Source organism: Erpetoichthys calabaricus, chromosome 11 (genome assembly GCF_900747795.2).
Source record: "Erpetoichthys calabaricus chromosome 11, fErpCal1.3, whole genome shotgun sequence".
Taxonomy (NCBI): domain Eukaryota; kingdom Metazoa; phylum Chordata; class Cladistia; order Polypteriformes; family Polypteridae; genus Erpetoichthys; species Erpetoichthys calabaricus.
Window position 1 is genome coordinate 138471365 of NC_041404.2, and position 144179 is coordinate 138615543.

At 43.7% G+C, this 144179-nt stretch overlaps 2 protein-coding genes across 4 annotated transcripts in view; one reads left to right on the top strand and one right to left on the bottom strand.

Annotated features, from left to right (window-relative positions):
* The first annotated feature begins 9207 nt into the window (after positions 1-9207).
* Positions 9208-86095, top strand: LOC114661008 (multidrug resistance-associated protein 1-like). Of its 2 annotated transcripts, none has more exons than XM_028814083.2 (31): positions 9208-9431; positions 17129-17305; positions 22790-22915; positions 29455-29592; positions 37247-37372; positions 44013-44074; positions 47035-47166; positions 47390-47596; positions 52200-52377; positions 54655-54816; positions 57093-57185; positions 58192-58395; positions 59531-59677; positions 61871-61958; positions 62498-62567; positions 63895-64021; positions 64124-64300; positions 64388-64555; positions 64683-64866; positions 65079-65160; positions 65617-65734; positions 66067-66274; positions 68119-68429; positions 68549-68748; positions 71962-72088; positions 77190-77291; positions 79712-79858; positions 82070-82228; positions 82395-82561; positions 82654-82848; positions 85353-86095. In XM_028814083.2, the coding sequence occupies exons 1-31, from the start codon at positions 9390-9392 to the stop codon at positions 85459-85461; spliced, it is 4533 nt and encodes a 1510-aa protein (XP_028669916.1). In that variant the 5' UTR covers positions 9208-9389; the 3' UTR covers positions 85462-86095. The 2 variants fall into 2 exon arrangements, with proteins under 2 accessions (XP_028669916.1, XP_028669917.1); XM_028814084.2 differs by having other exon boundaries at positions 62501-62567.
* Positions 86096-98939: 12844 nt separating this feature from the next.
* abcc1 (ATP-binding cassette, sub-family C (CFTR/MRP), member 1) overlaps positions 98940-144179 on the bottom strand; it is a 76497-nt gene continuing 31257 nt past the window's right edge. The window contains exons 2-31 of one of the 2 annotated variants that reach the window (XM_051934000.1): positions 135383-135559; positions 135005-135127; positions 132761-132898; positions 127622-127747; positions 125266-125327; positions 124427-124558; positions 122161-122388; positions 116816-117155; positions 116611-116703; positions 116314-116517; positions 116023-116169; positions 115784-115871; positions 115432-115501; positions 115201-115327; positions 114949-115125; positions 114700-114867; positions 114401-114607; positions 114223-114253; positions 113325-113382; positions 108108-108240; positions 105293-105500; positions 104850-105160; positions 104462-104661; positions 104189-104315; positions 103956-104057; positions 101571-101717; positions 101052-101210; positions 100793-100959; positions 100500-100694; positions 98940-99875 (exon numbers count right to left, since the gene is read on the bottom strand). In XM_051934000.1, the coding sequence (XP_051789960.1) occupies positions 99767-99875; positions 100500-100694; positions 100793-100959; positions 101052-101210; positions 101571-101717; positions 103956-104057; positions 104189-104315; positions 104462-104661; positions 104850-105160; positions 105293-105500; positions 108108-108240; positions 113325-113382; positions 114223-114253; positions 114401-114607; positions 114700-114867; positions 114949-115125; positions 115201-115327; positions 115432-115501; positions 115784-115871; positions 116023-116169; positions 116314-116517; positions 116611-116703; positions 116816-117155; positions 122161-122388; positions 124427-124558; positions 125266-125327; positions 127622-127747; positions 132761-132898; positions 135005-135127; positions 135383-135559 (4554 nt within the window). In that variant the 3' untranslated portion in view covers positions 98940-99766. The remainder of the gene's footprint in view (positions 99876-100499; positions 100695-100792; positions 100960-101051; positions 101211-101570; positions 101718-103955; positions 104058-104188; positions 104316-104461; positions 104662-104849; positions 105161-105292; positions 105501-108107; positions 108241-113324; positions 113383-114222; positions 114254-114400; positions 114608-114699; positions 114868-114948; positions 115126-115200; positions 115328-115431; positions 115502-115783; positions 115872-116022; positions 116170-116313; positions 116518-116610; positions 116704-116815; positions 117156-122160; positions 122389-124426; positions 124559-125265; positions 125328-127621; positions 127748-132760; positions 132899-135004; positions 135128-135382; positions 135560-144179) is intronic. The other variant, XM_028814086.2, reaches the window with a different exon arrangement.

Below are 144179 nucleotides of genomic sequence, written 5' to 3' on the forward strand. Positions count from 1 at the left end.
TTTTATTCAATTCCTGCTTTCATCATCTGTTCCTAAGAAAACATGCACAGAACTCCTAGACAGCGGTGAGAGGAGGAGGAGGAGGAGAAGGAGAAGGAGACGTAGACAGTTTCTGGCCTGACTCCACGCTCTCACCCTGTCATCACTCACAAATCTTAATTAACAAAAGCTGGGGATCTACATTGACTCCCTACTTATTTTTTGTGTAGGACAAAAAAATGGAAAGTTTGGAAGTGCACCAGTTACTGCCACTCTGGCACAATCCAAATCTTCTTCCAGCCTTTCATCCCTCTTTTACCTTCAGCAACTCCCCTTAAGGTAGAACAGGTATGTACTGTAAAACTGGGTTGGCTGTTAGAGTGCTAATGTCTCTCTTATTTCACTTCCCATAAGGTCTGCAGAATGGTTGAGTGTTTTACACACTATTATGTGTTTTTGTAACTGTGCACTGATTTTAAATGTGTAATCCACTCCATGTCTGTCCAGTGGGGAATGTACTTCATACACATTGAATGTCACAGGTCATTTGATCTTTTATTTACTAAACAAGTTAGCAGAGAGATGGCACCTTCCCTGATGGTATTGGGTAGAAGGCAAGAACCAGCCAAAGTTGAACAGTCCATCTTAGTGCAGACTTCCACAGTTCTTCTTACATTACAAGGGGACTCTGTCCCCTGCTCGCTTCGCTCGCCTACCCCCGGCGCTGGGTATCCTGAAATACATTAGTCGAGCTCGTTCGTTTTGGAGCCGTGCCCAAAATTGCCCGCGGCATTTCAGACGTGCGTTGTAGGCGCCTGCGTTCATTGATTTTATCCAGGCGGGCTCGTGTTTGTATATCCGTCAGTCGAGCTCGTTCGTTTTGAACCCGTGCCTGCTTTGCTTCCGAAGTTTCAGACTCGCGTTGTAGGTGCCCGCGTTCATTGATCTTATCCAGGTGGGCTCGTGTTTGTATCGTTGAGCTGTATTGTGTTTGAATTTGGTGTAAAGCGTTCAGCGGTTTGTACAATCCCAAACAGCACATTATTCTTAACTTCCCTCTGCAGTAGTGCCACTCACAATATGGCGGTGACGCCTGCGCCTTCACTCCGCAGTAGTGCCTACCCCCGGCGTTGGGTATCCTGAAATACATTAGTCGAGCTCGTTCGTTTTGGAGCTGTGCCCGCAGCATTTCAGACGCGCATTGTAGGCGCCTGCGTTCATTGATTTTATCCAGGTGGGCTCGTGTTTGTATATCCATCAGTCGAGCTTGTTCATTTTGAACCTGTGCCTGCTGTGCTTCCGCAGTTTCAGACGTGTGTTGTAGGCGCCTGCGTTCATTGATCTTATCCAGGTGGGCTCGTGTTTGTATCGTTGAGCTGTATTGTGTTTGAATTTGGTGTAAAGCGTTCAGCGGTTTGTACAATCCCAAGCAGCACATCATTCCTAACTTCACTCCGCAGTAGTGCCACTCACAATATGGCGGTGACGCCTGCGCCTTCACTCCGTACCATCTTTATGGACCTGTGGGGCCTCCGTAGCCTCTTCCGTTTGAATCTGGGCCACAGCGCAGAATCCTCTTGTTTGTGTGGCTGTGTCGTTAGTTGTTAGCTATGGGCGCGTTGTTGCTTCATTTCTCATTCACGTCAGTTGAGCTCTTTCGTTTTTGGGCCGTGACTCCTTCGTGCGCGGTGGATACGACTTCGCTTGCGGTTTATGAGACGTGCGCTGTACGCGCCTGCGCAGTACGTCTCATGGTCCCATCGCCGTGTACCTGCGTCCATGCCATCCGGTTTACCATTCTCGGTTAGTAATATGGATCTAAATTCAAACAAGTTTGGATTGTGATGAGAGGATTCAGAGAAGTTCAAGTTCAAATTTTATTGTCATGTGCACAGTAAGGAAATTCTTTCTTTGCTGTCCACACCAAATGACAAAACCAATGTATAAAGATAAACATAAATAATAAGTAGCAGATAGGTAATAAGTAACAGAGGCAGCATAAAGTATAAAAAACAGAATACAAATATAAAGTGTCATGTGCAGATAGGTGTGTGATGGACAAGTCAAATACAGTTGTCTTTTACACAATAGAATGAGGTGGACCACAGTTATAAACTCCAGTCAGTTATTTAGGAGTCTAATGGCCTTGGGAAAGAAAGAGTTCTTTAGCCTGGAAGTCCTGCATTTCTTACTCCAATACCTCCTGCCTGAGGGTAGAAGTCTGAACAGTTCGTGTTGGGGGTCCCTGAGGATCGAGGCAGTTCTCCTGTGGACTCTGCAGTTGTAAATGCTCTGCAGAGAGGGCAGTGGGGTCCTGGTGATCTTCTCAGCAGTCTTTACCACTCTCTGCAGGTGTTTGTGGTCCATATCAGTAGTGTCGCTGTACCACACGGTGACGCAGCTGGTCAAGATGCTCTCAACAATGCAGCTGTAAAAGTTGCCGAGGATCTTAGTCGACATACCAAACTTCCTTAGCCTCCTCAGAAAGTACAGCCACTGCTGGGCCCTCTTGACCAGCTGTGTAGTGTTAAGTGTCCAAGTGAGTTCCTCACTGATGTAGACGCCCAGGTATGCTCACCCTCTCTACTTCAAGCCCTCGGATGAGCAGTGGCCGGTGAGATCTCCTCTCCTTCCTCATGTCCACTATCATCTCATTCGTCTTGTCTGTGTTGAGGGTGAGGTTGTTGTCGTCACATCGTGACACCAGACCGGCCACCTCCCTCCTGTAGGCCACCTCGTCCCCTCCAGTGATGCGTCCTATCACTGCAGTGTCGTCTGCAAACTTTAGGATGATGTTATCTTTGTGGGAGTCAACACAGTTGTGGGTGAACAGGGTGTAGAGGATGGGGCTGAGGACACATCCCTGTGGGGTGCCTGTGTTTGTGATAATGGTGGCTGAAGTCCTATTACCAGTCCTGACAGACTGGGGCCTGCCAGTCAGAAAGTCTAGGAGCCAGTCATAGAGGGTGGGGTGCAGGCCAAGTGCAGACAGTTTATGGGTGAGTTTATGGGGGATAACCGTGTTAAAGGCAGAGCTGTAGTCAACAAAGAGCATCCTGATGTAGGAGTCTTTGTTCTCCAGATGGGAGAGGGAATAATGTAGTGCGGCCGAGATGCCATCTGAGGTGGACCTGTTCGGCCGGTAGGCATACTGCAGGGGGTCCAGAGTGTCCGGTATGCTGCTCTGAATGTGGGCCAACATCACTTCTCAAAACACTTCATGATGATTGGAGTGAGTGCTACCGGCCTGTAGTCATTCAGACAGGTGGGTGGGCTTTTCTTAGCAAGGGGGATGATGATTGTAGTCTTAAAGCAGGACGGAACGATGCTCTGACTGAGGGAAAGGTTGAAGATGGAGCAGAGAACATCAGCCAGCTCATTGGGACATGCTCTGAGAGCCCACCCAGGGATGTGGTCTGGTCCAGCTGCCTTACGGGGGTTGATCTTCCTTAGTGCTTTGTGTACCTGACCTGAAGAGACCGTTTATAGGGGGTTGGGTGGTCCAGGTGTGTGTGTGTCTCCACTCTGTGCTGTTTCTGGATGTCTCAAAACGGGTGTAGAAAGTGTTAAGATCATCTGGCAGACTGGATTGTGCTGATTGTGCTGATTAGTCCTGTAGTCTGTGATGTGCTGTAGGCCCTGCCACATACGTCTAGAGTCAGCAGTAGAATAGAAGCCCTCCAGCTTCTCTCTGTACTGCCTCTTGGCTGCTGTGATGGCTTTTCTTAGTCCATACTTCTCAGCTTTGTACTCCGTCTCAGTGTCTGATCTAAATGCAAGAGAGCTGGCACGCAGCATGTGGCGTACCTGACTGTTTATCCATGGCTTTTGGTTGGGGAACTTCCTGACTGGTATTGTGGGCACATTGTTGTCAGTACAGGTGCTAATGTACCCAGTCACGAACTCAGCATAGTCCTGTATGCTGATAGAAGAGTCCTTTAGAGTGGCTGCAACCCTAAACAAATCCCAGAAGAGCCACACAGACAAAGAACATGCATACTCTATATTAACAGTGGCCATAATGGGGACTGAACCTTTGTCTCTGCAGTTGTGAGGCAGCAACTTCAACAACTGCACCGTCATACTGCTTAAACAAAGTCTTTTTTTTACTTTCAATAATGCAACTCTTAGATTTGCTCAGATTAAAATTGTTACCATATATCTGTTCAAGCTCATCCGTAGGTACTGGCTAAGTAACTTTCTTTTTGTTTTGTACCATCATTTATAAAGTCTTCCATCTGTCCTACCATTACAGTTTAATAAAGAGTTAAAGCTCTTTATATACAGTAGACTCATACTGCATATATACAAAGTGCAATCCAATGTAGCGTTCTCAGTCGGATGTGGCAAGAAATCAGAGCTTCCGGAAAATATTCTGAAGGACAAAAATTGGGCCAGGATTTGAACCCAGCCAGCTGCAGCTGTGAGGTAGCAGTTCTAACCACTGTGCCCACAAGCTGCGCCTCCTCAATTTCTATTTCAAACATTCTAGCCGATTCTTGAAACTGGTTTTGCTGTACAGACTGTGTCTTAACACATTAGTAATGGATGGCTGTGCTCCTGTCTTGACTTTTAAAATAATATGATGATGTAGCCAATGCCTTTTTTTGGCCACCTCCTACCACAGGCATTGACATGATGCATAATAACAGTTAGCTCCAGCTGTTTCTGTGGGCATTGTGTGAGCTTCCAAACCTGCTGGATGATCTAATCCATTAATTTTGTCCCAGGTCTGCCCAGGCATCACTTCCGGTTGGGATATGCCCAGCACATTTCCAGCAGCAAATCCGTATCCACATCCATAAGCAACAAGTACTTGGGGGTCCACATCAATGACTGACTGGACTGGTCTAATAACACAGAGGAAATGGAAAAGAAAGGGCAGAGTGGACTCTTTTTTTCTTAGGAGACTGATTTCATTTAATTTGGGTAGTAACATCCTCCATGTATTCCATATACTCTGTGTTGGTAACATCACTTCACAAGAGGTTCACCAAATTAACAAGATAATTAAAACAGCACAGTCATTTATGGGATGCACTCTGGATCCACTGGATGTAGGAGCGAAGTAGGAATATTAAGGGTTCACGTCCCAGGTCCTCCCTGCCTGGAGAGCACTTTGAGTAGCGAGAAAAGTCCTATATAAGTGTAAAGAATTATTATTATTAAAATGAAGACAAAAGTGAGTGCCATAATGAACAATGCTGCACATCCTCTCCATGACACACCAACACTGAGGAATTTCAGCCAACAAATTATTCAGCAAAAGTGTGTCGAGAAACACAACTGGGGCTTCTTTATACTAACAGCAATGCATCACTGGGACTGGCACTGACATGTCAGAGGTTTTCTTTCTTTTTTAATTTTGTTCCTTATTAGTCATTCTGGTGTACACTCAGAACATAGTGTCTGTGTGTATTTTTATTTGTTTGTTTGTTTGTTTGTTGAAAGATCTTCTGCATAAAGCTTAATTTCCCTCTAGGCACAAATAAAGTCCTATCCATCTATACAGAACCTTTAATTCTATCTATCTATCTATCTATCTATCTATCTATCTATCTATCTATCTATCTATCATATAGTGCCATTCACATCTATCTATCTATCTATCTATCTATCTATCTATCTATCTATCTATCTATCTATCTATCTATCTATCTATCATCAGATGATTAAGCCAACTCCTCTGGTTTCTCTTGACCTGGTACATCAGCAGCTCTGCTGGACCATGGACCTTCTCTGGGCCTCTTACCATTTCTCGTTCATTTGATTCAGTCCCATTCATTCTTGTGCAGCAGTCTTCTCTGAGTACAGGCACAGAGCACTTATACATATTTCACATAAAGTAAGTTAAACTGCCCAGTGGAGGATCTTCATTTCTGCTAGCTGTGCATACCTGTAGTATTACTATAGCAGTCAATAGATTGATATGAAAGGAGCTATATAATATATAAATAGACAAATTGTTCCTCACAAGTGGCATTGCAGTGTTGCAGCAGCCAAGACTCAAAAACAATGCAGAATACTTTCTAGCTTGAACAATAATATAAATAAGTCAATGCATTTTTGTCCATAATCTGTTTAACATCAATATATGAAAAATGATAAAAAATAAAGGCATGGCGTGCCAGAGGATATGTTATACCAATTGGTGGCCAAAGGTGTTGATGGAGACCCAGCATGTCAGCTCTTCCTTGCCATTTTGCCTTCAGTTATTTGTCCATCTGCCATGTCATCTGCTGAGGTCCTTTGCAGTGTAATATTCTCCTTGTGTTTTTTTAATAGCCATAGGTTTAGATTGATTTCCTATTTTGAGGTTACTTTTATTTGTACAACTGACCAATTGTGCTGATTTTAGCACTTCATTTAAAAATGAGTGACACATGCCTTTCAAGATTACAGAGAACCAAAACCAATGAAGTCAAGATAAGAGGCAAGGAAAGAAGCAATATTAAACCGGATACAAACTGCTTCAGAATGATTTGTTTTTTTGCTTGAATGCCAGATCCAGTGATAAGGGCCTGCATTGCTAGGAGGTTTCATTTGTCTTAAGGAAGGAGGTAAAGGTTTCAGAACAGACAGAATATCAAAGGATTGGGAATGAGTGGAAGCATATTGATCACAGCACAGTGACAATCTCTCTATAAATAGTGATAAGGCATCAAAGACCACTTTTTTGTGATTGCAGAAATCTTTTATGATTAAAGCAAGCAAACATGTCATAGACGTTAAGTCTCAACAAATGACTCCAGTGGACCTTTGGGGCAAATAGCTCAGGTCAGATCAGGCACAGAGAAGACTGCAATAATTTTTCAGGCACTCTTTTGTTAGTTTAATTTAATGGGTAATATATTGTTAATTACTAGTAATCAAGTTCTTTTACACAATATTTGAAATTATAATGTGTAAAATGTGTGTTAGGTTGATTTTAGAGTCTAAATTGACCTCATATGGGGGAGTGAGGCTGTATACAAGTGTGCACCCTGTGATGGACTCTCACTTTATCCAGTGCTGGTTTCTGCTTTGTGCTGGATGTTGCTATGATAGATAGGATACATTCTGTCTCACTGCAAATTTAACTGGAATAAGTGGATTTGGTAATATATGTTGTGAAATGATATGGCTTGACACAACAAAAAGGTTTGGGACAGCCACCCTGTGAAAAAAGGCAAAACTGAGCAATATGTCTTTACAGACAAGAGTCCAAAACTGAACTAAGGTAACAGAAGGAATATGGCACTTTTAAAGCCGGACAGTGGAGATGATGTCACCTGGAGAGGAACCGGAAGTGATGTCATCAGGCCCAGGCACAACTTCCCTTGATTGGTTAGCAGGGAAAAAAGAGAAAGCATCAGTATACTCTGCCACCCCCTGGTCCGGCATGGAATTACTTTCTTTTGAGCCTTTTAGCTGTCTCCCATGAGTGCGTGTGTGACAAGATAGATAGATAGATAGATAGATAGATAGATAGATAGATAGATAGATAGATAGATAGATAGATAGATAGATAGATAGATAGATGGGAAAGGCACTATATGATAGATATCTATCTATTTTAGTATAGTCAGCAGGATACAGTAGATAGATAAATAGATAGATAGGAAAGGCACTATATAATAGATAGATATATATATATTTTAGTATAGTCAGCAGGATACAGTAGATAGATAGATAGATAGATAGATAGATAGATAGATAGATAGATAGATAGATAGATAGATAGTTAATAAAGTATCTATCTATCTATCTATCTATCTAGAGTGAAAGGCACTATATAGTAGATAGATAGAGTGAAAGGCACGATATAGTAGATAGATAGATAGATAGATAGGAAAGGCACTATATAATAGATAGATATATATATATATTTTAGTATAGTCAGCAGGATACAGTAGATAGATAGATAGACAGATAGATAGATAGATAGATAGAGTGAAAGGCACTATATAGTAGATATCTAGGTGAGCATTAGTAGATAGAGATCGAGTGCAGGCCTAGTAGATAGACATAGATCTAGTGAAGGCACTATATAGTCGCTAGATAGCTAGATAGGAAAGGCACTATAATAGATAGATAGATATATATTTTAGTATAGTCAGCAGGATGCAGTAGATAGATAGAGTGAAAGGCTATATAGTAGATAGATAGATAGAGTGAAAGGCACTATATAGTAGATATATATATATATTAGTATAGTCAGCAGGATACAGTAGTAGATAGATAGATAGATAGATAGATAATAGATAGATAGATAGATAGAGTGAAAGGCACTATAGTAGATAATAGATAGATATATAGATAGATATAGATAGATAGATAGATAGATAGATAGATAGATACTTTATTAATCCCAAGGGGAAATTCACATATAGATGGCGATATTATTATATGGCCTTGTAATTAATGTAGAGATGAAAAGGGAAAGGTACGGTTTTTTAATGGATAAGTGGACAAGCCACCCACACTGGACAGACATGGAAACAAGATCTCCATAGTCAGGCCCAGCAGGGCAGCTGATTAGTTACTTGGGAGCTGCGTTTTTAAGACAGATGTCATTAAGCACTTCTATACACAGAGTCATAAAGATTAACAACTTTTAAAGGTTACATGGATGAAATATTAGGACAAACTGGCAATTAGCTAATCAAGGAGTGTAATGAACTGAATGGTTCTCACTAATTTGTCAAACTTTATGCAAGTTTGAAGTTTGGTGTTGTGATCATAATGAAGATTTGAATCAGGGTTTGGATTAAAAACAGAATAGCTTAGTGTTCTATACAAATACACAAAAATGCAAAATGTCCTTCTAAGTCTCTCACACTGACTAAGTGCTATATATAGTTTGGAAATAGAACAGTGTATCCATTTTTATAAACTCATGCTTCAGGACAACTGGTTTTGAAAACAAAATGTATTGGCATGTGCAGAAATATATGTTCTATTTTAAATATATGGATTTTGTGCTATTTACCTTTTTCATTGGATGCAGTCTTTTTTTAAAAGCCCCTTTATTTAGTACATTAATGTTTTGAATTTTATTTGCTGTGTTACATAGGGCTGTTCTTGTATCTAGCAGAGTGGGATGTTAGGCAGTCACAGTGAACTGTTTATACAACACAGGATTTTATATGGGAGGGGGGGCAGCAAGGAGAGGCTGTGACGTGATGTGATGTTCAGAGCCAAACCCATCGCAAGTGGGTGAAAAAAAGAGAGAGAGAGGAAATCTTTCCACCTACCCTGTGGGGTGAGAGTACTGATTGGCAGGACTGAACCGTCAATGTTCATAAACAGGACAGGGTAAAGGAGGCGAGCTCAGAGTGATCAGACACCCTGGAGCTATAGCACCGGCACTGCACTGCCTGCCTGCCTGCCTGCCTGCCTGAAGACTCACAGCACAGCACAGCACAGCCATGGACTCCTTCTGCAGTCTCAGTGGGCTAGACCCCTTATGGGTATGTGGGCTTATTTTTTTCTAAAATAAGTAGGAGGTTCTATAGTATCTGTCACATATTCATTATTCATCCACAAAATGAATGATAATTTACGGGAACATAAATAAGATCAGTTAATAAACAGATAGCCCAAGACAAAATAAATCAGTAGTGTCTGTTCTCTTTGGATGGAGGGCATCAAGTTTCTAAATATGTAAGCATTTTTGTGTTAATGAGTAACTGTGCTGCAATGCTAACTTCCAAATTATTAGCTGGATATTAGCAAAGTATTCATACAGCAGTGCACTGTCTGGACCCTACAATGTTTGGTCAGTTATTTTGAAAACTGCAAAATTAAAATGCTGTTTGTATAATGAATAAAGAAAATGTAATTCTTGTATTAGCTTTTTATATAAACTGTAAACTTTTCTTTTTAACCTAGTGCCTTGCTTGGTTAATATAGAACAGGGCTATTCAGCTCAGTTTGTGAAGGACTGCAGAGGCAGCAGGTTCTCGTTATAGCCAGTCCCTTAGTCAGAATCTTGTCCTTGGGTGTAATAGGACTTCTTTGCTAGTCACACTTGGATCCTGTGAAATTAGAATTACCTATGGGCATAAAACATCAGAAAGCTGTAGATGTTAATGTTGTGACAACTGCTGGTTAAACTGTACTGAGTGGTCTTTGGAGCTTCCTGATGGAGAATAGAATGGTGGGTTCTTTGCTTGGGCTTGTTACATGTCACCATATTGGCGTACTGGTGCTGAAAGCTCATTTAGACTCATCAGTCTGGACTGAGATACTAAGAAACAAGTATCTCAATGAAATGAGTATAATAAAACACAAGAATCAGCATTTCAATAATTATAATGGAAAACAAAGAAAACCCTCAGTGGACCGGAGTTTATTAGGCTGCAACTAAGGTCCTGATTAGACAATGCAAGGTGTTATTTGTCACTGAAAACATTGTTGGGAAAAATGAGTGATGTAGAAAATGAGTGAATGTTGGTAGAGTAGCTAGAGAGATAAATACTTGAATGGATTGACAAATATAACAAATGATGATCATTGTGTCCATCCAGATGGATAGATAGATAGATAGATGTGAAAGGCACTAAATGATAGATAGATAGATAGATAGATAGATAGATAGATAGATAGATAGATAGATAGATAGATAGATAGATAGATAGATAGATAGATAGATGTGAAAGGCACTATATAACAGATAGATAGATAGATAGATGTGAAAGGCACTATATAACAGATAGATAGATAGATAGATGAAAGGCACTATATAACAGATAGATAGATAGAGTGAAAGGCACTACATGATAGATAGATAGATAGATAGATAGATAGATAGATAGATAGATAGATAGATAGATGTGAAAGGCACTATATAACAGATAGATAGAAATGAAAGACGCTATGTAACAGATAGATAGATAGATAGAAAGATAGATAGATAGATAGAGTGAAAGGCACTATATAGTAGATAGACAGATAGATAGAAAGGCACTATATGATAGATAGATAGATTCCCAGGACTTTGGCTTTTTATAGAAGCTCTGCAGTACAATAATTAAATACATAAATAGATACATATATAAATATGTATATGCACACATTCTATGGTCTGAACACACACTACAATGACTGAAAAGGAAGATATTTTTAAAAAAGAAAGAAAAGAAAACTTCTGACTTGGCAGCCAGTGAGGCACTATACAGACATATTGTTGCTGGTATAAAGGAGCCCCAGCAGCGTTTCTTGACACTCTATTATCCTTTGATTCATCCCATGTATTACGTCAATAATTACTCCAATTCAGCTCCATGACTTTAAAGATCATTCTAGTTTGCTTCGACTCTTTGAGTAGAAATGTTTTGTGGTATCTCTGATTTCATTTCCCCTTAGTCTCCACTAGGTGTCCTCCAGTCTAACATTTTCAGACCTGTTTAATTCCAGTGCCTATGCTGGCAGCGCTTGGTGTAAGGCAGGACACAGCCTTGTTCAAGGTTCATTCACACACACACACACCAACACTCGCACTCAGTTTTGAATTGCTGATTAACTTAACCTGCATGTGTTTGAGGATGTGGGAAGACAAACCGTGCAGACTTACGGAGAATATTCAGATTCAACATGGGTAACATCTGCTCATGGTATTCAAACCCAGGACACTGGTTCCCATGTTATCAAGTATATGATTTGCTGTTTAACTGATAGAAGTCTGTTGGACCATTTTGATGGCTGAAAATCGAACATTGAAAGGACAGATAAATAGGCAGATGATCTTTGGATGGGTGGATAGACAGTTGTGTGGATTCTTTGTGTCTATATTTAAAATTCCTATGATGTCTTTGTTTATGCTTTTTATGCAGTTTAAGCTGGGGACCACAATCAGTGTTATTTCAGGTAATCATAGCTGAATGGCAGAATGAAAATAATTGAAGGTTTCATCTCTAAAGTTCTTCACTGTTTCCTGCAGCTTTGTCTTTCACAAAACATTCCCAAGCCAGCCTATTATTATAATATACTCAGATGCTGAAAATACTAAGGGCCCAAATGACCAATTATAAAAACTGTACTTATTGAATGAAAATCTTAGAGAAAAATGCTGAACTGCTCACATCTACTTTGTATTAAAGTAAAATTTGCAGGCACAATATTTTGTTAATATTTCGCTGGTTCATTTTCCAAGAACCTTGTACTTACATTCACTGCGACAACCAATAATCCGCTCAGATAAGCAGAGAAACATCTAATGATGTCAGCGCAGACTGCAAGCAATTGGCTGGGGTATAAAGGTGCCGTCCAGCACCAGTCCTAATGAAGGCGCTGTATCAGTCCCCCCTTCCAGGAGACATTTCACAACCTGACCTTCAGTGGAAAAGCAAACATCTTTTCATTTGTTTTTCTTCATCTGACCGGATTTATACATTTTATTTATTTATTTTTGCTTAGAATCCTGAAAAGTAATCAGCTTTTCTGGTTAGCCATCAGCAGATTCTTCCCATATTTTATATTGACACTCCACTGCATGGCACAAAGAGTCTGCACTCAGTGATTACTTTGCACTTTTTGTTGCCACATCCTTTCAACGTCTAAAAGGAGCCAGCTGAAACACAGCCATTTCAATGAGTAAACTTTGAACTTGGTGCTAAACCTCTCTGAGTTACAGATCAGACAGCAAGCTAAAAGTGACTCAAAGCAGTAGGGAGACTGTCATTTTATGGGGAGTTTTGGGAGAAAGAAATGCCCCGCATCAATAGCAAAGCATGACCTTTTAATGTCAAACCACTGATCATAAAGCAGCCCTCCGAACTCTGTGACACTGCCATTTATCCTCACTCGCACCCCTCTACCAGAGGAGGCGGTTTCCCTGTACTCGGTCACCCAGGGCACTGAGCTAAGCCCACACATTTTCGGCTAGAGTGTAGTGTTTACTTAGCGGTTCTGGTCTGGGCTGAATTCAAACCCTTAGCCACCAATGTGAAGGGCATTGTGTGCGAGCATCATGTAAACACTGCCTGCAAATCTGAATTAAGGCTGTGTTGCCAAAACAAATCTCCACTTTGCATATAGCCTGCAGGAACTGAGTGCTCTTGGCAGCACTCGCCACATGGCGCTCATGTCATGCATAGGAAAGCAAGTTTTAGATTATGGGATATGTTGCTTCTGACAGATGGGGCACCAAGATGGCATGAGACAGGACGAGAGAGAGAGAGAGAGGGGCCTTCAGAGCCCAACCTAACACCATTGTGACCCCAGAGGGCATTAACCCATGTAAAGGCGGTCAGTGAGCGGAAACAGAATTCTTCCGTTTAAAAGAGATGCCAAGGAAGACTAGCAGAAAGGTGAGAAATCCAAGGGCAGCAGGTGAGCCAAACCTAACACAAGGGCAAGGAGCCTAGAGGTTCTAAATAACAGACAAGCTCATGGGTGTAGAGGAGCCTAAGGGTGAGAGGACATCCTAGGGTCAGCCCTGCCCCTCCTGCAAGGTTGTCTCATGACATAAACATAGGCCACTATATTAATTAAGAGTATGGAAGGTGAGTGTTTGGTTGATATTTCTAGAGGTGACAAACAAATGAGTCATACTACCAGTAAACAACAGGTGACCTCGATCAGGCGGCTGATTTTACATGGAAAAAATTGTGGTGCCCGGATGGGGGTGGTACCCACCCGGGACACCCAGGAAGACAGGAGGAGGGCTTATTCCTCCTCCAGACCTCAAGGGGGCGACCGCCCTGGGGACCGCGGGTACAGAGCTGGGAAGCTCGACCCTGTAGGGGCCCGTGGTCACCGCCAGGGGGACCCCAATACCTGGAGGACCCTGGACCACAGCACTTCCGCCACACCAGGAAGTGCTGGGGGGAAGAGGAACAGGGACACCCGGAGTGCTTCTGGGGAGACAGCTGGCACTTCCGCCACACTGGGGCGTGTCGGTGGGAGATTGCCGGGAACACACCTGGAGCACATCCGGGTGCTTATTTAAAGGGGCCACCTCCCTTCAGAGATGGACTTGAGTCGGGTGGAAGAAGGACAAGGTTGCTGAAGGAGAGAAGGAGGCGGTCTGAAGAGAGAGAGAGAAGGCATTATTGATTGGCCTGGACTGTGGGGTATTGGGGGCTTGTGAGTAACTTGTGTGTAATGGAGACCCAAAAAAACGTGTGTGGGGTGATTTAAACGTGTCTGCCTGTCTGTGTCCGGGTCATATTCCACAAAATGGATGGGCACAGGGATGGAAGGATCTCTGTTGGTTTGTAAGCAAATCTTTATTTTTATTTGGACAGCAGCTTAGGGGTTAATTCTGCTACTCCATTGTTCACAGGGTCCCATCACTATCTGTGTGGAGTTTACATGTTTTCCCAGTGTATTTTCACCGGGTGTTCTGGTTTCCTCTCAAATGCCAAAGATGTGCAAACTAGGGTAACTAGCCTGGTATGAATGTGTCTTGTGGGGTGTGACTTGTCATCACTTTCAAGGGTTGGTGCATGTCCAGTGTTCATTGCTGTGGGGAGAGACTCCAGCTCCATAAATGTCTTGACTGGTGACTCATGAGAGTGTGCAAGTGTCACCGGTGCCTGGCAGGCAGACATTCCCATTCAGGGGTCATTCCTACCTTCCACCCGATGCTGCCTGCACAAACCCAGGCAATAAGATCATAACACAAATGGACTGCAGTTACTCTCTATATTTGTCCGTCTCTCATATTTTGATATCAAAATCCTTTTTTCACCACCTTTTGGGGGTTTGCGGTGTTCTGTGATGTTCTCTAAAATTCATAAAACCTGAATGTGAATCCTCATCCTCACAGCCTGGTCACTGTCTCTGCCAAGTTTGCGTGTTTTCCATCATCTGTGTAGATTTTCTCCATGTACTCCAGTTTTTGTCCACATCCAAAAGATGTACCGATTAGGTTAATTGGCATTTCTAAACTGTGCTGATAGATAGATAGATAGATAGATAGATAGATAGATAGATAGATAGATATGAAAGGCACTATATAATAGACAGATAGATAGATAGATATGAAAGGCACTATATAATAGATAGATAGATAGGAGTGAAAGGCACTATATAATAGATAGATAGGAAAGGCACTATATAATAGATAGATAGATAGATATGAAAGGCACTATATAATAGATAGATAGATAGATAGATAGATAGATAGGAGTGAAAGGCACTATATGATTGATAGATAGATAGATATGAAAGGCACTATATGATTGATAGATAGATAGATTGAGTGAAAGACACTATATAATAGATAGATAGGAGTGAAAGGCACTATATAATAGATAGATAGATATGAAAGGCAGTATATGATAGATAGATAGATATTAAAGGCACTATATGATAGATAGATTGAGTGAAAGACACCATATAATAGATAGATTAGATAGATTATTTGTTTCCAGGGGGATATTTGGCTTTTTACAGAAGCTATTTAAATAAATAAATAAATTCATAAATAGGTAGATAAATAAATAAATGCACACACACACTGTGGTCTGAATTCACACCAGAATGAATAAAAAGAAAGAAAACTTCCGACTTGGCAGTCCCAGTCCCCGTGAGGTGCTATACAAACGTATTGCTGTTGGTATGAAGGAGCCCCATTCATGTTTCTCTTCACACTTCTGCTGAATAATTTGCAGGCTGAAATTCCTCTGTTATTGTGTCAGAGAGAGGATGTACAGCATTGTTCAAAATGGCCTCATTCTCTCCTCCTCTACAACCTCCAGGGGGTCAGTTATGGTCTGCCCTTTTAATTAGCTTGTTGATTTGGTGAACCTCTCTTGAAGTGATATTACCAGCCCAGCACACTACACTGGCGATCTCAGAGCTGTAGAAGTCATGAAGGATGTCACTTCCCACATTAAAGGGTCTGCTCTGCGCTTTCTTCTCTAGTTCCTCTGTGTGTTCTGGGGCCCATGAGCTGATTTGGATGTGTTGCACACATCTGCCCATTGATGTACATCCTATCTAGTGTCGCTACACTCCCTGTGCCTGATGTTGTAAGCAAAGACTCTTGGTGCCCATGGCCTAGTAATAGAGTAAGCAAATTAACAAACTGGAGGAAGGGATAGTGGATGGAGAGATATTTCTTGAGGGGGAGCATTCTGGTGGAGGTGTTTTGGTACTTTCTGCCATGATGATGATTAAGAACTACAGCTTGTTTGCCAACACAAATGCTGCCTAATTAGAGACTAGACCTTTAGATACAGTACTATTGATTAAAAGGAATGGTTCTTTTAATTATTGTGTTTAGGCATCAGAAAAAAAATAAAACAGACATCAAGTTTATAAACTCAATGGCAGTCCCTATAATTTTAACTTGCCTAAGAGGCAAGGGATTGGGAGCTGAGTCACCCTCTGCAAAAGGAGATTTTGTTTTATTGGCAGTGCTTGGTGAAGTGCCAAATGTGCTAGCACCTTCAGTATAATCTCCATGATCACACAGCCCAACTCTCCTTGTAGCAGGTAGACATTGTTGATTTGGTGAACCTCTCTTGAGGTGATGTTACCAGCCCAGCACACTACACTACTGCATATCACACAGAGACACTGAAACGTCACAGCATTTGGATTTTGTTTTAATTTCCATTTAGAGTGCCCCTGCCCACCTGTGTGTGTCACATGACACTTTCATACTTATAACCATACGACTTATTGTGTGTGATATTCATTCATTTGTGAGTAAATTCAATTCATTTGAATTTTTTCCTATTAAGCACTCCTTCATGTACGAGCCTGATGCACTATACACTCATTACAAGTGAAAAACACACAAAATATAATGTTGAAAAACAAACAAGAATATACCGGTACTTTTATATTTAATAATGCATACATTTGTTTCTCAATTTGAATACAGATTACTATTATTCAACCACTGTTTTACATCAATAAAGCAACTGATTAATGATGTAGTTGCCGGAGTACTTGATATACTTGGCCCCCTGCACCAAAACCTGAGGACCTCCATGTCCAACTATAGATAGAAACACAGAAGTTCTGTCTTCAGATGTTTGCACACATTGAAAATTTTTGGATAAATATAAAGTAAATTAAGAACAATTGTGGAATTTTGTCTTCCAGTATTTTAGTTGCTGACATATAAATCTGTAACTTAGTCCATCAGGATTTGTTTTGATTATAGAATAATAGTTAGCTTTTTATGATCTGTTTTTTTATTTTTTAGGACTGGAACCGTACGTGGTACACTCCCAATCCAGACCTGACCTTGTGTTTCCAGAACACCGTGCTGGTGTGGGCCCCCTGCATCTACCTCTGGGGATGTGCACCTTTCTACTTCTTATACCTTTACTGCAATGGCCGAGGGTACATTCGCATGTCCTGCCTTGGCTTCACCAAGCTGGTAAGCAAACCTAACATCACTGATTTTTCTTTTTTTGTAGGCAGTGGTTAAAGTCATAAAGTTTATTTTAACCTGTGTATCATTTTGCAAAAAACCCTCATTCTCACCATTCCACTTTGTATTTATGTTACTAGTAAAGTCTTTCCAAAGATAGATAGATAGATAGATACTTTATTAATCCCGATTGGAAATTCACATTCTTCAGCAGCAGCATACTGATACAATAAATAATATTAAATTAAAGAATGATAATAATACAGGTGAGGAGTGATCAATAAATAAAATAGACTGTGCTGTTTGTGTTTATGATTAATAGCAGGGCTTACAGTGGGCCGATACTCAGCGATATTCAGTTTAACTTTTCAGAATGCTGGGTGTTCATTTGCAGTCATCTTATATACTGTATCTACTATGGGTCTCCTGTCAGCAAGCATGCATAACAAGTGTCCTTCTATCTGCAGTTATTGACAAAGCAGAAATACCTTGAGACCTGCCATTTCTATTTTTACCTACTTACACCCCTGGTTAATATGATAAAAGAAAAGCTTGTCCTTGTCATGATCAAGAGTGCTTCAGGCATAAATCCAACCCAATCCAATCTCAGTAGTCAATCATGCAGACTTTTGAATATTCCCTCTCACAGTGAGCACATTAAGGTAGTGCGGCCGAGTGCAGGAATGACAGTACGCAGAAAGGATGAAACTCGAGACACCAACTGGGTTGTCCCATTTGTTTGAGCACACTCCAACAAAAAGTGCGCCTCTTGGCATTTGTACAAGCAGCCCTTGGGCAAATAATCACAAAAGTATTCGTCTCTTAGCCGCAGAATTTATAACTCCGTGACTCACTGTAGTTTACTGGAGCTCCTTCTGGCGGGTTGCTCTGATTGCAAAAGACACCTCCTTTCGGGCAGCTGGGCTTCTATAGTGGACAAACTGGAAGGGGCGGGGCTAAGTGCCTTCACTGGGAGGTTTCTCTGAGCTGCGTGGAGAGAAGGAGAAGAGAATGTTAACGACAGTGCCCCCTGTCACCCCGGCGAGCTATCAGTCATGCCCATGAGGAGATCCTGTGACGTGCATGTATAGTAATATGAACAAGAATAAAATGCAATGTAATAGTAGGTAAATGATTAGATTAAAGACAGCACAAGTCCAAGATGAATGTTGATGAAGTATTAAGGTTCTGGGTGAAGTCTGTAAATGCTTTGCCTCAAATCCCAAGATAAAACATAAAAAGCTGACTGCTGCAGTATGTCACCTATTGATTCAGTACTTCTGTACAAGTCACTGCATTGCCCATGATAAAGCTATAAATGTAGTATATATATATAATATATAATATATATATATATATATATATATATAATATATATATATATTACATAGTTTACTGTCAAATAATGCAAAGAGTACGCGACACGTGGTTCGCCCTTATTGGGCTCATCAGGCGTACACACTCACTGCACCCCTCTCGGGGATCGAACCATCGGATGTCAGCGTTAGAAGCAAAGCCTCTTTACACTGCGCCAAGACGTGCGGTTCATTTATTTGACAGCCTGGTGATCGGAGTAATTACATTCATAGCATTCGTAGTCTGAATCTCGATCTGATTGTATGGGTGGTTACCTACCAGGAGAGGGCCCGGTGGCAGATGTTTTCAGACTGGCAGACCACCCCACATGCGTTACCTGGTAGGTAACCAACCCATACAATCAGATCGAGATTCAGACTACGAATGCTATGAATATATATATATATATATAATGTCACAAAAATGAGACATACACAGATAAAGGTTTGGGACAGCCACCCGTATAATCTGGTATCCTGGCTGCAAAGTCATTTTTTATCAAATAAGAGCACTGATGTGCATACAACGGAGTCCAGAACAAGACTGACAAATAGGGAAAAGGTGTAGACTTTTAAAGGGGAAGACAGGAAGTAAGGTCATAGGGATCTGGCTCATGTTCTTCAGCCATTGGTTCAAGCTGGGAGGTGACATCACAGGGGCCGGAGCCGGTAAGGTCTTCTTCCATTGGCTCGGTCCCGGAAGTGACGTCAAGAGAGCCGGGTGAAATCTCCCGGGACTGGTCTACAGGGAAGGGAAAAAAAGAGTCAGTGCACTCTGCGACATCCCAGCATGCCTCAGAACTGCCTTCACTCAAGCCCTTTAGCTGCCTCCCATGCGCACGTGTGTGACTATATATATATATATATATATATTGTGGGATATGGCCGGTCATTCATCCCAGCCAATACCCCCAGGCCGCCAGATGGAGCCCTCCCTGCAACATGGAGGTGCCCCGAATGCCAGCAGGGAATCATGGACATTGGAGTTTTCCTTCACAGCCCTGCTGGACACCATGGGGGCCACCAGAGGACGCTGCAGGGAGGTATAAGGATTTTTATGTGCACTATACCCCGGAAGTACGTCCTAGTCACGGCGACAGAAGAAACGACATACTTCAGGGATGAAGAAGAAGAGTTTTCACCTGACCTGGAAGTGCTGGATAATCACATGGACTGAGGGATCAGAAGCACTTCTGGGTCAAGGACTATAAAGGACTGTGGGAGATCCCAGACGGGCGAGCTGAGTCGGGAGGAAGGGTGACAACGCGTCTGGGAGTGGAGGATTATTGTATTGATTATTGTATTTGTGTATATTTATGAGTATAGTGGAGTGGAGGGTGCTTGGTGCACTTGATTATTATAATAAAGTCAAGAATTGTACTTTTATCTGGTGTCTGGCATCTGGTCTGAGGGGTCAAGGGTACGACAGCGCCCCCTATCTGTCACAATATATATAGCTACTGGCTTTGTGCTGCTGCTACCGAGCTGCGTGATCTGCATGTCGCGCTGCTCGTCGATCATTTAAAAGCCTGTACAGCAGCTGTTCTTTTGTCTCACTTCCTTGTCTTGTGGGACGTTAAAGTGTCTCCGAGAAATTGTTTGTAAGTATGGCGTGACGTGCAAGTAGTCTCACGGGACTTCAAAGTGTCTCTCCAAGATGATCACGTCTCGACCCAAAATTTTTTTATATTATATATACTGTATTTATATATATAGAAAAGCACTTTATAAAACGATATCAGAAGAGGCAAATGAAGGTAAAAGGATTAGTAGGCACTGTAACCTATTGAAGAAGGCACTGTCTCAAATGCCACAAGTTGCCTGAATCAACATGTGCCTCCAAATCTCAGTGTGACCATCAAAGAGTCACATTACCTGTGTCTGCTCCACTTTAATAGCAGACATGTAGATAATTGTGCAATAGCTCAGCCTGTTTATAGCACTTTGGAATGGTGTTGACTGTAGAAAGATGCTTTACAATATAATGTTGATTTTTTTTGCCTGATTTTGTATCAAATAAGATAAACAAAAGAATATAACAAGTTCATGAGTGTAGAGGAGCCTAAGGATGAGAAGGACATCCTAGGGTCAGCCCTGTCCCTCCTGCAAGAGTTGAACTATAGTTTACAAGTATGTCACTTCAGTATCCACTTTTACTTGCTGTGTGATACTGAAAGGGTCAATTAACCTAACACTGTAGCAGGAACAATTATGTTAGATCTTAGAACATGTAAGATATGTTAGAATGGGTGCCTCACCATACACAAGCTTCATAGAAAACTAAGATTACGTGGGCCTTTGTTTGTACGTCTAGAACACTGTAATTGACTGTATCTTTGGTGGTAGATGTTGCTGAAATTTGCCACGCGACTTGCAGCTCACCAAAGGCTTGGTGGTATGCCACTGCAGTGCACACGCCAGTGGTTTGTATTGCTTAATTATAAAATGCGCACCAAAATAAATCACCGCCACAGCTAAGGATTCCAGCAGGCTGAGTATGAAATTGTAGATTTAGCAAAAAGTAAAGGAAAGAAGTGAAGAAATCATCAGAGAAACTCTGTAACCTCAAGCAGCGCCTGCTTTAAGCAAAATGTGTCAAAATGACTCCTCGAGTTGCCTGCAGAATAATAACTTGTCACACATTTGTATCTAATGTGAGCACAGAGACATGCTCCTATAATGAAAAAAAGGTTTGTATTTCCAAATAGTAATTGAAACTCAAGATGAAAAGCATGCGCTTTCACAAAGATGTGCCTCCTGATTTCAGGAAGTCGTAAAGACGCTCCATCTAAGGATGCAGAGGGACATGAATGGAAAATCTCCTATGGCCTTGTGGCCTGTACTTACAGCTAACACAGCTAGAACACAAGGCCTCAATGACATTCACAGAGCTGATTTTTCATACAAATCACAAAAGTGCTTCAGTGACAGTTCAGTTTGGAATTTGGGGGAGTTTTAAGGTAATGGGATTTAAAGACAAGGGTGGCGCTACTGTCTCACAGTAAGGAGGCAAGGGTTTGCATCCTGCGTCCTCCCTACGTGGAGTCTGCATGTGTTCCAGTGCTCCAGCTACCTCCCACTGTCCAAAGACATGCGAGTTAGATGAACTGGTGATGCTAAACTGGCTGGTGGGTGTGTGGTCACCCTGTGATGAACTGTCCAGAATTTCATCCTGCCTTGTGGCCCATGCTATTTGGGATAGGCCCCACCTCCCTTGCAACCCTGCTGTCCTGTTCTGGATTAAACATGTTAGAAAATGACTTGACGTGATTTAAAGGCCAGGTCGTCATCAGCAAAGAAAGGGTAAGAGGTGCAGATTTTTAGCTTTGAGTGATTGATGTCCGTACATTAGTTTGAGGTGCCAAGGCAAACAATTAAGGTATCTGAAATGACTCAGATATGAATCAAGAGTAGCACACCACAGTTTGGTTTGTTGAACCACACTGTGCATTAGAGACGGCCAGTTTGTTTATTTGTCACCAGATCTGAACTCAATAGAACTTCCTGTAGTGAAAAGGCCTCTTCCAAGGTGACGCAGAGCACACTTGCTTTCCTGACAATAAAGTTCTTCATATGCCACTGTAGATCCTTCACAGTCAGTAGATAACAACCATCAGATATTTATGGGAGATCCTGGAACAATGTGTGAGATAACATTGACTGACTATCTCATGGGAAGCTATAGCTGCATTGAATGTATTGCTGTGATAGAATTTCAGATTGTAGGTCAACTATTCTTGTACCACAGAGAGTGATTTCATAATGGGGTGTCCACTTATTTGGATTTGTTGGTAATAAGCTGAGAACTGAGACTACATGCCGATCTAACACTACTTGTGTAGATATCACTGAATAAGAGTCAATGATCCTTCACTAAGTGTGTCACACTATACGTTTTTTCCTTTTTTTTTATAATAGTTTGTATAAAAGATGACCTGGCGCCCTGTCTAGTGCTGCTTCCTACAGCTGCGGCAGGCGGCTCTCCAGCCACCATGACCTTGAACTAGGTTGAATTATTTTATGTTATGTTGTTTAAATACGTATGAATGTAATAGAATTGCAGAAAGTAAAATAAATAATTAGCATTCTGTTTTGCGCACCTTCATTAATTTAAGAATAAACTTTTTTTTTTTAGGTTCTTGGATTCCTTCTCGCCTCATTTGGTTTTGTCGAGTTCTTTTACATTTTACTAGAGAGGAGCGCTGAAATCCAGCAGCACTTGGTCTTCCTCGTTAGCCCGATGATTCGCAGCCTGACTGTGGTAAAATGCTTTTCTTTTCTTTAATCTCTTATTCTTGGGGCGTCATTGTGCACACCTTTACCATTTCCATTGGCTAGTCTTTGATTGGGGCGGCACGGTGGCGCAGTGGGTAGCGCTGCTGCCTTGCAGTTGGGAGACCTGGGGACCTGTGGTTCGCTTCCCGGGTCCTCCCTGCGTGGAGTTTGCATGTTCTCCCCGTGTCTGCGTGGGTTTCCTCCCACAGTCCAAAGACATGCAGGTTAGGTGGATTGGCGATTCTAAATTGGCCCTAGTGTGTGCTTGGTATGTTTGTGTGTGTCCTGAGGTGGGTTGGCACCCTGCCCGGGATTGGTTCCTGCCGTGTTGGCTGGGATTGGCTCCAGGTGACCCTGTGTTCAGATTCAACGGGTTGGATAATGGATGGATGGATGGATAGTCTTTGATTGGCATAGAATAAACTCAAGGGTAGAAAGTTATTTTAATTGTGCTAATTTTGTAGGCAGGTGGCATGCTGACTTACAACTACAGCATCCTGGATTCAAAACCTGTGCCTGGGTGCCATCATTTTGGGAGATAGTTTGCATGCTGTGTCCATGTCTGCACGTGTTTTTCTCTGGACGTGCTAGTTTTCCTCCCACATTCCCAATGACGTGCATGTTTGGTTAGGTAGTGATTCTAAATTGGCCCTATGTGTATATATATGTGTGTGTGTGTGTGTGAACCCAGCAGTGGACAAAGCCTTGTTCTGGGTTTGATCCAGTCTTGCACTTTGTGTTGCTGAGACAGATTTCAGACTCCTACCACCCTGAATTGGATTAGGTGAGTTTAAACATATTATGCGGTATCATTTTTGTTTAGGAAGTACACATAAAATTAATTGGTATAACTATAATTGAACATGTCAATGAGCTGAAGAAAGAAGGCTCTGTAAATTTTTTGTAATATGTATGAATCACAGGCAACACATTTCCATGAAACATCTAAAGTAAGAAACAGGAAGAAACAATGAAAATAACTTTAACACCAACATAAGCATAAGCAGAATGATGATATTGATGTCTTTAACAATCAATTACAACCAGCAGACCATCAGGATGAAGTATTAATGGTTTGTCTCTCACCACAACAAATAAAACCCAAACTGCTTTAGCTATTCCAAGAGAACAGGTCTTCTCTGAAATACCGACAATGTGGAAAACACAAGTTACACCTCGAATTTGAGCTGAACTCACATTATTTACCTATAGGATGTCCCGAGTACACTTCACATCAGATCACATCAAGCAAAAATGTGACATTTCAGCTTATAGAAAACACATTTATTGCTTCATTTTGTGAAAACAACATATACTGTAAGTGACCTCTTTTGGAAAACAATGCAGCAAACAGACATTTCTTACGATTCATAAAATATACATAGCATTTTAAATGTGTGACTGGCAGAAACTGTATATCTCCTTTGGGACCTTGTCATAGCTCATTCTTCATACTTTAACCTTGGTGTGTCGTCTCACCTTTTCTTTGGTATTAAAAGGCATCACCTCAGCTTGTTTGCCCTCATCAGCATCAATACTACAACTGCAATTTTAAGCACCCAATTGCTTTCTCATGAGTCCATTTTCTCTACTTCTTTTATGTCTTTCAAGTTGCTTTTGTTCTAATGATTTTCTTATGTTTTGAAAAATTAAACTCAGTGAACAGCTACTGTAACAAACAGACAAAACAAAATTATAAATTCAAAAAGATATAAGGTTAAAATTCAATAGAGACATAAGAGAATTAGCACTCTGGAGATTCCCAGGAGAATACTGACTTGAGCAGTAAGCTAGCAAGAGGAATCTTTTTAAACACATAACAAAGCTGACTTCAAGATGTCACACCATAATGTCTAACAACTGTAAGCATGACCAGACCAGTACCAGACATGACAAGTAATTATTACTCTTTAAGATTAGCTTTCTTTATAACATCACATATGCACACTAAACACTGTAGGCATGCCACCTGAGAGTGTATCCAAGGTCTACGGTGTGTGAGGTAGCAGGGCCACTTCACCAGCCACCTACGTTTGTAAAACATGAAAGCAGAATCATGTGGAGAAATGTAATCTTACTTAATACAGTATGACGAAAAAAGGATTGATGAGTGTATTCTAAACTTGGGCGTACATAGGGTGTGTTTACATGTACACAAATAACTGGGATAAGGTGAGTAACCCAGTTAAGGCAGAAACCTGGTTTCTTAAAAATCTGTGTTTACATGCACGAGTGATCTTCTGAAGTTCTCCTTTGGTAAAACGCTACAACATCATTAAACTGCACAAAACAGAGTTTAATGTCATCATTGGCCGCCTTGAATCTAAAGACAAGCATGAAGCCTTTGATGCTTTTCTTAGGTTTTATAAATATGTTTAGTCAAACTGACACTTTGTTCATATGTTTCTGTTACTGGATTGCACTCTTCTCTTCTTGGCATTGCAATGGAGTGACGCACCAGTAATGTGCATTTCTTATCTTAACACCTAGAATCATTTTTACTTGGATAAAATAAGTATTAGTTACTCATTACTTTAAAACGTTATCAGACTACTTAATGCACATTACTTCTTATGTGTTACCCTACTGCCCTCGGGATGTGTTGCTGAGCTTATCACTATAAGCTCAGCTCATCCACATAAAATTACCAGTTTCTGAAATATTGAGGGCAGCACGGTGGCGCAGTGGGTAGCACTGCTGCCTCGCAGTTAGGAGACCTGGGTTCACTTCCTGGGTCCTCCCTGCGTGGAGGTTGCATGTTCTCCCCGTGTCTGCGTGGGTTTCCTCCTGGTGCTCCGGTTTCCTCCCACAGTCCAAAGACATGCAGGTTAGGTGGATTGGCGATTCTAAATTGGCCCTAGTGTGTGCCCTGCGGTGGGCTGGCACCCTGCCCGGGGTTTGTTTCCTGCCTTGCGCCCCTTACTCCAGGGACACCAGTAAAGTCACGGTAAGGCAGAAAAGAGAATGAAATTTACAAATAACAAGCAGGTGCACTGTATTTCATGTATGGATGAGAATTTTTTGTTTCTTCTACACTTTTTACAGTGAATTCCACACATTCCAACCAAGACTTTATTTGAAAAATATTTTTTACTTTTGTATGTTGGGACAGCACCAAACCTTTAAAATGGGACAAAATAGACTCTCCATAATGCTAAAAAGAACTGTCCTGAGGTTTCATCATTAAATGTTGACAGGCTCACCTAGTTTTCCTAACTCTCGAGGGCACAAATTCTGCGTCCCACGCAGTTGCATTTCATTTAAGAAATCTGCATTGGTGCACATGGAGAGGCACATGAATTCTAGAGACATGAACCTCTTATGCTTTGTCACTAACAAGTGGGCTCAATTATATGGAAGGCTTCTGTTCTCCAAGTTACCACAGCAGTTGAGTCTGAACTTCGACAACAACTGGGCCTTCAGTGCCATTTACTGTCTATTGTTTGCATTGACGCTTTGTCACTGCTATAAAGTGCAAAATGAATTTCACTGATGCCCTGTAACACGTGGGCATCTCATTCAAGATGAGATGTATTGTATTATTGTATTATTATGTATTGTATTAGTTGTATTATTTTCGGGAGTTTTATATCTCAGCTCAGGAGGGCCACAGTGGCTGCAAGTTTCCGGTTCAGCCAGTTTCTTAATTGGAAGGTTTTTATGCATTTTAATTTGAGGCTTAATTTTAGTTAACTCACTTGTTAAGATTCATAATTCTTAATTGCCGATTTCACTTTTTAACAGCTGCATTCAGTTTTTAATCATTCCCTGATTTTGTAACCAGTTAATAATTGGATTAAAGTGACCTGGCGGCACGGTGGTGCAGTGGGTAGCGCTGCTGCCTCGCAGTTAGACATGCAGGCTAGGTGCATTGGCGATCCTAAATTGGCCCTAGTGTGTGCCCTGCAGTGGGCTGGCACCCTGCCCGGGGTTTGTTTCCTGCCTTGTGCCCTGTGTTGGCTAAGATTGGCTCCAGCAGACCCCCGTGACCCTGTAGTTAGGATATAGCGAGTTGGATAATGGATGGATGGATGAAATATTGAGACAGATTACAGTATATCAGCACAGAGAAAGAATAATAGATCATCTGGGCATTTTCCTCATAAAATGGAAGTATTGCATTTGTGTATCAAAACTAAATTTACACTTAACTGTTTACATTTATCTTTTTTTAAGGAGTGCATTGGTTAGGGCTGCCTCACAGTCGAGATTTGAATCCTGGCATATGGAGGAGTCTACAACTTCTACTGTTACTATACAGGTTAGGTTGAATGGTGCCCCTAAAGTGGCCCAGTACGAGTGAGTGTGCAAGGCTGTGTCCCACAGTTGATTGGTTCCTGTCTAACGTCTGATAATGATGGGATGTGATCAGAGTCCCTGCAGCCCTAAATTGGGCAGACACAGTAAAAAATCTAATGTTTTGTCTTTCCTGGTCGCTGCTATGATCTTCACATCACATTTTAGTTTCACTTTCTGTGCTACGACCAAACAAATACAAGGATAACAACTGCTAATGGGCGGTACAGTGGGTAGTGCTGCTGCCTCACAGTAAGGAGACCTGGGTTCACTTCCCGGGTCCTCCCTGTGTGGAGTTTGCATGTTCTCCCTGTGTCTACGTGGGTTTCCTCCCACAGTCCAAAGACATGCAGGTTAGGTGCATTGGCGATTCTAAATTGTCCCTAGTGTGTGCCCTGCCCAGGGTTTGTTTCCTGCCTTGCGCCCTGTGTTGGCTGGGATTGGCTCCAGCAGACCCCTGTGACCCTGTAGTTAGGATATCGTGGGTTTGATAATGGATGGATGGATGAAATATTGAGACAGATTACAGTATATCAGCACAGAGAAAGTATAATAGATCATCTGGGCATTTTCCTCAGAAAATGGATCTACTGGATTCTTCCACCGTTTTCAGCCCGTGGCTTCTGACTGCACGTGTAAAGCTAAGCAGGGGAACAGAGTGCAACAGACATGTGCAGACTAACCTGGTTAAGGGTTTACATGGCCAAATAATCAGGTTACTCGCAGAGAAATCTACTTTTGTTAACTAGACTTGTCAGAGAACAATATTCCAGTTTCTCTAACCACAATAAGAGTTTACATGGCATTTTAGCAACCAGGTTTCTGTGAATAACTGGGTTATTAAAGCGCATGTAAAGGCACTGATTGATGGGTATGCGTTTTGTAAATGCCCCCTAATAATTAGGCAAAAAAGAATCGGCAGTTCTTGCCCCACCCTTTGCTGTATAAATATTTACTTAGAAAATTGTGCTAATAGTGTAAAAACAAGCAAGACATGAACATTTCCAATGCCGCTTTCATTAAAGTTCATGTTGGATTCTGCTTGGAAGTCTCCCAAAAGCAATGTAGCTATGAATCTTCAAAAACTGTAAACAGAATTTGACATTGTCAAGTGGGTATTATTTCCCTTTTCCATCCAGTCATATCATGAAACTCTCTGCACTGTAAGTGTGTTGTCTGCCCTGTAAAACACTTTGAGGAATTTTTGTGGTCTCAGGCTGGGCAGATTTATAACACACAAAAAGGTCTGTGGCTCATGGCCAACAGCCAGTAAGCTCACCACCGTTTTCTGAAATAGTCACTTTTCCCAGGGAAGTTAGGCAGTCACACACCACAGACAGACACACCGGGCCTTGGAGAGCTACACAGAGACAGTCCTCCTACGTGTGGTCCAGGCAGACTCTTATGTAAATATATTTTGATGCTTAAGAGAAAATTTAAATCAAACGAATCACCAAGTAGATTCTTAAACATAAAGAAGCCCTTGATGTGCAATGAACTGAGTTTGATGAGATCCTGGATTATTTGTATTTTTCCATTTGACTTGCTTGCATCATCAAATGTTGCTACAGAGAGAGCAAAGCTACTAAGGTCCATCTGACTGTCCAGGGTATCAATAACTCTGTCTGATGTCTGGATTATTTAATCCCGTCTGTCTAAATATTGTTTTTAAATCTTAGTATTTCGTCTCCGCTGTTTTGGCTTGTTAACTTCCCACCTTTCCTCCATGGTCTGTGCTGGGGAGTCTTTGTTTCATATGCCCATTACACGTAATCAATTTACTGTTCTCCAGCTGTCCCAAGTTACTCTGAGAATCACCATCTTTTATATTATTTAGCACCATTTAGAGCACACAACTATCAGATTTGGCTCAGGTCCGTCCACTCCATTCTACCTCTTTGGTGTGTTTCTCAGTCTGACCTACCCTTGCCAGGTAGAAGTTTGGTCACAGTTTGCTTTCAATTCCAAGTGAATAACATCAGTAGGCTCAAAACAAATCTGTCAAATCTGAACAATTACATTTATAATTTTAAATGGGCTCATTGACACCTTAGTGAAAGAGATCTAAAATTCACATAAATTGTCTGAGTTTCAGCCACAATAACTTATCTCACCATGTGATTTTTGATCTTTGGCAATACTCTGTGTTGAGAAACCCCTAACAAGCTTTGTGCTTCTGTTGGATCAACTCTAAAATTTCACTTTTTCCCCCATAATTTGTTTCAACAGGTGCTGTCAGTTTTGCTGATGCAGTATGAACGAATACGAGGCTGCCGGTCTTCTGTCTTCCTGTTTACTTACTGGCTTTTGGCTGTTGTGTGCACTCTGGTACCACTGAGGGCAAAGATCCAAGTTGCCGTGTATGAGGTAGGAGAACCTGGCATGACTTCAAGTAAATTTGTCTTTCGCCGTAATTTAATAAACCTCTGGCCGCTCAGTCTGAAATTAGAAACATACTCCCCAATACAGCACTCCCAATTGTTAAGGTGCATTAGAAGTATCAAGTCATCTGTCCATTCTGAAAAGACTGTCCAGAGTCCCAGACCTTAACCGACATACCAATTATCACTGAGGTCAGACATGCTAAAAAAAAAGAACTGACGTGCTTGTCTTCCTTTTTTTTTTTTTTTTTATTGTGACTGGCACGTCACTTTGGTGTTAATTAGTGGGAGGACAGCAATTTCTCTATGAAGAAACGTGGCTTCTCGGGAAGTGATATGTTAAAGGAATGTGAATTCTTTGCAGGTCAGACAGGGGGTGGAAGCCAAAAACGCAAAAATTGTAACAGCCTGAAAACAGACAGGAACTTCTGAAGCAATGTAACCTCACTGAAAAGGAGTCTGGTCAAAAAGCTTGAATCCCTGAAGTTATAAATGCCATTTTGTGATAGGATAAGACTGGTGATTGTATGTGATGATGTCAACTTTCTATTTTGTGTAATTTTTCATCACATTACATTTAACAGCACACTTACCCATTTTGCAGGACACTATGAAGAAATGACTACTCACTCAATATGATTTGTATGGTCCTGATATTGGTCTGTGGTGGACATGGAAGCACTGGTGCTGTGCTTAGAAACCTTCCCTCATTAGCTGAAAGAATTTACAAATTATAGAGGAGAAAACACAAGAAATATACATAATTGTGGAAAGAAGCCTGTTTAATAGCATAGAAAAAAGATCATATTAGTAAAACTGGATACAGACTGATATCATACATTACACATCAAATAATAGATTAATATATAAAGTCATGAATTAGAATACAGTAATCCCTCCTCCATCGTGGGGGTTGCGTTCCAGAGTCACCCGCGAAATAAGAAAATCCGTGAAGTAGAAACCATCTGTTTATATGGTTATTTTTATATATTTTAAGTCCTTATAAACTCTTCCACATGGTTTATAAATATTCCCCGTACAGTTATACAGCATAAACCCTTTATATTCTCTTAGTTATTAGGTAAGATTCGTTGAAATTATGTATGTAAACACAGTTTATATACTACTCACAAACATATCGTATCGTATATCATTGAGGAGTTTTATTTAATACGTAATACAGTTTTAAACATATTGTAATTGAGTAGGTAATATAAAAATATGTGAAAAATCTATAACATGTAAATGCTGTACATAAAACCAAAATGTTATTTTAAAGATACTGTAGAGCGTCTCCGATATCACATTTGTTACAGCCATTACGATAGACAGGCCACCGGCAATAAATACCAACAATGCAAGGAAAAAATTGTATGAAATGTGTGCACAGTTACAATAAACGTACATACATGTACTAAGTACATAGCAAAATAGTTTTGGGTACTCACCAACTTGTCAGATGACGATGACATTTACTGCACTGTCACAGCTGTTCTAAAGGAGCCTCTTCAGGCGACTGTGTAGCACCGCCATCGTCTTCTTCCACTGAAGGCGTACTAGGCAGTGTTTTGCGTGTAAGGAACATCGTGATGGGCAGTTGCTGGCGCTGCCTTTTCATTTGTGTAAAGAGGTTCCTATACACTTCCGTGGCGCCGTCAAGAGCATTTTTAAACTGCAAAGAACGAATCATTTGCGGGTCCCATTCTTCAACTGATGTCTGGAGATCTTTTGCCATTCGTAGAACGGTCGCGAGACGCTCGAGAGTTAGCACAGCACCCAGGAGCTTAACCGCGTGCTCTGATTGGGTAGCTTCTCAGCCATCCGCCAATAGCGTCCCTTGTTTGAATTCAAATGGGCAAATCAACTGAGGAAGCACATGTACTGTAGACCGCAGACATCCGCGAAGCAGTGAAAAATCTGCGATATATATTCACATATGCTTACATTTAAAATCCGCGATGGAGTTAAGCCGCGAAAGACGAAGTGCGATATAGCGAGAGATCACTGTAAGAAAAAACAAGCAGGAATAAAAAAACAAAAGCACAAAATGGTAGAAGAGAACCAAAAGTAAATAACATAGTTGTGTCAGAGTAGCAGTGTAGATATGAAATTACCCACAAGCCTAGGAAAGAGGAGGTAGCAGAGTTTATAGATCAGTCAGATCAAATTGCTTACAAAAGATCTGTTATACTGTGGAGGACAATACAGAATGATGAGTAGGCGAGTACTGGCATTTTGTTATCAGTTTAGAGCCAAACACTCATGGACAGCGGACAGTCAAAGGGTGTATTTATGATGTTTAGATTAGATCTAACAATTCCTGCCAGAACACGGTGAGCTGTTGCCAAGTAAACGGACCCAAATGGAGTCACAGAATTTTCAGTTAAGCATAACATACTAAGACTGCGGTCCGTTGTGAGTTCATGCAGTACTAGTGTTTCACCCTTCTTATGAACTGTGTGTTAAGCAAAGCTGTATTAGTGGTAGCAAGTTTCTTGCTCACAGATCCATACCCGAGGGTTATTTCAATATAGTGCAGGTTATCGAATTGACACTCCTGCGATCAAAATTCTTAGCTGGATGGTGTTATTAAGAACAAACACTACTGCAGTATGCCAACAAATTTATGAGTATTCCAGACTAAACATTTGCTCTGGACATAGTGAAGTTCACCTTGAGCATATTTCAACAACGTAGAAATGGAATTCAGGAAATAGCAAGTCCCATGAAAGGACACATCTCCACGTCGGTAAGGCAGAGCAGGCTGTTGGACTTGCTTATGTAGTGGGGTAGCAGCACAGCTAGATACTAAAGGAAAAACAATCTGATGCTATTGAACTTTCTGATCATGTAAATGTCTGGGATAATAATATAAAATTCACAGAAAAAGAATGTTAATGCCAGGCGGTTATATCAACAAATACAGCATGAGATGCACAAAAAGCAGTCATAGGAATTAGCACACCTACTACAATGCTGACAGAATCCACAGGTGAAGTCGGACATTAAAGTAGCACCACTCCACTGGAAACATAAGCTGGCGGTGCTGCTGGGAATGCAGCAATTTTACAATTTTAATTGAATTAGAAATCAAAACCAACAGCTGTGAAAGAAAGAAAAAAATGAACATAGAGAGGGGCAGCAACCAGCACGTGCCACCATGCCCTCCTGGGCAATACATATAGAAGAGCTTATAATGAATTTACTTTCTTGTACATCATGAACATAGCTGTCTACAGCAGGGGCCATTTGTTCTGAACTTATTCAGCCATTTCCCTTTGGTACACATGTTTCTTCCAGCATTATAGAAACATAAGCCACGTTAGCACTTAACTAACTTGACCTTGTTTCCCTAAGTTCATTAACTTCATGTGTAACACAGACATTACGTGCAACATACAACATAATCCTGGTTAGGTTGGGTTTCTGGTGGCAAGCGGCCATTCCTTCTGATAGCTGGATGAGTATACCAGCCCAGACTCCTCAGATGTTCACCGTTTTAGATAAAGATCACTTTTTCCTTTTACAATGTGTAGTATCTTATCTAGTGCATAGCTGTGGTGGAGAAAAGCAGGGTTTCAATCCATGATTTGATTTGAGGGTCTTGCTTTGGCCTGGCACTTTGTCTATTTCATTTTACACATGATAGCTTTGCTGTGTCCATTATCATCTAGCAGCCTGTCATTTCCATGCTGTAACAATCAGTTTGGGTGCCTTAAATATAATTACCGCTTAAGATATACAGCTCAGAGAGAGTACTATGTTCTGTGATGTAAACTGAACTGGAAGATGAAATAAAACTGACCTAAGCTGTCTAGATAAAATCAATGGGGAGCAGAAAAAAACGAGCCTAACAACATTCATACACTTAGCCACCAAGTGAGCACAAAATAATCATACTTTTATTTTCTTGTTCTCTCCCTTTGTTATAATTATAAAATTGCATGTCAATATTAGGTGATAAATTTCATCTTATTAGTAGATAGCGACTTCAACATATAATTTAAATAACATATCTTATAGTTATGACATGGACATCTACTTGTTATGAAAAGGTACTCATTACTATGAGATGATAGATAGATAGATAGATAGATAGATAGATAGATAGATAGATAGATAGATAGATAGATAGATAGATATTTTAGTATAGTCAGCAGGATACAGTAGATAGATAGATAGATAGATAGATAGATAGATAGATAGATAGATAGATAGATAGATAGATAGATAGATAGATAGATAGATAGATAGATATTTTAGTATAGTCAGCAGGATACAATAGATAGATAGATAGATAGATAGATAGATAGATAGATAGATAGATAGATAGTGTAGCAGTTGAGGTTCTGATCCACCTCTTGAACCCTCAGGTACCACTCCAAACACCAGGTAAAAGTCCAAGACTCTTTTATTATACAATAATTACGTACACAAAGCACCCTCCACTCCACACTACTCATATACTCAGTAAACCAAACACAATACTCTCTCCTCCGCTCCCAGACACTTAGCCACCCTACCTCCCAGCTCAGCTCAGTGTCTGGGCTTTCCCAGAGTCCTTTATACTCCCTGACCCGGAGGTGTTCCTGTCCATTACCCACAAGTCCTTATTCCGTCCAGGCCAGGGTAAACAGTCCTTATCTTCAACCCGGGAGCACGTCGTTTCTTCCTGTCGTGGGATTATGACGCACTTCCGGGTTATAGGGCATACAAGAGTCCAAGAGCCCCCCTACAGCAACTCCCGGTGGTCCCCAAGGTATCCAGCAGGGCTGTGCATAAAAACTACATAGTCCATGAGGCCCTGCTGGAATTCGGGGCCCATCCATGCTGTCGGGAGAGCTCCTCCTGGCGGCCTGGGGGTGAGGGCCGGAATATGAAGCCGGCCATCCACCACAATAGATAGATAGATAGATAGGAAAGGCACTATATAATAGATAGATATATTTTAGTATAGTCAGCAGGATACAATAGATAGATAGATAGATAGATAGATAGATAGATAGATAGATAGATAGATAGATAGATAGATAGATAGATAGATAGATAGATAGATAGATAGGAAAGGCACTATATAATAGATAGATATATATATTTTAGTATAGTCAGCAGGATACAATAGATAGATAGATAGATAGATAGATAGATAGATAGATAGATAGATAGATAGATAGATAGATAGATAGATAGATAGGAAAGGCACTATATAATAGATGGATAGATATATTTTAGTATAGTCAGCAGGATACAGTAGATAGATAGATAGATAGATAGATAGATAGATAGATAGATAGATAGATAGATAGATAGATAGATAGATAGATAGAAAGGCACTATATGATAGATAGATAGATAGATAGATAGATAGATAGATAGATAGATAGATAGATAGATAGATAGATAGATAGATAGAAAGGCACTATATGATAGATAGATAGATAGATAGATAGATAGATAGAAAGGCACTATATGATAGATAGATAGATAGATAGATAGATAGATAGATAGAAAGGCACTATATATGATAGATAGATAGATAGATAGATAGATAGATAGATAGATAGATAGATAGATAGATAGATAGATAGATAGAAAGGCACTATATGATAGATAGATAGATAGATAGATAGATAGATAGATAGAAAGGCACTATATGATAGATAGATAGATAGATAGATAGATAGATAGATAGATAGATAGATAGATAGATAGATAGATAGATAGATAGATACTTTATTAATCCCCAAGGAGAAATTCCCAATTACTATTCAATAACTTGACTTTTTTATGTTCCCTCGATACATCAGAGACCCAGCAGCTACATAACTCAAAGACAGATCTGTCAGGCCAAATGAAACTTGTGAAATGTTAGAAGCCTAAAGATTCTGCTCCCCGCTGATCATCTTCCATTTTGTTTCACACCTCTGCTCCAACTGCAGCCCAGTGAGTGAAGGAGAATGTACGATTTGTCGACATGATTTAATTCTTCTGTTTCATTCCTATTAATGAAATTGTTGGCCTGCCATATTTTACTCTGGAAATCATAGTTTTAATGAGTAGGGAAAGCAGCATGCTGAACACATCAGATTTTGCAGTACTAGTTTAAGATAAATTGTTTATTTTGATGATATGAGTATCACAATAGACCTCAATGGATACAGCATGAAAATACTTCAGGATCTGTCACTCCCATGTCCACCTTCAACAAAATTTTATGAAAATATTTTAGGACCTCTCTTCCACATATCCACCTTTAAGAAAGATGTTTTTGATTCAATTTTATTTCTTCATATGAATATTTTGTAATCTGAACAGTATACCTCCACGGTATTTAATACTGCTACCCTCCCATTGCCTGGGACCTCCTTAGTTTGATGGCATCATGGTCCATGTTTGTGGTGGATTTACACCTTCTTCCTTTGGGTTGTTTCAAACACACCCAGGTTCCTCCTGCTTCCTGAAGATGTAATATTAAATTAACTATCAACCTCAAGCTAACATGGCGTGAGTAAATGGACTGGTGATACATCTGGGGTGGTCTCGGATGTTATGCATGATGTTAGCATATGTAATGAATAGCAAACAGATGGGTGTATGAATTGGTTTCGGAGACTTTCATGTACTTTCAGTGGCAGTGTTCATAATACTACTTGACAAATCAGATTGCATAGACATTAAAAATTATAAGCAGTGAGACAAGCTAAAATAAGCTGGAGTTAGTATAAATAATAATGGTGCGGTTTCAGATAGAATGCACCTTTAACCTTTGCCATTTTATTTCTGAATAATTATGAGACGAATATATTTCATTAAAAAGATCCTACTCTGGAACAATGATAATCACATTTCTTTTTGCAGCATATGATTCTCATATAGACACCTTTGGATGCAAAAATAATACTTGAAATTAGATTTTTTTCAGCTTGTTATACTTTGTGGCATTTTGCATTGCGTTCATGTTTTCTTTGTAAAATAAGGCTTGATGAACTGATGAGTTGGACAGTCTGGTCAGACTGTAACTGGGTGGCACCTGCTGTTTTCCACAGTGCCAGGCTGACTTTATCTGATGTTTTTGCTCCCATGTTCTAATAACGTAAAGCCGGCCAGCATGTCTTATGTTTACTATAACTGTCCTCTATTATGTTGCACTCTTGTACTCGTGTTGCTTTTTAAAATTCTTTTAGATAACGCAGTGTAAAATGGAGATTGATTGATGGATTGGGTGGCTTGAACTGGACCCAGAGTCTGAGGTCTGTCTTGTTTTTGTATGTTTGTAAGAGCTTTAGGGTTTTTACTGGGAGTTTTCCACAGACAGATTATGAAGTGTCTCACTGTTGGCATTGATGGGACTGGAAAAGAAGGGAAGAGTACAGAGTACCACCCAAGACATTTCCTTTGCTTTTACCACATTAAAACTAGAGTGATGCTTTAGAGGATGAAACTCTTGTTCATTGCCTCATCTTTTGGGAAATTGTTTTGTTTTCGTAATGTTTAGAGTGGAAAAAGTGAACTGAAGACATAAGCAAACAAGTTTTCTGTGTTTTTACTTTCTGGTGGAGACATCCATGACCCGATGTCACATCACCAAAGCAATGAAATGAACTCTGACCACAAAATACTTTCCATGTTCTTTGTTGCAGGGTTTCTCCGTCGATGCCGTTCGTTATTTTGCATTTTTCTCCCATTTTGCTCTGCTGCTGGCTCAGCTGCTGTTATCCTGTTTTGCGGACCAAGCCCCTTACTCCAGGGACACCAGTAAAGTCACGGTAAGGCAGAAAAGAGAATGAAATTTACAAATAACAAGCAGGTGCACTGTATTTCATGTATGGACGAGAATTTTTTGTTTCTTCTACACTTTTTACAGTGAATTCCACACATTCCAACCAAGACTTTATTTGAAAAATATTTTTTACTTTTGTATGTTGGGACAGCACCAAACCTTTAAAATGGGACAGAATAGACTCTCCATAATGCTAAAAGAACTGTTCTGAGGTTTCATCATTAAATGTTGACAGGCTCACCTAGTTTTCCTAACTCTTGAGGGCACAAATTCTGCGTCCCACGCAGTTGCATTTCATTTAAGAAATCTGCATTGGTGCACATGGAGAGGCACATGAATTCTAGACACATGAACCTCTTATGCTTTGTCACTAACAAACTACTACAATAAGCATAGTGGGCTCAATTATATGGAAGGCTTCTGTTCTCCAAGTTACCGCAGCAGTTGAGTCTGAACTTCGACAACAACTGGGCCTTCAGTGCCATTTACTGTCTGTTGTTTGCATTGATGCTTTGTCACTGCTATAAAGTGCAAAATGAATTTCACTGATGCCCTGTAACACGTGGGCATCTCATTCAAGATAAGATGTATTGTATTATTATGTATTGTATTACTTGTATTATTTTCGGGAGTTTTATATCTCAGCTCAGGAGGGCCACAGTGGCTGCAAGTTTTCGGTTCAGCCAGTTTCTTAATTGGAAGGTTTTTATGCATTTTAATTTGAGGCTTAATTTTAGTTAACTCACTTGTTAAGATTCATAATTCTTAATTGCCAATTTCATTTTTTAACAGCTGCATTCAGTTTTTAATCATTCCCTGGTTTTGTAACCAGTTGCCAATTAATAATTGGATTAAAGTGACCTGGCGGCACGGTGGTGCAGTGGGTAGCGCTGCTGCCTCGCAGTTAGGAGACCCATCTTGGGTTCGCTTCCCAGGTCCTCCCTGCGTGGTGTTTGCATGTTCTCCCCGTGTCTGCGTGGGTTTCCTCTGGGTACTCCGGTTTCTTCCCACAGTCCAAAGACATGCCGGTTAGGTGGATTGGCGATCCTCAATTGTCCTTGGTGTTTGTGTGTGTGTGTGCCCACCGGTGGGCTGGCACACACACACACAACGCTACAACATCATTAAACTGCACAGAACAGAGTTTAATGTCATCATTGGCCGCCTTGAATCTAAAGACAAGCATGAAGCCTTTGATGCTTTTCTTAGGTTTTATAAATATGTTTAGTCAAGCTGACACTTTGTTCATATGTTTCTGTTACTGGATTGCACTTTTCTCTTCTTGGCATTGCAATGGAGCGACGCACCAGTAATGTGCATTTCTTATCTTAACACCTAGAATCATTTTTACTTGGATAAAATAAGTATTAGTTACTCATTACTTTAAAACGTTATCAGACTACTTAATGCACATTACTTCTTATGTGTTACCCTACTGCCCTCGGGATGTGTTGCTGAGCTTATCACTATAAGCTCAGCTCATCCACATAAAATTACCAGTTTCTGAAATATTGAGGGTGGCACGATGGCGCAGTGGGTAGCGCTGCTGCCTCGCAGTTAGGAGACCCGTCTGGGTTCGCTTCCCAGGTCCTCCCTGCGTGGAGTTTGCATGTTCTTCCCGTGTCTGCATGGGTTTCCACTGGGTGCTCCGGTTTCCTCCCAGTCCAAAGACATGCAGGTTAGGTGCATTGGCGATCCTAAATTGGCCCTAGTGTGTGCCCTGCGGTGGGCTGGCACCGTGCCCGGGGTTTGTTTCCTGCCTTGCGCCCTGTGTTGGCTAGGATTGGCTCCAGCAAACCCCCGTGACCCTGTAATTAGGGTATAGTGGGTTGGATAATGGATGGATGGATAGATTAAAGTGACAAATGAACAAACAGTGCATCATCTAACTTGATCATATTTACTCTACATGAAGCATTTATTAAGATAAAAAAACATAAATGAGAAAGAAAAGGAAAGGGCCATTAAGTACAAATCTATCGTAGTCCATAAAATTTCTGAATATTGTTCTCCAAAAAGGAAAATCTGCAATGCAATAAGGATTCTGCCAGAATAAGAAGCTCTAAGAAGCCATAGGAATTAATAAAAAGTTTCGCTATCAGTTGCTGGGGAAAGAGACTTGTTCAAACAAATATCGGCAGGCACTGTGGCCCTCCAGGACCAGGTTTAAAGAGTACTTGTATTCAAAATGATCTGCAAACCAAGGGCAAGGTACAGTTGTTTGAATTTTTTTTCTGAAGTTTGAGCTTGGTCAGGGGAGAGACGCACATGAACTCTCTAGCGTGAATTGAATTCACAATTTGTGCTTTTGCAGTCCCTTGTCATAACATCAGTCGTATATAACAACTGTCTATAATGGCCTGCATCACTCCATGAATCAGTGGTGGCAAAGAACATTTGTTATTTAACTGCTTATTCATGCTTTCTATAGTATACACCACTACATAATAATAAAGAATAATAATATAATAATAATAATTTTTCACTACTCAAAGTGCTTTAGTTAGTGGGGACCCACTTCAACCACCACTAATGTGTAGCATCCACTGGGTGATGAGATGGCACCATTGTGCTTACCACACATGAGCTATCAGGTGGCAAAGTGGTGAATGACAGCCAGTTAGAGACAGGAAATGATTAGGGGGCCAGGATGACTAGGCCGTGGTGGGCAACTTAACCAGGACATTAGGATGCACCCTACTCTTTATTAAGGATGCCCAGAGATCTTTTATGACCACACAGAGAGTCAGGACCCTGGTTTTACGTTTCATCCAAAGGATGGCGCCATATTTACAGCACAGTGTCCCCATCACTACACTCGGGCATTGGGATCCCCACACAGACCACAGGGTATGTGCACCCAGCTGGCCTTGCCAACAGCTCTTCCAGCAGCAATCCATGCTTTTCCTAGATAGTCTCCCATCCAAGTGCCCCAACATGCTTAGCTTCACTTCCAGTACAATTGATATTTTACAATGTGAATACTCAAAAGTGAATTGACTTGTTCAGGGTCACAAGTTCAATCAAAATCTGAGACTGAATCTGTGACCTCAAGCTTTACACGCTGCTAGAGCACATGATGGAGGCATCATAGCCAGAAAAACTCAAAATACCAGAGATGATGTTGTCATAATGACATGAGAGGATTACAGTAAAAATGTAGAAAATGAATAATAAAAATGGGTTTAAAAATAAGAACAAATGTATATCCTGTCACCTTACACTATCATGCCAGCATTGAAGCACTATAAAAGGTTAGATAAAAATGTGCAAATAGTGAGTGGAACGAATGCAGAGGCCATGTGGACATGAGGACGTGAGCTGTCCCTCCTTTCTGATTTTTCTTTTAATTTGACTTCATTCTGGTTATTGGATGTGTGAACGACAAGTGTGCCAGTTCCCTTTGTTTCTCAGAGTGCCGAAACCCATTTGCTTTCTTTTTGGCACATCACAGTCTGCTTTTGGCTTCCGCTTGATGGTCCGTGTGCGTGGCACCGTGGGAGTTTGCCTGGCAGCGCCTTGTTCTCGGGAGAGGCCTGCTAGCCTTGGGCTTCAGCCAGAGTTTTTATTACTCTAAGTCCTAATTTTTTGGTTTATGTCTAGCTTAATTTGTACTTCAGGTTCAAAAATACTTTTTATAACTGCATAACCAGAGAATCTGTAAAAGTTGTTTTCAAATGGTGGTTTTCTTGCAGCAAATTGATGTACCATTTTATATGTATTCGCACATAGAGTCTTTTTTTTACATTTTGTGTTGATATGCTGTATTTTCACTTGTTTCATAGACAATATGAATTTTTTTATTAAAATGCTCCTTTGAGAGAGTTGGTCTTAGCTTGTTTTCAGCTGGATAGAAAGCCTTTGTCATAGAGAGTCTTGCAGTTGTTCTTGCCAAACCCCAAAGGTTCTTAACTTGATATTTATTTATGTCATGTCGCCTTAGACTATCATGTCAGTTTCCCCCCGCTTTCCAATCATGCTAGTTTTAGGCAACTCCAAACTGGCCATGTCTGTGTGTGGGCACAAGTGTACTCCATCATGGCCTGGCTTCCTGTTTGTACCCAGCTGTGCCCTCCAGTTCTCCACCACCCTTTATTGAGCAATACAGACTTGAAAAAGTGAAGTGGATGGATGAATGGAATAATCAAAAAACGGCATCAAACCAATGGTTTGGGTTGTTTTCCCATCTCAGACTGTGAGTGGTTTGGGAGTTCTCTTTTCAGTGAATACTCAAGCCCAAAGACTGGTGTATCTGGCTAATTCATGACCCTGAACTGATCTAGTGTGAGTGAGTGGGGCATCATTGTGTCCAGCGATAGACTTGTACCCCATGCTCAGTTTTTTCTTCTCTTGTTCTGAAGCTGCCGACATGGAATACGTGGGTGAGGAGAATTTGTTCATGAATGGATGCAATGAGAAATGAAGCAAAATGACCCCTTTTACTGGCTAACAAAACAGATTACAATATGCAGGCTTTCGCAGCACCTCAGGCCCCTTCTTCACACAAGGGGTAATGGCAGCAGTTTTTTAAAAAAGCCTCCTAAGTGAAATTTGTTGCAGTGGTTTACTACTACCTCACAATGACATGGTGGTGGCTTTATTTCCCAGGTTATTTACTGTCTCTTGTTTGGTCTGGTAATAGAAAAAAGTGAATTTAGGGAATGAGTGGATGGATATAAACAAAGATAGATAGATAGATAGATAGATAGATAGATAGATAGATAGATAGATAGATAGATAGATAGATAGATAGATAGATAGATAGAAATGAAAGGCACTATATAATAGATAGATAGATAGATAGATAGATAGATAGATAGATAGATAGATAGATAGATGAAAGGCACTATATAACACATACAGATAGATAGATAGATAGATAGATAGATAGATAGATAGATAGATAGATAGATAGATAGATAGATAGATAGATAGATAGATAGATAGATAGATAGATAGATAGATAGATAGATAGATAGAAATGAAAGGCACTATATAATAGATAGATAGATAGATAGATAGATAGATAGATAGATAGATAGATAGATAGATAGATAGATAGATAGATAGATAGATAGATAGATAGATAGAAATGAAAGGCACTATATATAATAGATAGATAGATAGATAGATAGATAGATAGATAGATAGATAGATAGATAGATAGATAGATAGATAGATAGATAGATAGATAGATAGATAGATAGAAATGAAAGGCACTATATAATAGATAGATAGATAGATACTTTATTAATCCCAAGGGCAAATTCACATACTCCAGCAGCAGCATACTGATAAAGAAAATATTAAATTAAAGAGTGATAACAATGCAGGTATACAAACAGACGATAACTTTGAATAATGTTAACGTTTACCCCCAACAGTTGGAATTGAAGAGTCTCATAGTGTGGTGGAGGAATGATCTCCTCCGTCTGTCAGTGGAGCAGGAAACTGACAGCAGTCTGTGGCTGAAGCTGCTCCTCTGTCTGGAGATGATCCTGTTCAGTGGATGCAGTGGATTCTCAATGATTGACAGAAGGTCTCTCTAACTGAACACTTCTGCAGAGCTTGCTGCTGCCTCATAGCTGTATGGACTGGGGATTGATAGATGGAAGGCTGCATGGATGATAATGATAGTATGCGGACAGTTTGCAAATACTCATGGTGCTATGAGAGCAGCACGGTCCAGCGTAGTTACTCTATATGATTGCACATCAGCTTGGCCAAAGTTGGGCACCTGGAAAAATGCCACTAGAAAACTCTGCTAGAGCACTGGCAGCTTGGAAAAATGGTGCCTGAGATCACCTGTCATCGTCATGTCTACCCAACACGTTTAATGTAGAATACGAATTTTATCTCTGATGTCATATTTGTTTTGATTGTTGCCAGTTGTATTCTTGATGAGCAGTCCAAGGGAAATTTAGAGTTCAGATGGAGTAGGTCACTACTTATCAAACAGAACTGCTGACAGGGATTGAGTTGTGACACCCAGAGTGACAATTACTGGCTCACTAATTCAGTGCTTCAGATTGATCCTGGAGACTTTATATTACACCTTTCATAATGAACACCCATTCGAATGTGCTTTACAGGAATGGTAAAGTTCAATCCATAGAGCGAACACTGCTAAGTAAGAGTCCGTGATAATCACTACATCAGAATGCCCACTCATTCCAGCAGTTTGCGTGTCTTTTATGATAAAGACAAATGCTCGAGATAATGAATTCTCAAAGAGTATTGCAACTCTGAGCTTCCTTTTTCCAAGAGTCTGCTCTGTCAGACATTCTCTCAGCATAGGCGCTTTCTGATCTAATCACTGGCTGCGCTTCATTAGCAGCACATTCAATTGTGTCTCATTTACTTGAACATTATGCAGCAGCAGTCATTTAGAACAACTCTGCTAATCTCTTTTTCCAAAGAATGACAGTTAATATACAGTAAGGGTCCTACAAACTGATACAAAATGAATGGTTTAGGGAGATTGCTAGCTCATCATCTTAACAATCCTTAATTGATGGAATATGCAATTACTGCACTGCCTTATTATCATCTTGGGTCTGCGTTCAAATGCCTCTGCTTGTCCAATGAGCTCATTGCTGATTTTTTTTTGTTCTTCTTTCCTACAGAATCCGTGCCCAGAGCAGGACGCCTCATTTCTCTCTCAAATTCTCTTCTACTGGTTCACAGGGTATGTATGCCCATTTCATTGTCTTCAGCTTCTTAGATACTTGCAGTTTTAATAAAGATTAGAGGTTAAGAGTTACGGTTTCCCCTGACCAAAAACCAGCCTCACCTGATTCAAACCTCTGCTCATACTGAAAAAGAAGCATTTAAAAATTTAGGATAATTTGGCAAATCATAATTACAGAATAGTTTTAGAGAATTAATATAGTAATTTTCTAAAATAACTCCATAATATTCTTTTTTTTCCTTAATTGTAAGTGCAATTTCATAGTGGGTATTTTGTTTGAGTAGTAAATAATTCTTCCTTTGTTTTATCAAAACAATATTTTGTGAATAAATACAAGGAATATTATCTTTTTTACTTATTGTATATAAAGGCTGCACTTTTCAGAAAGTAAAGCAGTAATTTTTCACATCTAAAATGAATTTTCTTAGAAAAACTTTCTTCAGCTTCACTGTGCTGGCAGGAATAGGGTGGCTTTATAGCACCAGCCTCAGGTCACTACTGGGACAACGCTAAGAGCCACTTCTGGGGTCACACTTGATGTTCAGAAGCCCTGAGGCCGTATCTCTAGGCCTCTCTCTGGCAACACAAGTACTTATGGTCTTCCAGACATATAAAGGGACATACCAATAATAATAGAAATACACTATAATAAAGGGGGCGGCATGGTGGCACAGTGGTAGCGCTGCTGCCTCGCAGTAGGGAGACCTGGGTTCGCTTCCTAGGTCCTCCCTGCATGGAGTTTGCATGTTCCTCCCCGTGTCTGCGTGGGTTTTCTCCCACAGTCCAAAGACATGCAGGTGAGGTGCATTGGCAATTCTAAATTGTGTGCTTGGTGTGTGTGTGCCCTGCAGTGGGCTGGCACCCTGCCCGGGGGTTTGTCCCTGCCTTGCGCCCTGTGCTGGCTGGGATTGGCTCCAGCAGACCCCCATGACCCTGTATTAGGATATAGTGGGTTGGAAAATGACTGACTGACTGTAATAAAGGATTCATATGGAGGTCCTCTAGCATATTAGAACATAAGAAATTCGACAAACAAGAGCAGACTATTCAATCCATCAACCCCATTTGTTTAGCTAATAGCTAAACTGTCCAAATATTGGGGGACGACCTTACAATTGGCAGTTGTCTTTCTCTGTCATCCACCCGTGTTTGTTTGGTTGCACCCCTAGCTGGACTATATGCATTGTTACCTGTCCTACCTTTACACTGTACTTGGATAATAAGAAAATGATTTTTTTTTTCTTTTTGTAAATGAATGATTTAATGTATTAAAATAAGACATTTTTACCACACTCACTTCTGTGAATCCAAGCAATTATCTGGAAGAAAATCATTTTTTCTGCAAATGAATCTTATCCATCCATCCATTTTCTAACCCGCTGAATCGGAACACAGGGGTCTGCTGGAGCCCCCCAGCCAACACAGGGCAGGAACCAATCCCGGGCAGGGTGCCAACCCACCGCAGGGCACACACACAAACACCAAGCACACACTAGGACCAATTTAGAATCGCCAATCCACCTAACCTGCATGTCTTTGGACTGTGGGAGGAAACCGGAGCACCCAGAGGAAACCCACGCAGACACGGGGAGAACATGCAAACTCCATGCCAGGAAGTGAACCCGAGTCTCCTAACTGCGAGGCAGCAGCGCTACCCACTGCGCCACAGTGCCGCCCTGGCAGTTTCTACCCTGTTGCTATTAGGGCACCGAATGCCACCTGATCATCTCCAATGCAGCAGTGCAATAGATGACATGTTGTCAAAGTCAAAGCGAACTTTATTGTCATCTCAACCACATACAAGTATACAGGTAGACGAAATTGTGAAGCTCAGGGTCCACAGTGTAACAACATGAAGTGCAAATAATACATTAAAAATAGAATTAAAATTTTAAATTAAAACACAAACAAGACAAGACATTGTGCAAAGACAAGATAAAGAAGTAGCAGCAATATTGACATGTAGTAAGCAATATGAACATTGATGCAATGTATGCTATTTGCCATCTAGATACATAAAAATAGTCAAAAGATATGTAATCCATCCATCCATCCATTATCCAACCCGCTATATCCTATCTACAGGGTCACGGGGGTCTGCTGGAGCCAATCCCAGCCAACACAGGGTGCAAGGCAGGAAACAAACCCTGGGCAGGGTGCCAGCCCACCGCAGGTCACACACACACTAGGGACAATTTAGGATCTCCATTGCACCTAACCTGCATGTCTTTGGACTGTGGGAGGAAACCCACGCAGAACATGCAAACTCCATGCAGGGAGGACCTGGCAGGCGAACCCAGGTCTCCCAACTGCGAGGCAGCAGCGCTACCCACTGCGCCACCGTGCCGCCCCAAATGAATGTCAAGCACTTTGAGCTACTTTTTGTATGAAAATGTGCTATATAAATAAATGTTGTTGTTGTTGTTGTTGAATGTTATATATTTCTAAAATATCTTATTAAAATATTTTATCTGTGATATGAATGTACTGCTGTAACAAGCGATTTATTTTGAGAAATGAAACAATGTTTTCACCCAAACAACAAACATTTTTGTGAAATATTTTTTTTAGAAATTTCACATTTTTTTTTAGGTTAACAAAATTTTTTTTAGTTTGTGCAGTGACAGAATGTGCTGGGGTTGTAATTCTGAAGTCCCTGTTCCGACCTTCCATTTTGAGTTATTGTTATTAGAGCCTGATGTCTGCCTGATTCTGAGAAAAGCTCAGTGTCAAAGCTCTAGGCTGAAAGAACACAACCCAGGACACAGCATAGAAGAATTTAAATGGGAAGCCCTATGTGACAGAGGGTGTCCCTAACAGCAGTTTGTCCATTTTCATTCTCTTCCAGAGTCCATCCCTTACCAGTAGTTTTAGATAAAGATATGAAAAGTGATCAGATGGGTTTGAGCTTATACTCTGTGTTATCAGCTCCCTTCACTGCATCTCTCTGTTCATAGGCTGGTTGTTAAAGGCTACCGGAAACCATTAAAGGCAGATGACCTTTGGTCTCTGAGGCAAGATGACACCTCAGAGAAGATCATCTCTGACCTTGAGAAAGTGTGGACTGTTGAGTGCGCCAAGTTGCTACGGTAAGACTTTAAAAGTTCCTCTGTGACTGATGTGGATGCTGTCATTTACTTACCTTAACTACTTGATTACTTTCCTTCGCTCAATTGCCCAAGAGGTCATGTGGGCTAAAAGCAGCCTGGAACGATGCATGAGGGCAAGGAACAAAATGCAGTTGGTGAAGGAAAGCCACATTTTTATTGAATAGAGGATTGTTATTTACATGAATTTTTGTCTGTATTTTAGGAAAGCAGAAAATCTGAATGACAACGCCACACTTGGCTCCAGAATTCCTGAACAGGCCCAACTCCTTAGAAAACTTAAGAAGGAGCAGCGGTCTGGCTTCTGTCTCTTAAAGGCTTTAGCGAGGGTGTTTGGGCCTTACTTCCTGACAGGGACACTGTTTCTTGTGGTGCATGATGTGTTCATGTTCTCAATCCCACAGGTGCTAAGGTAAGGAGCAGCACTCAGTATATTATTCCTGCTGTTCTTTTACCATGACATTATTTAATTTTGTCAATTTGTACATGATGTCTTTAATACATTCAAAAAACATCAAAGGTTAAAACAGAAATAATTAAATTACAAACACAGCATATAGGAAAATGTAATGAATACTAAAATCCTGATGGCAGTGAGAAGCAACTGTACTGTAATTGTGGTGGTGCAAGTTAAAGTTACCAAGTAATGTAAAGATGGATGCATCGAGAAAGGGAAGGAAAGCCTGCTGACCACTCAGTAATGAGATTTAGTGGCTGAGGTGTTGGACTTTATACTGGATGGTTGTGGTTTCAGTCCACACACCTGGCTTATTCCGTGATTCTGAGCAAGCCAATGAACATGTGTTCAAATTATAGAAAATGTATGCAAACAATTGAACTATAGCTCTGTCTTTTTGTATTTCCTTGGGATCATGTTTACTATAGAAAAGATAATAATGTCTTCATGTTAAATGTGGAGACCGATGATACATCCCACTTTCAAAGGTAAGGGTGGCAGAGCCTATCCCAGCTCAAGCATAAGGTATTACTCAACACTGTAAGGAGCATTAAACACTCTCATGTCGGCTAATGTAGGGTCATCAGCTGTCTTAATGTGCGTATCTTTTGATAGATGCTGCTGTAGCAAGAAAAACCCCACAAACGTGAGAATTCCACAGCAAATGGGTGATGAACTGACCCTAGTACCCTTGAGATATACAGTAAGGCAGCAATGCTAACTACTGTGCCACACTGTCACAAGAGCTGAATATAAAATAAGCCTCATCTGGAAGACCTTCCTGTTTAGATCTGTTCAGCAGTGGAATAATGGCCAATATCATTCGAGCTTAGCAACTTTTACATTCTGAAATGACTTAGACCAATTGAGAATCATTCTGGTTTTTAGGATATTAGAGCACATGAAATTTAGACTAATTCAAAAACAAACAAATGGAATTCCAGACAGCTATACATTCAATTATTTTCTAAACACAATTTTGCATTTTGAAGAAATGTTACTATTGTAGTGTTAAGCAGTGTCCCATAGGGATGCAATTGTCCAGAATACAGATGGCAGTTAAAAACTATATTAATATATGAAAGAGGACTCTAAATTGGCCCAGTTTAGACATGTATGGATGTGAATGTGGGCACGAGTGTGCCTTGTGATAAATAGGTGGCCAGTATGGACATCTCATTCTCTAATTCCCATACAACTTAAGATAGAGAAAATGGCTGGATGGATTATATGAAGAATACAGGGAAGAGATGAACAGAGGAGAAGGATTTAACATTTCAAGTAAGCAAGTGATAAATGAGGCCTGTTTGCTCCACTGGCCTGACTACACATGACTACTTGCCCATCTCCAAGACATCTTGATAGAGTCTCCTGTTATCTCTGTCTTGTTTCATGTCTGACTACTTCTTGCTGAGGAGTCGTTACCCCAACTAACCTTCTCACTGGAGATTCAAATGGGCAATGCCAGGGAAGAGCCCAACCCCATTATGAGATACATGCTGGGCCTCTTCTCGAGCTGAGATGTGTTAACGTGTCTATCTATCTATCTATCTATCTATCTATCTATCTATCTATCTATCTATCTATCTATCTATCTATCTATCTATCTATCTATAGTGCTTTTCACTCTATCTATCTATCTATCTATCTATCTATCTATCTATCTATCTATCTATCTATCTATCTATCTAATCCTGCCTACTATACCAAATTCTATCTATCTATCTATCTATCTATCTATCTATCTATCTATCTATCTATCTATCTATCTATCTATCTATCTATCTATCTATCTATCTATCTATCTAATCCTGCCTACTATACCAAATTCTATCTATCTATCTATCTATCTATCTATCTATCTATCTATCTATCTATCTATCTATCTATCTATCGATCTATCTATGTGTTATCTGGGAAGTGCTTGGAAGAACTAGAATTCTGAATAAAAAGTCAGGGGCTCACAACACCATCTGCCCTGTTTAAATTTCAGCAGGGCTCCTCCCTTCTCTTCTGATTTAGCAGCGGACCCAGAGATTCACCATCTTAGTCATCCTTTGAAATGACAAAGTTTCATGCCCCCAATTGGTTTATATTTACCTACAATGGCTTGTTGGAAAACTCTCTTTACTCTGTTTCCATGCCACCTCCAAGACCAATCATTACAGATCTTAGATGGTAAAGAATCGTAGCGCCACACAGTCCAGTCTATTGTAAAAGAATTAAAAGGCGCAACATCAGGAGTGAGTTCTTGAAGTTGGAGTTAATTTGACACAAACCAGAGGAAACTTTACACCAGTGGATTTTGCAGCCTTTAGCTTGAATGGAATCATCTCTTGCCCACCTTGTGTCATGCTGCTGGAAATCACTTTATTCAGAGAATTACTTTACATCTTAAATGAAGAAGGGGCCTGAGTTGCCTCGAAAGCTTGAATATTGTAATCTTTTTAGTTAGCCAATAAAAGGTGTATTTTTGCTTGACTTCACACTACATTCAGGGAATTATTGAAAGAGTCAAATACAAACACATCAGTCATCTTCACGAGGCCTGTCGCAAACCAATAGTGAACCAATATACAACTTTGAAAGACCTGAATGTCACATTGATGTATTCATTGGCTTTCGTGCATCTTGAGCCAGCTGTACCACAATCCCCTAATGTTAAATGTAAGTTTCAGTTTCAGTTCCCACTCAAAGTCATCTCCAGGATGTCTTGGGCTATTACTTTAAACAACATGCATATTAAGATATGACCTTTAGCTTTGTGGATACTGATTAAATCTGTTACACAGCATGGCTAACACATATGGTGCACAGCTGTCTGGTTCCAATAGGCTGCAGGAGAGCTGTAATTCTCTACAGCTGCTCTTCGGTCCTGCACTCCTTATCCAGCTTCTCCTGCTGACTTGCCATGTCAAGCCAGACACTTGCTCTTGTAGCGATGCCAGGCTACCTGTCCCTTTCCTGCAAAAGCCTCAACATGTGTAGCTGAGAATAACAAAATGATTCAGTAGGGTAAATAAAGTAGCGGAAAAGGGGTGTGAATGTGCTCGCCCACTGCATTCGCTGTGCCAAAGCTTTGCCGAGGGTAGAGGGAGCAGCTCTTCCGTAAGGACAACGTACTTGGAGAGCCACTGAAGCCGCATCAAATATCAGATGACCGCAAAAATTCTGCTGACAGCCAGACATGTGCAGCCTTGATTCAGACTGGCCACTGGAGTTGACGAGTTTTTGTGAATACTGAAAAACAGCCTTCATTTTATGTAGTATTGGTGGATAGTAGTTACAATACAAGCATTTATATGTAAATTAACTCGCTCATAGTTACACAGGAATTCAGCGTTGGAGAATCAGTTTATGATTTTATATAATTCTATTAAAGCATAAAAGTTTGCAGTTATGGTGCAGATGTTTCTGTATTTTTACAATGTGAGTATATACATGTGACACTACCAGGGGTGGAGATTCATTTTTAAAATGACCACATTTTATTGTATTCTCTCTGACTTACTGTATATGCATTCATACTTGTAAACAAGTGTGGATGTGTGCATCAGTGTACCCTGAGGTCTTCTGAAGCCCATTCAGGGTGGATTCCTGCCTGTTGTCCTTGTCCTTGGCTTGGATAAGGATGGAGTTGAAGGCACAGGCACAATGTGAATACCGATACATGAAGTGACTGGGTGAGGGTCACAGAAGCAGTTTGGGTGAGGACTGAATCTACAGACATATTATTTTATAAAACACCTTTCAATAGAAAAGATCATCCCAATTTGTTTTGCAATTTACAATTCAATTGTTTTCATCTTTATAGAAATAAAACACTATCTCACAGAGGTAATGGAAGTTAAATTTATGAACTTTCTATAGTACTAGGCTGTTGTACCATGTTAGCCATTATGAATGTAGAGAAAAGCCAAGCAAAATGACACCTTTTATTGGCTAACTAAAAAGATTACAATATGCAAGCTTTCGAGGCAACTCAGGCCCCTTCTTCAGGCGAGATGTAATACAGAAACTGTATTTGCTTGCATATTGTAATCTTTTTAGTTAGCCAATTAAAGGTGTCATTTTGTTTGGCTTTTCTGAACTTTCTATGTAGACCACCATCTGGAAGTGGCAGTTACAGTCCAGTTGCCATCACATTTCTACAATGCAAGTAGTGACATGTCAATCGACTCCCTCAGAATCACCCAGAGAGGTAAACTGAGTGAGCAAAGTATCAGTACACTAATACATAAAGCACCTTTTTGTAGTGGTCATCATTCCCAAACTCTTTACTTTTACAGGGAAGATCTTTCCATATTTTTTCTGCTGCCTTGCCTGGTGTCATAAAGTTGGTCAGGGGTGGCGATTTAACCACTAAGCTTAAGGTATACAGTACATCCTGTGTGTTATTAACTCAGTCACACTGCCGTGCTGCAATTAGCTAGTATTATAGTAGAAAGGATTTAAACCAATAAATAAAATGAAAAAGCATAACCAAGATAAATTGTTGTGTTTTTACATCATAGTCATCATTTTTATTTTGTGCTTCATTTCTTCTTTTACACTACAGTCTGCTACTTGAGTTTGTCAGAGACACTGATGCCCCCTTGTGGAAGGGCTATTTCTATGCAGCTTTGATATTCTTGGTTTCTTGCCTCCAGTCTCTCTTCAATCACCAGTATATGTACACCTGCTTCACTGTAGGCATGAGGGTCAAAACAGCCCTCATGGGTCTCGTTTACCGCAAGGTAAGTTTGTCTTTTTTGAATACCTGGACATCTTGTTTCCTTAATTGTTTTCCCCCTACACTTCATGAGAAGTTATTGTCTCATCTTGTCTTAGTCATTAATATTGACCTCTGTGAATTAGGAGGCCCATGGTACGGAAGCCAAGAGAGGACGTGCAATATCGTTATTTTTTTAAATTGTCTCCTCGAGATAACGGAATCATTTTATCGAGATGTCGAGAAAACAAAAATTTGTTTTCTTGAGATAACGGAATAATTTTATCGCGATCTCGAGAAAACGAAACGTAACTTTTGCTCCTGGCATCAGGCTCGCTTAGATTGTGACGCCTATACAGCTGAAGCTGTATACAACTCGGAGTCCTGCCATGTGCAAAAGTTCGCTGATGACACTGCTATCGTGGGCTGTATCAGGAATGGGCTGGAGGAGGAGTATAGGGACCTAATCAATGACTTTGTTAAATGGTCCGACTCAAACCACCTACACCTGAACACCAGCAAAACCAAGGAGCTGGTGGTGGATTTTAGGAGGCCCAGACCCCTCATAGACCCAGTGATCATCAAAGGTGACTGTGTGCAGATGGTGCAGACCTATAAATATCTGGGAGTGCAGCTGGATGATAAATTAGACTGGACTGCCAATACTGATGCGCTGTGCAAGAAAGGACAAAGCCGGTTATACTTCCTTAGAAGGCTGGCTTCCTTCAACATCTGCAATAAGATGCTGCAGATGTTCTATCAAACAGTTGTGGCGAGCGCCCTCTTCTACGCAGTGGTGTGCTGGGGAGGCAGCATTAAGAGGAAAGACGCCTCACGCCTGGACAAACTGGTGAGGAAGGCAGGCTCTATTGTTGGCATGGAGCTGGACAGTTTAACATCTGTGGCAGAGCGAAGGGCGCTCAGCAGGCTCCTATCAATTATGGAGAATCCACTGCATCCACTAAATAATGTCATCTCCAGACAGAAGAGCAGCTTCAGCGACAGACTGCTGTCACTGTCCTGCTCCACAGACAGATTGAGGAGATCGTTCCTCCCCCAAACTATGCGACTCTTTAATTCCACCGGGGGGGTAAACGTTAATATTTAACATTATACATAATTATTGTCTGTTTTTTTCACCTGTATTATTATCATTCTTTAATTTAATATTATTTATTGTATCAGTATGCTGCTGCTGAAGAATGTGAATTTCCCATTGGGATTAATAAAGTATCTATCTATCTATCTATCTATCTCTTTGCTAACCGTCTGCTTAAATGATGGACACTTAACGTTATTATTTTCTAAACTAAGGCATAAATGTATTTCAGCCTGCATCAGCCCTTGATTGAACAAAAATGTGACGCGCCGATCAATACAGTTCTGCTCTTCTGCCATTTCAAATAGGACGTGGCTTCAATAAGTTAAACATTTAACATTAGATACAATTATTTCATAATTTCGAGAAAACGAGATATTTTGCTTTATCGAGATCTCGATAAAATTATTCCGTTATCTCAAGAAAACAAAGTTTGTTTTCTCGAGGTCTTGATAAAATTAGTCTGTTATCTAGAGCAGGGGTGGGCAAAGTCATTCCTGGAGGGCCGCAGTGGCTGCGGGTTTTTGTTCCAACCCAGTTGCTTAATTAGAAAACAATCCTTGCCAATAATTACATTTCATGGCTTATTAGTGTTTAACTCTGCTATGTCAAGTCATTCTCGTATCTTAGATTTTTTTTCCATTCTAAGGATATCATCCAAATACTTTGAAGTGTAAAACCGATGGGTAATTCTCAGTCCTTCACTTTTTTCTCTTCTCTTTCCTTCCAAGTATTTCATTAAACCAAATAGTGCAGGATAAATACACACAGGTGTAAAGGGTAACAAGCAAAATGGATAACTGCTGGTTTCTTTTGTCATTTGCATCTTATTGCTAATAAGGAGCCATTAAAAACTGAGAATGCAGCTGTTTAAGACTTAAATAAGCAACAAGAGTTCAAAATCTTAATGAGGGAGACAACTAAAATGAAGCAGAAGTGTTTCTAGAGCAATAAGTGCTTCTTATTAAGCAGTTGGGTTAGAACAAAAACCTGCAGCCACTGCGGCCCTCCAGGAATGACTTTGCCCACCTCTGATCTAGAGGAAATAATTTTAAAAAATAACGATATTGCACGTCCTCTCTCGGCTTCTGTACCATGGAGTGAGAAGAGCTGTAACTTTTTATTGGGTCTTGCACTCAGTCGTTTAGTTTCCCCTTTCTTCTCATTTTTTTCTTTTCCCTTTTTTTTTTTGTTTTTTTGCAGTCCCTAGTTGTCTGCAATGCTGCCCGTCGGACCTGCACTGTTGGAGAGATTGTCAACCTTGTCTCCGCTGACACTCAGAAACTAATGGACTTTGTGGTTTACTTCAATGCTGTGTGGCTGGCTCCCATAGAAATCACCCTGTGCCTTTTCTTCCTCTGGCAGGTGGGAAACATTCTAGTGGCAGCTGTATGCACTGTACACATTCATTATGACATCCAAGATAACATTTTAATTTTACACTAACATCTATTTTCTAGGCCTACATCAGCCATAGGAAGTTTCACACTGGATTACCAAAACAGTTTATTTTAAGAGCTTTCCCTTTACCTCCGTCCAAACTTAGGTCAAGTGTAAAATTCTTCAGCCAAGGTTCTCACCCATCCTACAACTTGGCAGCTGTCCTTAGCATCCTTAGGGATTTGTATTGACAGCCGTCTCTGAGGTTACACTCCACCTGCATGAGCTTATTACTCAATCTTCTAATGGCCTGGCCCCACCTTATTTGGCTGACCTTTTCTAAACATACCTTTCTTTCCAGGTATTTGAATTCCACTAAAGACAATGTGTGTTGTTACACTACCTTTGATTACTAGGACTTGACCTTCCTGCCGTTGCATTACATTTACTTTAGAAATATTTAGTTTGTTTTGAAGCAGCATGGTTGCACACTGACTGTACTTATACTCAACAGCTCCAGGGACCTTGGATCAATTGCAGGCCTGTATGGAGTTTGTATGTTCACCATATCTGAATCCATTTTCCTCAAGCACTCTGCTGTGCTCTGCAGCGCATGTGTGCCCCCTGAGAATCTGTTCTTTAACTTATACCATATCTAAATTCTTCTGCCCAGACCCAATTTGCCACTGGGAGGGCAAAAACACCAAAACACAAGAAAGTAACTTTACACTAAAATTCAAAGTTGGCAATAAATTTCAAACTTTTAATGCTGGCGTAACTTCATACTTTCAAGCAAATGTGGGGACATCATCAGAACAAGATCTGCTCTCAATGCTGAATTCTTGGCCATCTTCAAATGGCTTAGTTTCAGGATAATAATAATAATAATAATTCATTACATTTATATAGCGCTTTTCTCAGATAAATGATGAATGCCTGGATGATCGGCTGATTAAGGATGGCATCAAATGTTAAATACCAGAAAACAATCCAAGGTGGTGTAGCTGTTTTTCCCTCATCTTATACCGGAACATTCTAGAGAGTGTTATGTAAAATGATCTTGTTGATGTCCTTCAGGATTATCTTCCTTTTGTTTCCTTCATTCTCTTTCTGATTGTTTATATCTGATCGTGTCATTGTTTTGTGCCTCTTAAAAATCATACTCCTGTGTTCATGTAGCGTCTGACTAACAATGTTAGCTAAACACACGTAAATGTCTAAGTATCAAAAGTACAACATTTACAGTACGTCTGCAAAGCCATTTAAAGTACAAATAACAACAATATATTAATTACTAATTTTTTATTATGCTCACATTTTGCAACACTGTGATCTCTCAAAGGGCGGCATGGTGGCACAGTGGTAGCGCTGCTGCCTCGCAGTTAGGAGACCCATCTGGGTTCGCTTCCCAGGTCCTTCCTGCGTGGAGTTTGCATGTTCTCTCCGTGTCTGCGTGGGTTTCCTCCCACAGTCCAAAGACATGCAGGTTAGGTGGATTGTCCCTAGTGTGTGCCCTGTGGTGGGCTGGCGCTCTGCCCGGGGTTTGTTTCCTGCCTTTCGCCCTGTGTTGGCTGGGATTGGCACCAGCAGACCCCCGTGACCCTGTAGTTAGGATATAGCGGGTTGGATGATCTCTCAAACATTCCAAAGAGATGATTACATTTGCAAAATTTTGACAACAACAGGCCATTTAACCCAACAAACCCTGCCAATCCTATTCAACTAAATTCTCCAAAATATCATCAAGTTTAAAATTCAAAGTCCATGACGTACACATACTACAGTCTGCTGCCATACTTGGTGATTTATTCTGTGGGCCTTTGGTTCTCTCTATGGTCTTTGGGTGGAATCCAGAGTACCCACTGAAATCCCATGCAAGCCCAATTCGGCTGGCAGGAGAACCCAAGTATCGAGCAGGCGGCATTTACATCTTTTGACTCGAAAAACCAAATTCTTAATTTTAGTCAGTAAATTTGTTTTTTCTCTAGCACTTTACAAAGTATACTTGAGCATAATGCATGGAAGTCAAAGTTGTTGCTGCTTTTGTGCTCATATTATATATAACTGAAGTTGTGTCTCGTTGTTAGTACCAAAGAAATGTTGGGCATTGCATTGTACTGAAACATTTATTATTTTAGTCATGTTTAGTCTCTCCGCCTGCTCATAATTTAAACATGACTGTACAAACCATCGTGACTTGAGCGTAAGCGTTCCTTTCCCCTGTGATCCATTTCCTCTTTTTCTTCTTTCTGTTTTTGTAGCATTTGGGCCCTTCTGCCTTGGCTGGCATCGCTACCATCATTCTGATCTTTCCTTTGAATGGCGTGATTGCTAAGCAGAGGAGCAAACTGCAGGTAACCTCCGACCACCTCCTGATGACCTCTGTCACCATTAGCTCCCTGTTATTATGCTGTCTGGCACTTGGCAGAGGTAGATGGAGTCCGTGTCACACAGCTGTTTCAAATAAAATGCTTAATGATTTGTGGGTGTGCGGGTTGGACGTGGCTTATTTGTCCTCTTCTTTATTAGGTGACGGCTCCCCTACAAACAGAAGAAAGCAGTAGCACCCATGTTTTCAGTGCAAAGAAACACAATTTCTAAAAGACTTTACGTTTACATCTCTTTTTCATTTTCTTTCCACTGAGTCTTCTCAGCTCCCAGCACACATTTGTAATTTGGAGGTCGTTTAAGTCTTATCCATGTTTTAATGAAGTCAGTATCCAATCAGCTTTACTCTCATCTAGCAAGATTTTTGTTTTTCATATAATCCTGACATATTTGTTTAATTGTATTTGCCAGTCTTCCATTTTATCGGCCCTCTTTTTTCAAGTAAACCTGATTTACCTCTGAAGGAATCTAATTGGATGATAGGGAAGATGATAATGAAATAAAATATAAATGCATAAATATTTGGAGGAATGGCTTGGATACAACATAGCCTAACCAGCTGAAAAACCATCTGAATCAGGGGGTCCAAATCAGGGTCCTGAGTAATCTTTGGGGCCGCAGGCTTTTGTTCCAAACAAATCCGTAATTATAAGTCAATTCCTTTTTTGAATTTAATTTCTTGTCCCTGAAGCTGATCAGTTTCTTGTGATTTGTTTCTAATGCTTTTATCTCACAACTTTTCTGTTTCTATTTACTTTAAACATAGTTTAGTTTCGTTCAGCAGCAGATAGACAGTTGTGTGCAGAGTATACAATACATTTCTAAATATTACCTTGATTTATTGGAAACTATAATTGTTTTTTTTTTGCCTGCGGTGAAGGTATGGGAGGTATTATGGGGGATCCTAGCCCAATTTTGGTGACTAAAGCAGCTACCAGTGGCCTGAATGTTTTTATTGTTACCATCAAACAGGAGAAGCAGATGAAGCACACAGACATACGGATCAAGATCATGAATGAAATCCTCAGTGGAATTAAGATTCTCAAGTTTTATGCGTGGGAGAAAGCTTTTCTGGAGAGAGTGCTAGGTTACCGAGCCAAGGAGCTGCAGGCACTGAAGAAATCTCAAATCCTTTACTCCATCTCAATTGCCTCCTTCAACTCTTCTACTTTCCTGGTATTTACATGTTATGTCCCTTTGTCATCTACAGCCTAGCATCATGAGTCATGCTCTACATCATAGTAAATTACTGGAAAAGATTTGGTTTACTTGCTTGTGTGTTGTACGTATTGAATGGCAAAGATCATTTATGTCCATTTTGTAGCAGGCAATATGGAAAATTAACAATAGTAATGAATGATTTTCCGTAATGCATTCTGTTCCCTGCTGTGCCCCAGCACTGCCCAACCCTCTTACACAACAAGGATTAAGAAACACAGACATTACATAAACTGAAGTAACAAAAAAGGACACATTACCAAATGCTGTATAAAATCCCCTTTTATTAACCTTTTTGTCAACTTGGCCATTTAAACTTGTTTAATCATTTAGTTTGAGATTCCTTTTGAGGTCTTAGCCGCACCATACAGTATCAGGGATCCCTCTGGTAGTCCCTAATGATTCTTATACCACTGAACCCTGATACATCACTTTCTGATATGGGTGACCATAAAACAGACAGCAGAATCCCATTATTACCTTTCAGGTTCCCACTGGTTTGTTGCAGGATGTAACCAGGCCTTTTTGGGGAGCGCCAGATAACTCACATGCATGGAACAAATAATTAAACACTAGCCAACCCGTGGCGTAGCATACGCCGCATCATTATGTATTGATGAGTGAACACTTCCTGAAAGACACAGTTGTCCAAATGGGGTGGGTTTGAGGATACGACGCTCATTCAGCGATTCACATCCGCGACAAACAAACTGTTTTGCACGCTGCATACAGCGATTCACATCAAAGCATACACATTGACTGGTCATGTGCCTGGTCGCAAGAGCAACTCACGGAGACCCGCTCACCAACTCTAAGACCATGGGATACCCCTCGCAAACTGTCTTACACGCTGCATACAGCGATTCACATCCGCGACAAACATGATTTTTCTTAGATGGTCCTGTCGCGTCCACCCTCGCATTCAAAGTGTGTAAGCGTGTAAATGCAGAATTCTTTTTCCATCATTCATTCATTTTCCGAGTCAGCACACACACAATTGTAATACATTATCTGGCATTTGAATGCTTTTTTGTATTGGCCTGTTATACTTGGTAGTCCAGTCTCAGATGATTGATTTTTTTTTTCCCATCAGATTGCATTTGCCATGTTTGGAGTCTATGTGCTGATTGACAAGACTAATGTCCTGGATGCTCAGAAGGTGTTTGTCTCGATGGCACTGATCAATATCCTTAAGACTCCTTTGAGCCTGCTGCCCTTTTCCATGAGTACCACCATGCAGGTGAGATGAAGTTCTTTGAATTCAACTAGACATCTTAACTGATCTGAAGTGTAATCTACCAAGGATGACCTCGAAAGGGACGTAGGCTGAGCCTAGTCTGGAAGTAACTAAAGTGCTCCAAGTTAAAGCCACTGAGCTCTTGGCCGATGCATGTCTTTATCTTTTTTTATTAAATTATACATGGAGGGGCAAGGCAATCAATACACATAATAATTAATCACAATCACCGCCGACACTAATGCCCAGCAGCTGAATATGTCCTCATAACCACTTGTCCAACTCTCTAAAACTCTTTTCTTGTTCCCTCCTCATTTATTGCACTATTTTTTAATGTTGTGGCTATTGGCCTAGTAATTAGCACACTAGTTTTTAAACCATAAGGTTGACAGTTTGGTCTGCACCACTGTATTTCATAGTGACGTTGAGTGAATCACTCCTATTGCTTGAGTTCATGTTGAACAATCACGAAAGCAACTGTACAGGATCTGTCTGGTGAGCAGTAAGACTTTCAAGGTGCCAGTGCTACTTTACACAGGTAGTGTGATCTCGTGTCTAAGGCGTTGGACTTTAAACTACATGGTTGCCTATTCTTCTCCCATCTCTGCCACTTTATCTGATTCTGAGCAAGACACATAAAATGTGTAGGCGCCAGCCTTAAAATATCTGTAAATAGTTATATCCTGACCTTGTACACTGCCTTGGAAAAAGGTGTCTGCCAAACTTACAATAATAATAGACTTCTCAATTTTAGAAATGATGGTAGTATAGCAATTATGGCCGGGTGCAGGCATGACAACTCCAGTAAGCACGAAAATTTGGAGCACCAACCAAGTCATCTCATTTATTGTCTGAAGATAGAAAAAGACAAAACAGTAGAAACGTTCTTTGACATGTGCTTCCTGTTATGCGGTGTGTCAAGGTTAAATAAATGAGGTTTGTTGGGCTGGTTAGCTAAGGTCACCGAGCTTGTGGAGCTCCATCTGGTGGGTCGCTTGTGCCAGTAAATAATGCCTTCGTCTTGGAGGCCCGGGTTTTTATAGCGACTGAACCTGAAGGGGCGGGGTCAGTTGCACTCGCTGGGTGGCTTCTTGGTACCGTGGAAAAAGAAAGAGACGACAGTGTCAGTGACAGCGCCCCCTCTCGTCAGAGCAGGTTATTACATACTTCGACAGAGCCTGTGAGGAGGTCCTCCAACGTGCATGCATGACACAATATACTTACAATGTCTGCTTCTGAACACCAGATTAGAATGCAGCTTGTAGATCTTTTAAGGAAGTATTGTCTTGGTAAAATGCATAACAGGAATGATAATTCATTTGGACACAAACCCTCCAGGTCTTGTTGAAATCTAAAAGAAGATATGTGATTTAACCTTTTTCCAGTTGCTGAGAAATAGATAATTAACGGTTAAATGTCTTGCCTCAAATCAATCATCCGCCTATCTAATTCACTAGCTGACTCATCGCCCTTCAACAAACATGTCTTTATTTTTATACTAGAGCACAAAAATGTGCTTTTCATTACAGAAACAGTGGGGGAACTAACAAAGTGAATGAAATCAGCCTACAGTACATGTAAATAGAGCACTGTCCGTGTAGACCCTTTGGACTTGTGTGAGCCCACACAAAGTTTTCAGACAGACAAGCAATGAGAGACATTTGAACAAAAAGTGTGAAGCCATTCCAGCATTTCTGGAAATATCCATTATGATCAAAATTAAAGTCATTGGCTGTAATGTGAGCTCAAAGTCAAGTGTTGTATACAGAAAACATGATGTGTGTCCAAAGGCTTTGAATGCTGACCTGACTTCAACATTTCAAAAACGTATCCCGGCAGTGGGCTGCAGCATGAGATGCTCATCCTGTAGAAGACCAAGACAAACAAACATCCAGCCCATATTTTATTTAGTATCTTTCTGTGGTGAAGGCCAGAAGATCCTAGAGATGTTGTACCAAAGTTAACACAGAACTGAGGAGCTCCCAGTGAGTGAAGGGTGTTAAAGTCACTAAAGCGACCAACAAACAGGAAATAAACCTGCTTAGTAAAGTATCTATCTATCTATCTATCTATCTATCTATCTATCTATCTATCTATCTATCTAGTAATATTCAACTGTGCTTCGGTATTTTGTATATGCTTAATGCATAATAGTGCAAATTTCATAAAGTAAAGAGAAACGTTTCCATTTTTCAGGCTGGTGTCTCTTTGAAGCGGCTGGGCAAATATCTGTGTCAAGAAGAATTAAAAGCCGACAGCGTAGACAGAGGTCCACCTTCTTCAGGTGAGATCTTGTCAATAAACTAATGTTATCACACCAAAATATAACCTGAAGTCGTCAATTATAAAGATTTTTGGCACTCGAACTGTTAATTGTCAATTGCATGAAGTCAAAAAGACAAAGGTACAGCGTGCATGTTTTTAGTATATGAATGCAAATTTGAATTAGCAATTGCAATGACCTCATCTGGTCTGGAGACATGTACTAATTATTAATTAATTAATTAGCCCAGTTTGAGTGAGTAGGCATGTGTGCCTCATGACAGACTGGTGAACCATCCAATATTGATCCTTGTCTCTTTGCCAGGCTTTAATGGAAAAGTAAGTTGAGTGTTAGTCTGCCATTTTTTCCAATTGTCTCCTGTTGTCTAAAGCCAATGCAGATTTCAACATACTTCTGCTTGCTGTGTATGATGGATGTTTGTCCCGTGCAGTGCATTGGTTTGATCAGCAACCAATTCTGTTAATTTTACTTTATGAAACATTGAATTGTTTGAGCAATGGTGGAGTGTGCTATTGAACCTGACTCTCATTTATTGTTAGCAGGCCACAGTGTCCTGGTTGAGAATGGTACCTTCAGTTGGTCAAAGGACGGTGCCCCTTGTCTCAGGAGGTAAGCTTTCATTGCTTTCATGATGGGCAGTGAGTTTCGTCCCATCAGCCTGAAACGAAGTTGACATGAATAATTATCATCATTTTCCAACCCGCTGAATCCGAACACAGGGTCACGGGGGTCTGCTGGAGCCAATCCCAGCCAACACAGGGCACAAGGCAGGAACCAATCCCGGGCAGGATGCCAACCCACCGCAGATAATTATCATTTGCCAGGGTTTATTAAAGCAAGTTACCCTTTTAGCTCTTAATTTAAATTTGGTTACCACCACTGTCTCACGTTTCTGTGGTCCTGAATTCAGTTATTCCATCCCATTTATGGGCTTTCCATTTCTACACAGTCCCAAAGATGCCTATGTCAGGATTATTAAAGAACTATGAACTGGCATTGTACGATTTAGTGTGTGGCCTGCGATGGACTTGTGCTATGTCTAGGTTTTGTTCCTGTCTGCGGATTCCACAGTAATCTTTGCAAAATCAATTACACGTGGGTCCCAAAAGTAAATGAGTGAGTCACATGTTACAATGGCTAGTGTGACTACCTCACATTAATAGGGGCAACCTAGCCATTCCCTGAGTACCATCTGTGCAGTCTTTTAAGTTGTTTTGTAAAATAAATTGTCATCTTTCTGTACTGCATTCATCTTTGGTCTGTAAAGCACCTCATGATGATGTGTGATGTTAACAAAATTAAATGTTTCTTCTTGATTACTTGAATGAACTGATATATTACACACCCATATCCGGGTTTTGTTTTTGAATCTTTTATAATAATATAATAATCTTGATGGGCGGCACAGTGGCGCAGTGGGTAGCACTGTTGCCTCGCAGTTGGGAGATCTGGGGACCTGGGTTCGCCTCCCGGGTCCTCCCTGCGTGGAGTTTGCATGTTCTCCCCGTGTCTGCGTGGGTTTCCTCCCACAGTCCAAAGACATGCAGGTTAGGTGGATTGGCGATTCTAAATTGGCCCTAGTGTGTGCTTGGTGTGTTTGTGTGTGTCCTGTGGTGGGTTGGCACCCTGCCCGGGATTGGTTCCTGCCTTGTGCCCTGTGTTGACTGGGATTGGCTCCAGCAGACCCCCGTGACCCTGTGTTCGGATTCAGCGGGTTGGAAAATGGATGGATGGATGGATAATCTTGATAAATGTCCCTGTAATCTGAGTGAGGGGAAAACACATGTGGTGAAGGTGCTAGCAGTTTTTCTGGTGATGCTCTATGGAGGATAGGCCCTGGCGCCTAATGGGTGACCCTAACAATTTCATACAGAAATCAGCTAAGACCCTCTGTGTCAGTTTCTGTCCTTTCATTCAGTTTTGTATGTCCCCATAGGGTCAATATGAGTGTACCTCGAGGATCGTTGGTGGCAGTCGTTGGGCATGTTGGCAGTGGAAAGTCATCTCTCCTGTCTGCTCTTTTGGGAGAAACAGAAAAGAGAAGTGGGAATGTCTCCATCCAGGTACAGCAAGACTGAGGTCCAGCTCTAGTAGTCCTGATTTCATGGTACAAGGTGTCTAGAGTTCTGTCTAGAGTAACATTTAACATCTCTGCCTCATTGTAGGGCTCAGTGGCTTATGTTCCTCAGCAAGCCTGGATCCAAAATGCCACCCTCAGAGACAACATCTTGTTTGGACGGGAAAAGAAAGAGAGCTGGTACCAGAGAGTGATTGAGGCATGCGCCTTACAGCCCGATTTGGAAATCTTGCCAGCAGGAGATGAAACGGAAATTGGAGAAAAGGTACCTTTCTGTGCCCTCTTGATTTTCCTTTTTGTTTCACCATTATGCTGCGACTCTTTTCATTGTTGTCTCTCTGGATCCATTTAGGGTCTGAACCTCTCTGGTGGTCAGAAGCAGAGAGTCAGTTTAGCCCGTGCAGTCTACAGGAAAGCAGATATCTACCTTCTGGATGATCCTTTGTCTGCTGTTGATGCACATGTGGGTCAGCATATCTTTGATAAAGTCGTAGGACCCAAAGGTGTTCTGAGAGATAAGGTACATAGTGACATGATATTTGAGCAACTGAGGCATTAATTCAAGTTTTTAATTACATTCACCTGTCAGATGACCACCTACATTTTGCAAAGCATGATGTGTAACATTACTCTACCACTGCTCACAGACACGAGTACTGGTGACCCACGGCCTAAGCTACCTGCCTCAGGTGGACCTGGTTCTTGTTTTAATGGATGGAGAGATAAAGGAGATGGGCTCATATCAGGACCTTGTGACCAGACAGGGAATCTTCTCAGAGTTCATCAAGGCTTATGTCAGCACTGAACGCAAAGAGACTGGTGCTCCAAAAGGTGTGTGCCCAGGAGGAAGGTGACCTCTAAAATGTTAAATTAGTTTGGGATCACTTTTGATTTAAAGACAAAAAAAAATAAGAATCTGTCATTCTCATACAGATGAGATGCTTCTTCCTCTAATGCTAATGCTGTTGTCATCACTTGTCTCTCTGAATCCATAATTCATACTCTGTGGAACTCTCCTTTGAGCTGTAACTTGAACATTTCAGGTACCAGAAAGTCTTCCTTACGGCTCAGTGTAACAGATTACATGCCTGTCTCGCGAGACCTCTCCAGGGAGCAGCTTGTCAGGTAAGCGCTGTCAATACACCTATATCAGGTTTGTGGTGCTTATACTTATTACTATTCCATATTGTACTGGAACATTCATCATTCAATATTATACTATAGGCCTGGAAAATTCATCAACTAACAGTACAAGCCTGTACAGTAATGAGTAAAGCGGACTACAATCATTACAAAACAACTTCTTCGTTACGTATCACTTGTTGTTCATACACTGCTGACACAAACTCGTGCCCATTTCATCTTATGTTGTCGAAACGGGCTCTTTGTCTAGTATTATATATATACACACACACACAGTATACCCAGTGTTTTTATGTTACAGTATTAATTATTATGATATTATGACTGTTTGGTGACCTTTTGGCCGTTTTATCAAAGCTGTCCAAGACTCAGATAATACTTGCCCGTAGCATTTTACTGGTTACAGAGGAGAGCTTTATTGCTTTTGTCTCTTAAAAGTGGTGACACGGACAGCCCAGTACTCCAGAATGTTGAGCCCAGTTCAGAGGTGGACCAGGTCGATGTGGCAGTGGATGCTGGGAAGCTGACAGAGGCTGACAGAGCAAAGACTGGAAGGGTAAAGAGACATTGAATTTTTGTTTTTATCTAAATGTATTCTTCAGAATGCAGATGAATTCATAAAAAGGATCAATTTAATGAACACAAGCAGTAGCAGCACTGAAATACAGCCATTACTTGAAGACACTCCACCTGCACTTCATTATGCAGAATAAAACCCCATCTTAGTGCCTCTCTTCAGTTAACTGAGGACGCTCTAGCTACGGCTATAACTATGATCACAGCTGACATGCTGTGTATCAGGTGTCCTAATTCATTGGCGTTCTTTCAGTACAAACAGTCATCATCTCTGGTGTATCTGACCGATTTTTTTCTTTTGTTTCAATCCAGGTTAAGCTTGCCGTCTACATGGAGTACTTTAAGACGATTGGCCTCGGTTTCATCCTGCCCATCATATTCCTCTACATATTCCAACAGGCCGCCTCACTCACTTACAACTATTGGCTCAGCATGTGGGCAGACGATCCTGTGATCAATGGCACACAGCTGGACACAGACTTCAAGCTGGGGGTTTATGGTGCCCTGGGCTTTGCACAAGGTGAGCCGTTGTGCTGATTACAGTTGTAGCTGTAATTTTTCATAAATGAAATAAAGCCTTATAAAATAGCATATTTTAAAAACTAGTAGCACACCAATTCCATGACTTGTGTTGGGCACTGTAGACATAATCTATAGGCCTCTGAGTTTCTAAACAGGACAAACTGGAATGGATGGATGGAAAACCAGCACCCAAATACCCACATGATTGTCCAGCACACCATCCCGGGTGTATCCCTGCCTTAGTCCCATTTCTTATGGGATGGGTTTCAGCTCTCTGATTCTAAAATTAATTAAAAAGTATTCAATAAGGCCTGCGGTGGGCTGGCGCCCTGCCCGGGGTTTGTTTCCTGCCTTGTGCCCTGTGTTGGCTGGGATTGGCTCCAGCAGACCCCCGTGACCCTGTAGTTGGGATATAGTGGGTTGGATAATGGATGGATGGATGGATTAATAAGGCCTTCACTTACTGTATTTATCAGAACATTTTACAAGAGTTTTTTTGACCTGTTTTAAAACAAATCATTAAATGACCTGCAAAGGTAGCCTGAACTTCGAGGGGATGGCAGCTGGGAATGGCAAGAACATTTGCCCAGTCCTTTATTTTGAACAAGGGGGATCCGCCCCCTGCTCGCTTCGCTCAGAGTTGGGTATTCTGAAATACATTAGTCGAGCTCGTTCGTTTTGGAGCCATGCCCGCTTTGCCCGCAGGCATTTCAGACGCGCGTTGTAGGCGCCTGCGTTCATTGATTTTATCCAGGCAGGCTCGTGTTTGTATATTCGTCAGACGAGCTCGTTCGTTTTGAACCCGTGCCTGCTGTGCTTCCGCAGTTTCAGACGCACGTTGTAGGCGCCTGCGTTCATTGATCTTATCCAGGTGGGCTCGTGTTTGTATCGTTGAGCTGTATTGTGTTTGAATTTGGTGTTCAGCGGTTTGTACAATCCCAAGCAGCACATTATTCCTATCTTCACTCCGCAGTAGTGCCACTCACAATATGGCGGTGACGCCTGCGCCTTCACTCCGTACCATCTTTGTGGACCTGTGGGGCCTCCGTAGCCTCTTCCGTTTGAATCTGGACCGCAGCGCAGAATCCTCTTGTTTGTGTGGCTGTGTCATTAGTCGTTAGCTATGGGCGCGTTTTTGCTTCATTTCTCATTCACGTCAGTTGAGCTCTTTCGTTTTTGGGCTGTGACTCCTTCGTGCGCGGTGGATACGACTTCGCTTGCGGTTTATGAGATGTGCGCTGTACGCGCCTGCGCAGTACGTCTCATGGTCCCATCGCCGTGTACCTGCATCCATGCCATCCGGTTTACCATTCTCGGTTAGTAATATGGATCTTTATTGTTCTTCTTTGTCTATACTTCTCATTGTCAGTCGGCTGGCCTTTATTGTTTTTACTTCTAAGTCATTTCAGTGGTGGGAAATTTAGTTGCAAGGAGACAGAATGGATAGTGAGCTGGAGGCTGGTGGTTTGGGTGACAAAATGAGAAAGTACCAGCCAAATACACTAGGTGTTTCCTTATGAGCTAATACAGTAATAAAATCAATTTGCATTTCATCTAAATTAACAATTCCTTATTAGCTAAGGCAAGTCTTAATCAAAAATGACGCTTTAGTCATTGTCAGATGAGTAGCATCAGTTGCTGATGTAAAGTTAACTTTGACAGAAAGGAAACTAGTTTAGAATAGCTAAAGAGAACAATATTTTTTTCTAGGTAAGTGTAAATTAAGGGGCACCAATATCCCAATTTTTTCCAGTCTATTTTTTCAGACTTTAAGACTCCTAACCAGTCCTACTGTCATTTGCCCGTTTTTTCTAAAAGATGCTCCTATGCTCTCTACAACAGGAATTGCTATTTTTGGCACCACAGTGGCCATTTCTGTTGGAGGGATCATCGCTTCACGCCACCTCCATCATGATTTGCTGCACAATGTCCTCCGCTCCCCCATGGCCTTCTTCGAACGTACACCCAGTGGAAACTTACTGAACAGATTCTCCAAAGAGGTGGACGCCATAGACTGCATGATCCCTGATGGCCTCAAGATGATGTTGGGATACCTCTTCAAGCTGCTGGAGATTTGCATCATTGTTTTGCTGGCCACACCTATAGCCGCCATCGTCATTCTGCCATTGGGACTCTTCTATGGGTTCATCCAGGTGGGCAGAGAAAAGGATGAGGCAGAATGAGCCATTAAAGTGGACATAAGTAACAGTGTTTGTAGAGTTTGATAATTGTGTAATCTAGTAAATGTGGTATTCCTTTCTGCTTGTTCCAGAGCTTCTATGTGGCCACGTCCTGCCAGCTGCGAAGACTTGAGTCGGTTAGCAGGTCTCCCATCTACACGCACTTTAACGAGACTGTTCAGGGTGCAAGTGTCATCCGTGCCTTCAGGGAGCAGCCTCGCTTCATCCTGCAGACTAACCAGAGGGTAGACGAGAATCAGAAATCTTACTTTCCTCGGTTTGTCGCTACCAGGTATGTAACAAATCAGTTAAATTTAGTTCCCTACCATGGTAGTAAAACATATTTTCTTGTAAATCATGAGTGTGTAGGCATGGCAGTAACAGTTAATGCGTTAGGATACCAAACACAGGGCTTAATTCTTTGGTTAAACACTAGTAATGTGGATGAGAAGCGTGTTTTGTGCAATCGTCTGATTAGACCTGAGGTGCCCAATGTGTGAAAGCACTGAACTCGGCCTGCCGCCTTCTTCACATCCCAGAGTGGTGCAGTAGGTGTCTCCACTTGCCTTTGTGTAAAGCGTAAGTCCCCCCTGCCTATTACTCGGCACAGAGGTTTGAAAGCATGGCACGCTTGACTTCCCACCACTCTAGCAGAAATGTCAACAGGAATATAAACGTAGACGCTCTGAGCTACAGAAGCCACCACTCATCCAAATCATAATGCCCACTGCCAATGACCAATCTGTGGCAGCAAAAATTCAGCCAAGTGTTTATTAGGAAAGTTCATGTGTGGCACATAACTTTAAATTCAAAAGCTGAAGATAAGAATATAGCCTTGCACTTGCTGTTTTTCTTCTCTGAATTTTTAAGCGTCATTGGGTAGATTTGGAGGTTCTCTGTATGCTCATCACTGTGGCTGCTGGCAAAGAAAAATAATTCAGACCAGCAGTCCGATTCCATTTTTCTGCTTGGTTCCACCTTGAAGCCTTAAATGAGGAAAAAGGAATTTCTTTATACCAAGTAACAATGTCCCACCCATCCATCCATCCATCCATTATCCAACCCGCTACAGTGCATCCAGAAAGTATTCACAGCTCATCACTTTTTCCACATTTTGTTATGTTACAGCCTTATTCCAAAATGGATTAAATTCATTTTTTTCCTCAGAATTCTACACACAACACCCCATAATGACAACGTGAAAAATGTTTACTTGAGGTTTTTGCAAATTTATTAAAAATAACAAAACTGAGAAATCCCATGTCCATAAGTATTCACAGCCTTTGCTCAATACTTTGTCGATGCACCTTTGGCAGCAATTCCAGCCTCAAGTCTTGTTGAATATGATGCCACAAGCTTGGCACACCTATCCTTGGCCAGTTTGGCCCATTCCTCTTTGCAGCACCTCTCAAGCTCCATCAGGTTGGATGGGAAGCGTCGGTGCACAGCCATTTTAAGATCTCTCCAGAGATGTTCAATCGGATTCAAGTCTGGGCTCTGGCTGGGCCACTCAAGGACATTCACAGAGTTGTCCTGAAGCCACTCCTTTGATATCTTGGCTGTGTGCTTAGGGTCGTTGTCCTGCTGGAAGATGAACCGTCGCCCCAGTCTGAGGTCAAGAGTGCTCTGGAGCAGGTTTTCATCCAGGATGTCTCTGTACATTGCTGCAGTCATCTTTCCCTTTATCCTGACTAGTCTCCCAGTCCCTGCCGCTGAAAAACATCCCCACAGCATGATGCTGCCACCACCATGCTTCACTGTAGGGAAGGTATTGGCCTGGTGATGAGCGGTGCCTGGTTTCCTCTAAACATGACACCTGGCATTCACACCAAAGAGTTCAATCTTTGTCTCATCAGACCAGAGAATTTTCTTTCTCATGGTCTGAGAGTCCTTCAGGTGCCTTTTGGCAAACTCCAGGCGGGCTGCCATGTGCCTTTTACTAAGGAGTGGCTTCCGTCTGGCCACTCTACCATACAGGCCTGATTGGTGGACTGCTGCAGAGATGGTTGTCCTTCTGGAAGGTTCTCCTCTCTCCACAGAGGACCTCTGGAGCTCCGACAGAGTGACCATCGGGTTCTTGGTCACCTCCCTGACTAAGGCCCTTCTCCCCCGATCGCTCAGTTTAGATGGCCGGCCAGCTCTAGGAAGAGTCCTGGTGGTTTCAAACTTCTTCCACTTACGGATGATGGAGGCCACTGTGCTCATTGGGACCTACAAAGCAGTAGAAATTTTTCTGTAACCTTCCCCAGATTTGTGCCTCGTGACAATCCTGTCTCAGAGGTCTACAGACAATTCCTTTGACTTCATGCTTGGTTTGTGCTCTGACATGAACTGTCAACTGTGGGACCTTCTATAGACAGGTGTGTGCCTTTCCAAATCATGTCCAGTCAACTGAATTTACCACAGGTGGACTCCAATGAAGCTGAAGAAACATCTCAAGGATGATCAGGGGAAACAGGAGGCACCTGAGCTCAATTTTGAGCTTCATGGCAAAGGCTGTGAATACTTATGTACATGTGCTTTCTCAATTTTTTTATTTTTAATAAATTTGCAAAAACCCCAAGTAAACTTTTTTCACGTTGTCATTATGGGGTGTTGTGTGTAGAATTCTGAGGAAAAAAATGAATTTAATCCATGTTGGAATAAGGCTGTAACATAACAAAATGTGGAAAAAGTGACGCGCTGTGAATACTTTCCGGATGCACTGTATATCATAAGTACAGGGTCACGGGGGTCTGCTGGAGCCAATCCCAGCCAGCACAGGGCGCAAGGCAGGAAACAAACCCCGGGCAGGGCGCCAGCCCACCGCAGAGTAACAATGTCCATGTGGTAATCCTTAAAATGTGATGAGAACATATTTGCACTTTTCAAACAAAGAAACCTTCATATAAGACCACTTCAGCTGTCTCTCCACTCGTAGCTGCAAATGACACACAAGGCAGTCTGGCTAATGGTGAGTTTTTAAGTCTGACAAAGTAGAATGTTGCATTGCAAATGTCACATATTCTGTCTTGTTAAAGTGGTTAAAACGACATGTCCATCTATCTCAGGCTCAGACCTTAGTGTGTAGACAGTAGAAATAGATTTTTATTTTGACTCTTTGTTTTCCATCATCTTCTTTTCATATCCTTTAAACCCAGGGCAACCAACCTAAAAACATCAGCCCGGTGCCCACAGTGCCCACCACCTTCATAGTCTTCTGCTTGTTGCTTAAATTTGAATTTATTCCATTATAGGATTTCAGTTTGCTGGAAGCTGGTAGCACTGAACATAAAGCAACTCTGGATAGACTGACAGTCCATTTTAGGCTACTTACACTCTCACACATCCCCATAAAGTTAGACTTGTCGTTTAACATAACGTGAACTTCTTAGGTATGTGAAAAGTGTATGAAGATTTGAGGAGAACATGCAAATTCTGTATATGTAGTGACAGTCTTATTGCAATACAGTGCATGAAACACACAAATGGAAGCAAAATTCTTAGGTTTGTTTTTTGGTTTCAGGTGGCTTGCTGTGAATCTTGAATTTCTTGGGAACACCATTGTCCTTTCTGCAGCTATTTTCTCAGTAATGGCCAGAGGAACTCTTAGTCCTGGGATTGTGGGTCTGTCGGTGTCCCACGCACTGCAGGTATGACAGTTTTTTAGCTTACAGTAAACACTATGAAGTAAAGATCATTATATAAATGTGAGGAGCACATTGACCCTGAGCTTACAGTGCCCATAAATTTAGACACAAAACTGAGAGGAAATGATGTTAGTAAATGTCGCCCTGCTATTTTCTGAGCCCACTTTTTCTACATCATGGTCATGGGAATCCAGAGCCTGTTCTGGTAGCAGCAGGCATAATGCAGGACCTAAACCTGAATAAGATAAGATACCAGTCCTTCACTGGGCACACTCACTCACACACCAACAGCCAGTCATAAAAGGCCAACTTAGAGTTACCAGGCATGTCTTTGGGAGGTGGAAGAGAAATCCGAGTACCTGAAGTAAATCTACAGGGCTTGTTCTCTTAGTCTGTCGGTATGCAATATGTCCTTTAACAGTGGGGGACATTTGGTTGCTCTCCTCTAACAGCAGCTACACCTGCTATGTCTTATGTCTTTTTGCAGCTTGGTGACCAAAACTGCATGCAATCTGAGTATAAGCTCCTTTGATTTAAATCATTTTTTCATCACTTAAAATTTTGTTAATCAACAACAATAACCTTCAATCCATTTCACAGTTTGCTTCTTGTAGCTCAGCCCTGGCCATCTTGTACTTATCATGAATGTTCAATTTCACTACATGGTGTACTCTCCACAAACTAAACAAACAAAAGTCAAGAAAACACCCTGTTTGTCGATGGCACGTCACAGTTTGTCACCAAGGTGTCAGTTTTTAAACACATACAATTTCACAAACCACACTTTCATAATGAGGCCCAAGCTGCTGCAGCTTTGAAAAACAAATAGCCATTCATCAGTTTCCATCCCTGGATCTGACATGAGTGTCCACAAGTCCAACATGTGAGGCCTCGCTGCTGCGCAGCTCTCAAACATATCGGGGTTACTCTTCAGCATTTTGTTGTCAAAGCAGCTGGCATTTTTTTAGTTATATGTCATGGACCAGTACCCGTGCCAAGTTTTCACTCCAAACATGGAAGCAAAATGCTGAGTAGATAGACAGAGCCTGCAAAGGAAATTCACATCAGTGTCGGCTTAGAAAATAAGAACAAAATGCAAAAGAGTAAAAAATTAAAAACCAATGTGAGACCCACCACCATATCTCTCTATTATATAAAAACGACGAGAGATTTTTTCAAGTCCCGCCCTCCTCTCAAACATTTTCCAACAAGACCACCGTCCTCTCAACTCTCATTGGTGTGAATGTTTTTGTCAGACACACATCCTGCGCTCTCAGCTCTTAGACATTTTTATGTTTTCCTCACTTTAAGTTCCCAATTAAAGAAGACGTATTATGTTCAAATCTTATTGAAGAATTTCATCACGAAGGGTTATCAACAGAAGGAATGAGTAGACGCGCAATCCTAACACCGAGAAACGAGAAGTCAAACAAATTAACACTAAAAATGTCGATCGTTTACACATCAGATTGGTTAAATTGGTTACATGGCACATTGGTTAAATACGTATCAATAGACTCTGCTGAAACAGTTGGTGGTGATGGTGCTGATCTATCTATCTATTATATAGTGCCTTTCACATCTATCTATCTATCTATCTATCTATCTATTATATAGTGCCTTTCACATCTATCTATCTATCTATCTATCTATCTATCTATCTATCTATTATATAGTGCCTTTCACATCTATCTATCTATCTATCTATTATATAGTGCCTTTCACATCTATCTATCTATCTATCTATCTATCTATCTATCTATCTATCTATTATATAGTGCCTTTCACATCTATCTATCTATCTATCTATCTATCTATCTATCTATCTATCTAACAATTCCCATGAAAATAAAAATCTGTTTAAATTGTATATCCACATCCCCATACGCGAGCGGCAGAACCGCAAAGAGGCTGGCGTGTAGTGCATACCTGGGGGTTGCTGAGCGAAGCAAGCAGGGGAGTAAGCCCCCTAGTATTATATAATAACTAGACAAAGAGCCTGTTTCGACAACGTAAGATGAAATGGGCACGAGTGCAATAGTAGTAAGTATAAGCACCACAAACCTGATATCGGTGTATTGAATGAATGCGTAATTAGGCCTCGAGCTGTAATTGAAATCGCCTTTCAGGCCTCTAGAACTTTAATCGAAGTCGCCTTTCTCTTTGAATTTTTGCGGCCGGAAATCCACCGCCTGCCGCGATGTCGGTCTCGTAAGGGTTTTTGGGCAGCTGCGCAGAAGGCGACTGCGCATTTGGCTTCAGACAGACGTGAGTGAGTGAGGAGACTTATGTATTAAGATAGTAATGTAATGATGCAGCTGATGGTTTTATGAACATATTGTTTAATATGCTTTCAGCTCAAACCAGAGCATCACTTAAACAGAAAATGTAAGAGGAACAGGACATTCTAGTTTTGAGCCACAAATGGCCATAGTCACCTTTCCTCTTAGGCAGTTTTTAATGTCTTTAACGTTTTCTTGGAAAAAACGTCATTGTAGTCATTGAAAACAACAAGCTGATGAATTGTGCTGCAGTTTACAAAAGACTACAGATAAGTTTTGCTACATATTATACAGTTAGTTCCATAAATATTTGGACAGAGACAACTTTTTTCTCATTTTAGTTCTGTACATTACCACAATGAATTTTAAATGAAACAACTCCGATGCAGTTGAAGTGCAGACTTTCAGCTTTAATTCAGTGGGGTGAACAAAACGATTGTATAAAAATGTGAGGCAACTAAAGCATTTTTTGAACACAATCCCTTCATTTCAGGGGCTCAAAAGTAATTGGACAAATGAAAGAACTGGAAATCAAATGTTCATTTCTAATACTTGGTTGAAAACCCTTTCCTGGCAATGACAGCCTGAAGTCTTGAACTCCTGGACGTCACCAGATGTTGGGTTTCCTCCTTTTTAATGCTCTGCCAGGCCTTTACTGCAGCAGCTTTCAGTTGCTGTTTGTTTGTGGGCCTTTCTGTCTGAAGTTTAGTCTTCAACAAGTGAAATGCCTGCTCAATTGGGTTAAGATCAGGTGACTGACTTGGCCATTCAAGAATTTTCCACTTCTTTGCTTTAATAAACTCCTGGGTTGCTTTGGCTGTATGTTTTGGGTCATTGTCCATCTGTATCCTGAATCAATTTGACTGCTGCATTTAGCTGGATTTGAGCAGACAGTATGTCTCTGAACACCTCAGAATTCATTTGGCTGCTTCTGTCCTGTGTCACATCATCAATAAACACGAGTGTCCCAGTGCCACTGGCAGCCATCACACTGCCTCCCTCCACCGTGTTTTACAGATGATGTGCTATGCTTTGGATAATGAGCTGTTCCACGCCTTCTCCATACTTTTTTCTTGCCATCATTCTGGTAGAGGTTGATCTTGGTTTCATCTGTCCAAAGAATGTTTTTCCAGAACTGTGCTGACTTTTTTTAGATGTTCTTTAGCAAAGTCCAATCTCGCCTTTCTATTCTTGAGGCTTATGAGTGGCTTGCACCTTGCAGTGCACCCTCTGGATTTACTTTCATGCAGTCTTCTCTTTATGGTAGACTTGGATATCGATACGTCTGCCTACCCCCTGGAGAGTGTTATTCACTTGGTTGGCTGTTGTGAAGGTTTCTCTTCACCATGGAAATGATTCTGCGATCATCCACCACTGTTGTCTTCCCTGGACGTCCAGGTCTTTTTGCGTTGCTGAGTTCACCGGTGCTTGCTTTCTTTCTCAGGATGGACCAAACTGTAGATTTTGCCACTCGTAATATTGGAGCAATTTCTCAGATTGTTTTTTTCTGTTTTCGCAGCTTAAGGATGGCTTCTTTCACCTGCATGGAGAGCTCCTTTGACCGCATGTTGTCTGTTCACAGCAAAATCTTCCACATGCAAGCACCACACCTCAAATCAACTCCAGGCCTTTTATCTGCTTAATTGATAATGACATAACGATGGACTTGACCACACCTGACCATGAAATAGCCTTTGAGTCAATTGTCCAATTACTTTTGAGGCCCTGGAATGAAGGGATTGTGTTCAAAAAATGCTTTAGTTGCCTCACATTTTTATACAATCGTTTTGTTCACCCCACTGAATTAAAGCTGAAAGTCTGCACTTCAACTGCATCGGAGTTGTTTCATTTAAAATTCATTGTGGTCATGTACAGAACCAAAATGAGAAAAAAGTTGTCTCTGTCCAAATATTTATGGACCTAACTGTAGGTCTGCAGTCCATCTGAGGACATCGTGTTCTTTTGGCTAAACAATACGGATGAATGACTAACACTTTAGTCCTTGTCAGGCACATGGTGACACGTTCTATCCACACCACTGAGCCCCTGAATTACAGTTAATCGGTCAAGTCTCTCTTTAACTAAAATATTTGTAAAGAGTTAGACCAGCGGTTCTCAAACTGTGGGGCGCACCCACCTAGGGGGGCGTGAAGTAACAAAAAAGGGGAAATAAATGTTGCCATATGTGGCGTAATTTTGCTATTCGTAGGGAAATTTTAAACTTGTAGCGGTGTATCGGCAGCAAAAAATATAGGAATACATTTTATCCATCCATCTTCCAACCCGCTGAATCCTAACACTGGGTCACGGGGGTCTGCTGGAGCCAATCCCAGCCAACACAGGGCACAAGGCAGGAACCAAACCCGGGCAGGGTGCCAACCCACCGCAGATACATTTTATTAGGGTTTCAAAAAAAGTTAGGGGGGACGCGATTAAAACTGTTATGAAAACTCGGGTCGCAAATACTTAAAGGTTGAGAAACGCTGAGTTAGACCAAGCTGTCGGTCAGCAGCATTGTAGCTGGAGGTGATGCCTCATAGCTGTAGAGATCTGAAGTTCATTCCCAGGCCAGTCAGTGACTTTGTGTTTTCTCCCTGTTTATTTTCACTGGATATGCTGAGATACAAGCACTTTAGAAATCTGATCTTCATGTCAGGTTGGAGACACTAAGCCAGTGTCCTGAAATAGATTATCATCCTGGAAAAAGTGGATCAATAAATGGATGAATGAATGACCTTTAATTCTGCACTCAGGATGGTGTTGATTATAGAAAAGTGTTAAATGAAATTAAAAACCGAGGGATACGTTTGATTTACCTACAGGTGACTGGAATCCTCAGCTGGATAGTTCGCTCGTGGACAGATGTGGAGAACAATATTGTCTCTGTGGAACGAGTGAAGGAATATGCAGATACTCCCAAAGAGGTGGGCTACACTTTTTATTACTCTTGTTGCTTATATTCTTATGACTTCGTTTTGCCAGGCTGACACAACATTCATTCTAACGCCATTGAGAAAGATTCAAAAACATTGGAAAAGTATAATTTGTTGCCACAGACTGTTGTCATTGCCGTCACTTCCATGTCTGAGTGTCCTGCAGATCTGTGGCTGCAGTCTTTTTATGGAAGAATATTTACTGTATCTGAATAATGCGTTCATTGTATGAACAGCTGAGAGCACACAGAATATAGAAAAATTCCAAAAAGTACCTCTCAAAGGAGGAAGCCGTCACGTAGCTGTGTGGAATTTAGGTCTGTGTCTGCTAATGCACTTGTCTTTGGGCCAATTTACTATACCAGACGAAAAACTGGAGCGGAGTTTGGCTTAGCATTGTGGTGTCTTACAGTATTTCTAGTGATTCTGTCAAGCTGTGCTCTGCCCAAAGAAAGCAAGTCTTTGATGTTTTCCAGAAGCCAGGTGCACTTCAAGTTTTTTTGTCAGGATTTCAGATTTTTATGCTATATTAAACCCAGCTCTTTGAGTTCAGTGTTTTGGGGCCAGAGCACCGTGCACTGTACTGTCCATTGCAGGGCACAGTCACCCACACCAAGTCGATTTAGAGTTGCAAATTAAATTAAGGATTGAGATTATGGGAGGAACACCAGACATGGGAAGAATATGCAAAGCCCACACTGACCAACACCAAACCTGGATTTAAACCCGGGACTTTTGAGAAGGGAGACTCAACATACAAACCAGTAACCACGGCACTACTTTTAAATGGTTTGGATTTGGAAAATGTTTTCATGCTACCATTGTTCACTTTTCATATTAAAACACTTCTTCATCTTTCAGTTGCTCCCTTTAGGGGTCACCATACTGGATCATCTGTTTCCATATCTTCCTGTCCTCGTCATCTTGCTCTGTCGCACCCACCACCTGCATGTCCCCTCTCAACACATCCATAAATCTCCTCTCAGACCTTCCTCTTTTCCTCTTACCTGGCAGCTCCATCCTTAGCATCCTTCTCCCAATTTACCCAGCATCTCTCCACTGCACATGTCCTAACTAACACAATCTCGCCTCTCTGGCTTTGTCTCTAAACCGTCCAACTTGAGCTGACCCTCTAATGTCCTCATTTCTAATCCTGTCCATCCTCATCACACCCAGTGTAAATCTTAACATCTTAAACTTTGCCATCTCCAGTTTTGTCTCCTGTTTTTTCGCTAGTGCCACCGTCTCCAATCCATATAACACAGCTGGTCTCACTACCGTCCTGTAGACCTTCTCTTTCACTCTTGCTGACACTCTTCTCCACCCTGCCTGCACTCTCTTTTTCACTTCTCTTCCACACTCCCCGTTATGCTGCACTATTGATCTCATCCACCTTGGCCAACTCTACTCCCCACATCCTCATCATTCCTCTGATCCCTCATATTCACACACATGTATTCCATCCTGATCTTCCTGGCCCTCATTCCTTTCCTCTCTATGGCATATCTCCACTTCTCCAGGGTCTTCTCAACCTGCTCCCTACTCTTGTTACAAATCACAATAGTCCACGGGGACTCGTGACTAATCTCGCCTGTCTACCAGTCTACTGCAAATAAGATTGGGCTCAGAGCCGATCCCTGATGTAATCCCACCTCCACCTTGAACGCATCCATCACTGCTACAGCAGACCACACCACTGTCACACTTCCATCATAAATATCCTGTACCACTCTTACATACTTCTGTACAACTTCTGATTTCCTCATACAAAACCACGACTTGTCTCGAAGCAACTCCTTCTGGCCTTCTCTCTGCTTCTCCATCAACACCCTCAGAGAAAACATTGCCTCCACAGTGCTCTTTCCTGGCATAAAACCATCCTGCTGCTCGCCAATCATCACCTCCCTTCTTAACCAAGCTTTCACTACTCTTTCCCATAATTTCATGCTATGGTTCATTAGCTACTACAGTTCTGCACATCTCCCTTATTCTTAAAAATCGGCACCAGTCCACTTCTTCTCCACTCCTCAGGCATCCCCTCACTTTCCAAGATTTTATTAAACTCCACTGCCATCTCTCCTAAACACTTCCATGCTTCCACAGGTATGTCATCTGATTTTTTCCTTTCTTCTTCCTCTTCATAGCTGTCCTCACTTTCTCCTTGCTAATCCGTTGTACTTCCTGGTTCACTATCTCCATTTCATCCAACCTTCTCTCTCATTCTCTTCATTCATCAACCTCTCAAAAGTACACTTGCCACGGGGAGATTGCACAAACCAGTGGGCTTCTTCAGTCCAAAGCCCGGATAAATGGGGAGGTTACATCAGCAAGGCCACCTGGTGTAAAATGTTGCAAGATCAATATGCAGACAACTTTTCATATTAATATCGCTTTCCTTTAAACCCACACAGGCTGCTTGGACCCTTGAGAACAGCACACTGGCCCCCTCTTGGCCCCAGACTGGCACCATTGAGTTCAAAGGATATGGACTCCAATATCGCAAAGGGCTAGACTGGGCACTGAAAGACATCACCCTCCACATTCAGGAAAAGGAGAAGGTAAAACTCTCTCAAGCCCAAACTCTTTAAATATTCAGATATGAATTGGGGGTAAGGGAGGGGATTCTTGGGACTGGCTTAGCTTGGCAGAAATGGCATGTTTCATTAATCAATAAAGGTGAATCTTGCAGTAGTTTTCATGCTCAATTCAAATATCTAATCAGACTCTTTATCATGCAAGGATTCTAAGTGACACATGATTAAAACTTACAATAAATTTATATTGACACCATATATAACCAAGCCAGGAGCGTCTCCCCTCAAAGGCAGATGTGTACGATTTTTTGCCTCAGGAGTCTCCCACTCCCAATGCCAACACTGATGTTCTGTGCAAGAGAGGACAGAGCCGACTACACTTCCTTAGAAGGCTGGCGTCCTTCAACATCTTCAATAAGATGCTGCAGATGTTCTATCAGACGGTTGTGGTGAGCGCCCTCTTCTACGCAGTGGTGTGCTGGGGAGGCAGCATAAAGAAGAGAGACGCCTCACGCCTGGACAAACTGGTGAAGAAGGCAGGCTCTATTGTAGGCACGGAGCTGGACAGTTTGACATCCGTGGCAGAGCAATGGGCGCTGAGCAGACTCCTGTCAATCATGGAGAATCCACTGCATCCACTGAACAGGATCATCTCCAGACAGAGGAGCAGCTTCAGCCACAGACTGCTGTCACCGTCCTGCTCCACTGACAGACTGAGGAGATCGTTCCTCCACCACACTATGCGACTGTTCAATTCCACTCGGGGGGGGGGGGGGGGGGGGGTAAACGTTAACATTATTCAAAGTTATTGTCTGTTGTACCTGCATTGTTATCACTCTTTAATTTAATATTGTTATTATCAGTATGCTGCTGCTAGAGAATGTGAATTTTCCCTTGGGATTAATAAAGTATCTATCTATCTATCTATCTATCTATCTATTTATTATATAGCGCCTTTCATTATATCGATCTATCTATCTATCTATTAAATAGTGCCTTTCATTCTATCTATCTATCTATTTATTATATAGTGTCTTTCATTCTATCTATCTATCTATCTATTATATAGTGCCTTTCATTCTATCTATCTATCTATCTAGCTATCTAGCTATCTATCTATCTATCACTTAAGGGTCAAGCAGCAAGCATACTGGGTGTCCACTTGCCTTGGTGTCGCTTGTTCATTTCAGAAATACCCTGAAGACGCCTGATTTCATTGCTCATCGCTCACCAGATGAGAGTCCAAGAAGTGAATTTTTAAAGATGTAAACACATTGATGTTTATACTTTGACATCTGATCACCAACTGGCATGGAGTTGGGCCTCAGACAGGGAGCAGGCTTCTCAAGTTTAAACAACTCAATTATTTTATGCCCTTTTGGAAAGTTATAAAATGTTTCCAAACAACAATTAAACATTTAATTCTGAATTTAACCCTAAAAGACCCATACACTTTAGTGAAAATGGTAACCAGCAGGGGGCGCCTGTGAGCTCCAAATTTCAGACACAGTAATGTCCAACATGATTCTGGGATAAAATATGTATTCACCTAAAGCCCCCTCAACAATAATCACCCCGTCAAAGATCAGCCACAATACCAATAAGTAAATTCTTCCTTCTTCCATCCTCCAGTTGAGTGTTGCCCGCTGCCTCCTCACTCCCAGATATGAGGGAATGGGCTCCTTTTCAAACTGGACCCAGGAGTACTTCCAGTTCCTCAGCGTGCCCACTTGGAAGCATTTACAGGTTGTATGGAAAGTAGAGAGGTCTTCCCCTGACAGTGCCCTCTACTGGCACCCAGGGACCCCGACAGAGTTGCACTTCTGGACTCCAACTCCCAACAGGGCTGCAACAAAAGGACCACTGCCACCTGCTGTATGGGCAATGGAACTGCTCCCAACTTCTGACTTCCGCTGGTCCCACCATCATATTATTCTGGCTGGGCACAAAGTTGTTTCTTCGTCCAGCCGGCCAACCCATCTGTCCTTCCACTTTGGCCTCCCTCCCTCTTCATGGCTGCGATGCCGTTCTCCTTCTTAGACATCCACCAGGTTTATATACTAAACATACAGCCTTAAAAAAAACAACTCAGAAACTACCAAGTACATTTCTGAAATGAGCATGAAACGTACTTTTTTAAATTTCCCCAAAGGTGTTCTGTGACAGAATGTTCACTGACCATTGTTATTTAGGTTCCTGCGGTTGCTTTAAAATAACAGTTTGTTGTCTGGATAGGTGGGGATCGTGGGACGAACTGGAGCTGGAAAATCCACACTGGCTTTAGGAATTTTTAGGATCCTGGAAGCTAACAAAGGAGAAATCCATATTGATGGTGTCAACATAGCAGAAATAGGTCTACATGAACTGCGGTCCAGGATTACCATCATACCTCAGGTAACTTCGCTTTGATCCTTGCTTGTGAAAGCATGCCAGCCAGTAAACGCTGATCTTCTAAACTATTTGTAAGGAGTCCCGCATTGTTTGGGTGTCTTTACATTTGAACATTTGACTAAGCTGAGAACATGTCTCCTGAATGCCAGCTGTCTTGTCTCCCCAACAGGACCCTGTCCTCTTTTCAGGTTCTCTGCGCATGAACCTTGACCCCTTTGATGTTTATTCTGATGAAGAAATCTGGAACGCACTAGAACTTGCTCATCTCAAGGGCTTTGTGTCGGGGCTTTCAGATAAACTGAACTACGAGTGCTCAGAAGGAGGGGAGAACTTGAGGTAACTACTTCATCTGCCCCAAAGGAGAGGAGGCAAAACTGGAGTTTGGTATTGTTACCTGACTGCTTATTTACTTCTCTCTGTGACCACAGCTTGGGGCAGCGCCAACTGGTGTGCCTAGCACGGGCTCTCCTTAGAAAAACCAAGATCTTGGTACTGGATGAGGCAACCGCTGCTGTTGATCTGGAAACTGACAACCTGATCCAGTCGACGATCCGAAGTCAGTTTGAAGATTGTACCATTCTGACCATCGCTCACCGTCTTAATACCATCATGGACTACACCAGGTATGCCAACATGTAGCTTAGTGTAACAGATTCTGAAACATTCTCCTGTCACCCAATGTAAGGTGACTTCAGCAGTGGTTTGTCATCATAACATAAGCAGATCAGCCACATTCCAGTAGCCAGAGGTCAAGAGCAGGAGGACATTCTGGGGCCTAAAATACTCCTTTAGCTCAGCAAACAGGTTTTTCTTTTTGAGGGTTTGTATCGAGGGTGGGCTGACGTAACCTGCTCAGTCTGCAGCTAATCAGGACACCCAAGTCAATAGCTGGTCTAGCTGTGCTCAGGAGGCATAGGCTGACACTCAATCAGAAGGTCACCACAGCTGCCTCACAGCTCCATCATTACCCAGTTGTGATTCTCAGCTGATGTTTGTCCTAAGCTTTTCTTCACATATGCCTTGAGAGTACATGTTACGTTATATTGCCATGTTATGACTGAGTGTACTGTTGATGAAGAGCATTCCAGCACCTTGAAGACCTGTAGATCTCTGAGGCTCTGAGTGCTGTATTTAGATAGATGTCCAGAATTTAATAACTGATCAGTCATTCAAGAGTATTAACAACAACAACAAGAGTATTTGTTTCTACAGTACATTTTCATACAAGTGATGTATGGAGCTCAAAGTGTTTTACAGGATGAAGAAAGAGAAAACAAGACAAAATATACAAATAAAATTAGGCAATACTAATTAACAAAGAATAAAAGTAAGGTCCAATGGTCAGGGAGGACAGAAAAGGCAAAACAAAACAAACAAAATCTGCAGGGGTACCAAGGCCACGAGACCACCCAGCCCCCTCTAGGCATTCTACCTAACATAAATGATATTAATCAGTATAATCATATTAACACTGAACAGTCTCTTTAATTAAGGATTCCTCCTTCATTGTCCCCTCTTGTCCCTCAGAACCAGTTGTAAAAATGAAGGGACTGTATGCCACGTCAACTTGGGTGGTCCTGCATGTCGATGCTCGATTAGGCTAAGACATCCAAACTAGCGGTGAGAGGTCCTGCATTAGGCCCCATTCACTTCATGTTCCTGATGACAGTTCTGTTTTATTGCTGGCCTTGGGCCGTGGAGCCTTGAGATCAGTAAAAAGGCCTCCTCACAGATCAGTACACTGTTGCATGTTCGTCCTGAATAAAGTTCCAGTGTACTCCTACATATGGCGTAAGAATCGGGCACCGCCGAGAGTGGCAGCCTTTTCAGCAGCTCCGTGTACGACTTTATTCTTCTACTTTTATTTTTCTCTTTTTTATTGATCACTCTTATCACTTTATTTTATGTGGATACGTTCCCTGGACACACTTACTTTTACAACGTGGGCGTGGATTTTACACGCCGAGACTCGTCTATTCAAGTACTTTTTTTGTGAATTTCCCCTTGGGGTTAATAAAGTATCTGTCTATCTATCTATCATATAGTGCCTTTCATATCTATCATATAGTGCCTTTCATATCTATCTATCTATCTATCATATAGTGCCTTTCATATCTATCTATCTATCTATCTATCATATAGTGCCTTTCATATCTATCTATCTATCATTTAGTGCCTTTCATATCTATCATATAGTGCCTTTCATGTCTATCTATCATATAGTGCCTTTCATGTCTATTTATCTACGTAGCTCTGCCAGTATCAGGGTACTAAATGTGCCCTTGAAAACTCAGCCCACGCATTATAAAAGCACAAGTAAGCGGCAGTGGTGACACCCAGCAGGATGATCTGTTGACTCGTAGGGTTGTCATCATAGCCTGCGCTCTGACCTACCGGTATAATCAGCAGAAGCCTGGATTTGTCAGACCTCCTTTGCTTCAGTCCAAGCCCACCTGTGAAGAAGGAAACTCATCTGGGTGCTCAGCAGACAGTGGACTGTGTGTTCTGCTGCACTGCCCTCCTCTTCGGTTATTAACGTGCAGCTCCTCTCATCAGCTCTCTCACGTTCGGCTGGGTGTTTTGTGGATGGTTGCCCGTTATCTACACACAGGTGACTTTGTGTGCAGAAAGGCTGCTGCTCTTGATGAACTCAAACGTTTGTCATGCTTGCAGGTTTTGTGCCCCCACAATGACATGTTCAGGGTCAGTGCTGGCCTCTCTCTTACAATGACACGTCCAGAGCCATTTAACTTGTTTTCCTCGTACCTCTAAAATGCAGACACACACACACCTGGTTCCTTGGTCCTGGCCTGCCTCCTTTAAATAGCATTGGCTGTCATATGATACGGTGGTTGATCAGCTTGTCAGTGACATGAGAAGGGTATGTGGGCATGCTGTCGATGGCACACACTTGTACAGATGAGACCAGGGAAAGGCCTGAAGCTCAGAGCTGTCGTGTTTACTCATTTTAACCAAAGGTAAGGTGGTGACGTTCAGCGTGGGCAGACTTGACACATACACGCTGTGCCCGGCCCACCTCAGTAGCTCGACTGATCTGTTTTATTGCCCCTGATCCTTTTCAGATTCACTCCCCTCTAACTGAAATGCGTTTGTTCCCCCCCCACAGGGTTATAGTCATGGACAAAGGGCACATTGTGGAGTCGGACGCACCTTCAAACCTCATTGCCCAGAGGGGTCATTTCTACAGAATGTGCCGAGAAGCTGCCCTGGTGTGATGCCCCCTCATCCGGTGGATGCCAAAGGCAACTTGTGATGTCCCCTCACTGCTCAAAGAGGTGAAAGTGAGTGGGCGTGGAGGCCAGAGGCACAGAGATGTCCGTCTTGTAGGCGCCTCAGAGCGGATTTATTTCATTCTGAGGGAAGCATTGTAGATTTTTTCATAATTACAGGTGTATGTATCGAGATAGTGAATAAAGAGTCAAGGGGGGCGCCTTGTAACAGTGGGGGCTAACGAGCAGTGGAGCCTGGTAAGGCAAGTCACGGTCGCTTCATATAGTGCCTTACCATAGCTGTTTTATAATATCATTGTTTACATGCAATTTTTTAAAGCCGGGGCACAGGCAAGCGATGTGACGGGGGGGTGGATGTCAGTCAGGGCAGAGACTGAACCGGCAACCTTGTAGTTACATTCCCCCCCGAGGGGGGCCGCACTGCAAGAGACAGACAGACAGCCTTGACTGAACTGCAACAAGTGCTGCCGTCCTCCCACCACAGCTGGCATCTGGGCCCAGCCTTCCAGGAGCGCCCGTATGCCAATGTGTGTCTTAAGCCTGTTGGACCTTTCTGGACGAAGCCTTGCACCGCTTCAGCTTACATTTTAGCTGAAAAAAAAATGTAACAAAAATAAAAGTGCTTCTGTTTTCTCAATCAGAGTTCGAAGCAGCTGACCTACCCCAGCCACGTGACGGGATGCTCCGTCTGTTCCCGAGATGGGCGTCTGCGAGTGTCCCGTCACGTTCTGGTGCCCAGCAGGAGCACTGAAGGTGAAAAAAATAAATAAGAAGGCCGCGCGCGCAGAGGCCTACACAGCCGGTGCCTCGCCACCTCCTCTCCTGACCTACCTGGGCACACATTGGTGCGTTTAGTCACCCCAGTCCGCTTCCCGCTCACATTCCCCGCCGTAGCATCTCTTTAATCTCCAGGAACGAGGCGAGACAGTTTGGACATTATTTAGGACGAGATTAACAGAATGTGCATTCGCTCTGGAAACCGCAAAGGCCCAGCCTGCGGGCAAAAGTCAATATTTTCATTTCTTTAGTTAGTTACCTGTGCCAGAGCTCTTGTCTTGTGGCACCAGCAGAAATCCAGACAGAGCTCGGAGATAAACAAGCGCTGGCCAAAAAAGCACAAGGAGGAGGAGGACTGGAGCTCATGGCGGCCACGACAGCAACGGCCTGCGTCTCCCCCTGGGAGCGACGAATGAAAAGCCCCCCAAACGTCTCGCTGTCCAAAATAGAGCTGAGACCATGCAAGGGTTGAACTTGTGCAGAAATTGTATATAAACGTGTCTATATATATATGTGTGTGCGTGTATATGTCTTAAATATTGTAATATTTATACTTGGGATTCATATTTAATCTTTTTTGCCAATTTGCATATAGAATTTATATGAATTTGTATTTTTTTTTAAGGAAATAAAAATGCTTACACGAGCGCACAGACTGCTCATTTCTTGAGGATGGACAGTGTGACGATACGCGCTTCACCAGCGCCGACCCAACACACACACACACACTTCTAAAGGTAAATGTCATCCCCATACCCACAGACATAACACGGCCCCAAAAGCACAAACAGAACTGGGCAGCTTTGTCTCCCTCCGCCTTGAGTGGTGGGTGTCGGCCTTTCTCATAGCCCACCCGGAAGTACTTCAGGTGGTCAAGTCAAGTTGGGGAGCCTGCACTGGCACAGCGCGTTGCCACACTCACCACACGACAAAACGGCAACCCACCAGGGAGACACGCGGTCCAGTCCCACCCTCCGGAAATGACCCTATAGCTGTTACGTGGGCGACCCCTTGGCCTGGTCCAGCCACTCGGGTCCACAACAATGAGGATCTTACGAGCTGATCACCCTCAGATAATCACACCACATGGCCGTAGTGCCGTAACTGACGCTCCTTCACAGTGCAGGTCATGTGACTCATTGGGGACTCCATGAGCAACACAAAGTCAAACCAGTGGACCCCAAGGACCCTCCGTAAAGACAACATATGAAGGAGTCCAGTCTTCATCTCAGGTCACTGGAGAGCATCCATGTCTCATAAACAGGAAGCACCAGGACTCTAAAGACTTGGACCTTTGTCCTTTTGCAGATATCAGGAGTGCCACACACCCCTTTACAGTGACCTCATGACCATCCATGGTGGCCTATACCTGGTCCTGCCACTCTGGTCCTTAACAACGAGGGTCCTGCGAGCCGGATCACCCTCAGATAATCACTCCACATGGCCGTAGTGCCGTAACTGACGCTCCTTCACAGTGCAGGTCATGTGCCTCATTCGGGACTCCATGAGCAACACAAAGTCACACCATTGGCCCCCAAGGACCCTCAGAAGAGACACCCATGAAGAAGTCCAGTCTTCATCTCAGGTACCTGGAGAGCGTCCATGTCTCACAAACCAGGAGTACCAGGACTCTGAAGACTTGGACCTTCGTCCTTTTGCAGATATCAGTAGTGCCACGCACCCCAGTGACCTCATGACACCCCCATGCTCTCCCAATCCATCTACTGACTTCATAGGAAGAGTCACCAGAGACATGAATGTCACCGCCGAGGTAAGTAAACTAAATTAGGCTGCACTTCCGGGTGTGGTTGGGTCACAACCCAGAGGGGCTCAGGAAGTTGTGCAGCTCCCCCTGGTGGTGGTCATGGAGCCCAACAGGGATGAGCTCTGGTGTAACACAATTGTGGCCCCGATGCAACCTAGGGGGGCTCCCACCAAGTGTTTCAGGGGACGTAGTGCACATCCTACATGGCTGCTCCCCCGGATCCAGTGTCAAAGGGGCGTCCCGGCCGGACATGGGCTCCAGCTGTCCGCCACAACAGGCTCGCTTATTTAACTGCAGGGGGCACAATTCCAGCCTTGGGGTTCGCTACTATGTAATCTGCAGTCTTCACATACCTTGGCATGGGCACAAGCAGAAGATGTAAACCTTATGGGGGGGGGGGGGCAGTGGTGGAGACCAGCAGGCGTGCCCCTCAGGTAGTGTCATTATCCTAAAGTGCAAACAATAAACTCAGTGACGAACAATAAATAACAGGGACATCAATGAGGGGCTGTGGCAGAGAATGGTGGGCCGTCACTCAGGCGTGTTAGCCTCCTTAGTCGAGTGTCTGGTATAAGAAGAGCCAAGGTGGGCACGGGCCCTAGCAGGGGGATAAGGACTCTGGGTAAGGGGGGTAACCCTCAGCTCTGCAGTGGCCGAGGGCTGTAGGGGGCACACGAGTAGGAATTTCACTCCATTATTATATGTGGAAGTTGAAAAACAAGAAAAACGACAGCCTGAGCCGAGAGGTAAGGGGGGCTTGATCTATAAAAGGAGGGATAAGAAAACAAGCATCTCAGAGCAGCTGGGGGTCTACACTCATCACAGAAGTATGGGGTCTACATGCATCACAGAAGTATGGGGGTCTACACACACTACAGAAGTATAGGGGGTCTACATTCATCACAGAAGTATGGGGGGTCTACATGCACCACAGAAGTATGGGGGTCTACACACACTACAGAAGTATGGGGGGTCTACATTCATCACAGAAGTATGGGGGTCTACAAGCACCACAGAAGTATGGGGGTCTACATACATCACAGAAGTATGGGGGTCTACATGCACTACAGAAGTATGGGGGTCTACACTCATGCCAGTGCACCTTATGGCTGCTGCTGCTCATTCCAGCCAAAGGCCTTCAGTTTGAGTTGTTATCCTGAAGTCCACACAACGCACTCTAATAAGGTGGGCCACCATAGGGGTGAACCTGTGTAATGGCAGGTGGAGTGGAACCAAAAAAAACAATGGAGGAAGTCAGCATGTGGTCAAAATCAAGAGATGTGCTGCGCAGACGTGAGTCCAAAGTGACTGCTCGCTTCTCACAACAAGGTGGGACTTCGAGTAGATGAGCAGAAGCGACCTCAGAGCCCCTGTGGTCTACCACCTTCAGATTAGAGGGCGAAAGAGGGAAGGTGTAAATGATGGCGCCAACTCATGTACCAAGGTGGAACTACAGTCGCTACAGAAGCCCCCGAGATTCCCCTCCACACACACACGTCTGACATGGACCCGCTGGATTGGGTGAACAAAACTGAGAAAGAACCTCAGCATTGGAATTCAGAGAACTCCAGTGCTGCAGGACCCTGAAAGTCCAAGAACCTCCTGGTCAGCCATCCGCTGGAGAGGTGTGGATTTTGTTTAATGGTAGGTTGCAAAAACTGAGAAGGTCACTACGAGGTTAGGGTGGCACAAACATACATGATGTGCCCATTATGGGCGTCGTGTCTTCAGTGAGTGTCAAATGATAGACACAGTGAGGTCACCAGGAGGTTAGGCTGGCACGAGACAATAAAAAAGGAGATGACCGTCAGAAAGGGGCTGTGGCACCCAACAGCGGGCCTGCACTTTGCCCTGCCACACACTATGGCTGCCCTCCCTGAGTGGACCGTATGCTCAGTGAGGGTCACTCAGAGGTACCTGACAGAGCATACCAATGGAGGGGCTGGTGCCCACAGTTGTTGTCCCTTATGGCTGCTGCCCTCCATCCCCAGGAGGTTTGTGGCAAAGGCGCAGGTCCAGTCTAGCATTTTGGAAACCTTTGGATTGAATCAGTTAGAAGAATGAACAGCACAAGGGTGCAAGATGTTGTGCCAAGGGGGCTACCCTGAAACTGAGACTGGGAATTGGCAGGGGTCTCAGAAAAGAATAAATGGCAGACGGGACGTGGCCTCCTCACCAGGAAGTGCAGAAGCACCTAATGGGCTTTGGTGATGCCATCAAATGAGGAGGAGTAAAGGAGCAGAAGACACGAAGAGCGTCGCCTTCAAAGATGGAAGTGAGACAGGAGGTGAGCGAAGTCCCTCAAAGTGACCAAGTCACATAAGGCTCTGAAGGGGCAGCAGTGGGGCGAGAGATGAAGAAGAGATCGAGTGTTTTTACGTTTATGCTTTTGACTTTCTTCCACAGGTCAGTAATTGAATAAAATGAGCACAGAGAGTGGAGTGGGACCTTCAGTTCCTGTCTGATTTTCTTTGCTCGTCTGACCACATCGGTCAGGGCCGTTACATTTAGTGAGGCGCCTTGTTATCAGGACCACAAGGTGTACTTTCTCATTCCTCTTGGAGGTCTTCCGTCTTTCTCTCAGGTGGACCCCAGCGGTGGGTTTCTTATTTCTTATTAACTCTCACCTAAAGTCATGTCCTTCAGCTCCTGGTTATGTCTCCTTAACTGGCCATACTGGTTTTCCTTCCTGGTCGGCCACATTTCTTACACCCCCCCCTCCCCTTTAAATGTTAAAATGGCTGACGCACTCCTGAAATTCTGCTAAGTCCTCACTGAGTGTCACCGTTATCCTCAACTAACGTCACTTCAGGTCAACGTCCACAACATGCCAGCTGGCCTCAAGTCGGTCGTGGACTCAGCTGAGCTCTGGGTGGTCCTGCGTCTTGTGGCTTTAACTCCAGGAGACTCTCTGTTAATTGTCTCATCTAATTATTTCATTAAATGAGTTTCTGGTTGAGACATCGCAGGATGAAGAGATGACAGCCGTACTTATTATCTCTAAATGGAAAGAGGAAAGAAAAACAAGAAACGACTGGATTGGAAAAGTCCGCGGCCTGCAAAGCTCAAGTGCAAATGAAGATGGGGCTTCTGGAACCTGCTGGCCATAATGAAGCCCCCAGAGCTGAGCACTGAGCTTTAGGACAGCCTTAGTAACCTGGGGACCCTCTGAAAGAAGGGATGAGGGGATGAGGTCTCTGGAAAAAGAAAAAAATGGAAAAAAGGTGTGTGGGGAGACAGGCTGGGCGGGGCTAGAAATGAGAATGGATGAGGGTTGGGCGGGGCCAGAAGCTTGAGTGGCAGTGCACTGGGTGGGGCTAGATATGTGTAAGAGGGCTGGGCGGGGCTAAAAATTAGAACGGACGAGGGTTGGGCAGGGCCAGAAGCTTGAGTGGCAGTGCACTGGGTGGGGCTAGATATGTGAAAGAGGGCTGGCGGGGGCTAGAAATTAGAATGGATGAGGGTTGGGCGGGGCCAGAACCTTGAGTGGCAGCATACTGGGTGGGGCTAGATATGTGAAAGAGGGCTGGGCGGGGCCAGAAACGAGAATAGAAGAGGACAGGGTGGGGCCAGAAGCTTAAGTGACAGCGCACTGGGTGGGGCTAGACACGTGAATGGAAGAGGGCTGGGCGGGGCCAGAAACGAGAATAGAAGAGGACTGGGCGGGGCTAGAAGCTTAAGTGGCAGTGCACTGGGTGGGGCTAGATATGTGAAAGAGGGCTGGGCGGGGCCAGAGGCCTTGAGTGACAGTTGGCTGGGCATCAAGGCAGTGGTCTATGTGGAAAAACTGAAAGTGGACACCTCAGACACACTCAGAGACACAGTACTTGAGGGGTCTCCTGAAATGTCTTAGCAAATTCATTGTGATGGAACACAATTCAGCGGTTGAAGGCGCTACTTTTTATTTTCCACGACTGAGGCTACGGCCCCCAAAGTTCTTCCTTGTTCTTGGCAGTCTCATGCTAAGAATCACATGCTGTGTAGAGCACAGAGAGTATGACAAGTATCCCATAATGCACAGGGGTAGTTTTCTAAATTTCCACCTCTGTAAACACATCACAGGTGGGGTGGCATCAGGTTAGGTGTGATGAGACATTTGAGTGACAGCAGGGGGGTGTGAGGCTAGAAGCCTGGGCTGCAGCAGGGGGGGTCGAGTTAGAGAGGGTCTCGTATTCCACAGCACCATGTGCCTAACCCCCCCACCCCCCCACACCTTGGTGATCCCAAATGAGCCCCCGGACAGAATTCCGCTCAGATCCCACCCCATCTGTCCTTTGTCCTCATGTGGACATGCTGGCCGTGACCCCACTTTCCCAGTTGAGCTACAGAAGACCCCCTTCAGCCGAAGTGAGTAGGTGGGCCCCCAACTTCCAGGGTCTCTCCTGGAGGACTGAAGGCTGCAGTGATTCCGAGGGGCCACTAGAGGCAGCTTTAGGATTTTGGAGGGCAAATGGGGGTGGGGGGCACAGTGGGGCTGCAAACCAGAAGACGAGGCGGACTCTTTGACCTTATTGTTAAAACTTGCCAACTTGCACCTGTGGCTTCTCTCTCATTGAGCTCAAAAAAAAAAAAACCCACGGGGGGCGAGGAGAGACGAGGAAGAGGACAAGATCAGCACCCACCCAAGCTGTCCCTCTAAAGTCCACCACTCACTTTTCATGCCATTTTCTCCCTGTGATCGTCCCTCCCACAGAGGTTAACATCAAAGTTAAAGGTGTAGAAGGAGGACACCCCCAAAAGCAGCCCACTGGGTGAGCCCGACGGCTTGTAAAGGGGTACCAGCAGCAAAGAGACCCCCCAGTGCCACAATTAGACATGGAGCCACTAGGGGGCAGTGTGCCGTCTTCAGGTACAGGACGTCCCCCAATGCCAAGGAGTTCGGACCGTGCAGGAAGCAGGAGGGCATGTAAATCAGGACTGGCAAGAGACCCCCCTGGCAGATGGATGGCAGCCCTAGGCCAATAGATGAAGAAGGCAGGAGTGGCAAAGGCTGGCAGGTCGCCGGTACTTTCTCTCCCAGCTCCAAATTAGGATGGTGAGGGGTGCAGTCTGTCCTGGCAGCAGTGGGCACCTGGCCAGGGCACATGCCAACACTCACAAAACTCCAAAACAGGCCTGGGCACCAAGGAGGTCTAAACTGAAACAAGGTGTCACTCTGAGCTCTGAATGGGAGAAGGAAACCCTGAAGACCCCCAGCCCAGTTAACCAAACCGTCCCTGTTAGACTTGTGGACAGGATCACAGGGGGTGCGTCCAGAGAAGTACTGGGGGGGGGGGGGGCAACTGGGTTGCCCCTTTTAATTTCAATTTCCAGGCAAAAGGCAGACAGGTGGGTCTTTGAGAAGATGGCATGAAGCCCCCTGGCACTTTCTTTGCCCGCAGCCGTTGAGGATTTGCGTCACTGACTGAATGAGGCTGGTGGGCAGGCGGGCAGGCGGCCACAATTGAGACGACTTCACTTTGTGGTTCAGCTCAGAGCAGACCCGCCTCGGGCCTCAAACTGGCAGAGACAGGACCCCCGCAGGCTGGGTGGGTGTGTGGGGGGGAAAGGGGGGCCTTCCATCACCAAACAGGCCGACATTCTCCTCCCAGAAGAGCAGCAGCGTCTGTAATTACACAGGTGGGACTCCGAGGGCTCATCAGCGCCCCCACTAGGGGCCTCCCCAGGTGTAAGTGCAGCACTTTGTGGCTCACACTGCTTTGTGACAAGGCTGCTGTCACCGGCCTGCCGCCCGTCACCGAGGACACAACACAAAGGATGCAATCGAGGCACACACACAGAAACAAAATCAAACGCAAAGTGACAGAAATAAAATGAGCGCAAACAAACAATCAAAAATAACAAAGCCTTGAACCCGAGGCCGGCCCATGCAGTGCGTGCTAATAAAGCGCCTGTCACATGTGGCCCCCCCACTCCAGACCAAAAAAGGAAGGGTCGTGGCTTGATGAAAAGGGGAGGGGCTTTTTGGGGAGTGGGGGCAGTTCTTTGGAGAATAATGAAAAGGGGGCGGGGTCTGTGAAGAGGACAAGCATTGGCTCCTTTGTCCTCCAGGTGTCCTTTATATTTATGCTAATTGTGATTTCACAAAACTCCTCCCACTTATTAAAGCCCACCCCCTCAAGTTACCCCACCAGCTGAGGTAAAGGCAGCAATCAGGCAGACACCCACTATAGCGCCTTGATCCTCGACACCAGGGGTCTTGTGCTCCTGCCCTGCAGTGGTTGCTGCGCTACAATGAAATCGTTAATGTGAAGTTGTGTCTGAATGTCGTCACCTGTCCTACCTGTCAAAGGGGGCTTCAAGGTACCCCCTAATGCACCACTTGGATCAAAGTCGTGAAAGGCTCTCAACGACAGAAATTCAACTCCTCAGTCCCCATCTGTACTCAGGAAACGGAAAGGCGCTATATGAGCCGCAGACTCAAAACATCACAATCAGCCAGCCTAAGACTCGCACATCTGTCTCAACCGGCCATGTCTGACTGTCCCAGTAAAGGAGGGAATGTGTCACCTCTAGTGGCCCCCCCAGCAGAACTGACCAGGTAGGGCAGCCTGGCCTCCGTAGTGAAGAAAAAACGTGGGAAAGAAAAAGGGGCAGCAAAAGATGGCAACGTCACGTCGGACCGCGTGGGTTCATTGTCACGTGTACAGCGTCCAATCAAACTCTTACTAACAGGCCACATGTCACCAGTCACCGGTGCCATCATTAGTGGGGGGGCTCTCTGACCTCTGAAAATAACCACATGACCTTGAACCAATGACATCCGTGAGCACATCGCCCTCTAGCAGCCCTGCCTTCATCACACCATTTATTGTCTGAACTCAGTGCTTCTCCTGGCCAGGCGCCCTCTAGTGTCTCACGCCTGTCATTTCTGCTATTCGTGACTGTAGGACTTCAGCGGCTGGTGATATTCGTTAACTTCATCGCCCACTCAGCTCTGAACTCTGTCAGCAATGGCATCCCTCTAGTGTCTCATCTCCGTCACTGATGTTATCTGTAACTCCATCACTTTCTAGTAGCACAGTCGCTAACTCGATTACTGTAAACAGACGTTATTCTACCCCAAGGGGAAATTCTCAGTGGTACTGGTAAGCCTAACTACAGCGCCCTCTAGGGTCTTTGTCACCGACAGTAACCCTGACTAAATCGCACCATCGCCTTGTGTGTCTGAACGCGGTCATCAGTGGATTTCTTGTCTACACCGCCCTCTAGTGGCTCACGTCTGTCATTGACGGTATTCCTGACTCTAATGCCTTCTACTGTAGCATACAAACTCAATCACTGATGATACTTTTAACTTCATCGCCCTCTGGTGTCTGACCTCTGCCATCAATGCTGTCCCTGACTGTCACTTTCTAACATCATAGTCACCAATGACATTAAATAGACTTTATTATACCCCAAGGGGAAATTCACAGTGGTACTGGTAAGCCTAACTACAGCGCCCTCTTTTGTCTCACTTTTGTTATTGATGACTGCAGCGCCCTCTAGTGTCTGAACCTGTCACTGATGTCACATTCTGGGTTACATCCCATCATCGCCCTCTAGTGGCTCACGTCTGTCATTGTTCACACCTTCATCAGCCTCTAGTGTCTGAATTCTGTTAGTGATGGGATTTTTCACTTCATCGCCCTCTGGTGTCTAAACTCTGTCATCAATGATATCCCTGACGACATGAGCTTTCTAGTATCAGTTACTAAATAGATGACATCACATTAAATTAGATTGACTTTAATATTCCGCAAGGTGAAATTCACAGTGGTATTGGTAATCCTAAGTACAGCGCCCTCTAGTGTCTGAACCTGTCACTGATTGTGTTCTTAACTTCATCACCCTCTAGTGTCTCATCTCTGTCACCCCTGACTCCATCGGCCACCGGTGTCTGACCTCTGTCATCAATGGCGTCCCTGACTTTGTCGATTTCTAACATAAAAGACGCTAATGACATCACATTAAATTGACTTTAATATTCCGCAAGGTGAAATTCACAGTGGTATTGATAATCCTAAGTACAGCGCCCTCTAGTGTCTCGTTTTTGTCATGGATGGCTGCAGTGCCCCTCTAGTGTCTGAACTTTGTCACTGATGGTGTCCTTAACTTTACCGCCCTCTAGTGTCTCACGCCTGTCATTGCTCATACCTTCATCCCCCTCTAGTGGCTCATCTCCGTCATTCCTGACTGCATCGCCCTCTAGTGTCTAAACTCTCCCTTTCTCATGGAGTCCCTTATATAGCGCCTTTTCTGGCTGTAGTGCTGCGTTGGGAGCTTTGGCAGAAGAAAAAAACGAATCAGGTTCACAATGAGGGTCAGCAGTGGTAACTGAACCTGCAGCCACAGCTTAGCCACCAGGGGGCAGTGCTGCCGTGTTCCAGGGGGTCTTCTAGCTGGCACAGCCTTAATGATTTTTAAAATTATGTGACAATGTCACGAAGTTGAACCCAAACGAGAAACTTTTGAGTGACACGCTGGCCTGGACTCCTGGGGCTTTGGGTGCTGTGCGGTTTTTGCTTTGCTCACGGCTGACGTCGCTCATTCCTCCGGCGTGCTGCACAAAGAGAGAGGCCTGTGGATCGGAGCGGCCACTCAGTCCGGGTTCGGAGAGTGCAACTCAGACGCAGGCAATTACAGGGTTCAGCGAGGGAAGTGGACGATCAGCCAGGCCGTGTGGTTTGCCCTGATGGCACCGATGCTGACTGGCTGGCTGGGCGAGGAATTAAAAAAAAAAAAAAAAAGTAAAGAAAAACATGGGCTCTGCATTCAAAACAAAAGGGTAAATAAAGGGGGCTGTGCAAGGCACTATATAAAAAAAAATGGGTTCAAAACTCACCCCCCCCCCAAAAAAAAAAAAAAAAAACAGAAGAGGGCGCTGTTTGCTTAAACAGCCTCAATGCACCTGCTGATGAACCCCCTTAACTGAGCTCAGCATACTTGGGGAGCAGTGGGCACAGGGCAAGAACCCACCCTGGATGGGACGCCACTGCAATGCCATAAATCAGCCCAAAACAGACAGCAGTGGCACCTAAAATGAAACAAGGAGGTTTTTTTTTTTAACCATTTGGGGACAGTGCCCAACTGACAAGTGTCCACTTACTCCATTTTATTAATTTCATTTGAAGGTTGTGAGGTTCAGGGCCCACTGCCCTGCAGGAGGACACAGTCCAGTGCCACACACTCACACCAGGTGGGCTGTGGACCTTGGGCAGCGCTGTCCAGTAGGTGGGCTGGCATTGGCACCGGCGGCCAGCCTGCTGCTCCGCAAGTTTGTTGCTCTCTTCAGTTTTTAAATTCTTGTTTATTGCTGCCCTCTGGTGGACACGAGTGGTTCCTGCAAAACCGCAATTAAGTCCGAGTCGGCCGCTGCCCTCTTGTGGACGCATGAAACTACCGAGAGAGAAATCTCACGTCCAGTCAAAGCGGCGGGCGGCTGCTGCTCGTGGTGGTGACCTCCTTCTTCAGAGTTCCTTTGTCATGAAGCTTAAGATGGTTTTCGCTATGCAAAGGCGCTATATAATCAAACAGCTTGGCTCTTTGCAGTGACGCCCTCTGCTAAGCTGGACAGCCCCTGTAGACACCAGAGCGCCTGTAACTTGTGTTAGTGAATTTCCCATTGGGATTAATAAAGTATCTATCTATCTATCTATCTAAACGCACGTTGCCTTATTTAATAATAATAATAATAATTCTTTACATTTATATAGCGCTTTTCTCACTACTCATAGTGCTCTCCACACGGGGAAGACCCGGGAAGCGAACCCACCATCTCCTTACTGCAAAGCAGCAGCACTACCACTGCGCCACTTGTGAGGATGCACCTTATATAGTGCCTTACCTGTGACCAGACAGCAGGTCCTTATATAGCGCCTTACCTGTGACCAGACAGCAGGTCCTTATATAGCGCCTTACCTGTGACCAGACAGCAGGTCCTTATATTGCGCCTTACCTGTGACCAGACAGCAGGTCCTTATATTGCGCCTTACCTGTGACCAGACAGCAGGTCCTTATATAGCGCCTTACCTGTGACCAGACAGCAGGTCCTTTCTACATTTCACAGCTACGACTCCCTTTTATTTTTCCTTCTTCTTCTTCTTTCCTGGCGGCTCTTGCGTTTAACCGGAATTTCAAAACGTTTCCTTTGCTCTCATTTTGCTGTCACCGTGCAGAGGCGCTAAATAAAAAGCAAAGCAGAACTCCTGTGCTATCCTGTCAGTGTCACGTCACCTTTTAGTTTGCACTCCCAGGCAATGTAACCACAGGGTGGGACAGTAATAAGTCATCGCTCTATATAGCGCCTTACAGAGGAGGCTCCACCCACAACTCCAGACTGCAGCGCTTTCTCCTGCAGGGGTTAACCGCTGACGAGGGCAACGACTTGCGTTTCGGTGACAGTTCTGGACTGGCACGTCACATCACGGCGCCATTTCTTTGGGGGCTTTAAGATGCGGCCCACCACATAAAGGCGCTATATAAAAGGCTCAGCGCCTCTCTGCCCTGCCTTAAGCATCGTCCTGTGATGGTCCGTTACCTTAAAGTATAGACGTCCATGTATATAGCGCCTTGCATCGCAATACTGAGTTGGGACAGTCGACTTTTCTCAAATGGTTAGTGACAGACCACCAGCCGCCCCCCGGCATTTACCCGCACTTGCAACCGAGGCCGGACCACCACATCACTCCTCTCATCTTCACTGTGCCAAGGCGCTATATAACCGCACAGGGCTTAGTCACCTAACGTATTATAAAAACAAGAGGACCGTCAGTGTCCCCCTATAGCGCCTTACACATCACACGCACTTCAACAGTTTAAGTGCTTTTTCTTTTTTTTAATTGGATTTCTTTCTTTTTTTAATATGGGGCAGCCATTAAACAGCAGGTTCTGCCCAAATCTTTACAAATATAAGACAAAATAATATGAAATCCATGACTTATCAAAGATAGACATTTTCTTTATAATAACATTAAACAAAAAGTCAGAATTGGAAAACAAAACGAACACAAAAACGACGCGGAGCTTCACAAAAGAAACCCCGGAGAAGTAAGCAGCTACTCGGGTGAGAAGTGAGCGCCAGGGGGCTTCCTGAGACATGCGACCGACCCCCCTGGCCCCACCCACTGCTCCGAGGGGGCTGCACTATAGCGCCTTTTCAGCCCCCTCCTCTCCCCTCAGTGATCAGGCTGATTGAGACCACCCTACTCCGCGCTCGGCACTTTTGCTAAAGCAGCCGGAAGTGGTCAGAAGTTTGAGGACCCCCACTCTTGGGGGGGGGGGGGGCTTTCATCTTCTGTGGACCAAGGAAAAAAAAAAAAAAAAAAAAAAAGTGCTTCCTAAAAATATGAGGGCTGAACAGACCCTCAACCCCCCCATAACGGACCCCCCCCCCCCATAACTGAGAAAGAATTACCAAGGCAGTGGCTACAGAGCACCTCCCAGTGGAACCAACATCTCGACAGGCTCCGCCCCAATCCACCCCACATGACCCCCCCACCCAGTAACAAAATCAAAACGTACCAACAGCATAAATAAACAGAGTAACACAAAAGACACAGGAGCTACCCAGGGGGTCCCGGGGGGTTTGACCCTGCAGTCAGGTCAGAGTGGAGAGCTCAATAAGAAACCTCCCAAAAGATGGCCGGCGCCCTCTGTGGCCGACTGCGTGACAAAGTGACAGCCAGTCAGCCGCTGGCCTCTCCGTTCTTGGCTGCTGTGGCGGTCAGGGGCCGAGGGGGGGGGGGCTCAAATCCAATTGCTGGGTCACGCCAGACCGGAGTCTTTGGCCATTTTGTAAAAGATTCCTTTCTTGGCAAGAAGATTAGCCGGGGTGTCAAACTCGACCACTTGACCTTTGTCCAGGACCAGGACCCTGCGAGGGGCAGAAGAGACAAAGAAAGAGAGTCACCAGGTCCTTTATACTGCGGGGGGGCCTTACTGGAGAGACCACCACATTGACGCCCCCCCCCCCTTCAGCAAACAAGGACCACTGGTGCCCAGCTGGACCCCACTACTGGAAAAAGTCAAATCCACACTGGCGCCCCTAAATAAAGACTGGACAACAGTGGAGAGCTGCCACTACACGGACCCCCTCTATGAACGTTACCAGACCGCCCACTGAAGCCCCCTAGACACTCGGGTGTCACCAATAAGAACTTTCCTTGGGCAGGCAGCACCCCCCTCTGGACGTGAATTTGGGTTGAGGGGTTCAGAGTTGGGTCATCATGACCAGCTGAGACAAAGGAGACCACAATGCACCCTCCCTTCACACCCCCCAACAGGGCTTCCAGCTCCAAGTGTGTCTCTTGTGCCCCTTGGACTCTCCTCGCTACACTTGGCCGTTGGTCGCCAGCAAGCCCCCCCGTCTTCCCCCCCCCCCCCCCCGACTCTCTACAAACTCCACTCCCCGTACAGACCACCTCCACCCGCCTCGGGCCCCTTTTCCTTTTTACCAATAAGGAGTGTTCTCCCCTAAACCCCCCCGGGCCCACAGTACCTGGTGTAGTCCATGATGGTGTTGAGGCGGTGGGCGATGGTCAGGACGGTGCACTCTTCAAACTGGCTCCGGATAGTCGACTGGATCAGGTTGTCCGTCTCCAGGTCAACGGCAGCCGTGGCCTCGTCCAGGACGAGAATTCTGGTTTTGCGCAGCAGGGCCCGTGCCAGACACACAAGCTGTCGCTGGCCCACGCTGGGGACATGAAGAGATGACCAGAGGTTAGCCCAAGTCCTCGCCACCAGGCTGCAGCCCGACTCTGCCAACCCACCATTGTTGGGCAAACTACTCACCTCAGGTTCTCGCCACCCTCAGAGCACTCGTGGCCCAGTTTGTCCTTCAGCCCGGACACAAAACTCTTGAGGTGGGCAAGCTCCAGGGCATTCCAGATCTCCTCATCAGAGTAGGCGTTGAAAGGGTCCAGGTTCATCCGCAGCGTGCCCGAGAACAGAACCGGTTCCTGCAGGGAAGAGAAGAGACGAGGTGGGGATCAAAGAAGGTCACCAGGGTGGGGGGCAGCAGACACAAGACGAGGCCCGACTTCCCCGATACCTGAGGGATGATGGTAATGCGAGAGCGCAAGTCGTGCAGACCCAGGGAGGCAATGTCAGTGCCATCCACCAAGATGGCTCCTTGCGCTGGCTCGATGATACGGAACAGGCCCAGGGTCAAGGAGGACTTCCCAGCACCAGTGCGACCCACAATGCCCACCTGCGGACAAAGGAGGAGAAAACGATACGCATAACTCGGGTGAGAGCGTTGGGGGCCGGGGAATCCCAAATCGCTCCTTACACAAGACAATGGGGGTCCAACAGGGTAAAGTGCTGAGAAACGGTGGGCTCCCGCGATTCAAAGCCCCTAAAACCAGACCAGCACCCACCACCCTGTGCCTTTTACCTTATTGAAGTATTTGTGGCCTTCTAAAGGTAAGACGGGGGTCCTAGAGGGTACAGTTCAACCCCCCCCCCCCAAACCAAACCAACAAAATCAACCCAGTGGTGACCAGTTTAGCCAGAAAGTCCCAGAGCCTGATCCCAGCCAAGCGAGCGGATTCCCAACGTGACCTCTCACCTTCTCTCCTCCTTCGATGACAACGCTGATGTCCCGCAGGGCGAAGTCCAAGTCCTCCCGATAACGCAGGCCGTACTGGCGGAATTCGATGCGACCGCTTGTGGGCCAAGTGGGTGGCAGCGTCGTCTCCTTGGACTTCCACTGTGCCTGAGGGGAAGGAGTTGAAGATGGGGACACAGACTAGAGAAGACAAGAGAAGACACAACAGCGCCACCTGTGGGCGAACCCGGAGCTGCTCCCGTTACCCCCAGTGATGAGGGATTGATTTTTTTGGAAGATGTGGCGTAAGTGTGTGCCCACCACTACAACTACGTGACTTAGTAGGGAAGACCGGCGTCACCTTCACCTGTGGGCGTTTAAACAGGAGTTCAGCACAAGGATGGGAGAAGCAGAACAGACGTCCTGACAAGCGGGTGTCGGGGTGGGGAGCAACTCCACGAGACTGAAAAGGTGGGCTTTACAAAGGATTATCATGGGCCAGGTCTGAGACCACTCTAGAAAAGGGGTCCGTACGATTGGTTCTTCTTTGGAAGCCATCAGTGAGACAAACTGTCTGAACACGGAGCTCAATTCTGGGAAGAATTCGCAAACGTTACGTCAGTTTCTGTCAGAATGTGTAGGGTTAAGCTCAGCTAAACTAACCAGCGTGTGCATGCTGATCAGGGGGGCACAGAAAAACGAGTCCTAAAGGTTACGACGTGTAAGAGAAACATTTAAATACCAAAGCGTCTCCATAAACGGGCATGTCTGGGGTCCACTGCCGAACTGATGCTGGTTTAGTGGCCGTCCTTGGGGTGACACGTCACCAATGTACAGCCCGACGTCACAATTGGGACAGTGGTGGCATCTTTCTTTGCTCACTTCTCTTGTATTTTTTTCTGTTGCTCGAGTATGAGAGACATCCACACGATCAACGTACCCCCCGTGTTATTATAGGCAACCATATTGGAGGGCTTAGTGACTTCCACAGTGACGACATGAACATCGACAGTTGCTGCATTGTGAACTGGGCCAAAGGGGCTTCCATCTTCATCTCGCTTTTCACCCCGCACCTACCTGCTGCTTTATGTGACCAAAGTCACCAGACATAATGTGGCGGTTCAGTGGTCTGGTGTCATATGCACCGGTTTGGCTATCTGTGACAACGTCTGATGACCACATTGACATCACTGTCATGTTTCAGATTCCATTTATTCTAAAACTTCTTTCACAGCTTCTCATTTACACGCCGTTGTGCTTTTTGGTTGAAGGCTCCACCCACACTCATGAATATTAACGAGTTAACAGCCTGAATCTTTCTATGCAGTTTGCTACTCTATTTGTTTTGCAGTATGATGTTATTTCGTCCACTAGATGGCAGCAGAATGCAGTCCAGAGAGTTCTTCAGGCTTAACATCGTAAAGCGGCTCATTAAATGTCACTCCGAGTCCTGACAAGCGGGTGTCGGGTTGGGGAGCAACTCCAGAGGTCGACTCCCTACACGAGACTGAAAAGGTGGGCTGGCTTACTGAGGATTACAAGATATCATGGGCCAGGTCTGAGACGACTCTAGAAAAGGGGTCCGTACGAGAAACATAGAGGCTAGAGAAACCGAGGTGAATAACCAACGTGTCTGAACACAGAGCTCAATTCTGGGAAGAATTCGCAAACGGAAAGCAAACCGTTTCTGTCAGAATGTGTGGGGTTAACCTCAGCTAAACTAACCAGCGTGTGCATGCTGATCAGGGGGGCACGGAAAAACGAGACATAAAGGTTATGATGTGTAAGAGAAACATTTAAATAGCAAAGCATCTACCTAAACGGGCATGTCTGGGGTCCACTGCCGAACTGATGCTGCTTTAGTGGCCGTCCTCGGGGTAACGCGTCACCAATTCACAGCCCGACGTAACAACTGGGACAGTGGTGGCATCTTTCTTTGCTCACTTCTCTTGTATTTTTTTTCTGTTGCTTGAATATGAGAGGGTCCTGCACGATCAACGTACCCCCCGTGTTACTATAGGCAGCCACATTGGAGGGCTTAGTGACTTCCACATCCAACTGAACATAAGTAAAAACAAGACACTGCATGAAATGCCAACACAAAATGCGACATCTTGAACTTGGTGGCTTTTGGTGGTCAGTTGAACTTCTGCTCACTTCACAGACATTGTCAGCAAGGGGGCACAAACGTCAATCCACGCATTTCCAGTATCAACTTGTCCATCAACATAAAGAGGACCACCGAGGTTGAGGTGCCTTTCATGAACACTTGTGTGTGTGTGTGTGTGTGTGTGTGTGTGTGTGTGAGAGATATAACGTCCCCTCCACCATGCTGATGCTCCATTTCCCATCTGTCCTAAAAAGCAAAACCCCGACAGCAAAGTGAGGACCACCAGATTACATTACCTCCTTCTCCGTGTCCGCGTACTCCTTCACTCTCTCAACGGCAACGATGTTGGTCTCCATTTCGGAGGACATGCGGACCAACCAGTTCAGGGAGGCGGTAATCTGCAGCAAAGACATTGAAAAGAGCGACAGTTGCTGCCACCGTGAAGGACAAGGCCTAACTGTTGTGGAGTCAGGGGGGGTTATTGTTACGACACCCCAGGACCCCCCACCTTGCGTCATGACCGGCTTACCTGCAGGGCGTAAGAGATGGACAACCCCACAAGGCCGGCGCTCAGGCTGTTTCTGGCCAGCACTGCAAAGAGGGCCGCAAACAACACAATGCAGTTGCCCACAAATTCTAAACGCACTGCCAGCCACCTGCAGAAAAAAATAAATAATCAAACAAACAAACAGCACCCAACAGTCACAGCCAAGCTGGCATGACGGAGCCCCGGGCACCTCAGCAGCAAGTGTGCTCATGCCATCCACAGCACAGTGACCTGCCGCCAGGCACTCGGGAATACCTGTTGGCCACGATGCCAGGGTAGTAGGCCTTCTGATTGTAGTCCACCCGGCTGTCGCTCTCACTGATGAAGCGGCTCTGCTCCTGAAAGGCTCGGATCACGCTGGTGCCCAGCAAGGTCTCGTTGAAGTGCGAGTAGACTGGCGAGCGGCTCACCGACTCCAGGCGCTTTAGCTGGCGAGACGTGGCCACATAGAAGCGCTGGCAGGACACACAGGAGAAGGACCAGTGATGAGCAACACACAGACTCCCCCAACTGAAACTCCTGCTGCCTGCCCACCCACAACTCCACCTTCTCACACTCCCTTGAGTGCCAGCATGCCAGTCGACTCCCATTACTGCCCACATCGTCTGGACACTCAAGTCCCACGCAGCACCACATCACACACCTGAACAAAGAAGTAGAGAAGCCCCAGAGGGGGGATGATGACCGCCGCGATGGGGGTAGCGATGAGGATGACGATGCAGGCCGCCAGCACGTTGAACATGGAGCCCATGAACATCTTAATGATGTTGGGGAGCACCGAGTCGATGGTGTCCGTCTCCTTGGAGAAGCGGTTCACCAGATTGCCGCTTGGCGTGCGCTCGAAGAAGGACATCGGCGAGCGCAGGACATCGTGCAGCATCATCTCGTGCAGGTAGCGGGAGGCCAGGATCCCGCCAATGGATATCGCCATGGAGTAACTGAAAACCGCTATTCCTAAGGGGGGGTGGGATAAAAAAGGGGAAGGACAGGAAAGTCAAAACACACCAAGTCAGGGGTCCCAGTGCAGAAAGTAAAAAGGAAAAGCGAGACCTCCACACCTTCACCTGCCGGCCTCTGCCCACTCACCCTGAGACAGGCCCAGAATGCCATAGACGCCCAGGCGGAGCTCGGTGTGCTGCTGCGTCCCGTTGATGACCGGGTCGTCCACCCACAGGCTGAGCCAGTAGTTGGAGGAGAGGGAGGCGGTGTGGTTGCAGAGGAAGAACAGGATGCTGATGAGGAAGAGGAAAACTCCGATTGCCTTCATATACTCGATGAAGACGGAGAGTTTCACCTGATGGAGGAGATACACACAGAGACATAGGATGGTAAGAAACTGGCACTGCCCGATTGTCACTTTAGTCTTAAATTCCTCAAAGCTACACAGACAACAGGTGGCTAGAGGTGCCAACATTTGGGGAAAAAAAGGCCAATAGAAGGTCAGAGTGCAGAAAAAAAAAAAGGCTCCAGGTTGTCAACGTGCCGCGAGTATCGGACACTCAGAAATGACACAAGAAACAGAAGTAAACATGTAACGTCTTGTCCGGGCTGTCCTAACACACTGGCATGCTTGGCAGTTGCCCAGGGGCCCCACGAGCATTGGGACCCCATGCTAATCTATGCACGTTGTGACATGCTGTCAATAAATAAATACTATTTATTACTATATACATATACTACGGGTGGTTGGAAAAATTGAGAGTCCACCTTATGAGAAGGATTTAGGAGTCGTAGTGGACTCTAAGCTATTGACTTCCCGACAGAGTTCAGAAGCCATTAAGAAGGCTGACAGTGTCAGGTTATATAGCGCCTTGACGTGTGGAGTACAAGTCACAGGAGGTGACGCTCAGACTTTATAACACACTGGTGAGGCCTCATCTGGAGTCCTGTGCGCTGTTCTGGTCTCCATATGGACATAGCAGCACAAGAGAAGGTCCAGAGAAGAGCGACTACAGGGGATGAGTTATGAGAAAGGAATAAAAGAGCCGAGCCCAACACTTGTGTTAAGTTTAGGTGCGAATACACAGTGGGAGGTCTGAAAATTGAAAGTACGCCTGATGAGAAGGACTTAGGAGTCATGGTGGACTCGACACTACCAACTGGCAGACAGAGTTCAGAAGCTAACAGAATGTCAGGTTATATAGCGCCTTGACGTGTGGAGTACAAGTCAGAGGAGGTGACGCTCAGGCTTTATAACACACTGGTGAGGCCTCATCTGGAGTCCTGTGCACAGTTCTGGTCTCCATATGGACACAGCAGCACAAGAGAAGGTCCAGAGAAGAGCAACTAGGCTGAGTCCAGGGTTACAGGGGATGATGAATGACAAAAGGCTAGCAGAGCTGAGCCCATCACTTGCATTAGGTTTAGGTCATGTTAGGACTGAACACACAATGGGAGGTCTGAAAAACGAATGGACACCCTATGAGAAGGACTTGGGAGTCATAGTGGACATGACACTATCAACTGACAGACCGTGTTCAAAAGCTAACAAAAATGTCAGGTTATAAACTATAGCGCCCTGATGCGTGGAGTACAAGTCCAAAGAGGTGACGTTGAAGCTTTAGAACACACTGGTGAGGACTCATCTGGAGTCCTGGGTGCAGTTTTAGTCTCCAGGCTACAAAAAGGACATAACAGCACAAGAGAAGGTCCAGAGAAGAGCAACGAGGCTGATTCAGGGCTACAGGAGTTGAGTTATGAGGAGAGATGAAAAGAGCTGAGCCTTCACAGTTTAAGCAAAAGAAGATTAAGAGGTGACTTGACTGAAGTGTTTAAAATTATGAAGTGAATGAGTCCAGTGGATCGAGACTGTGACTTTAAAATGAGTTCATCAAGAACACGGGACACAGTTGGAAACTTGTTAAGGGGACATTTTGCACAAACATTAGGAAGTTTTTCGTTACACAAAGAACGACAGACACTTGGAACAAGCGACCAAGTAGTGTGGTGGACAGTAAGACTTTAGGGACCTTCAAAACTCAACTTGATGTTTATTTAGAAGAAATAAGTGGACGGGACTGGCGAGCTTTGTTGGGCTGAATGGCCTGTTCTCGTCTCGATGGTTCTATTGTTCTATACTACGCTAAACTATAAATATTTGTTACTGTGTTATAAGTGGACATCGATTTAGTATCACAGTCACCTCTGCAACCTCACGTGCCTGTATGTGTAAGGATCTCACGTACCTCATAAGGGAAAAGCATATACGTTAACGTCACTTCAACTCAATTCTCTGCAGAGACATTTTGCCAGTGTTTGTGTTGAGCACTTGATTAATAATAAATAATTCACAGTCATTCCACACTGTGCCGCCTCCGTCTGTATGGTTTACCAATTGAGTATCATTTATATGGTGACATTTTTGCGTTTTTCATGGCTCACGTTATTTCCTTCAAACGTTTGTGTGGATTCATCTTTGCTGTACAGCAGGATCTTTTGAATGTTTTAAACACTGAATTTGTTGGAAGTACCAATACAATAAATATCTGTTTAATTTTTATCGACCATTTACATTTTTATTCCTGTGAGTGGTTGTGTAGGCACCCGGGGGGCTATAATGCTGTTAAGACGGCCCTGCGAGGTAGCCAGCCTCGGGGTATTGTAGAGTGAATGATAGACAACTCCTTAAAGAGAAGGTAGGAAGCCATCAGCTAAAGTCACGAGTGAACGTTACAGAGGGAAACAGTGAAGGGTGTGCACATAAACCAAGGCTACTAGCAATTTAGGGACTCCCAGCATTAACTTGTTCAACAATTTAAATCAATCTCTGGATGTTGAAGTTCCTTTCAGTATAAAACAGCATTTTTGCTCAGGTCTTCCAAACTCCAACTACTTAACCAGCCTGACTTGATGACAATTCTCTGCATACCCCACCCAACATGCTGCTCTTTGGGTTGCCCACCTTGCCGGTTTTCGCTTTGTCTGCCTCCGTCAGTTTCCCAACCTCCGTGTTCTTTTTGTTCGGAGTGCCCGAGGCCCCCATAACGTCACTCTGAACTGGGGTTTTGGCAGAAGAAGAGCTTGACATACGATTCCTAGGTTAGAGGAAGACAGAAGAGAGCCGCAGGATGAAGGAACACAAATGTCAGCCAACTGAGTGGGTCTTGAGCTCATAAATCACAGCCATTATCAAAATGTCGCTCATGTCAATCGATAATACATAATTGTGGGCGACTTTGGAATCCGTTTCAGTTCTTTTTCTTTAGATTCCATTCTTACTTTTTTTTACAGGATGGGATTATTCTAACATGTTAAAGTCCATTAAATATTGAATAATACACCACAAATTTCCTCATGCTTTAGTAAGTCTTCATGTAAGCTTCATTCGCGTGAAATCCATGGTGATCTGTTTAAGGCATGCATTGTGGTGAAGTGGCGAAGGAAGTGGACTTCAAAGCCCAATCGCTATTTCTTGGCCCACTACGTGACCCTGAACAAGTCAATGAACACTCATTACTCCGACTTTTCAGTCATTAAAAGGTGCAATTAGCCAAATACGCACAAATAAAGGTCCATGACCTGGCAATCACATTTAACTTATTCCAGATGTCTGTTATCAGCGTGTGACCCCTGAATCTCCACCACCGGTTCCTGAACATTTAATTTATTCCCACTCCTCACACTTCACTCGTAAGTCAAGCAAATTGAGCAAAAGACTTCTAGGCAGTAGAAAAATTAGAAAAAGAGGACTGCACATCAACAAGAGGAGTGTCTGCTGGTTCCATTAAACTACCGATGGCCACCTCTTACATTCACAGAGCTGAGCACGTCAGGAGGGTTGGCTCCATTCTGATGTGTCTGCACCAGTTTATTAAAGAGACCACTCACACTCCAAGGTTAACCCAATAAGCACATCTGAGGATATGAGAGAACATCTGCCCACCCACACACACCCACACACACACACACACGGTTAGGTTAACTGGCGTTTCTAATCGGGCTCCATGACTGAGGGCGTATCGAGAGTGGGCGCTGACATCCCACCCACAGTGTGCTCCTGCCTTACATTAATGCACTGGGCGAGTCCCTGGCTTACCGTCATCATGTATTGGAGTAAGCCAGTCCAGAACATGGAGGAGGCATTTTTGCTTGTACTGTGTCAGCACTAAACACAAATTCTTTAATATACCGTCACGCACAAGCGCATGGGGAGCGGGTTAAGGACCCAACGGGCACCACGACAAGTCGTGCCAGGGGATAATGGCGGAGTACTAACCTCTCTTTCTGTCGTTCTCCAGAAAGCACAAAGCACAGTCGCCATAACTATTCCCCCCCCAGAAGACGGCCAATTCCACCCACTTCCAGGTTCCTTTCTTACCCCGGGTCCCCTCCTGATGACGTCATTTACCCATCCATCACCACGGCTTCCCCATCATCTCGTCACTTCCTGTTCATCATTATAAATTGTCCACCCCGACATTTTTTGAACTGTCTGTTGTACAGAAGTGAAAACACTGATGAAAACCTTTTGCTTTACAGTACACGGGGCCTCAAAACCCCAAACCTTTATGCTGGGTTTGATTATTTCTTTACAATACAATGGATTGAGAAAGTTCAGACCCCTTCACTTCTTTCACATTTGGCTATCTTACACCCTTGTGCCAAATTCGATACAATTAATTTTTCCCCACTCTTCAAGCAACAATTAATAGCCCAAAATGCCAAAGTGATACACAGGGCTTTGGAAGTTTTGCAAACTCAAAATAAATAAAATTAAAAAAAAAAATCAGGAGTGCTCTCCCCTCGACTTTCTCGTATACTCAGATATGGGGATGGATATTTGAGGAGTAAACCACAAGACAACGATTATATTTTTATATTATGTACATTCAAGAACCATCAACAGCAAATCAAATCAAATTAACAACACATTGAACAATTATTATAAAAGTTAAGTTGAATAAATCGGACTCTGCAGCTGCATGAATAAAAGGTAAAGTACCACTTCTGGTTAGCAGAACTTGCCCAAAGGATGATAGAAATCTACATTTTGTACCTAATACTTGTAAGTAAAATTTGGTTGACCAAAGTGAAAGTGTCCTCAAGTCATCGTGTTTACATACACACACACACACACACACTTCCAAAAATGCACTCGGGGAGGTCTAAAAACATTGAGATTCATCAAAATCTCGACATCGAATTTTTGGACGATTCTAATACTTTCTCTGTACTTCATATACGAGAAAGTCGCGGAGGTCTAAAATGTCAAGATTCATCAAGATCTCGAAAATGAATTTTTGGACGATTCCAATACTTTCCGTATACTTCATATACGAAAAAGTTCGGGAGTGTAAAACGTTGAGAGATTCATCAAAATCTCAAAATTGAATTTTTGGACGATTCCAATACTTTCCCTATACTTCATATACGAGAAAGTTCGGGAGGTGTAAAACGTTCGGGAGGTCAAAAATGTTGAGAGATTCATCAAAATCTCAAAATTGAATTTTTGGATGATTCCAATACTTTTTCTGTACTTCGTATATGAGAAAGTCACGAAGGTCTAAAACGACAAGATTCATCAAAATCTCGACATCGAATTTTTGGACGATTCTAATACTTTCTCTGTACTTCGTATATGAGAAAGTCATGGAGGTCTAAAATGTCAAGATTCATCAAGATCTCGAAAATGAATTTTTGGATGATTCCAATACTTCCCCTATACTTCATATACGAGAAAGTCCAGGAGGTCTAAAATGTTGAGAGATTCATCAAAATCTCAAAATTGAATTTTTGGACAATTCCAATACTTTTCCTGTACTTCGTATATGAGAAAGTCATGGATGTCTAAAATGTCAAGATTCATCAAGATCTCGAAAATGAATTTTTGGATGATTCCAATACTTCCCCTATACTTCATATACGAGAAAGTCCAAGAGGTCTAAAATGTTGAGAGATTCATCAAAATCTCAAAATTGAATTTTTGGACGATTCCAATACTTTCCCTATACTTCATATACGAGAAAGTTTGGGAGGTCTAAAACGTTGAGAGATTCATCAAAATCTCAAAATTGAATTTTTGGACAATTCCAATACTTTTCCTGTACTTCGTATATGAGAAAGTCCAGGAGGTCTAAAATGTCAAGATTCATCAAGATCTCGAAAATGAATTTTTGGACAATTCCAATACTTTTCCTGTACTTCATATACGAGAAAGTCCAGGAGGTCTAAAATGTTGAGAGATTCATCAAAATCTCAAAATTGAATTTTTGGACGATTCCAATACTTTCCTATACTTCATATACGAGAAAGTTCGGGAGGTCTAAAACGTTCGGGAGGTCAAAAACGTTGAGAGATTCATCAAAATCTCAAAATTGAATTTTTGGATGATTCCAATACTTTTCCTGTACTTCGTATATGAGAAAGTCACGAAGGTCTAAAACGTCAAGATTCATCAAAATCTCAACATGAAATTTTTGGACGATTCCAATGCTTTCTTGTATACAAAGTGTAGGGAAAGTAAAGACTGAATTATGCCAATGACACAAGTATTTAGACACTTTTCTTTAATACTTGAAATCTGGCTCAGGTCCATCCCTTTTTATCGATCATCAACAATTGGGTTCTGCACCTTGTCTGAGGTCCACCTGTCATCAATTCAGTTGATAGGACGGATTAGGAAAGGCACACGCCTATCTATGGAAGGTCCCACAGTTGAGCAAAAACCAAGCCACGAGGTCAAAGGAGCTGCTTGCAGAGCTTAAAGACGGGATTGTGAGGAGGCACAGGTCTGGGGAAGGTTACAAAAAAATCAAAAGGTTCCCAAGAGCATAGTGACCACCATAATTTTTAAATGGAAAAAATATGGAACAGCTAGAGCTGTCTGCCCGGCCAGACTTAGCAATCGGAGGACAATGGCCATGTTTTTGCAAACTCCATATGAGCTTTCATGTGTCTGTCAAGTTAGAAGTCCCATTTGAGCCTGCCAGAGCTGTTCAAAGCTGTTGTCTGATGAAGTGCAAGCTGCAGCAATTGCGCCACCTTAATTATTTTCAACTATAACTGTTATTTCTTGATTGATTTTTACACGCTATATATGCGAGCTTAGCCGTTCCGTTCAGCCGGGAATTCCATCAGTTTCATTCCCGGGAATGCGGGAATGGGAAATGTGGAGCCCGGGGAATAGATTCCCTACTCGCGACGTGACGCTTAAAATTAAAGCCAGACAAATCGGTCTTGGTTTCCTCAGACTAGAGAATCTTGTTTCCCATCATCTGAGAGTCTTTTTAGGTGCCATAAAAGAGATCACCCAAGAACTTGATGGTCACTCCGGAGAACCTGTGTGGAAATAGGAGGAACTTCCAGAAGGACAACCACCACTGCAACACTCCACAAACGCAGGCTTTAAGGCGGAGACCAGACAGGCCAAAGACTTCTTGTGTGACACCTCGGTAATGAGAACCCTTTTTACAGGCCATCAATTAGGACTAAAGCAGCTGATATTCATTTACACTGATGGGGGGCTATCAGGATTGACAGATGTCAGCTGCTTTCTTGGCTTTCCAGGCCTGTTTGCACCTCCTTTTCTTCATATCTTCAATATTTATTCCCTGTGTCATTCCACTTTATTACACATAACTTTATTTACGGACTTGTTTGTTTTGATTTCTTTGTATGTTTGGATTACTTGGGTTTTTACCGACATCTGGTGTCAATTTCTTGTCAATAGCCCCATTAGAAATATATCTACTGAGAAAAACATGACGCGTTCAAATACTTATTTTCCACACTCTAAAGCTCTGGTAGGCTCAAATGGGACTTCTATTCATTTGTCCATTTTCTCATCTACTTATCCCATTCAGGTTAGTCTATCCCAGCCGCACTGGGTGCAAAGCAGGAACCATTGATAATGCCCACTCATTCACACACACACACACACACACACAAACATACTTAACGTTCACGTCTTTAGGATCACCAGAGTAACAAGCCATGGGGAGATGGTGCAAACTCCACAAGGACACTGCGTGAGCCGGGATTGAAACCCTAGAGCCTGGAACTGTGAACAGTCCGACTTCATATTCATGAATTTAAATGACACTAAAGTGACTTGCCAGGTCTAATGTGTCAATAGAACAGGCTGCTGTAACATCCCCGCTGCCCACCGCACCATACAGACCTGAACAGGGATCCATTCTCCATGACCTTCGGATCTTTGGTGGTTGGGCTGTTAGGCTCTGCAAATTCATACAATAAAAAAAAGAAAAAAAAAAAAGGATACTTAGTTCCAACTGCATTCTGTTTTAGTTGCCTTTACCTCCCAGCACACACCCAGTCACCTTTAGCACACTCAGTGCTTTTCATTTACAGAGGAAAAATACTTTGCTTGAATGTGTTTTCAATCTTTCAAACCTTTTCGGTCTTTTGGTGCTTTTTATTTATAGCACTTCCTGAAAAAGTAAAATTTCCTGTGTAAATTCTGTCAGAATTCCAGTAAAGCTTCATCTTGTAAAGACCTTAATATGACCCACAGGCCAAGGTACAAACAAATCTACTCAAATAAATCAATAAATAAATAAACAGTCATCAGGCAGCTATGAACTAGCAGGCTGAGTGGAGGCACAAGTTCCAAATTCTCTGAATTAAGAAGAAATGGTGCAGCCCGCCCCACCGAAGCCAGGGGGCGCTGCAGTGGCTCTAGGACTACTTGTGCTGCACTCCAATCCCAATGCAGGGCGAGCACTCAGAATTCTGCCCAGAAAGACGCTAGATCTGGCGAGGGGAGAACCAAAATGTGTGATTTAGGGGGGGTTTGCATTGGGGTTAAGTTTGGCCAAATCTGGGTGAGGATCCCTCAAGTACTGAAGCATTGTAAGGTTACCCTGCAGCCACCCAGAGGATGACAAGCTCGGCGTTGAATTGGTTTTAAAGTAAATGCCTCAGAGAAGGGCATCCTTCTGGGCAGAAGAATTTCCAAATGACACCACATGCAAGGGGATGGGGAGATGAGAGAGAACAAAGGACAAAAAATAAATAAATCATTCGGCAAGCGGAGTGGGGCCCAGAGAGCCACAAACCTTCCGCCTCCTCTTTTACTTCCTCCTCCTCCTCCTCCTCCTCCAAGACCAATTCCTGTCCTGCACAGTAAGAGGAAAATGGGACAGAGTTACCACCTGCTTGTCTGCTGGCAAGTGAACCCGGATCATCCCAGAGGGCCCAATGGCACCCATCTGATTGGAGGATTTTGGAGTGAACCCGACCCAAACCCTCACCTTCTAGATTTGGCTTGATGGCGTCTCCCTGCTCAGCCCCAGCATACGTGCGCAGAAACTCAGCGAAGGCACCTCCTTGGTCTAGAAGCTCCTGGTAGGACCCGGTCTCCGTGATCTGCCCATCCACCATCACCAGTATGAGGTCCATTTGGGGCAGGTAGCTCATTCCGTGGGTCACCAGGACTCGCGTCTGCAGGAGACACAGACATCAGTACATTCCCAAAAGGCGTTTCCTTCCCTGTCCAAATTGCCTCCCTAAGACAGGCCACACGTCCCTCTAACCTTGCCTTGCAGTATCCCCTTGGGGCCGATGACTTTATCAAAGATGTGCTTCCCGACATGGGCATCGACAGCAGAAAGAGGATCGTCAAGCAGATAGATTGATGTATCGCAGTAGACCGCACGTGCCAGGCTCACACGCTGCTTCTGCCCACCAGACAGATTGACACCCTACAAGGAAGAAGGCACATCATCTTAAAAATCCAAGGTGAAGTTTGAGAAGAAACAGACACCCAACCACAAACCACTTGCCTTCTCTCCAATTTCAGTCTCGTCTCCCGCTGGCAGAACTTCAAGGTCAGGCCGGAGGGCACACACATCCAGCACCTGCTGGTACCAGGACTCATTCTTTGGACGACCAAAGAGGATGTTGCCTTTCAGGGTGGCATTCTGGATCCACGCTTGCTGGGGAACGTAAGCCACCGAACCCTTGGGGGGAAGGCAGAGCAAGAGTCAGACAAGAGGCTGTGAGGCCACAAATAAATGAGACAACACGGGCCGTACCTTCACATAGACAAGGCCATCTTTCTTCTCCATCTCGCCTAGCAGCGCAGAAAGCAGTGACGACTTGCCAGAACCCACATGGCCCACCACAGCCACTAAGGCGCCCTCTGGTATCGTCACATTGACCCTGCACAAGAGAGTAAGAGAGTAAACGTCCACATGGGAGTGCCCAGCAGCTTTCCTTTGGAGACACCAAGAGGACAGACACATGACCGCAAGATGCCTGCTCACCTCTTAAGGATGGACTCGTCGTCTTTTGACCAGCTGAATGCACCGTTGACGACAACGATGCTGTTAGGTGCTGCAAAAGAAAAGGACATTGTCAGGCTGGGAAGGGGGTTCATCAATACATTCACGCTGTCCAAAGTGACTTACAAATCACAAAAGTACAACAATTTGCATTTTTCTACAAGCCGAGTGTTAAGCAACTTGCTCAAAGATTGATCCTGCAATGCTTTAAACACTAGGGGGCACTCCAGCTAGACTGGCAGCAGGATGGCACATCCCACTGTGGCATTTTCAGAGGTTGTGTACAAAAAAAAAAAAAATTACGTTATTGAAGAGAAGGCATAAGACGACTCACATCCAGCGATGGCCTTGCGGTCCACGTTGTCCTCGTCCAGCTCCTCGTGAGACAAGAAAGCACAAAGCCGTTTCATCGAGACGCTAGCCTTCAGCCAAAACAAAAGTTGGGAATGATGGGTAAAAACAAAAAATCCTGCCCTGACCACAGTAGCTCTTTAGGTTTTCCCCCCACTAAACCAGCTGCCCAATTCATAGATGAACAGCACATGGCCCCCCACATACCCGCATCCCACTGACCTGCACAATGCTGCTTATAACCATCGGCAACATATTGAGGGGGAAGCGCAAGATATTGAAGAGCGCCAAAGAGACAAAAGCCTTCTGTGCATCGAGGATGTTCTTCTCATCCACCAGCACATAAACAGCAAACGTGGACAGGGCAACCTGCAAGGAGAAGATGAAGGCATCGCCTTTTCACATTTCAGCCTCACTACTCCACTCACTACTCCAGGATAAGCATCCCAAACGTCACCAGTGCTTAATTAGGGTAGCCAGTGACAAAGGGGGAGGCATTTGGGTTTCACTCACCAGAAAAGGGGCGCACACCCATGTAAACGTGGCCACGGCGGACAGGTAGGCACTCTTCTTTAGCACTTTCAGCTCGCTCTCCCTAATTTCTAGCACCTTGCCCTTGAAGGCCAGCTCCCAGGCATAGAGTTTGAGCACCTTGATCCCGTTGAGGACTTCATTCATCAGCTTAATCCGGTTGTCCTTGTTTTTCATCTGAGCAACCTACAAGATGGAGGACACCAATCAGTAAGAATTGCTGGCACAAAATATAGTAAATAGCTCATCTGTCTGCCATTAGAGACTACAGACGGTCACCTGATAGGTTTTGGACTTCATTGCAATAACTGCGTTCACTGGGACCAACAGGATCATGACAGCCAGGCCAGCCAGGACAGAAGGACCCAGATTCTAAGGGGAGGGAAAAGAAAATGATCTAAAAAAAAGTGTAACCGCTCAGTGGAAAACCATGTTTGGGAAGCCACCTTGTTCTTAAGGTGCCGATCAACCTTGAACCATCTACCTGCCACAGGAAGTACAGTGCCAAGATGACCTGCAGAGGTGCCGACCAGATCATGTTGACATAGGTGACGAGATCCATGAAGCGCTGGGCATCGACTGACATGAGGTTCACAATCTCCCCAACAGTGGAGGTGCGGCGAGCCGCATTGGTGATGATCATCGCCTTGCGATACACGGCTCCCACAATGGCAGTCCGCAGTCGCATGCCCGTCATGAAGCACACATGGAAATATTGCTGCAAGATGAGCGTCTGCACACAGGCACACACAAAAAGTAAGGCAGTGTAGAAGTAGCCCTGCCAGGAGGGGGCGCTGGAGTTATTCACAAAGCGAATCAGCAGCCTGCAAAGGAAAGGATAAAAGCGAAGGTTAGGGGTGGGCTGAGGAAGAGGAGGAGGAGGAGGAGGCGGTGGCAGCTTGAGGGGTGTATAAAGAGACACTCGCAAAATGCCGACTCAAAATTCTTATTCTGTCGCCCCTAAACCAAACTCTCCTCGACTCCAACATATTCAACTAGCAACAGACGTGCTTTAGCCGAGTTGCGAGTCTGCCAACCTGGCAAGTGAGCCAAAGACAAGGTGGAGAAGTTTAGTTTGCAGTGTCAACTACACACCACACGCCCTGGCCACTCAGATAGTCTGGTGCAAGGGTGGGCAATGTCGGTCCTGGAGAGCCGCAGTGGCTGTTGGTTTTTTGCTCCAACCCAGTTTTTCTTAATGAGAAGTCAATTATTGCTGATGAAGAACATATTGCTTACAGGGTGGTCCAGATCTAATTATGCAACTGTTCGACTGACAACCGTCTCCCCGCCATTTTGGAGTGCAGGGCAGGTACTGCCATCTATCGGCAACAAAAAGCATTTTAAGTGAAATCTCTATGTGCAGGGCAGGAGCTGTGAATTCTCTATGTAATAAACATAATATGTTACAGCGTAATGAAAACTGCATAATTAGACCTGGACCACCCTATACCATTTTGATGCTTCATTTTAGTGGTCTTGCGTGTTAAGGTTCCCCACCCTCGATTGCTTATTTCAATCTTGAAACAGCTGCATTCACTGCTTTAATGGCTGCTTATCAGCAATAAGACATAAATGACAATGCAGCCAGCACTTCTCCATCCAGGGTGTTTCCATTTACATCTGTGTGTGTTCATCATGCACTGTCTGGTTTAATAAAACATCCATATTACTAAATGAGAATGGTAAACCGGATATGAACGCAGGGACCTGCCCGTGGACGCAAAAGACATAGTGCGCAGGCGCCACACAAAGCCCCCCTCCAACTAACAGAAATAAGAAATGAGGCAACGCGCCCATAGCACACACAAAAAAAAAAAAAAAAAAAAAGGAGTCAGACGCAGGCGCCACACAAAGCCCATAGCACACAAAAAAGAGGAGTCCGACACACGCCCCAGAGTGAAATGGGACAGACTACGGAGTCCACAAAGGGTCACCCATCAAGCCCGAGATTAACGCTCAAAAACGAAAGAGCAACCGCAAGCAAACACCCGACATCATACAGAAACCCCACAAATACGGACAAAACAACATATTTGAATCACATTATCTCCGCCCCACAGTGAAACGGGACATACTACGAAGTCCACAAAGGTTCACAAATCAAGCCCGAGATGGTACGGAACAAGAGGAGTCACCCCCCCCCCCGCACCAGAGTAACACGGGACAGACTTCGGAGTCCACCAAGGGTCACACATCAACCCCGAGATATTACGGAAAGCGAATTGTTGTACGGAAAACGGCAGATACTACGATAGGAGCATTCGCCTACAACGCACATCTGAAATCAACGTACACACTACACAGCATAATCCACGCACTTCTAAAAAACCGCACGCGGGCACCGGACGTCATACATTAACAACAAGAAACCGGACTACACTACATATTGGAATCACATTACAGTTATGCAATATTAACAGGACAACCACAGATAACACAGGCGCAACACCTGATGGGTAATAAGAAGAAGAAACGACCGCTCCGTATTAAACATACGTCATCTGAACACGTACAAACTATACAGCGTGGGTGAATCTCATTACAGTGATGCACTATTAACCGTACAACCACAGAGAACGCTCCCTATTAACAGTAAGTGCGATCCTGCTTATTACTTACCCATATTACTAACGATAAAGAACAGACAAGTCATGCATTCACGATCACGGGTGCAAAATGATACGGCTCGAGTAACGGGACCACAAAGATGAGCTCGCATGAAAGAAAAAAAATAAACGTAGGCGCCTACAACGCGCTTCTGAAACCGCGGAAGAAAAACTGTCTCGGCTCCAATCATTGTCATTCACTTAACTTCCCTGAAGAAACAACTGGCAATACATCTAATGAATTTACACGTTGTTGTCAAAAGGGTCGAGTTAGACTGCCTCCTTTACATGAATATCCTGAATATCTACGGAAGCTTCTAACTAACGATGTACCTGAAAGTAAAAACTTTATGCACTGCATTAGATCCTACAATGGTTCATTTGCTTTTGCATCTACCGGAGTAAATATCAGGCCACCAGCTGGCAATGGCCCATACTGCTTTCGCATATGTGGACAAATATTGCATCGCATTGGAACAGTGCACCCTGAAACAAATCACCAACGCAAATTTGCAGAAATATTCATCTTAGATCCAGATGACGCAATCTATCAACAAATGAAGCTTCCTGAAAACAAACAATGTGCAGAGCTTATAATGAGAAACGTCACCAAGGTCATAAACAATCACCCATTAGCGAAGTCTATAAAAATGCTACATGAGGTTGAAAGAGAGGCCAATACAAAAGCAACCTACGGCTGCCCGCCGGGCACGGGTTCAAAATGCCGGGGGTAGGCGAGCGAAGCATGCAGGGGGCGGAGCCCCCTTGTGTAATAGAAAATGTGACAGGCTGAAAATGATCCGTTTTAGGCTTCAAATCATTTGGATGACATCCTTGTAAAGGAAAAAAAAAATCTACATTATAAGAACCTTACACTGCAGACTAACAAACCATAAAGTTAAAAAAAGGTCTGAAATTGGACCTTTCAAATAAAGCAATGAAAACCAGTGCCCACTGTGGCTCTCCAGGACTGACATTGCCCACCCCCTGGTCTGGTACTTCCGATGGAAATTCCTACTCAGTAAAATCAGGAAACGTAATCTGATGAATTATTAAATCTTTGAAATCCGCCCCCCCCACTGAATGCTCAGTGTAATTGTCCGTTTTGCAAGACACTATATAAATGTATCTCTTGATATTCCGGGTATGCATTGTGGCTCCATGCTACATCACCAAAGGGACATTTTTTTCCCACCCCAATCATAAATTCTTAGACATTCAATTCAGAAAATACTCAGACCCTCTTGCTTTGTGCACACTTTAATATGTTTTGGATTACATTTTAAATGGATTTAAATCTGACATTGTTGCCCGTCAATCTACAGTTAAAAACCCGTAATGACAAAGTCAATTTTCAGAAATAAATTTCTAAAAAATTAAAACTGAAATCTCTCATTTCTGGAAGTATTCAGTGTGTTTGCTGTGGCCCTCCAGATTGTGCTCAGGTCCCTCCCGTTTGCTTTAATTCTCCATGAGATGTTTCTAGAGCTTGACTGGAGTCCACCTGTGGCAAACTGAACTGACAGGACATCGTGTAGAAAGGCCCACATGTCCCCCCGTGTATAGAAGGTCCCACAATCCACACTGCATATCAGGACAAAACCCAAGTCATGAAGTCCAAGGAACTGTCTGTGGACCTCCGTGATCAAATTGTGCTGAGGCACTGAACAGGGCAAGAGAGAGAGACGGAGAAAAACAAAATAAAACATGTCTAAAGCCGTAAATGTTCCCAGGAGCACCGTGGCCTCAAGGACTGTGAAATGGAGGAACTCTTCCTAGAGTTTGCCATCCTGCCAAAGTGAGTAACCTGGAAAAAAGGGCCCCAGTGATGGAGGCGACCAAGAACCCAAAGGTCACTCTAACGGAGCTTCAGATGACCTCTGCGGAGATGAGAGGACAGGGACGACCATCTCAACAGCACTCTCATCAAATCAGGCGTTTACAACAAGTCCCACTTGGCGCTTGCCAAATGGCATTAGAGTACTCTTAGAACATGAGGAAAAATGAGACAAAAATTGAAATCCTTGGGCAGAACTCCAAGCACTAGGCCTGGCGAAGACCAGGCGCTGCTCATCACCTGCCTGCAGTGGAGCACAGCGGTGGCAGCATCATGCTATGCAGGGGCAGGGATAGGTGGAATGGTCAGAATTAAGGGAAAGATAAATGCAGCTAAATACAGAGTAGTCATTGAAGAAAACCTGCTACCACCTCAGAGAGGGCCGACGCCGGAGGGGCTTCAGGACAAGTCTCGGAGTGTCCTTGAGTGGCACAAACTTAAAACACGTGTGTGGAGATACCTGAAGATGGCAGTTCACAGACACTTCCCTTCCAATCAAAAGGAGCTTGAGAGGATCTGCCAGGGAGAACGGGATAACCTGCCCAAATCCAGGTGTGCAAAGCTTATAGAAAAATTACCAAGAAGACTCAAAGCGGAAACTGCTGCTAAAGGGGGTTCCACAAAATACTGAATTAAGTTTCTGAATACTTGCAGGAATTTGGTAACATTTTTGAAAGCATGTTTGTACTTTGTCATTATGGGTCACTGTGGGTAGACTGATGAGCAAATATGGCAAAATGTATCCATTAAACGTAAAGTGTGAGCAGAACGAGAAGGGGTGTAAATAATTCCCGAATCCACTGTAAGATGACACCACAGAAAATGATTCCTTGATATTTAAGGGATACATTTTTGGCTCCACACTATACTGGCAAAGGGGATGATGACTCAGTGGTCTACAGACGCAACACCTATGTGGTCTTTTTGCCACATCGCAAAGACAGGCATGTAAGGTTATCTGGCCACTACAATGGAGCAGGGGCTGCCTGGATAGAGACCCCAAGTTAGACTAAGACAGATGGAGAATGCCATGTTAGTAAACAGCCAAAAAGAAATGCTGTGACTAGTGAGCATTGTGCCCCCCCCACTGGCTAAAGATGGTCGGTTCACTCCCACTTGAGTGACTGTCATGAATTACTCCACCTGCTGGTGCCCCCCTTTTTGGAAGTGTGACAGCCTTATTCCTACACACTGCAATTTGAAAGACTGCACCAAAAATGCAACTGGTGTGCCTGGGAAGGTTGGATTATGCCTCACACTTGATGGTGGTGGTGGGATAAGCTCCAGGCCCCTCACCTCTGAACTGGAGGTGACAATTTTAAGTTATGTAACCAGGTAAGAAAGTTAAAGGGCTACACTCCCAAAAATCTAAGAGACACCTACTTTAGGATTTCAGGTCCAACAAACATGAGCAGGTCATGGACCAACTTGTAGGCAAAGGTTACAAAGAAGTAAGGCCCAAAGGTGTAGCAGAGAGCCAGGAAGAGTGACGGCTCCTTGTTCTTCTTGGGACGTTTCACCAAGAGGATTTCTTCTTCCTCCAGCCCGCCATCTTTTTCTGCTGCTGTGGCTTTATTTGCACGTTTTGGGGAGTACACCGTCTCAAGAAACCTGCAGATAAAACATGGAAGAGTGAAAGGCTGAAGTGTCAGACTGGACAAGAAGAGACTTTGCGTTCGGACTTGTGTGGGAAGTTGGCCAGTATCTGGAGTTCTCACTAATGCCCCCTAGTGACCACTAGGTTTTGAACAACAGGTATGTAACCCCAATAAACAAAGGCTGCACCAACCAACCAACCCCTCACACCTTGACTCATTGAGCCGGCAGTCCAGATGGCTCCGATCTCAGCTGCATCTTAGATGAAATGCATCTCAGAAGTACATCCACCAAAGGACCACTCCACAAAATTGTATTTTAGTTGACGTATGTGCGTCCCTAAGCAAGCAGCAACAACCCACTTATCTGCAGGAGAACCGCTGATCGGCTTCCATGTCTGCCATTCCACGCCACTGGATTAGAAACCAAAGCACACAGGGAATCTTCAACTGCTTTTATGGCCAACCAAGTCACTAAGTCAGTGTACCATTAACAGGAGATGAGTGTGTAGCCCACTGGTCAGGGGTCTGCTTCCAGGATTCATCCATCCATCCATCCATTTTCTTCCTCTTATCCGAGGTCGGGTCGCAGGGGCAGCAGCTTGAGCAGAGATGCCCAGACTTCCCTCTCCCCGGCCACTTCTTCTAGCTCTTCCGGGAGAATCCTGAGGCGTTCCCAGGCCAGCTGGGAGACATAGTCCCTCCAGTGAGTCCTGGGTCTACCCCGGGGCCTCCTCCCGGTTGGACGTGCCTGGAACACCTCACCAGGGAGGCGTCCAGGAGGCATCCTGATCAGATGCCCGAGCCACCTCATCTGACTCCTCTCGATGCGGAGGAGCAGCGGCTCTACTCTGAGCCCCTCCCGGATGACTGAGCTTCTCACCCTATCTTTAAGGGAGAGCCCAGACACCCTGCGGAGGAAACTCATTTCAGCCGCTTGTATTCGCGATCTCGTTCTTTCAGTCACTACCCATAGCTCATGACCATATGTGAGGGTAGGAACATAGATCGACTGGTAAATTGAGAGCTTTGCCTTATGGCTCAGCTCCTTTTTCACCACGACAGACCGATGCAGAGCCCACATCACTGTGGATGCCGCACCGATCTGCCTGTCGATCTCACGCTCCATTCTTCCCTCACTCGTGAACAAGACCCCGAGATACTTGAACTCCTCCACTTGAGGCAGGATCGTGGTGGAGGGGTTTGCGTGTCCCAATGATCCTAGGAGCTCTGTTGTCCGGGGCTTTATGCCCCTGGTAGGGCCACCCAAGGCAAACTGGTCCTAGGTGAGGGATGAGACAAAGTGCGGTTCAAAACAACCTCATATGATGACTAAAAACTTTGGACGGCGTTTTCCCTTGCCCGTACGCGGGTCACCGGGGCCCCCCTCTGGAGCCAGGCCTGGAGGTGGGGCTCGATGGCGAGCGCCTGGTGGCCGGACACAGCCCGAAGAGGCAACGTGGCCACCTATGGGAAGGGCCAAGGAGGTCGGGTGCAGTGTGAGTTGGGTGGTGGCCGAAGGCAGGGACCTTGGCAGTCGATCCTCGGCTACAGAAGCTGCTTCCAGGATGCTCCACACTAAACCAGGCCCGGTCACCCATCATCGTTGGACTGAAGCAGCATGCGTAACGCTGGGCTGTCATGTTTGCTTATTTCAGTATTTAAATGCTGCCCGGTCGCTCAGTTTCTGGCTTCAGATTCCAGCCTGGGCACAGTCAAATGTAAAAGCTGGCTAAGTACTAGCAAGTGTGGGTGTGTGTGCATGAATGAACCCCCCTATGCCCCCCCCCTCGTCAAGGAAACCACAGGGTGTGCCTTGAACTAAACACTTCCAGGATAGGATCGGGTCCTCATCTGTGCTGAAATGTTGATTGTTTGTATATTTGGGAATTCACAGACGGAGAATCCAAATGCGACCACCGGCAGGCTGGCCAACTCTTAACACAACCAACTTTAAGTGCCCAGCTGTCTCTCCTGTCCCTGAAGGGCTGAATTCTCAGAACTTAACAGTCCACACCAGACAAAGCTCACCAAACTAAAACACCATTACTTACCTCTTGGCCTTGGCACATTGCTGCTTCCATCTGTGGCACAGCTGGGGCACCACTATTAGAGACTTGTCCTCTTCGTTTAGAGACCACAGGTCATGCTCTTCCAGGGGTTTCTTGTATCCCTTGATCATCATCCTGGTGGGGTGGAAATGTGACAATAGTGATGTAATCAAAGCTGGGGAGGTCAGCACGAGTCTGGCACACAGCCTGATCCATGGGATGCACATGATCATGTGCGCTTGGCCCACTGGGATACGCATGCCGCCAAGTCATGTAAAAGGTGACTGTGCTGTTCACCACCAAGCCCTGGGACATACAGTACATCCTCTTCTGTCACCCCATTTTTCACCCTTTTGAGCGATCAAAATCCTTTCATTAGTAATGGGTAGCACAAAAGGTGGCAGGGTCGCCACACCACGGCACCTGACCAAAGCCATTCTTGCTCTCCTCACAAAAGAACACAAGATGGGCTTCTCCCAGTAAAATTCAGACTGAGAAAGAGAACTTGCAGGAAGCTGAACTGCATGGGTAGCATTTAGTTATGCCAGCCATTTAGTTGCCATAGTGACCTGGCAGAGACTTTCAAACTCTGAACAGCAGAGTGGTGACAAAAAAAAAAAAAAAGACAACATAGAAAAGATGACGTTTTATAAGGTAGCCATGGGGTGAGCATTACTCAATGAATGGGCGATACCAGGCTTTTGAATCAACAAATTTATATAGCATCTTCCATAAGGAAATTATATGAGACATGGAGCCCACCAAATGGTCAGTTAAAGATAAGCCCACAGGTTCAGAATACTGAGCAGATAACTGCAATGGAAAAATGAAGATAGGAATACCTTGAAATCCACCAAAACGTAATCTTGGACAGAAAGCTGGAGCCCGATTCGGGGCATGGATTCTAGAGGGATCGGAGAAGGAAAAAAATATAAAAATAAAATATAAAAATCAAGCGGGGCAAACTAAAGTGCCCCAAAGTCCAAAGGGGTTACATCTGGAATGCAAATACCAATGGACTGAGTTGGGCTTAGGAGGAGGGGTTAAATGGCAATGCCTCTGAACTGATAGGAGGGTGCACAAGTGCTGGAGGAGGAGTCAATAGAGGAGACGGGTCAGAAAAATGGGACAAACGGGAGGGAATGGAAATGGAAACACTGACGGACAGATAACTGGGAATCAGGTGGAGGATTTGATTGGATTACAGGTCTCCAAACAGGGGCGAGGCCAATATTTGAAATTAAAATCCATCCATCCATTTAGTGAACTTCCTTTATACACCAAAAATCAATTAAACCGACATGGAGAAAACCAAAAGACACATCTGGGAAGAGTTAAGTGGGAATGCCAATGGACTGAGGGAGAGCGGCCCATCTAGAGTGAAAGAGAGCGAGGAGGGAGGCATGAATACCAATGAATCGTGGGCGTAGGGCACCTCTGGATCTGAGGGAAAGTTAAGCAGGAATGACACTGGATTGAGAAGAAGGTTCATCACACTGGGAAGAGTTAATGAAGAAGACTAGGATGAGGGGAAGGAGTCAATAGAAACAATGACACATAAAACAAAGACCAACGAGGGGCCCAAATGAGCCAACGCAAAATTGATGAGTGGAAAGAACACACACACACGGGCAACATGGGAAGAGGAAGTAAACGATATTAGAGTGTAATGGTGATAAAATGTGAGAGACTGGGATGAGGTGTAAAAGTTCATATTGAATGGACTGATGGAGGGAGGCCACTTCAGCCAAGGGAAGAAGTTAACAGGAAACGCACTTGGTTAAGTGCAAATACCAAATGACTGATGGAGGCAGGGGGCATCTGGCATGAGGGTGAAGACGAAAGTGTGAATACCAGTGAACTGACGGTGAAGGGCACAGCTGAGATTTGTGGAGAGACTTAATGATAGGAGAAGGGCATAAATTCACTAGGGAGGAATTCATAAGGCAGACTGATTCATACAGAACAGGGACCAGTGAGGAGCTCAACTGGGCTGACGGGAAAATAGTTAAATGGGAACACAGATGGACTAATGGAAGGGACACTTGGGGTTTGAAGAGGAGCAAAGATGCATTAACAGGGAGGTGAAAGAGATGAGAAGAATAAAGTTAAAAAGGGAACACAGATATACATGGGCATCGTGGGCAAAGGAAGCAAATTATTACTAGCGTGTTAAGGGAGCCCAGAATGAGATGGAGGAGTTAGGAGGAGATGGGCTGATGGAGGGAATGTAGATATACTGTTGGAGGGGCAACTGGGGTGAAGTGGAGGATTGGAATGAATTACAGATCTCCTAACTTCGGAGAAGAAAACATTTGAAACGACAATCTCTGCACTAATCCATTAAGTGACCTTTCTTACTCCACCAAATGTCAATTAAACCAAAATGGAGAAAATCCAGTGAGAGCAGCAGATCTGGGAAGAGTTCAGTGGGAACACCAATGGACAGACGGGAGAGGAGTGTAACTGGAGCACAAAGGAGGAGGTGAGCATGAATACCAGTGAAATGAGGGTGAACCGAACAATGGTGACCAACTGGGGGATGAGTTGAAGAAGTTAATAAGGGATTGAGGTGCAATTAGAACTGAGGGAAGGAGGTCAGATAGACTGAGAGTCAACCGGGGACAAGGATTTAAGGGGGTCACATCTGAAACTAAAATCAATCCTTTAAATCTAATTTTAAGATATTATGGAGCAATGACTTTCAATAAAATGACTTGACTAATAAAGAGGATGAAGAGAATCCATCCATCCATTATCCAACCCGCTATATCCAAACGCTATATCACGGAGGTCTGCTGGGGCCAATCCGGATGAAGAGAATGATTCAGTTAATTAGATGGGATGATTAAATGTAAACCTAATCCACCCCATCAGCCCCAGAGACCAACAGAGCAGTGATTGGTCTCCATCAAGCAGTAGGCTTTACTGAAGGACAAATCAAAAAAAAAAATCCCATCAAGATCTGTAACCCAGGGCCATTTTAACGCATGGGCACACTGGGCAGTTGCACAAGCATAGGGGCCCACGTTTTTTCTAATGCCTACTGTATGTAGGTTTCTGTTTTGCTATCAAAACGGGGTCCTCAGTGCTCTACTTTGCCCGGGGGCCTATGATGCTATTAAGACAGCCCTGCTCTAACCTGAGCAATAACCACCGAATTCGGTGCAGCACACCCACCGACCCCCCAATACTTACTGCATCCTTCCCAAATTCTGAGAAGAAGGGAGGCTGGTCTGTGAAACAGGCGAGTAACAGCTGGATGAGCAGCAGGGCATAGTAAATGTAAAAGGTGGTATAGCTGAACACGGAGACTCTTGAAGGCTGGGGGACCCAGGGAAAGAAGAAAAGGAAGAGCATTAGGAAATGAAGTAAAGCCAACACATTGCATGAGCTTGGAGAATGGGGGAAAAAAGTGCTCATCTCCCCCCTTCACTGCCACAGTGAATGGCAAAGGAGAAGACCTCTGCTAAGGGAACCTAAAGACTTACAGTAGGTATCTCATGGAGCTGTGAGAAATTATCAGACACCAAACCTTTGAAGACCTCCTAGTTCCCCCACAAACCCATCCTTCATACACTAGTAAACGCCATGGTTTAAAGAATTGAGAATGGGGGAGAAAGCAGGTTCCACCATATGAAGGGCAGACACATGATAGTCCAAAAGGCAGAGAGGATCACAGGCACCTAATAGTGGAAGCTTTAAGCAGAACCAAGCAGTCTGTCCCACCAATCTTTGGCCTTTTTCTGTGTTCACATACAATGGGAAACATAAGTTGGAAAATGTCCTAGTTCCTAATGTTCCTAGTGGGACAATTCAAAGAAAACAATGCTAACCCAATTCACCAAGTTGTGGCCTAGAGTGAACCTCTCCCGTGTTTAACGAGCCAGTTGCACATTTCACTTTCTGTGATCACGCTCACCTTTGATATCTTATTGTGCGTGGACCACAACATATCAAAAAAATCGAGAGCCATCTTGTGTTTCTCTGCAAATCTCAACCAGAAATTCATATGAGTGCAACAAAATATCTTGAGTCGTCTCAAGCAGGAACTTTGAACATTTCCCTAACATTTCTCTCATTGTACCTTCCTTGCATGCGACAGGGACCTCTGGACTTTCTCCACAGGACTCTCAATGCTGATAAATTTTGCTTAATGCGCTTTCTTTATGGGTAGCAGAGTGCCCAAATCCATGCCAAGTCAACGTCTGGGTACAGTTTGCACATTCTTCCCATATCTCTGTGCATTTTCTCTGGGTACTTTGATTTTAATTTGCAATCCTAAGCTGGCATCTAAATTTGTGCAAGTCAGTGCCACAGTGGGCTTCTAGACCATCCAGGGATGGTTATCTGCCTTGTGCCCAGTGCTACTAGGACTGGCATCAGTCCTCTATGAACGTGTTGGGTTGTTATCTTTGCTTATTTATGCTCATCAATGTAGCAACAGAGAAGTCTGTGGGGTGGGCATGGATAGGAGGACGTGGCAGGACTTAAAGGCAGTCACGTTTTTCTGTCTTTTAATTGCAAAAAGTACACTTTCATGTGGGAGTTTTGAAAAAATAAATTATGTCACGAAATGATGTGCCAGTTTTCATGTAAATTGCCAGAGAGGAGCAGATCGGTGACATCACTAGTCTAGTAATGACTTGTGGGAAGAATTCAAATCCCAAAGACAGAAAAACTTGACTGATCCCCTTTAAGCTTCCCTTATTGAGGAAAACCAATGTCTGGTATAATTGGCAGAGCACGAAGAAGCCACTGGAAAGAAGGTGACATGGGACAAAACCCCCTTCTGTACCACTAAGGGCTTAACGCTTCAGCAATACAGAAACACCTGCAGTGAACATGTGATGTATTTGTGGGGTTCACCAGGATCGACTCCAAAACCAGCAGATCTGCACGCTGCCTAAACTAGGAAGCAACTGCACTGTATCGGTTAAGCATGTGAGGGTGGCAGCCAGTATCTAAAGGCACAAGAACACACATTACAGGACCCCTTTTTAGTCTTTTAAGGGCTCGTTTATACTCATCATGGCTGCCGCGCGTTCCTAATGTTCATTTGATGCGTCCTCTGAGCAGGTCCTCAGAAATTAACGCGACGCGTGTGCGAGTTGCAGTACCAGCAAAAAGTCGGGGGGGCGCAGTGTGCTAAATGTTGGAATGTGTCGTCAGAGTCTCTGGACAATGTCAACATGTGACAGAAAGCCGCTTTGTGGATCCTACGAGATCGTTGTGCGCCCTTCGATGTTTGATGAATAGTTCAAAGTGGTGAAGCAAAATGCCGACATACAGATGCATTCGTGGTGCTTTTATATTCAAGCATTGCATATCCCCGATCGTAACGACACGATACATTTTAAAAGTCTCACATACCGTCTTCTGTGCCGTCTTTTTTACTTGGGCTTCCTCCGGTACTGACAGCAGTGGCAAACAGCAATAGATCGCCACACTGAGCACATTAAATGTATGACATTTCAGCTCTCTGCACATTTAGAATCCTTAGATTTATACTTGATATCCCTTTCATGATGAAATGCATTGAAGTATGTATGTTACATTTTACAGATAAATCGGTAATTTTGTTTAAATAATGAATGCTGTTAATAATGGCACACATGGGGGTGACATGGCGGCAGAGCGTTAGCGCTGCTGTCTTGTAGGGAGTCACGTCGCTGATATTCCCTGCCTGGAGTTTCCATGTTTTTCCTGCTGGGTTTCCACCGTGTGCTCCAGTTTCCTTCCAAAAATATGCAGATTTGGTTACACTAAAATGACGCCAGTGTGTATGTGTGTGCTTGTATTCACCTTGCGATGAGCTGATGCTTCGTCCAGGGCCAATACTAGCTGAAATGGACAAATCCCTGGACTGATGGGTTTAATCATTAAACATCCTTTCCAGAGATATTGCGGTAAGGTGTCATCGGAATTTAATGGGTGTTCCAGACAATTCACAACACAGCGAAGCCGAACGTGTTCTCACCGTGATGATATCTCACACTGCCACCTGGTGGATTCCTCCAGATTTACGTAAAGTACGTGCGCAAGTATAAACAGTACAACACTTGCGTGGCAGGAGCGTCCTCTGCAGCATGCGTTGCATCGCGCGAAGTATAAATCCAGCCTAACAGAGAGCTAAGTCTCTGCAAATATGAAGACAGAATTCCACTACTAATGTGGCTACCATGTACATGACCGAGAGTGAGTATTTAAGGCTTTCTGATCCAAAGAATTTACACGACTGCACTGAATGATTAGGACATCCCACCACCAGGGGTCAGCACTGGAACAGGCCAAGCCAATCCTAATGCTGCATTCACTTGCTAACAGATATACAGTAAAGACAAAAATCCACGTCAGAAATTCCATTTGAATGCTCTACGAGCTCGGAACTAAAAGGCAGACATTTCTCAAATTTTCTTAGTTGTGATGCAACACTGACCTTTCAACTTAGTTAACAAAAAATATAACCTGGACAGGTAAAAATGAAATGCTGTCAGTCAGATTGCATTTGGAGAGAAGAGATACACATTTAATTAATAAACATTGCTCTTTATTGCCAGGAAATATTCAGTTTAACTTTACAGTAATCCCTCGCTACTTCGCGGTTCGCTTTTCGCGGATTCACGACTTCGCGGATTTTATATGTAAGCATATCTAAATATATAACGCGGATTTTTCGGTGCTTCGCGGGTTTCTGCGGACAATGGGTCTTTTTACTTCTGGTACTTGCTTCCTCAGTTGGTTTGCCCAGTTAATTTCATACAAGAGATGCTATTGGCGGATGGCTGAGAAGCTACCCAATCAGAGCACGCAGTTAAGTTCCTGTGTGCTGCTGATTGGCTCAGCGATGGAGTGCTGCATTAACCAGGAAGTCTCATCTCACTCATTCAGCATAAACGTGCTCCTGCTTCAGGGGCCGTGTCCAAGCACCAACAGATGATGCAAATGATTGCAGAAAAGGTAAACGTTTTGGATATGTTGAAGGAAGGGAACAGCTATACCGCTGCAGGACACCATTACGGCATCAATGAGTCCACGATTCTTTTTATTTAAAAAGGAGGAAAAGCATATAAGATCTACGGCCGCAGTGTCCTTTAACCAGGGCACAAAATGAGTTGCAAGTGGATGTGATAAGGCAGTAGTCTGGATGGAATCTGCTTTAGGAATCTTTGCAACAAGGTCGACAATGTCATGACCGCCTACAAGCTGCTACGTGTACTTCGCTATACAGTAAGTGTAAACTTATCTACCGATTTCATATTGCTTAGCAGTTGTCCCTGTTATTAATAGAGTAAAGGGTGGGTTGTAAACAATACAGGGAGGGTTTAAAAACGTCCAAATACAAGTTAAATAATTAAATAAATATGGTGTCCCTACTTTGCGGAAATTCAGTTATCGCGGTTGACCTTGGAACCTATCTCCCACGATAAGTGAGGGATTACTGTATTTGCCTTTTTTTGTCCCCATAACAGTGATTTGGCGTTGTTCAAAATAGTCTGACTGGAAACGCATTGTGAATGCATTGAAGGGGGAAGTTGAAATCAGAGAGAGCTGGGACAGTCCAAGCGCACGTGAACACGGCATAATATAACACTGCATTCCACCCTCAGACAGCTCAACCGGTAACAACGGACTGGGAGAAAGACCCCCGGAATGAACCTCCAACTTCCACCCCTGTAACATAAGTTTAATATGTCACGGTGCAAATCTATTTTATAAATTTGTCTTTTTTTATCTCCCATGCACAGTTGACAGAGCCAGATTTAACACAGGAGTTCACCATATAAGAACTGCTGGGCAAGCATTTTAAGACAAGACAAGTTAAGGACAACTGCGAAATGTGCAATGTGGACTATTTCTGTGTGTCAAACTCAGCATGAAACTCTACCCTCTTTGCCTTGTTTGGAATGGCATGATTCACCTAAGTGGGGGTCCTGCACATGAAAGAAGAGTATAAAGCCTTAGAACATTGCCCGGCACACCTTTGAAGCTGACGGACGGATGGGAGAGAACGTCATCCGATCCTGAAAATCATTCCAACGTGGCGACGAAAATGGCAGACTCTACACATTGGGCCCCCACTCTAATAGTTCCTTGTCATTGGCTTCCTTCGTCTGTTATGCAGCCTAAACCGTCATTAAGGAAAGCGAAGATATTTCTCCTATGTGATTTCTAACCACCATATCACTAAGGGAGGGGGATCACCTTTTAATATCCTATCTATATAGATTTGGGTTATGTAACATGCTGCAATTAAAAAAAAAAACTCATTCCAACGAGGGAGCTAACGCCCCCTGCTGGATACAACCCCTACAACAACCATCACACCACACTTACCTCACGCAAGGCATGGAGGATTTTGGAGCGAAAGCCAACAGTGGCACAAAGCACAGCAATCAGCCAGAAATTCAGCATCACCCCAGATGACTGCACCCCCTTCATCCTCTCATAATGAATAAGGAACGTGGCAAGCAGCTGAAAAAGACACAAAGAGGATGAGCAGAAAAAAAAAAAAGCCACCTCCAAATCTTACCCAAGCCATCAGCACTCACGTGACTGTCACATAATTGGCACTTTAGTAAGATCAGGACAACTAAGGCTTGTCCCTGGGTGGGGGGTTGACATTTTATACCACCGTTTCTAGATGACACATTACAGAAATATGGAAGAGAATTTAAGGCCCAGCAGAGCCAACTTGGTACTTTAGTCCAGATAGGGTGTGCTTACCCAGTCCGGCCACAGGGGGCAGCCCTCAAACTCAAAACTGGCATTACAGTGATCCCTCGCTATATCGCGCTTCATCTTTCGCGGCTTCACTCCATCGCGGATTTTAAATGTAAGCATATGTGAATATATATCGCGGATTTTTCACTGCTTCGCGGATGTCTGCGGTCTACAGTACATGTGCTTCCTCAGTTGATTTGCCCATTTGAATTCAAACAAGGGACGCTATTGGCGGATGACTGAGAAGCTACCCAATCAGAGCACGCGGTTAATTTCCTGTGTGCTGCTGATTGGCTCAGCGACGGAGTGCTGCATTAACCAGGAAGTCTAATCTCACTCATTCAGCATTAACGTGCCCAAGCGCCAACAGAAGATGCAAATGATTGCAGAAAAGGTAAAAGTTTTGGATATGTTGAAGGAAGGAAACAGCTACACCGCTGCAGGACACCATTACAGCATAAATGAGTCCACGATTCTTTTTATTTAAAAAGGAGAAAAAGCATATAAGATCTACAGACGCAGTGTCCTTTAACCAGGGCGCAAAACGAGTTGCAAGTGGACATGATAAGGCAGTAGTCTGGATGGAATCTGCTTTAGGGATTTGGATTGAAGAGTGCTGGAAGAAGAACAACGGCGGTGCTAAACAGTTGCCTGAAGAGGCTCCTTTAGAAGAGCTGTAACGCTCTCCTTTGTTGTGCAGTAAAATTACACTCATCGTTATCGGACAAGTCGTCGTGTCATTGTTGGTGAGTAACTATAATTAATTATTTACGTACAGTACTTATTACATGTACATAGTTTAGTGTCACTGTACACACATTTTACTGTATACAGTTTTTCTTGCATTGTACGTATTTATTGCTGGTGGCCTGTCTGTCGTAATGGCTGTAACATATGTGATATCGGAGACGCTCGATATCTTTAAAATAATATTTAGGTTTTACTGTATGTAAACTGTGTTTACATACATAATTTCAATGAATCTTACCTAATATCTAAGAGAATACAAAGGGTTTATGCTGTATAATTGTGCGGGAAATGTTTATAATAGTGTGGGAGAGTTTATAAGGGCTTAAAATATATAAATATAACCATATAAACATATGGTTTCTACTTCGCGGATTTTCTTATTTCGCGGGTGGCTCTGGAACGCAACCCCCGCGATGGAGGAGGGATTACTGTACAGTAGTTCAAGTTCAAGCACTTTATTGTCATTGTGTAACACAATGAAATTACTTTTTGTGACAGCCCCAAGGTGCATTTAAAGAAAAGTCAAACAATTCCAAATATGTCGTATACAGTGTTAAGTGATCAAGTAACCACAGCAAATTATTATTGCTCGAAGTACAGCAGCATAAATTGTTATTGCACCTGTTAATGATCGTTCCTCCCCCAAACTATGCGACTCTTCAATTCCACCCAGGGGGGTAAACGTTAACATTATTCAAAGTTATTGTCTGTTATACCTGCATTTTTATTACTTTTTTAATTTAATATTGTTTTTGTATCAGTATGCTGCTGCTGGAGTATGTGAATTTCCCCTTGGGATTAATACAGTATCTATCTAATGAATAGTACATTACATATTATATATTGTATTATTTTAGTATATTGCACATTACCAATATAGCTTATTGCACGTGTTCAGTTAAAAATGATCTCAGACTGAGGAGATTCAGAGTTCAGAATGTTTATAGCAGATGGGAAAATTGCTATTTTTTAGCCTGTGTGTGCGTACGTGGATTGACCTAAAGCGTCTTCCTGACAGTAGGAGGTCAAACAAAGAATTTCCAGGATGAGTTTTGTCCTTGAGAATGTTTACTTTAATGACAAATCTCACTGCTGACTGCCCCTTACCATTGTGACCCCAAGCAGCATAGGGCTGACCAGGTAGACGGGGGCTATGGGGCCCTCATTTCTTCGCCAGAAACAGTTAAACACATCTGCCCAGCAGAAAATCCACAGCAAAATGCCAGTTACCTGCCAAGGAAGTGGAGCAAGAGAAACAGAACATGAAACAGCAATAAATTATGCTTCAAAAGTACAGCACCTAAATAAGAAAAGAAAAATACAACATGCAGGTTTAAAAATGGAAGGATGGCGATATTACATACCCATCCATGGACATAAACCTGCAAACACCCGCACACCGACTCGCACACACACTCGCACTTCAATGCCAGTGTTAAGCAAGCCCTTGTGTTGCTGGACTGCGGTCAGTGCCACCAAACTCACCAGCTTGGCTCTGTTCAGATGGTTCATGCGAATGTAGCCTCGCAGATGACTGTTGAGATACAGGAAGTAGAGGGGCGCGCACAGCCAGAGGTAGATGCAAGGGATCCACACCAGTACTGTGTTCTGGAAGCACTGGGTCAAGTCCGGGTTTGAGGTGTGCCATGTTAGGTTCCAGTCCTGCCAAACACAAGAGGATGACAAATGTGACATTGAGGACACACATTTATACAACAGTATCAGACAAGAGGGAGCGCATTGTTTGAGAAACGATATAGGCGTGTCATGCACAAGTGACAGGCCCGAGTGTCAGCCAGGCAGCGGTGCAGACACGTCTCCTCCCATCCACATAATGGCGTCTTGTGAGAAGACGTGTCTGTTTTTCAGCAGCCCAGGCGTTGCCCGCTCTTGACAGCGATAAAGTGAATCTGTCTTAAGGCAGTAAAATCGAAAAGGACAGTGACAATCGAAAGGGATTCTGTTGAATCTGAAAGTGACACCTGTGTCAATCACACATGTGCAGTCTTACTGTTCAGAAGCTGATCAGTCTGGAAAGAAAAAAACGCAAGGAATCACGTTACTATTGTCCGGACTGTGACGTTGGATTGTGTATTTCACCGTGCTTTAAGATAAACTTCACAACCAACACTTTTAGACAGTATATACGGTATTAACATTATTTCTATTATTCATTATTATTGTATCATTATACTGTCTACACTTCAGACTTTGCACTTTGTGTTTTGCACGTTTACAGTAGAAAGATCAGATTTAATAAATATGTAATCTTTGAATCCAAAAAATGCAACGCTTTTTAGATGTGTTTTGCGAGGAAAAATGAAAATGCTAAGGAGGATAATTGGATGTAATTGACGGGGACAAACTTTTGATTTTCTCCTATACAAAATACATGGAAGGTATTGCAATCGTCCAAACATTCGATATTGAGATTTTGATGAATCTCGACAGTGTGGAAAGCAGACCCCTGGACACAGACAGACCGACACCAGAATGTCCAAAACACTTCTTTTATGTTCTTTACAGCACCACAACGCCTTCTTCCACCAACTCTTTCTTTTCCTTTTACCTCCACTCCCCTCCTCACAAGCTTCGTCTCCTTCCTCCCAACTCTGGCTCAGCTTCTGGAGGGAGGCGGTCCCTTATACACTGACCTGGACGAGCTCCAGGTGCTCCCCCTGACGACACTTCCTGGTGTGGCGGAAGTGCTGCCATCCAAGACTTCACAACAGTCTGGGTGCCCCCTGGCGGTGGCCACGTCCTCCGGTAGGGATGAGTGTCCCAGCTCCGGTCCAGTGGCCCATAAGCAGACCTGGGCGGCTGCCCCCTCGTGGACCAGGGGAGGTATTGTTCATCACGGAGACCATCCAGGCGTCCCGCCTGGGTAGGGTCCCCATCCATCTGGGACAACAGTTTAGACCTCCCAGAGTCCAAAAATACTATTCTTGGAATTCTGTCCAAGTGACTGTGTGTGCGCGTGTGTATAAACACACAAACTTGAATACGTTTTCACTTCGGTCAACCAAGTTTTGCATACAAGTACAGTCGACCCTTGATATACGACTGGCCTGACATGCGAACAACTTGCTTTACGACCAAAAGTTTTGTTTTGATTTACGACCAACATCTTGCGTTACGACCCGAATGCGGTCACGTGTATCCGCTTGTGCGATTGTAAACAAACAGCCGAGAGCATTTGTAAGCGTCAGTCGGAGCCCAGATACATGTGTTTGTGGATGTAATTTCGGTCAGTGCAGTGATTTATATAATTTATTTCGATAATTGCTAAGGAAGGAAGAGAAGGTAAAGAAAGCGATCACAATCAAAACAAAGAAGGAAATTGTGTGGAAATATGAGAGTGGCATTCGTGTGACCGATCTCGCTAATATGTACAGCATGTCGAAATCCACCATTTGTATAAGGAAACTCCTTCCAAACAATAACCACCTTCCATTTCATTCTCCTCCTCCTTCCTTCCTGCAAGGCAAAGATGTCAACGTAAATGGTGAGTACAGTATAAAATTGTTGTTTCTGGTAGGCTAGGCACTTTTTATAACTTTTTGGTTAGTACATTAGAAAAATTATTGGTGTTTTTGGTAAATTATGCACATTATACAACCGTTTTCTATTAAAAAAAGTTAAGTAAGTGTTGCTGTGGGCGGTTCAGAACACATTAAGGGCATTTCCATTATTGCTTATGGGAAAAATAGTCTTGACTTACAACCAACTTGAGTTACAACCAGCCCTCGCAAACGAATTGAGTTCAGAAGTCAAGGGTCTACTGTATTAAAGTAAGTAAGTAAGTGAACTTTATTGTCATTCATACCATACAACAGTACAACAACAGATGCATAGCTGAACGAAATTGCGCTTCTCCAGGTTCAATGTGCAGACATAAAAGACAGCTGCACGCAAGACAACATACAGACATTACAAACATTTCACTTCTTACACAGAAAGTAGGTAAGACAGCCTAAGACAGCACAAGGCAGCACAGTACAAACAATAAAAACAAAAGATATACAGCATACAGTATAAATGTAAGTGGGTGAAATATAATATGAAAGAAAATATTGCACATCATTTCACAGTGATTGTAATATTGCACTACAGTAATCCCTCGCTACTTCGCGGTTCACTTTTCGCGGATTCACGACTTCGCGGATTTTATATGTAAGCATATCTAAATATATAACGCGGATTTTTCGCGGCTTTGAGGGTTTCTGTGGACAATGGGTCTTTTTACTTCTGGTACTTGCTTCCTAAGTTGGTTTGCCCAGTTGATTTCATACAAGAGATGTTATTGGCGGATGGCTGAGAAGCTACCCAATCAGAGCACGCAGTTAAAGTTCCTGTGTGCTGCTGATTGGCTCAGCGACGGAGTGCTGCATTAACCAGGAAGTCTCATCTCACTCATTCAGCATTAACGTGCTACTGCTTCAGGGGCCGTGTCCAAGCGCCAACAGAAGATGCAAATGATTGCAGAAAAGGTAAAAGTTTTGGATATGTTAAAGGAAGGGAACAGCTACACCGCTGCAGGACACCATCACAGCATCAATGAGTCCACGATTCTTTTTATTTAAAAAGGAGGAAAAGCATATAAGATCTACGGCCGCAGTGTCCTTTAACCAGGGCGCAAAACGAGTTACAAGTGGACGTGATAAGGCAGTAGTCTGGATGGAATCTGATTTAGGAATCTTTGCAACAAGGTCGACGACATCATGACCGCCTACAAGCTGCTACGTGTACTTCGCTATACAGTAAGTGTAAACTTATCTACCGATTTCATATTGCTTAGCAGTTGTCCCTGTTATTAATAGAGTAAAGGGTGGGTTGTAAACAATACAGGGAGGGTTTAAAAACGTCCAAATACACGTTAAATAATTAAATAAATATGGTGTCCCTACTTCACGGAAATTCAGTTATCGCGGTCGGCCTAGGAACCTATCTCCCGCGATAAGTGAGGGATTACTGTATACGGATACAATATTTATACAATATAGACAATGTAACATTGTCCAATATTACAATACAATAGAATGTAAACTTAAGACCTATTTGTAGTAAAAAAGTGCACAGTAACTAAGACAGCAAAAGGACAAAGGTTATTTAACAGAGTTTTGTATTCTGATGGCCTGGGGGAAGAAGCCCCTGTTAAATCTGGTCGTTCTGCAGTGCATACCGCGGTAACGTTATCCAGAGGGCAGAAGTTCAAACAGCCCATGTGCCGGGTGTGTGGGATCTTTTATGATCTTAATGGATCTGTTCTGGCAACGTGAGTAGTGTAATTCTTGAACAGATGGGACTGAGGACCTGATGATTTTGTCCGCTGTCCTCACCACTCTTCGAAGTATCGCCTGTTCAGCGGCAGTGCAGCTACCATACCAAACTGAGATGCTGCTGGTCAATACAGTAATCCCTCGCTATATCGCGCTTCGCCTTTCGCGGCTTCACTCTATTGCGGATTTTATATGTAAGCATATTTAAATATATATCGCGGATTTTTCGCTGCTTCGCGGGTTTCTGCGGACAATGGGTCTTTTAATTTCTGGTACATGCTTCCTCAGTTGGTTTGCCCAGTTGATTTCATACAAGGGACGCTATTGGCAGATGGCTGAGAAGCTACCCAGCTTACTTTTCTCTCACTCTTGCGCTGACTTTCTCTGATCCTGACGTAGGGGGATTGAGCAGGGGGGCTGTTCGCACACCTAGACGATATGGACACTCGTCTAAAAATGCTGAAAGATTATCTTCATGTTGCTACCTTCTGTGCAGCTGCTTCGTGAAGCGACATGCTGCACGGTGCTTCGCATACTTAAAAGCTCGAAGGGCACGTATTGATTTTTGCTTGTTTGTTTTTCTCTGTCTGTCTGTCTCTCTCTCTCTCTCTGCTCCTGACGGAGGGGGTGTGAGCTGCCGCCTTCAACTGCTTTGTGCCGCGGTGCTTCGCATACTTAAAAGCCAAACAGCCCTATTGATTTGTTTGCTTTCTCTGTCTTTATGACAGTCTCTGCTCCTGACAGGCACTCCTTTGAAGAGGAAGATATGTTTGCATTCTTTTAATTGTGAGACTGAACTGTCATCTCTGTCTTGTCATGGAGCACAGTTTAAACTTTTGAAAAAGAGACAAATGTTTGTTTGCAGTGTTTGAATAACGTTCCTGTCTCTCTACAACCTCCTGTGTTTCTGCGCAAATCTGTGACCCAAGCATGACAATATAAAAATAACCATATAAACATACGGTTTCTACTTCGTGGATTTTCACCTTTCGCGGGGGGGTCTGGAACGCAACCCCCGCGATGGAGGAGGGATTACTGTGTACTTTCTATAGTGCCTCTGTAGAAAGCTGTGAGGACAGGAGAGGGAAGGTTTGCTCTTTTCAGCCTTCAGAGACGCTGTTGTGCCCTCCTGACAAGACGTAGATTTCCATCAACTTTTGGGCTATTTCCGCTAACCGGAAGTGGCACTTTACCTTTTATTCATGCAGCTGCAGAGTCCGATTTATTCAGCTTTACTTTTCATAATAATTGTTCAATATGATATTAGTTTGATTTGATTTGCTGTTGATGGTTCTTTAATAGGGGCATAGAGTAACACTGCTGCCTCGCAGTTAGGGGATTGCATGTGGAGTTTGCTTGTTCTCCCCGTGTCTGCTCCGGTTTCCTACCACAATCCAAAGACATGCAGGTTAGGTGAATTGGCGATCCTAAATTGTCCCTAGTGCAGCGTTTCTCAACCTTTAAGTATTTGCGACCCGAGTTTTCATAATAGTTTTAATCGCGCCCCCCTAACGTTTTTTTTGGAAGGAGCCCACTAATACCAATTTGTTCTTTTTTAATTAATGATATATCATAGATGCAGACACAGTCAATGGTACACCTTTCACAAGGAAATGCTTCAACACTTCTTCTGGGAATGCCCAATCACCCAGTCCCCAGAACATGACCGGAGAAACCACATGCCCAAGGACAATCTCATGTACCACTCCAGACCACTCAGGAAGCCTGGGTGAATGAAAGTTGCCCACTGGGCTGCCAGTAACAACCTTGTGCTAAAATGTCAAGAATAAAGTGGAAATGTTGACTTTAATCTTGACATAAACGGCGAAAATAAAGTGGAAATATCGCAAATAAAGTCGAGATGTCGACTTTTTTCTCAACATACTTTGTTTTTCTTCACCAAGTCAGTATTTTTTTTTTCTTCTCCGTGGCCCTAATAAGCTTCCGTACTTTATGCATGTAAATAAAGCGTATGAAAAAAGAAATCTCAAATGTTCCTCTGACTCCTGTTAATATCACTAAGGGTTAAAATTCTTCTAGAATGTTCCACTAAAACAAGCACCCAACACAGGTCTAGTAGATTAAATTGGAGCCCAGGAATGAAAAGGTACAGAGTTAATCTCCAAGAAGAAACGTGAGGAATGCAGCCAGTCAGAAGTGTGGCCTGGCGCTGGGGCGGCACTCTGCCAGCTTTCTGTGCCACTGGATTCCAAAAAAGGTGGTGGGTCAGTTACCAGCCACTGGCCAAGGTCCAAAATGTCCTGAGAATACTGGCAGGATTGGGCTGGGATGTTACAGGGCTGCGTGTACGGAAGGATTAATGACAATCTGTGCAAATGTATTTCTAAACACCGCTCCTGATTGGCTCAAAAGCTTCAGTAGCACAAGCGTCCCCTGAGACCCCTTATTAACCTAACAGCCAAGGGTTCAAACTTCTATCCCCTAAGCACCAGGGCCAAGGCAGCAAACAGGCCTGGATGAGCTACAACTCAAGTTATAAAAGCAACAATTATGATTATTAATAATGAGTGGCACAGCAGTGAAGGCTCATACTTCGCAGATTCGCAGACCTGGATTCAATTCCCAGCCCTCTGGAGTTCCCACATTCCCCGTTGTCTCTTCCCACATCCCACAGGTATGCTTCAAGTTAATGGTCACCTCTAAACTGGCACAATGTGACTGAGAATGGGCATGTGCCCTGCAGTGGACAGGCATCCTTATACAAGTTTTGAGCGCACAGAAGTCTCTGTGTTGTGACCAGGGCTTCATCCTGTGTTGACCCTAATGCTCCCAAAGCTGGGCAGAGACTCTCCATAAAGACAAAACAAAAGATGAACAGGCAGCTAAAAACAATAAAATTAAAGTAATATTTAAAATTAGAAAAAAACAATCCTGGAAAACACACAATGCAACTGGGTTCAAATCTGGGCCCCATCCATATGGATTTTGAAAGCTCTACTTGGGTCTTTGTCCTATCTCACAAAGCGACGCTAAACTGGCCCGTGGGCATACACTGTAATGGACTGGCACCCCCTCCTTGGTTGATTCCTGCTTTTCTCCTGACTCTTCCTCAAGCCTATTAAACCAGTGGCTGAATTAAGTGGGTTTGAAAACAAGCAGATGTATGGATCAGCAAGTTGTGCCCCACCCAGGTTTGCCTTCTACTTTGGCTCAGATTTTGCACACGTGCCCAAAGCTTATTGGCAGGGAGCTTATAAGATTGTCATCCTTCAAGCCAGACAAAGCCGATTTTTTCTCAGCACCACTTCTATTTTGGGAGTCCACAAAACTGACCGCTACTGCACTGGGACTGGGCAAGGCCACTTGAACAGGCAGGCAAAGCCAGAAAGGACAGATATGGTCAGTTTGGTGCCAGTCCACAACGGTGACTCACTGCGTGAGCCAGAGTGACTTTCCACACCAGTCTACCTGGTTTATTTTGATACATGTTTTAAGGCCTGGGTGTCTAAGTGGATAGCACTGCTGTCTTATGGATTCAGCATCCTGTCTTCCAATCCTTCAGTTTCCACTCTTCTGGTCCTCCAGCTTCCCAAAATGTGCAGGTTTGGTGGCCCCCTAGTGTCTAAAGTGTGGTACTACAAAGCAGAGGCCTTGCTGGGTGTTGCCAATGCATAAAGATTTTGTAAGGGGCTCTGGGATGAGGTGCTCTACAATTTATGCCATAGATGCCAAATGGCTGGCACAGTGCTGTAGTAGTGAATGCTCAGAGCTCCAGCACTGGGCTTGGGGTCTCTAGCCAATCTCTGAACAAGATTAAATGTTAAAGATGAAAGTGAAACACAGAGAGAGGACACCAAATGAAAGGCTTAAACAGTGGGTCACACTCAATAGCCCTTCAGCTCCAACAATTGTTTTTTTAATTTGCCAAGGGGGGCACCCACTCCAACAATTGCGCTCGGTGTGCCAGGGTCACAATAACGCCTGGAGAAAAAAAAAAAAAAAATTGGGTGAACACCACCAAAATGTTTCAGAAACACTGCTCTGCATTAAAAGGCCACATCAGACAGCGCCCTCTATTGTTCAACTCAGTTTTTTTTTTCTTTTTATTATCATCCACGGGTGTCGAACTGCAGGCCTGGTGGGCCGCAGTGGCTTCAGGTTTTCATTCTCACTCTTTTCCTAATCAGTGATCAGTTTTCACTGCTAATGAACTCATTTTCCCTTCATTTTAATAGCCCTGTCAGTCCTCGGAATTGATTCTTGTTTTCATTAAATGACAGCCAAACACAAATGTGAAACAGATGACCAGCTAAATTGGGATTTTCAAACTCAACCAATTTCACTCCAACCAGTGAGAAGCCCATTCTTGCTGTTAATTAAGCCCGTTATTTAATTCCATGGCTTGTTGCTGCTCTCATTCTGCCACAGCAGACATTTCCAAAACTGTCGATTTTCTGTTTTTTCTAAGAACGTTGTCTGTAGTACTAGGGTGTTGTGCCATGTTAGCCATTATGAATGTAGTGAAAAGTCAAGCAAAATGGCACCTTTAATCGGCTAACTAAAAAGATTACAATATGCAAGCTTTCGAGGCAGCTAAGTCCCCTTCTTCAGGCGAGATGTAAAGTACTACGAACATTGTCAAAATGTTTTGGTGACCTGAGAGATCAAACTTACTGAGACCGTCACCTTTCTTTATTTTCAGATATTGTGTGATGGGCACAGGTGGGCTGGTCATGTGGCACCTTGTATTTGTTTCTCACTATTATTTGGCTGCTAATTAAGGAAAGAGAAATAACTAAGGGGTCTGAGTCAAATGAATTAAAACTAAAGCAAAAGAAATTAATTAGCAGCAAAAACTGGTCACTAATTTGGAAGATGGTTAGAATGAAAACCTGCAGCCACTGAGGCCGTCCAGGACCGGAGTTCAATACCCCTGACTAGAGCCGGGGTGTCGAACTCCAGGCCTGGAGGGCCGCAGTGGCTGCAGGTTTTCATTCTAACCGTCTTCCTAATCAGTGACCAGTTTTCACTGCTAATTAAAT

Excerpts from the sequence above, each read along its gene's own strand:
- LOC114661008 (XM_028814083.2), top strand. The coding sequence starts at position 9,390 with ATGGACTCCTTCTGCAGTCTCAGTGGGCTAGACCCCTTATGG. Across the intron at positions 44,075-47,034 it reads CTCTTCTACTGGTTCACAGG|GCTGGTTGTTAAAGGCTACC; the intron begins GTATGTATGCCC and ends CTCTGTTCATAG. Across the intron at positions 47,167-47,389 it reads GAGTGCGCCAAGTTGCTACG|GAAAGCAGAAAATCTGAATG; the intron begins GTAAGACTTTAA and ends TCTGTATTTTAG.